Source organism: Lactuca serriola, chromosome 7, assembly GCF_051521515.1.
Source record: "Lactuca serriola cultivar US96UC23 chromosome 7, Lser_US96UC23_V15, whole genome shotgun sequence".
NCBI classification, from domain to species: domain Eukaryota; kingdom Viridiplantae; phylum Streptophyta; class Magnoliopsida; order Asterales; family Asteraceae; genus Lactuca; species Lactuca serriola.
This window is the reverse complement of record NC_136414.1, coordinates 72,239,999-72,384,177: the sequence shown is the minus strand read 5'-3', so window position 1 is coordinate 72,384,177 and position 144,179 is coordinate 72,239,999. Positions and strand designations below refer to the sequence as shown.

General features: G+C 36.7%; 5 protein-coding genes and 1 pseudogene across 8 annotated transcripts; 4 read left to right on the top strand and 2 right to left on the bottom strand.

Moving 5' to 3' along the window:
- Nucleotides 1–33,776: 33,776 nt before the first annotated feature.
- Nucleotides 33,777–36,234, top strand: LOC145063600 (uncharacterized). Its single transcript, XM_079011197.1, has 2 exons — nt 33,777–34,768; nt 35,134–36,234. The coding sequence occupies exons 1-2, from the start codon at nt 33,854–33,856 to the stop codon at nt 36,106–36,108; spliced, it is 1,890 nt and encodes a 629-aa protein (XP_078867323.1). The 5' UTR covers nt 33,777–33,853; the 3' UTR covers nt 36,109–36,234.
- Nucleotides 36,235–59,377: 23,143 nt separating this feature from the next.
- On the top strand, nt 59,378–63,275 carry LOC145063437 (putative cyclic nucleotide-gated ion channel 5). Of its 2 annotated transcripts, none has more exons than XM_079011043.1 (7): nt 59,378–59,643; nt 60,187–60,766; nt 60,838–61,050; nt 61,448–61,749; nt 61,898–62,009; nt 62,112–62,348; nt 62,422–63,275. In XM_079011043.1, exons 2-7 carry the CDS (start codon nt 60,230–60,232, stop codon nt 63,127–63,129), a joined length of 2,109 nt encoding a protein of 702 aa, XP_078867169.1. In that variant the 5' UTR covers nt 59,378–59,643; nt 60,187–60,229; the 3' UTR covers nt 63,130–63,275. The 2 variants fall into 2 exon arrangements, with proteins under 2 accessions (XP_078867169.1, XP_078867170.1); XM_079011044.1 differs by having other exon boundaries at nt 59,378–59,647.
- A 5,358-nt stretch (nt 63,276–68,633) lies between these two features.
- Nucleotides 68,634–71,506, top strand: LOC145061505 (leucine aminopeptidase 1-like). The gene is made up of 9 exons (XM_079009002.1): nt 68,634–69,066; nt 69,248–69,674; nt 69,760–69,954; nt 70,058–70,283; nt 70,361–70,487; nt 70,551–70,646; nt 70,705–70,782; nt 70,908–70,968; nt 71,063–71,506. Exons 1-9 carry the CDS (start codon nt 68,824–68,826, stop codon nt 71,380–71,382), a joined length of 1,773 nt encoding a protein of 590 aa, XP_078865128.1. The 5' UTR covers nt 68,634–68,823; the 3' UTR covers nt 71,383–71,506.
- Nucleotides 71,507–81,520: 10,014 nt separating this feature from the next.
- On the top strand, nt 81,521–84,898 carry LOC145062029 (DNA glycosylase superfamily protein). 3 transcript variants are annotated; one of them, XM_079009640.1, is made up of 6 exons: nt 81,521–81,687; nt 82,121–82,862; nt 82,968–83,025; nt 83,116–83,199; nt 83,277–83,418; nt 84,383–84,898. In XM_079009640.1, exons 2-6 carry the CDS (start codon nt 82,409–82,411, stop codon nt 84,731–84,733), a joined length of 1,089 nt encoding a protein of 362 aa, XP_078865766.1. In that variant the 5' UTR covers nt 81,521–81,687; nt 82,121–82,408; the 3' UTR covers nt 84,734–84,898. The 3 variants fall into 3 exon arrangements, with proteins under 3 accessions (XP_078865766.1, XP_078865764.1, XP_078865765.1); XM_079009638.1 differs by having other exon boundaries at nt 82,117–82,862; XM_079009639.1 differs by having other exon boundaries at nt 82,071–82,862.
- A 17,672-nt stretch (nt 84,899–102,570) lies between these two features.
- Nucleotides 102,571–104,720, bottom strand: LOC145064088 (very-long-chain 3-oxoacyl-CoA reductase 1-like; annotated as a pseudogene).
- Nucleotides 104,721–109,597: 4,877 nt separating this feature from the next.
- LOC145061602 (putative WRKY transcription factor 32) lies at nt 109,598–112,917 on the bottom strand. The gene is made up of 5 exons (XM_079009136.1): nt 112,534–112,917; nt 112,380–112,438; nt 111,134–111,693; nt 110,129–110,287; nt 109,598–109,976 (listed from the first exon to the last, which is right to left on the bottom strand). The coding sequence occupies exons 1-5, from the start codon at nt 112,760–112,762 to the stop codon at nt 109,763–109,765; spliced, it is 1,221 nt and encodes a 406-aa protein (XP_078865262.1). The 5' UTR covers nt 112,763–112,917; the 3' UTR covers nt 109,598–109,762.
- Between the last annotated feature and the right edge of the window lie 31,262 nt (nt 112,918–144,179).

Here is a 144,179-nt window from a genome sequence, read left to right as displayed (position 1 = left end):
TATTTTTCAGATGTCTGCAAACAACAACGCTTCTGGGTCATTCTCGTTGATGAACTTGTGTCAGAAAGTGACATTTGATGGTTCAAACTTCAACGAGTGGATGAGGTATATTCGCATGATCACACATTACGAGGACAAAGAATATGTCCTCGATGAAAAGCTTGAGAAGATCATCCCAGATGTTGCAACTCCTGAAGAGTTGGCCGCCTTTGAGGCCCACGAGCGTGATGCTACGAAAGTTCACTGCATCATGCTAGCCACCATGAACCTCGAACTCCAAAAGTCCTATGAGGACATGTATCCGTATGAAATGCATCAGGATTTGCTAGACAGGTATCACCAGAGCGCGAGGCAAGAGCGCTATGAGATCATTACTAACATGATCACCGCTAAGATGGGGAGTGGAGAATCCCTAACCTCTCATTTATAGAAAATGCAGAGGTATGTTGATCGTCTTCTCAAACTTAATGTTAAGTTTGATGAGGATTTGGCTATCGACATAATCCTCCACTCCTTGCCCTCCTGCTACAACCAGTTTAGGATGACCTACCACATGAACAAGGAGGAGGTCTTCTTGAGAAAGCTCCAAGGACTCTTGAGGACTGCTGAGAGCAACCTCAAAGACAAATCCGTTGCACCGTCCCCTGCTATGGCTGCTCCTGTGATGGCAATAGGTCAAGGAAAGGGTAAAAAGAGGAAGGCTCCATGTAAGAGCCACCATAAGGGGAAACCCCGTGATGGATCGTCCTCAAGTAGGACCAAAGCAGGCCCTACTAAGCCCTCTTTCGATCCTAAAGAAGCAGAGTGCTTCTATTGCCACCAAAAGGGCCACTGGAAGCGAAGCTGCCCACAATATCTGCAAGACATAAGAGATGGGAAGATTAAGCCCACCTTTGCAGGTATGTATTCTATTAAATCTAATAACTCATCATTTGCTACTTCATGGGTTCTTGATACAGGGTGTGGTTACCACATTTGTTCTGATATGCAGGGCCTAAAAAGAAGTAGGGACGTGGAACATGGAAAGATGAACCTGATTATGGGAAACAGAAGATCGTCGCCTGTGACCAAAGTCGGTGTTTATTCTTTAGTGTTGAGTAATGTGTTAGGGATAGATTTAGACAATTGCTGTTATTCGCCAGATATGGCAAGAAACATTATTTCATTTCACGGGTTGTTTAGAAATGGTTTCAAATATTCTTTTGATAATAGTAATGGTTCTATTAACGTTTATTTGAATGGTGTCTTTTATTTCAATGCATTACCTTGTAATGGGATTTATGAATATGTGATGATTGTTGATAATTTAGGAAATAATGTTTTGAATATCGATTCGTCTACTAGTCTAGACAAAGCATGCTTGTGGCATTGTCGCCTTGGCCATGTCAACAAGAAACGTATAGCCCAACTCCAAAAGGATGGAGTGTTGGAGTCATTCAAACTTAGGGACGATGACACGTGTGAATCTTGTTTACTTGGGAAGATGACCAAGTCACCCTTTACTGGCACTTGTGAAAGGGGTGAGGGTTTATTGGATCTCATAAACACCGATGTGTGTAGGCCCTTTAGATCCACCACAAGGGATGCTTGCCGCTTCTACGTGACTTTTACAGATGATTATAGCAGATATAGATATATCTACTTAATCAAGCAAAAGTCAGAAACCTTTGAAAAGTTCAAAGAGTTTAAGAATGAAGTGGAGAATCAGTTGGGCAGGAAAATCAAGATGCTTTGGTCGGACCGAGGAGGAGAGTACCTAAGTCTTGAGTTTCACGACTATCTAAAAGAATGCGGAATTGTTTCGCAGTTGACGCCTCCGAGGACGCCACAATTGAATGGTGTGGCTGAGAGACGTAATCGGACCTTGTTGGACATGTTTCGTTCTATGATGAGTCAGACTTCATTACCAATAGCTTTCTGGGGGTATGCCTTAGAGACTGCCGCCCATATACTTAACTTAGTTCCCACCAAGAAGGTTTCCAAGACTCCTCACGAGATGTGGACAGGGAAGGCTCCCTTGTTGGCACATATCAAGGTTTGGGGTTGCGAGGCTTTCGTAAGACGAGAGACTCATGACAAGCTAGAACCTCGTAGTGAGAAGTGTTATTTCATCGAATATCTGCAGAAGTCTTTTGGCTACCTTTTCTATAGACCGAGTGAATGTTGTCTTCGTTGCTAGAAGAGGAGTTTTCCGAGAAAGGGAACTGATAAGCCAAGAAGACAGTGAGAGCAAATTGAACTTGAAGAAATTCAAGATCAAAGCGATGAAGGAACCTCTGACACTGGCATTCAACTTGAGGAGGAAACTCCTGTTGAACCTGTTGACGAGTCTTACCTCTTCGACGTTCCACTAGGGCTAGTGTTCCACCCCAGTTGTATGGATTTCATATTACTACTGAAGGGGATACATTAATTAGTGATAGTACACTAGTAAATTTGGATGAACCTAGCAGCTATAAGGAAGCCATGGCAGGCCCGGAGTCTGCTAAATGGAAAGAGGCAATGGACAACGAGATTCAGTCCATGTACAACAACCAAGTTTGGAATTTGGTTGATAATGTACCGGGTCGTAAGACATTCGGGTGCAAGTGGATCTTCAAGAAGAAGACGGACATGGATGGGAAAGTGCATACTTATAAAGCGTGATTGGTTGCAAAGGGCTTTACTCAAACTCCCGGAGTTGACTATGATGAGACCTTTTCACCAGTTGCGAAGATAAAGTCTATTAGGGTGATGCTTGCAATAGCTGCGTTTCATGATTATGAAATATGGCAGATGGACGTAAAGATCGCTTTCCTTAATGGAAAGTTGGCTGAGGATGTTTACATGAATCAGCCAGAGGGTTTTGTCGATGCGAAGCATCCAAATAGAGTATGCAAGCTTGAGAAATCCATTTATGGATTGAAACAAGCATCTCGCAGATGGAATCTTTGTTTTGACGAGAAGGTTAAGGAGTTTGGCTTTCTGCGAAGCGAAGATGAATCTTGTGTGTATGTCAAAGCCAGTGGGAGTATATATAGTGAGCTTCCTCGTATTGTATGTCGACGACATACTGCTCATAGGAAACGATGTCCCAACCTTGCAGGAGGTCAAGTCCTGGCTTGGGAAATGTTTCGCTATGAAGGACCTCGGAGAGGCTGCTTATATTCTGGGAATAAGAATAGTAAGAAACAGGGAAAAGAGACTAATATGACTTAGTCAGGATACATAATTGGATAAGGTACTAAAGCGTTTTAGTATGGAAAATTACAAGAAAGGGGAGTTGCCAATCCAAAGCAATACCAAGCTAAGTAAGACTTAGAGCCCGAGTACAGAGGCAGTGATAGCTGATATGAGCCGAGTACCTTACGCTTCCCCAGTAGGCTCTATCATGTACGCTATGACTTGTACTCGCCCTGATGTGGCCTTCGCTTTGAGCATGGTCAACAGATATCAAGGGAATCCTGGTAGAGCTCATTGGATTGCAGTCAAGAATATTCTTAAGTACCTTCGGAGGACCAAGGAATGGTTTTTAGTCCTCGGTGGGAGTGATGAATTAAGGGTACGAGGGTACAGTGACGCTAGTTTTCAGATGGATCGGGATAATTTCCGATCGCAGTCAGGCTGGGTCTTTACCCTAAATGGAGGAGCAGTGACTTGGAAAAGTTCCAAGCAAGAGACTGTAGTTGATTCAACGTGCGAATCAGAGTATATTGCGGCAAGCGAAGCGTCAAAGGAGGCTATATGGTTAAAGAACTTCATTGGAGACCTTGGAGTTATGCCATCCATAAAGGAGCCGATGGAAATTTTCTGTGATAATGAAGGAGCGGTTGCCTTGACCAAGGAACCGAGAGATCATGGTAGATATGGACATATTGACAGAAAATACCATTTTATCAAACATCGGGTAGAAGAGGGACTCCTCGTTGTGAAGAGGGTATCATCAGAAGAAAACCCAGCAGATCCCCTTACGAAGGGACTGAGTAGGGTCAAAAACTTGCAGCACGCTAGGAGCATTGGGCTGAAGGATTATATAAGTTTGGATTAGATAGGAAACGTGTAATAGATAGTTTGTACTTCACATTTGATGAATAAATAAAATTGTGTTATTTATGAGTATTGCTACTATCTTGTGTTGGTTATTTATCTATTGTTTCTATTTTGCATGTTTTGACTTCCTGAATGATAGGATTATTCAAAAAGGTCCACAGTCGGTCATATTTTGGAAGTAGATATGAATGAAGACTGTCATGAATTGTTTGTAGATTGTCTAAAAGGTTTTGGACATAGCAAAGGTTTGCTGCAAAGTTCATGAGTGCTTATGAATATGATTTGAGCATTGGAATAAACCCGAGTTTGTTGTATCACTTCGTGGTGTTTTACCTTAAGTGATCGCAAAGCGATAACATCATATAGTCTTAAAACTTAGAGATATGGTTATTTTTTGCTGGTTGGTTATGCATTGATAATGTGTAAACGCATTAGTAACTTGATGTTATAAAATGCATTATTGTGTGTGATTCAGTTAGTGAATAATAGATGCATATGAGTCGAAGTTAATATGTTCCTTTTGTTCTATGAGAATAAAAGTGATGTCTTGGCTACTTGATGATTCGTTTTGACTTATGTGTCGGGCCCGGTCAGGATGAAGTTGATGTGTTCAACTAAATTCTATGTCAAACAAATCGGAAATCAAGGAACTCCTGCTGGACAATAAGCATTGTCAGCATGATATCTAGAACAGAGGATTATACGATCCTTTATCTAAAGGACAAGTTGATTAGAGTTGACAGCAGAGTATAAGAGCTACGATTGGTAATCGGATTCTGAAGTCGTATGTGAGATATAGTTACTAGACTTATCCAAGTGGGAGACTGTTGGAATAGTATCTAAGCCTGTAACTATATTTGGTATGTACTTGACCTGGTTGTGCATGGTCCTTTTGGGTTGCCTTCTCCAAAGCAACTTGACAAGGTAATTTAAGGAGAAAGAGAGAGTATTATGATTCATTAATATATTATAAGAATAATATATTAAAGGAGAAATCATATTTATTTAATTAGTATTGATCATAAATTAATTAGGAATTAATTTGGTGACCAAAAGAGATTAATTGAATAAAAGGGTATAAACTGTCAAATATATGATAGTTGAGTTCTGGGTTAAGGAAACCTAATGGGCTTGAGGGGGAACGAAATTATGATGGGTATCCATCATATTTTCGTCCAAGGCCTTATTCCAGAAGGTTCCTTGGGCTGCTTGGTGGCTAAGCTGTCCATTAGGGTTTAGACTAAAACCCTAGTAACCTGTAAGTATAAATATGACCCCTAGGGTATTGAATTCGGCTACCACATGATTCTAAGAGAACCCTAGGCCAATTTCTAGCTTCTCTCTCCCTCTCTCATATTGCCTTCTTGCTTGTGGGGTTTGTGAACCATTAAAGGAGTTGCATTTGTGACTCTAAGCTCAAGAGAAGAAGAGAAGAGGATCTAAGCCAATACTTGAAGAGGTAAACATCTAGATCTGATTCTACATGTTGTTTTTGTTATTTTTATGCTAGATTAGGGTTTTTAAGTCTTGGAATCAAAGCATGTTCAATAGAGAAACCTAGATCCGAGCATTAGGGTTTGTATGAGCACATAGGAATGTTTCTTGTCCATAAAACCCATCAAATACTTGATTATTTAAATTAATTGTTGAATTATCTTGCAAGTAATATTGACTAGGTCAAATTTAGATAATTATTAAATTAAATGCTTAATTGAAAATTATTTGCCATTTGATCTTTGTGTTTTGAAAAAGTTCAAAACTTGTCCTCAAGTTTTTAAATTTAAATTTTATGATTAAAATGTTTAATTTGAACTATTTAAATTTCAAACCCTAGAATTTTACAAGTTTAAAATTCAACCTTATACTTTATAATATTATAAGATTAATATATATATATATATATATATATATATATATATATATATATATATATATAACTTAAATGCTAGTCTTACTGTTAGTAGGCCTCATTCACGAAGCCGATCTATAAGGGGGATATAAGGTTATGGCCTATAAAATGGTCGTTTAATGTGTGTCCACTCTCACCCACCGCTTCCTTGATTGGTGGAGGGTCGTTAGCCGAACGGGTAGGATAGGGCAACCATTTCTCATTCATAAGTATAATGAATTATTAAAGTAACTAACCGTTTTCACAAAATTCCCAATCTTAGTTACTTTAGGAAAAGTGAATTAATGAGATCCCATGAAATTACACCTTGTACCGTTGCTAAGAAGTTAGTGGAGCGTGTGTGGTTAACCGGCACACTAATTGGTTCTAAGAAAAAGTGGAAAAGGGTGACTCATTGTTTGTCATAGTTCGATGGAGCGTGTGTGGTTAACTGACACATCGAATAGGTGACTGTAACAATGAAGACACCATGTACATTTGCATGTTTATTCACACCCGCTTTGTGATCATCGGCATCCCAGTCACAAACTTGAGGGGCATATCGAGATTAAAACATGTCGTTGAAAAGTTCAATGAATCTCAAAGGAATCTAAGAGTTTTCAATACATTTAAAACTTATTTTTTTTTTTTGTTTTTCATGGTGGAGAATTAGTGAATCGTCATTCACTTACCTTCAAATTATTTTCATGTTAGATTATGGCATCCCTTTTCTAATGTGTAAATAATGTTGTTGGATCCTAGCCCTAATTTCTCAATTTGGGTGTTTAATCAGGGATTCATTTCTAATCAAACTTTGTTCTTTTCTTCTTTAGATGTCGAACTCAAACAACAACAACTCTTTAGGCTCAACCTCATCCGACTCGTTCTCACTCATGAACTTGTGTGGGAGAGTGATCTTTGACGCGTCCAATTTCAATGATTGGATCCGTAACATCCGAATGGTCACTTGTTACGCTGACAAAGAGTATGTCCTCGATAAGGAGCTGAAGGAGGTGAACATCAACACTGCTACTCCCGAAGAAATCGCTGCCTTTGAGGCCCATGAGCGTGATGCCACGAAAGTGTTGGATTATTGTCTAAGGCTATAACTATATTTGGTAAGTATTTGACCCGGTTGAGCATGGTCCTTTTGGGTTGCCTTCACCATAGCAACTTGACAGGATGATTTATAACGAGAGAAGAAATATTATTAATATATTATGAGAATAATATAAAGAATAATAATATTGTTATTTGATTAATATAAGTCATAAATTAATTATGAATTAATTTGGTGACTTAAAGAGATTAATTAAATAAAGGGGCATAAACTGTCAATTGTATCATAGTTGTATTTTGGGTTGTGATTCCTTATGAATAAGAGGGTGGACGATTTTAGGGTTTGGAAGAGCCTAGAAATCGTCCAAAGGCTTATCAATAAGGATATTGGATTGCTTAGGGCCTAAGTTATCCAATTTGGGTTTTAAGGGTGAAACCCTAGGAGGCTCGCTAGTATATAAAGACCCATGGGGTTGAGGAAATCGGCACCTTTGTTATTGGAGTAACCCTAGCCGATTTCTCACCCTCTTCTCTCTCTCTATTATCATCCTCTTGCTAGTTGGTGTTTGTAATCCATTAGAGGAGTGACAATTGTGACTCTAAGCTCCAAAGACAAGAAGATTCAAGCAAGCAACTCAAGGTATTCCTTTAGATCTGATTTCTTATGTTATGAATTGAATGTTTACACTAGATCTATCAATAGAAGTCTTGGATACATTGCATGTTCAATTAGAGAAACCTAGATCCAAGCATTAGGGTTTGTATGTGTACATAGGAAAGTTCTTATAGCTCAAACCCATCAGTGGTATCAGAGCCTTGATTGGTTTCTATTGAATTGATTCATTGGTTGATTGCTTTTTGAGTGCAAAATTCGATTTTTGTCCCTCTGCCTGATGAACTCGGCGATTTCCATAGTGGACTCGGCGAGTAGGCCTCAACTCGGCGAGTCCATTGTGGTACTCGGCGAGTTCGAGCGTCAGAATGAGCTAGTTTCGGGATTTATTGCTGTTTTTCTTATGGAAACTTGCCTTAATCTTTGTGGGTCAATAAAATTCGGATTTAACATATATGTGAGTATATTCTTGACCTAATAAAAGATATTTACCAGTAAGTTGAATAATAATTTCCTTATATGATATTAATTGATTATTTTAATTTGAATTGGTAAATTGTTTTGCAAGAAACATTTAAATAAATCAAATATGGATAATTATGAGATTAAATGGTTAATTTAAATTATTTGTTATTTGATCCCTTATGTTTTGAAAAGTTTAAAACTTGTCCTCAAGTTTTGAAATTTAAGTTATGTGATTAAAAGTTTAATTTAGACAATTTAAATTTCAAACCCTAGAATTTTACAAGTTTAAAATTCAACCCTATACTACTATATGATTACAAGCTTAATATATATGTATAATTAAAATGCTAGTCTTACCGTTAGTAGGCCTCATTCACGAAGCCGGTCTATAAGGTGGGTATAAGGTTGCTGCCTATAAAATGGCGCTTAATGGGTGTACACTCACACCCACCGCTTGCTTGATCGGTGGAGGGTCGTTAGCCGAACGGGTAGGATAGGGCAACCCTATCTCCTCATTAAAAGTATAATATTGAAATACAAAGTAACTACATTTTTTTCAAATTCCCAATCCTAGTTACTTTAGGAAAAGTGAATTAATGCAAACCCATGAAATTACACTTTGCACCGTTGCTAAGAAGTTAGTGGAGCGTGTGTGGTTTACCGGCACATTAATTTGTTCTAAGCAAAGGTGGCAAAGGGTGATTCATTGTTTATCATAGTTCGGTGGAGCGTGTGTGGTTTACCGGCACATCGAATAGGTGATTGTAACAATGAAGGCACCGTGTAGATTTGCATGGTTATTCATACCCACTTTGTGATCCTCGGCATCCCAGTCACAAATAAGAGAGGCATATCGAGATTTAAACATGCCTTTGAAAAGTTCAATGAATCTCATCGAAATCTAGGAATTCTAAATAAAACTTAAAGTTATGTTTTGTGGTGGAGAATTAGTGAATCGTCATTCACTTACCTTTAAATTGTTTGCATGTTGGATTACGGCATCCCTTTTCTAATATGTAAATAACGTTGTTGGATCCTAGCCCTAATTTTTCATATTGGGTGATTATTAGGGATTCAATTCTAATCAAACTTTGTCTTTTCTATTTGTAGATGTCGAACACAAACAACGCTGCTGCTAGCTCGTTCACATTGATGAGCCTTTGTCAAAAGGTGACTTTCGATGAAACGAACTTTAGCGAATGGATAAGATACATTCGCACGATTGCTCGCTACGAGGACAAGGAGTATGTCCTTGACGAGAAGCTTGAAAAGATCAATCCAGAAATCGCTACTCCGGCTGAAATGACTGCTTTTGAGGCTCATGAGCGTGATGCAACGAAGGTTCGTTGCATCATGATAGCCACAATGAACGTCGAATTCCAAAAGTCCTATGAGGACATGTATCCGTACGAGATGCATCAAGACTTATTGGAGAGATACCATCAAAACGCGAGGCAGGAGCGTTACGAGATCTTCACTAACATGATGACTACTAAAATGGGAAATTAGGAATCTCTAACCGTACACTTGCAAAAGATGCAAAGGTATGTCGATCGTCTTCGCAAGTTGAATGTCGCCTTTGGGGAAGACTTGGCTATCGACATGGTCCTTCACTCCTTGCCTTCGTGTTACAACCAATTTAGGATGACCTACCACATGAACAAGGAAGAGGTCACCCTAAGCAAGCTCCAAGGGCTCCTAAGGGTTGCTGAGAGCAACCTTAAGGACAAGTTTGTTGCACAAACTCCCAATCCATCCGCTGCTGCTGTTTTGGCTATAGGGCAGGGAAGGGGAAAAAAGAGGAAGGCTCCGTTAAAGAGGCACCGCAAGGGAAAGTCCCAAGATGGTTCCTCTTCTAGTGGGACCAAGGTTGATCCTGCTAAACCCAACCCTAACCCAAAGGAGGCAGAGTGCCATCATTGCCACAAAATAGGGCATTGGAAGAGAAGCTGCCCCGAATATCTGCAGGCCATCAAGGATGGAAAGATCAAGCCGTCTTTTGCAGGTATATACACAATTAAATCTAGTAATTCATCCCACACTATTTCTTGGGTTCTTGACACAGGATGTGGTTACTAGGGATGAGATTTAGAACCGGAAAACCGGACCGGAACCGGAACCGAACCGGAACCGTTAGAACTGGAATATATAGAACTGGGTCTGGTTCCGGGTTTAAAAATTGGCTTTATCCGGGTTCCGGGTAATCCGGGTTTGGGTCCATTGGGTCCGGGTAAACCGGGTCTAAAATCCGGAACCGGTTTTTGGAACCGGAACCACTTTTAGGGCCGGAACCACTTTTTGTGAAACGTTTACAAGATGCATATCTTATTCGTTTCAACTCCAGTTGACATACGGTTTTTTCCAACATGTAGTTTAGAGTTTGTACATGATTCTAGACTATAAATTTGTCATTTTTAGTATTATATTCATTGACTTACAGTCCTCAAAAGTTGAGATACCAAAGCTGAAAGTTTTTAGTTTTTAGTTTTTTTGTATTCGGTGAAAGTTTTAAAACATGCATATCTAATTCGTTTGAAGTTGGATTGACATGTGGTTTTTTCCAACTTCTAGTTTACAGTTTGTACATGAGTTTAGACTATAATTTTGTCATTTTTGGTTTACCATTCAATGATTTACAGTCCTCCGAAATCGGGATATCAAAACTGAAAATTTTCAACTTTTCAGCTATTTGTTTTTATACTTTGTATTATGTGAAAATATTAACACAAGTATATCTCATTCGTTTAAATTCGGATTGACATGCGGGTTTTTCCAAAGTGTATTTTAGAGTTTGTACATGATTTTAGACTCTAATTTTGTTAACTGTGGTTTCGTATTCAATAAGTTACAGCCCCCCAAAGTCGGGATATCAATATGAAAATTTTCAAAGTTCAACCCACTAAGTAGTAAGTAATTACCAAAAAATTCCGGTTTTTTCGGGTCTAAACCCACTTTATCCGGTTCCAACCTACCCACTTTAATGTTTCCGGGTTTTCCGGTTCTAGACCCACTTTACCCGGAACCGAACCGGAACCGGTTCCTATATACCGGTCCGGTTTCCGGTTCTATAAAATCCCGTTAATCGGTTCCGGGTTTTCCGGGTCCGGGTCCATCCGGTCCGGGTTTGGACCCACTTTCATCCCTAGTGGTTACCACATTTGTTCTGATTTGCAGGGACTTGGAAGAAGTAGAGATGTGGAGCTCGGAAGAATAAATCTAATCATGGGGAACAGAAGATCGTGGCCTGTTACCAAGATTGGAGTGTATTCTTTAGGGCTTAGTAATGGATTGAATTTAGATTTAAATAATTGTTGCTACTCACCAGATATGGCACGAAACATCATTTCTTTTCATGGGTTGTTTAAACAAGGATTTAGATATTCATTTAATAATATGAATGGTTCTATTTATGCTTATCTAAATGGTGTTTTATACTTTGAAGCAATGCCTTGTAATGGAATTATGAAACTACTATGATAGTAGATAACTTAGGAAATGATGTTTTATGCATGGATTCTTCCAATGGTATGGATAAAGCATGTTTGTGGCATTCTCTTCTTGGACATGTAAACAAGAAGCGCATAGCCCAACTCCAAAAGGATGGAGTGTTGGAGTCATTCGACCTTAGGGAAGATGACACATGTGAATCTTGTTTGCTTGGAAAGATGACCAAGTCACCCTTCACTGGTACTTGTGAGAGGGGTGAGGGTTTATTGGATCTCATACATACCGATGTATGTGGACCCTTTAGATCCACCACAAAGGATACGAACCGCTTCTATGTGACTTTCACCGATGATTATAGTAGATATGGGTATGTTTACTTAATCAAGCACAAGTCAGAAACGTTTGAAAAGTTCAAAGAATTCAAAAATGAAGTGGAGAATCAATTGGGCAGGAAAATCAAGATGCTTCGATCCGATCGAGGAGGAGAGTACCTAAGTCTTGAATTCCACGACTATCTCAAGGAATGCGGAATAGTCTCGCAATTGACGCTGCCTAGGACACCACAATTGAATGGTGTGGCAGAAAGGCGTAATCGAACCTTGTTAGACATGGTTCGTTCTATGATGAGTCGTGCTTCACTACCTATCTCATTCTGGGGGTATGCCTTAGAGACTGCTGCCCATATCCTTAACCGAGTCCCTACTAAGAAGGTTGCCAAAACACCTCACGAAATGTGGACAGGGAAAGCTCCCTCGTTGGCACATATCAAGGTTTGGGGTTGCGAGGCTTTTGTAAGACGAGATACTCACGACAAGCTCGAACCTCGTAGTGAGCGATGTATTTTCATCGGCTACCCGCAGAAATCCTTTGGATATCTCTTCTATAGACCGAATGACAATGTTGTCTTCGTTGCGAGGAGAGGGGTTTTCCCAGAGTGAGAACTCATAAGCCAAGGAGACAGTGGGAGGCAAATCGAGCTTGAAGAGATTCAAGAATCGAGTGATGAAGGAACCTCTACCGCTGGTATTCAACCCGAGGAGGAAACTCCGGTTGAACCTATTGACCGGTCCTTACCTCTTAGACGTTCCGAAAGAGTTAGAGTTCAACCCCAGTTTTATGGTTTTCATATTACTACCGAAGGGGACACGTATATTAGTGATGGTACACTAATAAATCTAGATGAACCTAATAGCTATAAGGAAGCCATGGCAGACCCGGATTTTGCTAAATGGAAAGAGGCAATGGACAGCGAGATCCAATCCATGTATGACAACCAAGTTTGGAATTTGGTTGATAATGTACACGGACGTAAGACCGTTGGGTGCAAATGGATCTTCAAGAAGAAGACCGACGTGGATGGGAATGTACACACATATAAGGCACGAGTGGTTGCGAAGGGCTTTACTCAAACTCCCGGAGTTGACTATGATGATACCTTCTCACCAGTTGCGAAGATAAAGTCTATTAGAGTGATGCTAGCTATTGCCGCATTTCATGATTATGAGATTTCGCAAATGGATGTCAAGACTGCTTTCCTTAACGGGAAGTTGGCTGAGGATGTTTACATGGCTCAGCCAGAGGGTTTTGTTGATCCGAAGCATTCAAATAGAGTGTGTAAGCTTGAGAAGTCCATTTATGGACGTAAGCAAGCGTCTCGTAGATGGAATCTTTGCTTTGATGAGAAAGTCAAAGATTTTGGATTTGTACGAAGCGAAGATGAATCATGTGTATATGTCAAAGCCAGTGGGAGTATAGTCAGCTTCCTCGTTCTGTATGTCGATGACATACTACTCATAGGAAATGACGTCCCGACATTGCAGGAGGTTAAGTCCTAGCTCGGGAAGTGCTTCGCTATGAAGGACTGCGGAGAGGCTTCCTATATTTTGAGAATAAGGATAGTGAGAGAACGAAGTAAGAGACTAATAGGACTTAGTCAAAACACTTACTTAGATAAAGTACTAAAACGTTTTAGTATGGAGAATTCGAAGAAGGGAGAATTACCGATACAAAGTAATGCTAAGTTGAGTAAGACTCAAAGTTCGAGTACCGAAGCCGAGATAGCAGAGATGAGCCGAGTAAATTACACTTCTGCAGTTGGCTCAATCATGTATGATATGACTTGTACTCGCCCTGATGTGGCCTTTGCTTTGAGCATGGTCAGTAGATATCAAGGAAACCCTGGCAGATCCCATTGGATTGCGGTCAAGAATATCCTTAAGTACCTTCGGAGGACCAAGGAATGGTTTTTAGTCCTCGGAGGGAGTGATGACTTAAAGGTGCGAGGGTATAGTGACACCAGTTTTCAGACCAACAGGGACAACTACCGTTCGCAGTCGGGCTGGGTCTTTACCCTTAATGGAGGAGCAGTAACTTGGAAAAGTTCCAAGCAAGAAACCATAGCTGATTCAACATGCGAATCAGAGTACATTGCAGCAAGCGAAGCATCGAAGGAGGCAATATGGTTGAAGAACTTCATTGGTGATCTTGGAGTTGTACCTGCGATAAAGGAGCCTATGGAAATTTTCTGTGATAATGAAGGAGCAGTTTCCTTGACCAAGGAACCGAGGGATCATGGTAGATCTCGTCATATCGATAGAAAATATCACTTTATTAGACATCGAATAGAAGAAGGACATCTCGTGGTTAAGAGGATATCATCAGAAGATAACCCAGCAGATCCGCTTACGAAGGGACTGAGTAGGGTTAAGCACATGCAGCATGCTAGGAGTATTGGGCTGAATGATGATATTAGTTTAGATTAGATAGTTTTAGAAACTTATAATAGATAAATGTAATTGACATTTGATGATTAAATAAAGGAGTATTATTTATGAGTAAGTTACTGTCTTATGTTAATTGTTTAACTATTGTTTCATCTTTGCATGTTTTGACTTCCTGAATAATTAAGTTGTTAAGAATAATTGAATTATTCAAATGATCCACAATCGTTCATATGTTGGAAGTAGATATGAAAGAAGATTGTCATGAATTGGTATGTAGATTGTCTAAATGGTATTAGACATAGCAAATGTTTGTTGCAACGTTCATGAGTGCTTATGAACTAGTTTTGAGCATTGGAACAAACCTCTGTTTGCTGGAATTACTTTAAGGTGTATATATATATATATATATATATATATATATATATTGTAAGTGATCGCAAGATGATAATATCATATGGTCTTAAAACCTAGATATATGGTTTGTTATCTGTCACTTTTATCCTAAGAGGGTAAAAGCGATATCTCGGCCTCTCGATGATTTGATTTGACTTATGTGTCGGGCCCGGTCAGAACTGAATTGATGTGTTCGATTAAGTTCTATGTCGAATAAATCTGAGATCGAGAAACTTAACGCTGGACTATGATTGTGTCCGCATGATATCTGAACAGAGGACTATATGATCCCTTATCTAAAGGACATAACTGATAAGATCAGAGTTGACAGCGTCTCTGAGAGCTATGATTGCTAATCGGTTTGTATTTTCATATATAGTTACTAGACTTATCCAAGTGGGATACTGTTGGATTAGTGTCTAAGGCTATAACTATATTTGGTAAGTATTTGACTCGGTTGAGCATGGTCCTTTTGGGTTGCCTTCACCATAGCAACTTGACAGGATGATTTATAACGAGAGAAGAAATATTATTAATATATTATGAGGATAATATAAAGAATAATAATATTGTTATTTGATTAATATAAGTCATAAATTAATTATGAATTAATTTGGTGACTTAAAGAGATTAATTAAATAAAGGGGCATAAACTGTCAATTGTATCATAGTTGTATTTAGGGCTGTGATTCCTTATGAATAAGAGGGTGGACGATTTTAGGGTTTGGAAGAGCCTAGAAATCGTCCAAAGGCTTATCAATAAGGATATTGGATTGCTTAGGGCCTAAGTTATCCAATTAGGGTTTTAAGGGTGAAACCCTAGGAGGCTCACTAGTATATAAAGACCCATGGGGTTGAGGAAATCGGCACCTTTGTTATTGGAGTAACCCTAGCCGATTTCTCACCCTCTTCTCTCTCTCTCTCTATTATCATCCTCTTGCTAGTTGGTGTTTGTAATCCATTAGAGGAGTGACAATTGTGACTCTAAGCTCCAAAGACAAGAAGATTCAAGCAAGCAACTCAAGGTATTCCTTTAGATCTGATTTCTTATGTTATGAATTGAATGTTTACACTAGATCTATCAATAGAAGTCTTGGATACATTGCATGTTCAATTAGAGAAACCTAGATCCAAGCATTAGGGTTTGTATGTGCACATAGGAAAGTTCTTATGGCTCAAACCCATCAGAAAGTCCATTGCATCATGCTAGCGACCATAACTGCTAAACTACAAAAGTCCTATGAGGACTACTATCGAGATGCATCAAGACTTGGTGGACCGGTACCACCAAAGTGCGAGGAAAGAAAGGTATGAGATCATCACTTCGATGATCACTGCCAAAATGGGTAATGGAGAGTCCCTTACCGCTCATCTACAAAAGATGCAGAGATATGTTGATCGCCTGCTGAAGTTAAATGTTAACGTTGATGAAGAGTTGGCAATTGACATTATCCATCACTCCTTGCTTCCCTGCTACAACCAGTTCCGCATGACCTACCACATGAATAAGGAAGAGGTCACCTTGAGAAAGCTTTAAGGATTGCTGAGAGCAATCTAAAGGATAAGTCTGTTGCATCAACTTCCACTCCAACCGCTGCTCCTATTTTCGTCATTAGGCAAGGGAGGGGTAAGAAGAGGAAGGCTCCTTCATAGAGCCACCACAAGGGAAAATCCCAAGATGGTACCTCTTCTAGTGGAACCAAAGTTGGTTCTGCTAAAGCCAACTCTAACCTGAAGGAGGCAGAGTACCACCACTGCCACAAGATAGGGCATTGGAAGAGAATCTGCTCGGAATATCTACAAGCCATCAAGGATGGGAAGATCAAGACATCTTTCACATGTATTTACACAATTAAATCTAATGATTCATCACATGCTATTTCTTGGGTTCTTGATACAGGATGTGGTTTTCACATATGTTCTGATTTGCAGGGACTAAGAAGAAATAGGGATGTGGAGCGTGGAAGGATAAATCTAATCATGGGGAACAGAAGATCGTTGCATGTCACCAAGATTGGAGTGTATTCTCTAGCTCTTAGTAATGGATTAGGATTAGATTTAAATAATTGTTGCTATTCGCCAGATATGGAAAGAAACATCATTTCATTTCATGGTTTGTTTAGACAATGGTTTAGATATTCATTTGATAATGAGAAAGGTTCTATTTATGCTTATCTAAATGGTGTTTTATATTTTGAAGCATTGTCTTGTAATGGAATTTATGAAACTATGATGGTTGTAGATAACTTAGGAAATGATGTGTTGTGTGTGAATTCTTCCAATAGTATGGATAAAGCAGCTTGTGGCATTGTCGTCTTGGACATGTTAACAAGAAACGCACAGCCCAACTCCAAAAGGATGGAGTGTTGGAGTCATTCGACCTTAGGGACGATGACGTGTGCGAGTCTTGTTTACTTGGAAAGATGACCAAGTCACCCTTCACTGGCACTTGTGAAAGGGGTGAGGGTCTATTGGATCTCATACACATCGCTGTGTGTGGACCCTTTAGATCCACCACAAGGGATGCGAACCACTTCTATTTGACTTTCACCGAAGACTATAGCAGATATGGGTATATCTACTTAATCAAGCACAAGTCAGAAACCTTTGAAGGGTTCAAAGAATTTAAAAAAGAAGTGGAGAATCAATTGGGCAGGAAAATCAAGATGCTTCGATCCGATCGAGGAGGAGAGTACCTAAGTCTTGAATTCCACGACTACCTCAAGGAATGCAGAATAGTTTCGCAATTGACGCCACCTAGGACACCGCAGTTGAACGGTGTGGCTGAGAGGCATAATTGAACCTTATTGGACATTGTTCGTTCAATGATGAGTCGTGCTTCACTACCTATCTCATTCTGGGGGTATGCCTTAGAGACTGCCACCCATATCCTTAACTTAGTACCTATGAAGAAGGTTGCCAAAACACCTCACGAGATTTGGACAGGGAAAGCTCCCTAACTGGCACATATCAAGGTTTGGGGTTGCGAGGCTTTCTTAAAACGAGAGACTCACGACAAGCTCGAACCTCGTAGTGAGCGATGTATTTTCATCGGCTACCCGCAGAAATCCTTTGGATATCTCTTTTATAGGCCGAGTGACAATGTTGTCTTCGTTGCAAGAAGAGGGGTTTTCCGAGAGAGAGAGAACTCATAAGCCAAGGAGACAGTCAGAGGCAAATCGATCTTGAAGAGATTCAAGAGCCGAGCGATGAAGGAACCTCTAACGTTGGCGCTCAACCCGAGGAGGAAACTCCGGTTTGGGGCCATATAGGTTCGTTCCATGATAAGTTGTGCTTCACTACCTGTCTCATAAATAAAAGTGTTTTATTTACTAGGATTAAGTATTATTGTTATGTTTCAATTTGCATGTTTTGACTTCCCGAATAACTAGTTTATTTAAACATCCATAGTCAGTCATACGTTGGAAGTAAGTATGAAGGAAGACTGTCTTGAATCTGTCTGTAGATTGTCTGAAGTGTTTAGATATGGCACAAGTTTGCTGCAGAGTTCATGAGTGCTTTGATAAGATTAGAGTATTGGATTCAACCCACGCTCACTTGGATCACTCCATGGATTTATCATGAGTGATTAGTGAGACGATAATATTGTATATTCTTGAAACCGAGACATGTGAGTTGTTATTTGTTGGTCGGTTACTCATTGATAATAAGTAAACGCACCTGTAACTTAGTGTTATAAAACTTATTGTTGTGTGTGATTCGATCAGTAAATGCAAGCGAGCATTTGAGTTGAAGTTTATCCATTCCTTTTACCCAAAGTGGGATAAAAGCGATATCTACGGGCCTCTCGATGATTTAGTGATGACACCTAAGCGCTTGGTCAAGCCGGGACTAAGTTGATGTGTTCAATTGTAGTCTGTTATCAGTCGTCATAAATCGGAAGTCGGGAAACAGTATAGAGAGAATGATTGAAATTCATGTCTTATGTCTATACGATATCTTGAGAATGGAGGAATATATAATCCCTTATCTAGAGGACACGTTATCTGATAAGATCAGAGTTGACAGCGGCTTTTGAAAGCTACGATTGCTGATCAGGTTCTGAAGTCATACGGAAAATAGTTATTAGACTTATCCAAGTGGGAGACTGTTGGATTAGTGTCTAAGTCCATAACTATTTTGGTATGTACTTGACCCGATTATGAGCATGGTCCTTTTGGGTTGCCTTCACCATAGCAACATGTAGGATGAATTAAGGAGAGAGAGGTTTAAATATGATTTATTAATATATTATGAGAATAATATATTAAAGGAGAAATCATATTGTTTAATTAATATTAGTCAAGAATTAATTGATAATTAATTTTGTGGCTAAAAGAGATTAATTAAATTTAGGGGACTTGACTGCAATTATTGGATAATTGAGTTATTGGGCTAAGGAATGCTAAAGGAACAAGTGAACGCAATTATGATGGGAGCCCATCATATTTTCGTCCATGGCCTTATCCAAAAGGTTCCATGGGCTGCTTAGTGTTTAAGCTGTCCATTAGGGTTTTGACTGAAACCCTAGCAGCCCACACAAGTATATAAAGGATCCCTTCGGCCCCAAAAACGTGGTTAACTGAATCCTTAGGGTTTCTAGACGTTTTTGGGTGCCTCCTCTCTTCTTCATCAAGTTGCTTAGTGGTGTTTGTGACTCCATTAGAGGTGCAACACTTGAGGCACTATGCTTTTGAAGCCAATCCAAGCAAGGAATTGATTGTTATTGCTATATAACAATCAAAGGTAATTCTCTAAACCCTAATTCAGTTTATAATATGTTAGATCTAAGTTTATTAGTCTTGGATTCATTGCATGTACAATAGAGAAACCTAGATCCAAGCATTAGGGTTTGTATGAGCACATAGGATTGTTCTTATGCCTAAAATCCATCAATTTTGACTTCCTAAACAATTGAGTTATTTAAGAATAATTGAATTAATCGAAATCTCCACAGTCGTTCATATGTTGGAACTAGGTATGAATGAAGACTGTCATGAATAGGTGTGTAGATTGTCTAAAAGGTATTAGACATAGCAAAGGTTTGCTATAACGTTCATGAGTTCTTATGAACAAGTTTTGAGCATTGGAATAAACCCACGCTTGTTGGAATCACTTCATGGAATTTATCACGAGTGATCGCAAGATGATAATATCATATGGTCTAAAAACCTAGATGTATAGTTTATTATTTGTTGATTGGTTGTGCATTTATAATGCGAAAACGCATCAATAACTTGATGTCATAAAACGCATTGGTGTGTATGATTTGATTAGTAAATAGTAAATGCATATAAGTCAAAGTTTATATGTTCCTTTTATCCTAAGAGGGTGAAAGCGATATCAGGGCCCCTCGATGATTTAATTTGACTTATGTGTCGGGCCCGTTCAGGACTGAATTGATGTGTTCAATTAAGTCCTATGTCGAATGAATCTGAGATCGAGAAACATACTATTGGACAATAAGTATGACTATGTTCCATGTGATTGTCCGCACGATATCTAGAACAGAGGACTATACGATCCCTTATCTAAAGGACAGGTTACTAATAAGATCAGCGTCTTTGAGAACTACGATTGCTAATCGGATTATGCTTACAGTTATTAGACTTATCCAAGTGGGAGACTCTTGGAATAGTGTCTAAGCCCGTAACTGTATTTGGTAAGTACTTGACCCGGTTGTGCATGGTCCTTTTGGGTTGCCTTCACTAGAGCAACATGATAGTGATCGAGGTCGTTGTCTCGGTCAAAAATATACCAACTAACCTAAGTAGATAGGGTAAGTCGGGTCGAATCCACAAGGAGTTCGTGGTTAAACTTTGTGTCAAAGCAGTCAATGAAAAGAAAAGTATTACTAGAAACTGTCATGAAAAAGATTAAAACAAAATTCAAACAAAAGCTTGGAAATTTATTAATTAAAAATAAAAATCTCAATGAGAAAACTAGAGTACTCCCGGTTCAGTTATGGACAGTTTAGATTCACACACTTTCTTCCCTAGAATCCTAATTCAATTACATAGATGCAATGGGGTTTATTAACTTGTAACACATAGTTTTGGGTACACTAGATGTTCATTCAACTAGTTGTCTTACTCATTTATGTCTAAATGGATTAGGGACAATTAGTGAACTAGCAATAAAATGTCTTATAACTACCTATTACCGCATTAACATTCAATATCATAAGTTGGAATAATATATGTTGATTCAATCACTTGTCCTTATTTCTAAACTAATTGAACTTGGAACAAATGATGAATTGACAATAGACTATCTTAATTATGACATCAAAAGATTAATAAAACCCAATTTCACTTATCATTACCAAAGATCATCATATGAAGCATAAAATAACAATTGAAATTAATTAGAATCAAGTAATAATCATGTGTGTTCATCCAAAAGTCATAAACATCCCCGGAAGTAACCCTAACGGTTTAGCCTTCCATTGAGTTCATAAAACAAACAACTTGATTAACATGAATAAAATGCATAATAGAATTCATAAACAACGTAGAATCATCAAACAAATGTAGCCTAATGATTATCAAAGTATAGAACAAATAAACCTTGTGGAAGAAGAAATAATTCTGGAAAATAAAGAATTGATGAAGATTAACCAATGAAATGATCTTCACTTATAGCTTGATGATGAATTGAATTGAATCTTGCCTTGAATTCGGATTGAAATGGAATGGACTTGTGTTTCCAAATGTTTCCAAGGGTTTTAGAAGCCTCAAGAACACAGGAAAAACTCTGAAAATCGTAGGTGGTAACCTTAAAAATGAATGCACAAGTCCCTATTTATAGTGTGAGATAAAAAATAATGAAATTGGGCGATGTGGGACGTTGGACGTCCCAGGAGACGTATTAGACGTCGTGTATAACGCCCAAGCGTTCTTTGTACGTCCTAACATGCCTTTTTCCGTCCTTGAAATACACTAAAAAATGTCCAAAAATGTCAGACGTCTTAGAAGCTTTCTAGGACGCCCTTCCTTGATTTCCAAACTTTCCGAAACACACCGTTCCAACACGGGACGTCCCTAAAACGCCCAGACGTCCTAGGGGACGTCTTAGATGCCATGTAAGACGCCGAAGGGGCTCTCCTTTCTTTTCTGCTCTGAAATAACGACCAGACGCTGACCGTTTGACCTGGACGTCCTAGGGGACGTCTTAGACTCCTGGAGGCGTCCTTCATCTTCCGTGCAAGTTTTGGTGGTCAAAACGAAATAACTAGTAGAAACACAAAACACATAAGTTGTAGCAAATCTTTTCTAGTTTCCAGAACTTCTTTACTCATGTCAATCGGAGCTCCAGAACTTGACATATGACCAAAACATTGAAGCATGGTCAATTTTCCCAACAACATTTCTTCATTCCTTTAGCAATCCGTTTTACTTGCAGGTTCCGCCCACTTTTAGTACAATATATTGACCTGCATATGAAGTTCAACAACTCATCAAAGTAGTGCTATTATTGGACAATTATACATCAATTCAATAGATTTATGACAATTTAGTACATTCATAAAATGGACTTATCAAACCTCCTCAACTTTATTCCAACCTCGTCCTGAGATTGGCCTGAAATAATCAATGTAGTCTTACTCTCTTATCCTAAGAAAAACTCAATGGAATCACGAATTCCATACATTTTATCACAATATTTAATAAGCACAGTATATTGATTTTGGGGATTATTAGTTTCATATGCGGACTTTTAAACTCAAAACACTTGTTATGCTTATTTTACTTTGTTGTTTGAAACCCTTCACTTTTTGATCAATCATTTCCAATAATCAACCTCATGAGTAATCAGCTGAACTCATTGCCAAAGTCCCCTTTTCAAGGTTCACTAAAATAGTTAGCGCGGTCAGTAACACTTAATGGACCAACCCATATACTCCTGCTATCGAGTGGTCACATATTGTTTCACACAATATCTTCAACTTGAACTTTTCTTCATATTTGTCTTGATTGTGCATTCTTCAAGTTCTGTGATGCTTCATCGGATTTGATTATCTTTGTATTTCACTTTATCTTGAATATATATACTTTGAAGTTCTTCAATGTCTTATGATGCTTTTTGGTTGTGTGAAAACAATAATAGACCCCTCCTAACCCCAAAGGCGCAGGAGTAAGTAAGACCAAGTACTCAGAGTGTTATGACACATATTGTTCGGTTGGGTCCTCAATTGAAAGATCGTAGGCTCGAGCCAAAAACCTTCATTTTTCAAACACTTGGGTATTTCACATAACAATTTATATATATATATATATATATATATATATATATATATATATATATATATATATATATATACATACATATAAATTTTCCAAACTGGCTGAGCAACCCACAAAATCAATATTAAATAGATATTATGACTCAATGTACGAAACTCCTATCATTTTCCATCTTGATGAGTTACATTCAAGATATAAAGATGCTACTAACTCATCACATATTTCATAGAACCAACTCAGCAGAGAATAATAATAATAATAAGTTTAATAGTAGTACATTCATCCCAAATAAAGACATTAAAATCAAAATAAAAAGAAAAAAAGAAAAAGAAAAAGAAAGTCTTCATCACACAACCATAAAAATAAAAATCAAAAGAGGATCTCACCAAAGTTCACTGCGGGGGGCGACTGTGGAGGATAACGTGGGTATGGTGGAGGATACCCAAAGATCGATCCAGTTAAATCCTCAAAGCGAGTAGAGTCCTTTGTAGCTGGTGGTGGCTGATAATGCTCATACTCGGATGGCGGTGGATAGTTGCTCGGATCCTCGAATCGGTAGAAGACCGGAGCTGGAGCTCAATATCGATATTGTGGCTGATCAATGTCCATCGGTTCATACTGGACACGACTCTGTATGTAGGCGGCATCTGCATAGTACTCCTGCTGGTACAGCTGACAAGTGGAAACACTATAAGTATTGCTAGTTGTAATGCCAACCTGTCGCATCTGCTCAGTAAGGTCAGCTAGTGTCGTGTCGACACCCTCCATCCATACATCTGTTCTCCCCATCCAAGCCTGCACCTCCTGGTTATGTGTGTTTTGTCTCGCCACAAAATCCTCCCAAGCTACCTGCATATTCCATCCCTGACCTGCTGCTTGTCCCTGTTGTTGCTGATGATCCTCCTGAAAATCACCAACGAATGACTCCTCATCCCCCACTCCGAGTGGTGTCGTGTATGTCAGGTTTGTGGCAGAATCCCTCAGAATATGTCTCCCATTTTCAACATGAAATGAGATGTGTCTAAAGAAGTAGCAGTAGGGCGAAGGATACGCAGGTAGGATGTAACTCGTGGGATCCTGATCCTATTCCCCAGCTCCCTAGTCACATATGTCGATATCATGGAGACATGGGGGGTGACTCTGTGCTGGATATCAAAACAGGACCATATATTGCACATAGCATTATATGCATAAGAATTAAATATGGATCCTGTCATCAATCCATATAATACATATAAATCATGTGTCCTCACCGCCCTGGGATCACTATTCCTCGGGTTCACATTTCCCGTGATAATGTTATGCAATGCCTTTGCTAAGGGTACCAATTCGCAAAATTTGTCGTATAACCTTGTCCCCTTATGGAATGTTGTACGATACACTTCTATCATGCTAACCCCATGGTTACCCCCCCCCCCCCTCGTGTCAATACATCTATACTCAGTCGCCTGATTCTCAAGATCATGCAGATGATATCCAGTGTCTACATGAAACATGTCCCGAATACCCTGCACAGTCATCACTATATCGTGAGTATGAACCGTCCCAATCAGCTGCAACTCCTCCGGCCTACCAGGCACCTCGACACGTCGAAGTGTCCTCGTCCATTACCTCACTATATCAACATAAATCTGCGTGGGATTGAAGTCCAACGCTCCACCCCATCCATAACGATCAAACGCCTCCATAATATTGTACCCAGTGAAGCTCGGTCGCTCCACCATGTACTCTACAATAAAACTCGTAATCGGATGAGTCGCCTCATAAACTGTTGGGCGAATGTCATCTGGATGCTCATGCAATGTCTGGTATTGTGGGTCAAAAGCCACAGGTACATTCGGCTCCGGCTGTCTAGCTGGTTGTCTGGCTGCACTGCTTGATGATGCTACCCTTGATCTCTTTGCTGGCATCTGCAAAATCAACCACACACAAAACCGTAAAACAAAGCTTGCCATTAAACATATCAAATGTCACAAAAATAAAACAATAATCCAGTTGGCAAGTTGTTCCAAACAAAATTAAAATAAATTCAAAAATTTATCCAATCAGTAAAACATAGATAAACCCAAGTTTAACTGCAACTGACAAGTTGTAACTGAAACCAAAACAGAACCGTAACAGGTAAATATTCAAACTAATAATGTAGTCTCAAAATTCAGTGTCATTCTAAAAATTTCCTAAAAACTTGAATTTTAATCTAAGCACAAATGTAAACATAACAATGATTTTCCAAAATTATATGTTTTTTTTACAATTAACAAAAAAATCAATTTCCAGAAAAATTCACAGATGACACATGAAACTTGTTTGGAACATACTTCTAACAACTACAAACACTGATTCACAAGAATTCACACCAATATATATATCATATTCTTCATCTTTTTCAAAATTTCAAACATATATGAACATACATGAAAAAATTTTGAAATTCAACTAAAAGATGGAGTTTTGAAGCACATACCTTGTTGAAAATGTGTTTCTAGTGAAGAAGAACCAAGAACTTGAAGCAAAAACCCAAAATAAGTCAAATTTTCGAAACCCTAGTTTTTGTGGGTTTTGAAATCGACCCCAAATAAGTGATTAGAGTGTGTAAATCTTCCAATGTGATGTTTCTTACTTGATTTCTAGAAGATTGCAACAAAAATCACGAATTTCGGTTGAGTTTTGGCCAATAAATCGAAGAAAATGGGCAAAAACAAGTGGGCTTCAGCTATGGCGGTTTGGAGAAAGAAGTAGGGGAAGAAGGTGTAGGAAACAACTCTAAAACGCATCAATAACGGCCAAAAACCCTTTGGCATCTTAGGCGGCGTCTTAGACGCGTCCTAGGACGTCTCTCACAAAACAAGGGTATTTTGGTAATTTCGCAAAGGGTTTTCATCGGGGGGAAAAAAGTGACAGCCCAACAGCGTCTAAGATGTCTCTTTTTTTTTTAATAACAAAAGTTAAATACCCCCTCGCCAACTTTAAACCTTGGATCGTCCTCGATACAAAAAATTAAAACACACAAAACGAAAAATAAAAGTAAAAACACACCAAACCGCGGGTTGCCTCCCGAAAAGCGCTAAGTTTTACGTCTTCAACTGGACGGTTTACCTCGACTAAGTTGCATCTGAATATTGAGGTACCACGAGCGTTGTTTTCTCAATGAGTGTCGTTTCACCATCTACCATTCGAATGTATGGTTTGAGTCTTTGTCCGTTTACCTTGAATAGTTCACTGCCTTTCATGTCCTTGATTTCAATAGCACCGTGATCCGCCACATTAGTTACCACAAATGGTCCACTCCATTTACTCCGAAGCTTTCCAGGGAAGAGTTTGAGATGAGAGTTGAATAGCCACACCAATTGTCCTTCAACGAATTGTTTTCGGACAATATGTCGGTCATGAAATGCCTTCATCTTTTCTTTATAGATCCTTGAGCTTTCGTAAGCTTCTTTTCGAATCTCTTCTAATTCAACAAGTTGGAGTTTCCTTTCTTTACCTGCATCACTCAATTCAAAATTAGCATTTTTATGGCCCACATGGCACGGTGTTCCAACTCCACCGGGAGATGGCATGGCTTCCCATAAACAAGCCGATACGGGGACATTCCAATGGGCGTCTTATAGGCTGTTCGATATGCCCATAATGCATCATCTAATCTTAGGGACCAATCTTTTCGGTTGGGACGAACAGTCTTTTCCAAGATACGTTTTATTTCCCTATTTGACACCTCTACTTGTCCACTAGTTTGTGGGTGATATGGAGTAGCAATCCTATGAGTGACACCATAGTGTTTAAGTAACTTTGCAAAATGCCAATTTTTAAAATGGGAGCCCCCGTCACTAATAATAGTTCGAGCGATTCCGTGTCTAGAAAATATGTTCTTTTTAACAAATTTACAAACAACATTATGGTCATTCGTGTGTGTAGCCTCGACTTCGACCCATTTTGATACATAATCAACGGCTACAAGAATGCATAGATTGCCAAAAGAAGTGAGGAACGGACCCATGAAATCAATGCCCCATACATCAAAATTTTCAACTACTAAAATTGGGGTCATTGGCATCATGTCCCGTCTTGAGATCCCCCCAACTTGTTGGCAACGAATACAAGCTTTAAAGAATGTATGTGCATCTTTAAAAATAGAGGGCCAAAAAAACCGCTTTGTAGAACCCGGTGCCCTGTCTTTTTGGCACAAAAATGCCCTCCACATGCATATGAATAGCAGCGTTGAAGAATGGCTTCTTGCTCCGTATGTGGTACACATCTCCTAATCACTTCATCTGCTCCAATTTTGAAAAGATCTGGGTCCTCCCATATGTAGTATTTGTTTGAGAGTGGAAGAACCTCCTTTGTTGAGCATTCCAATACGATGGAGTTTCCCCTATCACTAAGTAATTCACTAAATTAGCAAACCATGGTATAGTTTTGACAGCAAGAATATGCTCATCCGAAAAGTTTTCTTGAATAACTTCCGTTGAGTTATCATTATTAGTTATTCTAGATAAATGATCCGCCACAACATTTTCGGAACCCTTTTTGTCCCGAATTTCAAGATCAAACTCTTGAAGAAGAAGGATCCATCTTATGAGACGTGGTTTGGCATCCTTCTTTTCCAAGAGGTGGCGAATGGCACTATGTTCAGTAAAAATTACAACTTTAGATCCCCATATGTAAGATCTAAAATTTTCAAGTGCAAACACGACCGCAATCAACTCTTTTTCGGTAGTAGTGTAATTCAATTGTGCATTCGAAAAAGTTTTTCTCGCATAACAAATTGTAACGGGTTTTTTATTCACCCGTTGTCCCAAAACTGCCCCTACCGCGTAATCACTCGCATCACACATAATTTAGAAAGGTAAAGTCCAATCGGGTGATTACAAGATAGGGGCTTCAACAAGTTTGTTCTTTAATGTGGTAAAAGATTCAAGACATGCTTTATCAAAGGAAAATGGTGCGTCTTTTAAAAGTAAATTACAAAGAGGTTTTGAGATTGCACTAAAATCCTTGATAAATCTTCGATAAAACCGGCATGTCCAAGAAAAGAACGGACGACTTTTACCGAAGTTGGTGGGGGAAGAGTAGAAATAATTTGTACTTTGGCCCGGTCGAGTTCAAAACCATGCTTGGAGACAACATGGCCAAGTACAATTCCCTCTTTTACCATGAAATGACTCTTCTCCCAACTTAAAACCAAATTAGACTCAATACAATGTTTCAAAACTTTTTCTAATTGGTCTAAGCATGTCTCAAAAGATGATCCAAAAATAGAAAAATCATCCATGAAAATTTCTAATGCATCCCCCACCATGTCTGAAAAAATAGCCATCATACATCTTTGGAATGTGGGGGGAGCATTACACAAGCCGAATGGCATCCTTCGAAAAGCAAAGGTGCCAAAGGGACACGTGAATGTGGTTTTGGATTGATCCTCGGGGTGGATGGAAATTTGATTATACCCCGAGTATCCATCCAAAAAGCAATAAAACTTTTTCCCGGATAATTTTTCAATTATTTGATCAATAAAAGGGAGAGGGAAATGGTCCTTTGACGTTGCAGCATTCGATATTGATTCCTAAAGCCTTTATTTCCAAATCCATCGTTGTAGTCATTGTTCCCACCATTAGGGAAATTCTGGTTGTTCCAATTATTGTTGTAGTTCCCATCTCCACCTCGATTGCCTTGATTCCGCCTGTTACCAACGTTGTGGTTCTGATTCCAACCAAGTCCATTGTCACTTCCATCATCAAAATCCCAGTCATCCTCGTTACCACCATTACCGAATTGAGGACCAACATTTCTAGGATTTTGGTTTTGATTTCTAACATTACCACTGTTGTGGTTTCCTACATTGCCTCCCATATTTTGTGCCCAATATCCTCCATTCCCACCATTTTGGCCACGGTTGTTTCTATTTGGTTGTGGTTGCACTGGTTGGATGATTGGTGCACCGGCATTGTTGTTAATCCTATTATTTCCATTGTTGTTGTTTGGTAATTGAGGAGCTAGTTGTGGAACTAGTCGTGGAGGATTATTGGCTGCATCCTCATGCCCCTCAACCACATCTTCCACGACAACGTTATCTACACTCATAGGGTTGATGTTCCTTCTGGCGACCCGATTTGAGCGAGCTGTTCGTTCGATCTCCGGATCAAATGCAAGCGGTGAAGAGCGTCCGCTATGTCTTGTATGCATGCACCAGTGTGCATGCACAACACAAATAAAACAAAATGTGAACTGCAAACGAGAATTGAAAATGAAAGTAAAAGCCTATAACTACTTAAACACAATAGCTCAAGTGCACAATCTCCCCGGCAACGCCGCCAAATTTTGATCGAGGTCGTTGTCTCGGTCAAAAATATACCAACTAACCTAAGTAGATAGGGTAAGTCGGGTCGAATCCACAAGGAGTTCGTGGTTAAACTTTGTGTCAAAACAGTCAATAAAAAGAAAAGTATTACTAGCAATTGTCACGAAAAAGATTAAAACAAAATTCAAACAAAAGCTTGCAAATTTATTAATTAAAAATAAAAATCTCAATGAGAAAACTAGAGTACTCTCGGTTCAGTTATGGACAATTTAGATTCACACACTTTCTTCCCTAGAATCCTAATTCAATTACATAGACGCAATGTGGTTTATTAACTTGTAATACATAGTTTTGGGTACACTAGATGTTCATTCAACTAGTTGTCTTACTCATTTATGTCTAAATGGATTAGGGACAATTAGTGAACTAGCAATAAAATGTCTTATAACTACCTATTATCGCATTAACATTCAATATCATAAGTTGGAATAATATATGTTGATTCAATCACTTGTCCTTATTTCTAAACTAGTTGAACTTCGAACAAATGATGAATTGACAATAGACTATCTTAATTATGACATCAAACAATTAATACAGCCCAATTTCACTTATCATTACCAAAGATCATCATATGAAGCATAAAATAACAATTGAAATTAATTAGAATCAAGTAATAATCAAGTGTGTTCATCCAAAAGTCATAAACATCCCCGGAAGTAACCCTAACGGTTTAGCCTTCCATTGAGTTCATAAAACAAACAACTTGATTAAAATGAATATAATGCATAATAGAATTCATAAACAACGTAGAATCATCAAACAAATGTAGCCTAATGATTATCAAAGTATAGAACAAATAAACCTTGGGGAAGAAGAAATAATTCTGGAAAATAAAGAATTGATGAAGATTAACCAATGAAATGATCTTCACTTATAGCTTGATGATGAATTGAATTGAATCTTGCCTTGAATCCGGATTGAAATGGAATGGACTTGTGTTTCCAAATGTTTCCAAGGGTTTTAGAAGCCTCAAGAACACAGGAAAAACTCTAAAAATCGCAGGTGGTAACCCTAAAAACGAATGCACAAATCCCTATTTATAGTGTGAGACAAAAAATAATGAAATTGGGCGATGTGGGACGTTGGACGTCCCAGTAGACATCTTAGACGTCATGTATAACGCCCAAGCGTTCTTTATACGTCCTAACATGCCTTCTTTCGTCCTTGAAATACACTAAAAAATGGCCAAAAACGTCAGATGTCTTAGACACTTTCTAGGACGCCCTTCCTTGATTTCCAAACTTTCTGACACACACCGTTCCAACACGGGACGTCCCTAAAACGCCCAGACGTCCTAGGGGACGTCTTAGACGTCATGTAAGACACCGACGGGGCTCTCCCTTCTTTTCTGCTCTGAAATAACGACCAGACGCTGACCATTTGACCTAGATGTCCTAGGGGACGTCTTAGACGCCTGGAGGCGTCCTTCATCTTCTGTGCAAGTTTTGGTGGTCAAAACGACATAACTAGCAGAAACACAAAACATGAACGTTGTAGCAAATCTTGTCTAGTTTCCATAACTTCTATACTCATGTCAATCGGAGCTCCAGAACTTGAGATATGACCAAAAAATTGAAGCATGGTCAATTTTCCCAACAACGTTTCTTCATTCCTTTAGCAATCCGTTTTACTTGCAGGTTCCGCCCACTTTTAGTACAATATATTGACCTGCATATGAAGTTCAACAACTCATCAAAGTAGTGCCATTCTTGGACAATTATACATCAATTCAACAGATTTATGACAATTTAGTACATTCAAAGTAGTGCTACCAAAAACCCTAAGGAATTCCTAGAGCCGATTTTGTGCCTACAACCTCTCTCCAAATCATCCTCTTGCTTCTTGGTGTTTGTAAGCCATTAGAGCAGCGACACTTGTGACTCTAAGCTCCAAGGATAACAAGATTCATGCTTTCAAGAAGAGGTAATCATCTAGATCTCTTTTGGATTGTCAATTTTGAATTGTATATCATAGATCTAGGGTTTGCAAGTCTTGGATGAAAAGCATGTTCATTAGAGAAACCTAGATCCAAGCATTAGGGTTTGTATGTGCACATATGAATGTTCTTATGGCTCAAACCCATCAATTAGATCCAAGGCCAGGGGTACTGATTCAGGATTTGGTCCAACCTATCCAACCTGTATTGACCACCTCAACCACGACTCCAACAACTGCCGCTGAACCTGATCGTGATCAACCTAAAACAACTTTTAAAGTTGGAAGTTCTTCAGCTCATGAGCTTGTATCCCCTACAAGGCCTGAGCATGATATTGCCTCAGAAAGGCTTGCTAGGTTCTTGGCTGAAAATGAAGCAGATCTTCCTTCTCGCGGTAAAGGTATATCTATAGAGGAAGGCAACTTGAAGGGGGATGATTCATTTAATCCAGAGCTCAGGAAGGAGATTATTGTGCTCAAACAGCAACTGATCGAAAAAGATCTTCTAATTAAGGACCTTGATGCTCGTCTCGGTGCTTGAAGCTGGAAGTTCCTTAAAGACTGATCAAATTTTTGCTCTTCAACAAGAAAACACTCAAAAGTCCAAACAAATTTCTGATCTTCAAATCAACCTTGGTGCTCTTTCAGCCGGCTACTTTGATATGAAGAATAGACTTATCGTTGAATTTGGAGATATGTTTCAATTAGCAGCTGAAGGCCCAAGTGTTTCTCAAATTCCTACAACTGATCCAGCCACTTCTCCAATCTTTGAGCAGATCGATAACAGGCCAGTTAGAACCACAACGGTCGTTGACTGATTTGAGAAGGAACCGGTTCAAGCTCCACCCCGAATCACTATCAAGCGAGGAGGGATAACGGTTACGTCTCAGAAAAGAGGAGGACTACTTTTCATGAAAAATATTGATCGGAATCTTCGTGGTGATCATCCTCAATTAACTGTGACCGACCATGAAAAGAAAAAGTTCCAACATAAATAAGGAGATAGGTCAGGAGTCCGTATGTGGGGGTTATCACGATAAAATCAATTGTTGGTTGGTCAAGAGGAAGAGCAACACAATGGAGTACTACAAACATCAAACTGACTTCTCTTCGCTTACCAAGGTGGATCTAACAGAGTTGTCTGCTGCTCCGTTCTACAATCCCTCCAATAATCCTCAAGCAACGGCTTTCAAACTTTTTCTGGAAAATCAGGTGAAAAGAGGATTTGATGGTATGAAGACTGCTGATTCATTCCTGAAAATTGCTAAGCATGTTTGATCCAACCACCAAGAAGGAAATCAAAACCATCATGTGACCTCCTACGAAGCAGTTAACAAAGATTCCTATCATTAAAAACTTCTATGATGGATCTTTGCGCAACATGCTATACTGGGTATATGAAGAAGCAACGGCCTCAGCAGTCATCAAGTTCAAAAATGGTTCATTCCGTCCAATTGATAAGAGGGATATTTTGCAATTTGATAAGGAGGACATTCACATGTTGGCTGGTCATCAAATCATTTATAAGCAAGAAGTTTTGGAGCCAGCTGCTAAAGAATTTACTAGCACGATCTCTGAGATAATTAACAAGAGTATGTGGCTGGGTGCAATGGGAAGATCAGATGTGTTGGTTATTGAAAAGGACTGAGCTTATTCTAGCCTCAAACCAAGGGGGAGATTAAAAGGCCATTATTTTGTGGTTTGGGCTAGACATTCATTTGTATAAGTCATGTTAGGTTTTTGATCAGTTTTAGTTGTTTTGTTGTGTTTACGGTCTTAAGTGTGTGTACGGCTGTAAATAGGTTTACGGCCGTAAACAGGTTTATGACAGTAAACCTGTTTACGGCCAACCTTCCCCTATATATAGGGTGTGTCAAAATCTTGTCAGGTTGTTGACGAATTAGAGAGTCTCTAGTGTTTACGGCCCCAAGGTGTATCAGACGTTTATTTAATATATAAAATGTGTGCATGCTTGGATTGATTATGTTCTTCTACTACATTCTTACTTGATTGATTGGTGTTTGTTTGATTACTGTTGGATTCGCTATTTTGGGACTTACAGAAAAGCTATCTGGTTTTTGTCGGTGAATATATGTAACATCAACCGAACCACTTTAATTGTATGTGTCATTTTATTGTTTTATTTGCTTGTTTGCGTAGCAGTTGGCAACTTAAATACAGTTCAAATAGTATTTTCCCCTAAAAAAACCGTGTTAACCCTTATTTAGTTTATTTAGACGATTTATTCGGTCTAAAAAGAAAACATATATTATGTTATATCATTTTATCCGTACATACATCATTACACATTAATACAATACTTAATTAATAGGAAAACAAAACGAAAGGTATGCGTATAGATAAAAAAAAATCTAGAACAATTGTATAATATCTAAAAAGAAAAATAGATTAAGAATGCCCAAAACCTTGGGATAACCTTTTTTTAGTATAGATCCCACTTAAGAAAAATATCGAGCGCAATAATTGAAAGAAATTATTTTGGAATCTAGTCAAATAAGTGGATGTCTATTCAAAATGAATAAAAAGATAAAGTATTACCAAGTGCATTGTCGTTGTGTATGAGAAAGAGAAAGCTTAAAATGACTTAAGGGTTGCTTGTTTTCATTATATTTCTCCCATCAAGCTATTCCTGAAAGCTCTTAACTTTGTATCTATTTTATTTTCACCACAAAAATGATGCATCTCATGCAACAGTTTGAATGTCTCAAGATACAACTGAAAGCTATAAAGTTGGCAACCAAAAATTTCGCTAATGAAAACTGTATTGGTAGGGGCGGTTTTGGAAAAGTATACAAAGGAGAGCTTGTTCATTACAAGGGGAAAGAAATTGTTGCCATAAAACGGTTAGATCCTGTATTTGGGCAAGGAAACCCCGAGTTCTGGAGGGAAATTATTATGCTTTCTCTTTACAAGCATGACAATATTGTTTCTCTATTAGGATTTTGTGACGAAAGTGACGAGAAGATCCTTGTGTACGAGTATGCATCCAGGAGAAGTCTTGACTCATATCTCAACAAAGATGATCTAATTTGGATTCAACGACTTAATATTTGCATCGGGGCAGCTCGTGGACTGGCGTACCTTCATAATCCTTTTGGGACCCAACAAAGAGTATTGCATCGTGATATTAAGAGTTCTAACATCCTCCTAGATGAGAACTGGAATGCCAAGATCTCAGATTTGGGTTTGTCCAAATTTGGTCCTGCGAACCAAGATTACACATTTCTCGTCACCAATGGCGTAGGCACGATCGGGTATTGTGATCCATTATATATGGAAACAGGGTTATTAACAAAAGAGTCCGATGTTTATTCCTTCGGTGTGGTTTTGTTTGAAGTGTTGTGTGGGAGGTTGTGTATCAGCAACAAGAATGGTATTCATCGGCCTTCTTTAACAGGTTTGGTGCGTCAATACTATTCACAAAACAAAATAAAGGAAATTATTTTCGATAAAATAAAGGATGAAATAAATCCTAAATCTTTAGAAGCGTTCACCACCATAGCTTATCGGTGTTTGAGTAGAGACTTGGAAGAACGTCCATTAATGACCGACATCGTAAGCATACTAGAAAGTGCGCGTGAATATCAAGTAAGTTATGCTTTTCCTGTACACTCATATATATGTATGTGTTTAGCTAGTATTATAAATTCTAATATGATCGTTTGATTCTAACAAAAAGTTCCATACATACTAAATACTATGTCTTAAGTTCACAACTCGATCTGGATGATGTGCTGGAAATGAAAGTTAATTTTAGTCATGGATGATATTTATATATATTTACAATAGAAAGTATACAACCTAGTTTTGCAACAACTACACGATGTAATTGTGATATGTTTTTCCTTGTTCAAAATGACATTGGTTCAATGCAATAAAGTTGCTTCTGTGTATTTCATCTTCATGCAATGATTGCTGCTTATACATTTTTTTTTCGTGGGTGTTTAAAATAGTTGGAGCTTAATTCATTCGATTTAAAAAATAACCCAATCCAGTCAAGTAGCTATGAGCAAGGAGAGACAACCCAGGAGAAAAGCAGTGACATGCTTGTATTGATGTTGTGTTCTATAGGGGTTTGGGAGGGGTTTTACCCCTTGAGAAACAAGTGGATAAGGTTACCTACAATTCCTTGTGAAGAAAGTTTCAATTATTCAGAGCAAGAATCTGTGGCCGTGGGTAGTGAATTGCTGGTTTTTGGGCGTGAGGTGCTTGGGTTTGTCATATGGAAGTACAGTTTTATTAGACGACACTGGTTGAAATGCGATGGGATGAATCATCCTCGTCGCTTATTTGGTTCTGGAACTCTTGGATCAATTGCTATTGTTGCAGGAGGGTGTGACAAAAATGGAAATATTCTGAAATCAGCTGAGTTATATGATTCATCAACTGGTAGATGGGAAATTTTGCCGGATATGCACTCTCCACGTAGATTATGCTCTAGTTTTTTCATGGATAAAAAGTTTTATGTGATAGGAGGGATGACAAGTAGCACTGATTCGTTAACTTGTGGTGAGGAGTTTGATCTTAATACGAAACACTGGAGGAAAATTGATGGGATGTACCCTATTATTGTAAACAAGGTTACCCAGGCACCTCCTCTTGTTGCAGTTGTTAGTAACGAGCTATATGCACTTGACTATCTGAGTAGCATGGTTAAGAAATATGACAAATACAAGAACTCATGGGACGTTTTGGGCAGACTTCCAGTTAAGGCCAGTTCGATGGAGGGTTGGGGTTTAGTCTTTAAGGCTTGTGGGGATGGGCTTCTCGTTGTGTATGGACAAAGAACTCTTGGGAATGAATCCCTTGTTTTAAATTCTTGTAGTCCAAAATCTAGGGTTGAAGATGGTATCTTGGATTGGAATGTTCTTGGTGTTAAGGAGCAAAAATCACCATTTATTTACGACTGTGTTGTGATGGATTGCTGAGGACCTGACCAGACAAGAGACCATAGGTTTCTTTCCCTCCAAATCCATCTTAATTTATAGTTTGTTTTCGTGGCTAACTTTGTAAGTTAATTTCAGATGTTACATAATCTGCAGCATCATTAGTCACAGAGGTGCACTTATCTTTTTTCTTATTTTGTTTTCTCACATCTTCTCTTGTTACACCTCAAAAGACGTTGGCCGCGAAGTAGATATCAAAAACAAAAGATCAGCAAAATGGGGAGCAAGCCAATATGAACATTAAAACAAAACAATATCGTAATAAATAAGAATATATACTAGAATATGAACAAAAAACAGGAATCAACCATAAATATCAGATAACCAAACATCTAAGGGGACAAGGCATCCTAATTGACATTCAACAACTATATCATTATGTGATGTCATGTGATGTGAGCATTAAATGAATATGGAGTTCAATAGGAAAAAATAAATATGTTAATCACGAAAAATATATTTCATTATACTTTGTAGAGTTCAATGCATCATAGGAAAATTAACATAGAGTTGTATAGAAAACAAAATGATGATGTATCAATCCATCAAACTCTAATTAATAAGTTCAATACATTATAGATGTCCAAAGAAACATGTATCAACTATCAATTATGTCTATTATACATTCCATATAATCGTAGAGAGCGGTGGTATGAAAAGAAGTCGGTCAAAATTTGGATCGGAGGTGCAATGAAAAAATTGATTTTCTTCATTGTATCTCTAATTCAAATTTAGACCGGAAATGATCTAATAAGCAAATTTACAATTTTCATAAATATGGCAGGAAAAATTATTTCATTTTTCCATTGAACCTCTAACCCAAATTTGGAGTGGAAATACCCAATAAGCAATTTTACAATATCCATAATTATAGTTGATTTATAATTCAAAATTATAGACGATTTGTCAAATTTGAAAATGAAAGATTTTATAAAATACAAGTGTGCACACACATCACGTGGAATTTGAATCACTTAATGATTGGTCGACTAATACAACAAAATGTTTTCTTAACGGAATTCTTCTAACATCCTAAATTTGAAGGGGAAATGACTTATTAAGGTAATTAACTTTTCAGTATGTTTACATCTGGATAACTATCTTTTTTTTACACTTCTAGGTAACAGACTTGTGGGAAATGTTCACATATGACCATTATGCCTGCCTGTAACAGGTTACATCCTAAATGTTAACACTTTCAACAAGTTCATTACCTAGATGTGTACAAAAAAAAATAGTTACCCAAATATGAACAAAACGAAAAAGTAATAGTAAATTACACGAATGGTCTCTGTGGTTTGGGGGAATTTGTGTTTTTGGTCCCTAACTTATTTGTTAACTCGAATGGTCCCTATTGTTTATTTTTATTACGCATTTGGCCCCTATCTTACCTAAAAAGACTATCTCCTCACCATCATGTCTTTCATCCTCCTCGACTTCTGTATCTCCTCATCAGCCTATCTATCATCCTCCTCAACTTCTATTTATTTTTCATCTTTAGTGATATTGACGTCTTCATCATTCCTTCTTTTTTCGGTCCTTCAACTCCATCGAATCAACACCACAAACCACAAAAGATGAAGAGACAATGGGTTATGGTGTTGATTCGTCAGAGTTGAAGGACCAAAAAAAGAAGGTTGGTGAAGACGTCGATGTCACTAAAGATGGAAATAAAATAGAAGTTGAGGAGGATGAGAGATAGGATGTTGACCGATGGGACCCATATTAAATTTCTTAAACGTGGTTTCAGGTTTAGGGTGAGGAGATACAAATATGTAGGGTCTATTAATTTTTTTAAATATATAAAAAAATAAATACATAAATAAGAAAATTAACTAAAAAATAAATTAATAAGGGCGCAATAGTATTTTTAGGTAAGACGGGGACCAAACACGCAACAAAAATAAATAATAGGGACCATCCGAGTTAAAAAAAAATAAGTCATGGAACAAAAACACAAATTCCCCCAAACCACGGGGACCATTCGTGTAATTTACTTTTACTTTTTCATTTTGTTCATATTTGGGTAACTATTTTTTTGTACACATCTAGGTAACGAACTTGTTGAAAGTGTTCACATCTAGGATATAACCTGCTATAACCGGTCATAACGGTCATATGTCAACACTTCCAATAAGTTTGTTACCTAGATATATACAAAAAAAAAAATAGCTACCCAGATGTGAATATACCGAAAAGTTAATTACATTAATAAGTCATTTTCCTAAATTTGAAGTACTTAGCATGATACAATGTATATTAATTAGTAAGTGTGAACTTTGAGTAATATTAGAAGAAGATGAATGTTTTTTGGGAAATTGAGTAATCTAACCCTTATAAAAAAAACTATTTGCAAAAAATGACATTTTTTTGTAAACTAACCACTTTTCCGGAATATAACATCTATGAGGGGTCTCCGGAATAACGGAGTAGTATTCTGGACAATTGTTCTGTTATATATATATATATATATATATATATATATATATATATATATATATATGTATATATATATATATATATATATATATATATATATATATATATATATATATTGTAAAATGTGTTCGGTTTGCTTTATATAAGTTCTTTTTGTATAAGTTTTGTTCCTATAAAATCTAAATTGCAAATGTAATCTTAAAAATCAACAAAAAAAACTAATAAATACATAAACTTAAGGGATCCTTAAACTTAAAGGATCTGTTTAAAGTAATATTACAATGTTTAAATGGTCTTTATCCTTGTACCCCCACCCCCTCCCCCAAAAAAAATTACGCCAGTCATTTACGTTATAACATTGCCCATTGATCGCTTTTACCCTCTATAAAATATGATTTCCCGACGATCAACATCTCCAACTGTAGTTGATACCCACCATTAGTTTGTAGATGCGGGATCTCATACCTATAAACTCGCAAGTGGGATTGCATCGGTTGGTTTAGTACCACTGTAGTTGATACCCACCAACAGTTTGTAGATGCGAGATCTCATACCTATAAACCATTCCTCTTCTTCTGAAAAGTAGTCACCCTTCCAATGACTATCATATATAGTCATTTTAAATGTCTTCAAATCCAAAGTACCCAAAAACCTGTGGGCAATTGGTATATTGATTGGGATGTAAAGCTACACAAAATGTAAGAAATAATTAATCATCAAATAACATTATATTGTAAATTATTGTTACCTAGGTAATGTAATCAAAACACAATTATACCGTATCACTGTCTGTCCAGGCTGGGTAAACAGATCTGTCATCCATATCACTCTAGTCAAATGCGTCAGTGTTGAAAGTTGACGGCACAACCGTCCACCGAGTATCATCCGCTATACGCTTTATCAGTAGTGAGATCCACATCATGATGTGCTGAGAATCAAAATATTTGCAATAAAGTAAGTATTGTTATTAGAACTATAGTACGTAATGAGCACATAATTATATAACTTACATTGCATTCCAACCATCTTGCGTGACTATCCGCGTATAAGCGCATCCAAAATTCAATAATCACAATACCGTTCAAAAAACAGTGAGCAAACAACAACGAACCATCTCTTTCTTTATATAGATTGTGTATGTTGGGCTCCAAAAGATTATCCAACAGTGTTAGTTGTTGGTGTGCAACACATTTCCTCTTCATTTGTATCGTTGGGAACTTATATCATATGGACATAACTTTTTGGCGCATATAACTGTTGGATTAAGGTGTCTAAGCTCATAAATAAATTGGTTACAAACTTGCAAATAGAATCAAAGTCCTTTTTGAGATGCCCTCATAGCTAGAAATAACTATAAATGATATTAGGAGAGAGAGTGTGTGTGGGAGAGAGAGAGAGAGAGAGAGAGAGAGAGAGAATTTGTTAATATATTATGTGATTAATATATTAATTGGAAATAGATAATTAATATGTTAATTTGTTATGGGGTTAACTAAAAAACATGAGATCAATAGTTAAATAATTTATTTGTTAATTAATATGGTTAATAAATTAATAAGAAATCAATTTGAATTAATTAACTATTAATCATAATTAATCTAGAATTAATTTATGATTAGTTGAAAATAATTAAAGGTGCAAGGGGTGAATTGTAATTGCTCAGTAGTTAAAAAAAAAATCTAGAACCATTCAAGGGCAGACGGTTTTAGAGGCTCGTCTAGGGTTTCTGGAAGCCTCCTAGATGTAGATAAGGAAAAGATTTGAATTGATATTAAATTTATTATTTAATTAATTCAAATCTAGCTTTCCCTGCGAGTTACCTAAATAGGACCTCTTGGCTCATTATTTTCATATATATACATTTATCATAAGGCTTAGGAACGAAATTTCCTTCTTCCCCCTCTCTCTCCTCATCATTCTACGGTTTCTTGGGTTTTGGGTACAAACCATTAGAGGCGCTAAATTTTTGGTGTTTGCTTTCCAAGGTTTTCAAGAGGGAATTTTGTTTGGTTATTTACTATAATAATCAAAATGTATGTAAACCCTAACTCTATGTTTATTTCGATTATTATAGAGTTCTTTAGGGTTCTTGATGTTCATAGTCTATTGTTATCAATATAAAAAAAACATAGATCCAAATAGGTTGCATGTGAACTTAAGAGTTAAGTAATTTTCCACCTCATGTGAAGATTTATAACCTACAAAATTCATCAGTGGTATCAGAGCCATAGTTTTCTAGTTGATTGTGCTTAATAGTGAATAGATCAAAATTATGATTTTTGAGAAATTAAACCCTAAATGATTGTTTTTTTCGAAAATAGCTAAGGTTTTTGAAACCCTAGCCTCCACCTCTTAAATTTCAAAAATGGAAGGAACCCTTAGGGTTTTCTAGTTTCTTTAATTATTGTTTTAAAAGCCTTAAAATAGAATAATTAAAATTAGATAGCCCAAACCCTAATTTTCAAAATTTAGAAGGGTTTTGCATTAGGATTAAATTTGAATTATTTTATTAATTATTTAATATAAAATAATCATTTAATCCCTAAATGATTTATCATAATTTAATTAAAATTTAATTAAAAGATAAAGATTAAATCATAATTGGTTTAAATTTAATTAATTAAAAGTTTAATTTAGATAATTAAAAGTTTAAATCTAGTATTTTGAAATGTTCTAACATACACCCTTATATATGTATCTTAAGATTAATTACAATATGTATAAGACAAGTCAATCAAATAAATAGTAGGTCTCATTCACGAAGCCATATTCAAAGGGGTATAATGAAACGGCCTATAAAATGACCGCCATTGGGTGTCCATTTTCACCCACCACTCTCTTGTATGGTGGGGGGTCGTTAGTCGAACGGGTTTGATAGGACATAACTTCATTAATAGTATAATGATACAAAAGTACTAGAACCTTTTTTTAAAATCTCACTTTAGTTACTTTAGGAAAATGTGAAAAGTATGTTAATCCATGAAAACACACATCATGTTTTATATGTCGTTAGTGGAGCGTGTGTGTGTAACAACCCAAAATTCAAGGCCAAAAATTTCATTTTTAAATAAGTTATTATAAAACCAACGGTATAAGAAAACATCCATAATATCATGTCATGTCAAAACCAAAGTAGAAATAATCAAAACGTGTTATCATAAAACAATACCAAAGTGTAATCCCAAAGATTTCATGTGTATCAAACCATAGTGTGATGCACTGCGATCGAGCCGACTCCTTTCCTTTGAAAACGAAGTACCTGAAACCAAAACTGAAAAACTGTAAGCATGAAGCTTAGTGAGTTCCCCCATCATACCACATACCACATAAACACATAATGTGACAACCTGAAACTTCTATCTTGTGCAACCATTCAACTCAGTCAAAGTCAGACTTGTTTCTACTAACTTTTAGCACTGTTTAAAGTCTGTTTGAGCATTTTAAGCCTAGTACATCAAAGGATTAAGTGTTAGGATGTATCAACTGAAGTTCAAAACCAACAAACAAGCCATAAACCCCTTTATGAGGAGTTTAAGGCTGTTACACCCTCGAACCGGACGTCGAGAACGTCCGAGGGCTTGCGTGACGAACAATTGAATACCATTACAATGAATATACATGAAACAAACACATACATCACCAACATTACATAATACAACTTACATGGTTCACATCAAGTACATTGAACAAATATTACATAATTAAAACGTATATTCGTTTGAAAGTCACAAAACATGAAAGCCTAATACACTTGACAATTTTCTTCTGCTTATCTGTTACCTGAGAATACAGTTTATTTGAAAACGGGTCAACATATATAATGTTGGTGAGTTCATAAGCATGTTTGATATAAAAAAAAAATTATTAGTATCGTTGTATAACCCAGAAAATCCGATATTTTCTTAAATAAAATTTGTTTACGATATGATGTGACGATCCAATATAGGTAAATGTATACGTGATTTCAGAACATGTAGAATTGTATGATCTTCCCAAAAGTGCTTGTTTTATTGAATTTGATGTTAAATAAATGATATAAATTCCCCGGAAAATCCGATATTTTCCGATTCAAAACAATAGTATGATTTTTTGTATTATCGCATAAACCATATTGAATAGCCACCATGTATGAAGTTGATTTCCCATGATTGATGAAATGGCAATGGATCTCTATGTGAGTTGTTATAACCATGCATGATAATGACTATTTTGCCTGTCTTGGCATTTTTACAAATGTCGGTTTTGATTAAGATTTTGTCACCCTAGACTGGCTGAGTCTAACTGTAGCGAACAGCTCAGGTGTAGGGGAGTCACCCCCTTATAGATCTATACACAAACTCTCGCTCTCCCTCCAGGAGACTTTGGTTACAACTTACAGACTACGGCCGACACTTATTGGTGCCGACCGATATTTTCTCACTAAGTCCCCAATATTACCCCATGAATTTGAATGACATTGATTACAACCCGTTTGATGTTTACATTGTATAGAATAAAGCCTAACAAACACGAAATAAGTGATAGTAAATTGGGTATATGTGACATCCCCTAATTTCTCGGCCAGAAAAGACCGATTTAATTTATGCTTTTTAAAATCAAATCAAAGAAATCTTTATAAAAGATGTTGCGGAATTGGTCCCCAAAACAAAATATGATAAAAGTTTGTTAAAACCTTTCTTTAAGAAATATATCATTTCCTTTTATATCAAAGTCTCGGGATGTCATGTTCCGATACAGATCAAAAGCATAAACAAGACATTATAAGCCTTACAACAGTTATTTGTAACTATTGGTCTATAATCCAAAATCACTCATCATCATCATGTAACACCCCAAAGTTGGAAAGCCAAGAAAGTGAAGGAAACCCTAAATTTAAGAGGGACTCGACGAGTCAAAGGAAGGACTCGGCGAGTCGGAGCGGGATCCGGGTCGACAAGAAAGTGACCAACTCGACGAGTCGGCCAAGTGGACTCGGCGAGTCTGGTCTGTGCGAGGAAAACCCTAAATCCGGGGCTTGGAGCCTATATAAGCATCTTAATCTTCTTCCTAGGGCTCCTTTACAGCCTCTTGCACCCAGAACGCCGCACCTTAAGCCCCCATTGTGTTCATTCAAGCTTCTAGCCATTTTGAGTGGGTTTAAGGAAGAAGAAGGAGTGGGAATCCTTGAAGCATCAGGGAGTGGCTTTGGATCTGAAGTTTGGGAAGCAATTCAGAGCATTGGAAGGTATCAATTCGTTTCTCTCCTCCATATTTTTCCTTGGTTATGAGTTTTGGGGCTTTTAAGCCATGTTTAAGACCAATCTTGAGCTTGAGGTCCAGATCTGAGGTTGCTACCTCAGATCCATGTTTATTTTGGTATGTAATCCCATAAAGTATCAGCCATTGGGTGGAAATTGGAGTCTCTTGGTCCTAAACCTTAGCTATGGGTGTATTTTGCCTAGATCTCACTCTCTACACGTAAAGGTTGCAACTTTACGTGGGAAATAGGCTTGGGGAGGGTAGATCTATAGTTTGGAGCTCATGCATGACTCGGAAGTCCTCTGCATGTAAGTGGATCTTAATGGACTCGGCGAGTCCTTCGAGTGGACTCGGCGAGTAGCTTGAAGATGAGGAGGAACTCGACGAGTAGGATGAACAGCTCGTCGAGTCGGTTGAAGTTAGACATGGACTCGGCGAGTGGTATGAACAACTCGACGAGTTGGTTGAAGATTGCCTTGGACTCGGCGAGTCTACTAGTGGACTCGGCGAGTCAGATCGTGAAACCTCAAACCCTTCGAGTTGAGACTCGAATCAGTGAGTCGGGTGGTGACTCAGCGAGTGGACAGGACAGGACTTGGAGCTAGTTGGACTCGGCGAGTCATGGACTGACTCGGCGAGTCGGGTCGCGAATAAGAAAGACCCTGAGCTTATGAACTCGGCGAGTCTTTTGGAGGACTCGGCGAGTAGGGTTGACCTGGAAGGTTGACTTTGACCAGAGTTGACTTAGTTGACTGTCAGAATAAGTGTTATATGTATATTGATAGCTCGGAGAGCTAGAGGAGCAGCGGTTCAGGAGATTGTTGAGTAGCATCCAGAGGTTTATCTGCAGGGCTCAGCAGTTCAGGTGAGTTACCTTCCAGTAGCGGTGGGTCTAAGGCCGCAATGCCGACCCACCAGTAGGAGTTGTATGATAGATGATTGTCTTTGTGATATCATCTAAGTTCGCTAGTACCTGACATGTTATATGCTAGCATGATATGCTGTATGTGATAGTAGTCGAGTTCGGTTGTTAGGACCGAAGGGTAGTCAGACACCCCAGATACGTCTGACAGTATATGATTATATGTTTGCATGCTGGCTTGTTATGTTATATGCGATAGAGGTAGTATGAGGGGACCAGTCCCTGTGGTCGGTTGTTAGGACCGACGGGTAGTCAGCACCCCAGAATGGCTTGACATGGGTAGTCAGCACCCCAGAATGGCTTGACACGGGTAAGACGGCACCCCAGAATGGCCGTATGGGTAGGTCGGCACCCCAGAATGGCCGTACCGGGTAGTCAGGCACCCCAGAATAGCCTGGCAGTATATATGTTATGTGTTTGTATGATATGTGGTAGATTGGGGGAGCTCACTAAGCTTCGTGCTTACGGTTTTCAGTTTTGGTTTCAGGTACTCGGTTTTCAAAAGAGGAGCTCGGGAAGATTGCAGAGCACACACCATAGTCAGTTAGCCTGGGAATGTTTGACTCTGATAATGATATTATGTTTTGAATTTAATACTCAAAAGTTATGTTTGACTTATGATATGTTGTTATAAATCTATTTTTAGTAATGTTTAAAAGAAATTTTTAGTCATGATTTTTGGGATGTTTCACATCATCTGACTATGCTCGGGGTCCTCTACCTTTAATATAAACAGCTGAGTGGGTCAGGCTTGGAAGTCTGGTGAGCATATAGGGTTTTCAACCCACAATAGATAAATTTATTATGTTTAAACATCAATCAATCAACCGAATTACCCCAAACCCCATTATTTTATTTATTTCTTAAGGGTTTACCCTAAGAATCAACTATCACTCCTTCCTAAGGATTCATCCTAAGGAATACACACAAAGTCACCTCGTGATCGGGGTTTATACAATGGGCACTAATTCCATAGCTGCCAAGGTTTATTCAACATGTGCTAAGTCCATAGCTCTCATTTATCGACAATATTATTTACATCTATTCTCTCCTGCAATACATGTCAATGGGTTTTTAGAGTACAGCAAATGAACATATAGTTCATTACACCTACAGGTTGCGGGCCTGCTAGTGTTCCATAGACTGTCTAGAATAGTCCATGGTTGTCATCCATACTCTGCTGAATGACGGGGGCCAACATTTTGGGTAAGTGATTCTCTCAAACTTCACCACTCACCCTCAACTCATGATCAATATTATTGATCATCTCCTTTATCCAACTCACCTTTCATCATACCCACTATTTCATCTACCCATGTTTTACCCAATATTTTTTGTAGATAAAAATACATATATAGTTTAAATTATTTAAAAACATATATAAATCATTCCTTCAACACCTATCTCAAATAAACAAACAATATATATTCACACAACACATATTTTATGTAAAATACTTCATATCTATGTGTAAGGTGAAAGTAACTACACACTCACTTGATTTAATGAAAACCGGGCAGCAATTCGTTTCCTAAAACGATTGTTTCTAACAAAACCAGGAGTTTTATTGAGAAATCGGGCTCTGCGAGGGTCAGGCTTCGAAACCGAAAAGATAAATTTTTCGGGCTTCTCGGGCACTTCGTGGAGTATTCCGAGGCTTATAATCGATACCGGGGCTTTGGGGAATGTTAAGATGAAGAAAATATGGAAAAAGGGGTTAAAAGTGGCAAAACTCCAAAACTACTCGAGAAGGCTCACATACCCCTTCTATTTATAGGGTCTGAAGGTCGGCTAGGGAGGTGGGGTCCGCAAGCGAAGGTCCGCAGGTGGCTGCACGTGCGAAGGCCACGGTGTCGGCCTCTGATTGGACCGCGGTCTACTGGTCCACATGCGAGGTTCGGAGGCTAGGCGGTGCGAGGCTCGGTCCAGCTGCGAGCTTCGGATTGGGCCTCCCTTCGGTCGAATTAGAATCTGCCACGCAACTACTGTTCACGTGAGGGAAGGCAACACGCGCCGGATCCTCACTGGAACCCTTCGGATGACTCAGCAGCTCGGATGACTCATCCAAATTTCTGACACGTGGCACTTTTTCAGCGAGGGTGACGTGGCAACTCGTGATTATGCGAATTTTCTCGATTTTCGCGCCAAAACTTCTAAAACTCATAACTTTCGCATACGAGCTCCGTTTTTGACGTTCTTTATATGCACGCGTAGCTAAAATTACGCTCTACAACTTCCGTTTAGACTTCGTTGGCTGATTTTGACTTTAATTTATTTTTTTTTAACAGACCGGGACAGGAAATCCGTTAAAAATTCATAACTTCTTCATCCGACGTCCGTTTTCGTCAGACTTTTTACCGTTGTGCTACTAATGACGAGACCTTCGATTCTCGTTTAGGTTGTGTCGGATAAAAATCAATCGATCTAAAATTCGAGTTTTTAGTTGTCTACTACTAAGCTGAAACTTCGAAAAATCATAACTTCCTCATACGGAGTCACATTTGAGTGTTCTTTTTATCGAACTTCTCAGTTTAATGAATACTACGACTTTCGTTTAGATCACTAAGGCTAAAAAGTAGTTTATCAAAAACTCACTTTTTACGACATTCGGCATCGTGCTGGTTTATCGTGAAACTTCGACAGGTCATAACTTCTTCGTTATAACTCGGATTTTGGTATTCTTTATATCCCTGAAATCCTTGATTCAACCACTACAACTTTATGTAAAGATATCGGCTTTATCTAATATTTATTTTTGACGCTCATTTTTATTCTTAATTAATTAAATCCTAATAATTAAGCATAAAACACATAATTCACATAAAATTCACATAATTCCTTTTCATTTATTCTAAATGAGTTACAAAGGTTAACTTAGACCATTATGTCAATATTAATGTCTATCCTAGAAATAGGGGCGTTACAGTATACATGATCTAACTATAACAAAACGAATACATTAAATGTTATAGCAGGAGAACACTACAGGATCTAACTATACCAATAATCACTAACTCATTGTTCCAAACAAAAGGTGATAGTAAATTGGGTATACATGATCATATATCTTTAATGTAAATTTACACGGCCTAGCAATTTGTTTGCGGAAGTCGCGTTTGGTCCCCAGAATCTCTTGCAGGGAGAATGTATAGTATGGGTACTATTCATCATATTATGACCATAATAAAACAAACATGTTTTTAAGGTAATCAATACGTCAGGATGTCAATTTAAAAGACAACTGTGTACTTACATTTTCCCATTGCTTTCATATTGTGACAGTTCCACTTGAAAGTTAATGCAAACCATTTTCGAGTTAAGATAGTTGTAAATTAGGGAAAACTTAGATTTTACAAAACGACAAATAGAACAGTCGAGTCTAGTACATTCAGTAGAAAGGGGGTCTATAATGCTAACTTTATGATTCCTTAGTGTATACATCAGGGATATATTAATCGGATCCGACAGGTAGTAGGATGTGTGCTTTCCGCTTCATTTCTTGTTCCTTGTTTGGTTGTGGGCTTAGAGCAGATTCATTCAACCTACTATCTATTTGATCTTAGTTATATATATATATATATATATATATATATATATATATATATATATATATATATATTCCGTATACATCAAGTAATCATAGGGGGTACCAAGTATGGGTCAGGTCATAGTATACAAATTCAATACACCGTTTTCTGGTACAAAACACACTTTTCAAATAGAACATTTGGTAGACAAAATTAGAAACTTACCAGTAAAGGGTTTAATCCATTTTATTAAACCAGTATAAAATTAAAGGACCTTAGTGTTGGATTAGTGTCTAAGTCCATAACTATTTTGGTATGTACTTGACCCGATGGTGCATGGTCCTTTTGGGTTGCCTTCACCAAAGCAACTTGATTGGAGAAATAAATAGAAAGAGAGGATAATATGATTTATTAATATGTTATAAGGATAATATATTAAAGGAGAAATCATATTTGTTTAATTAATATTGGTCGATAATTAATTAAGAATTAGTTTTGTGATCAAATGTAATTAATTAAACTAGAGGGGCTGAATTGTAATTATGTGATAGTTACAAAATAAGGTAAGAATTATCTTATAAGTATGGTGAACGAATTTAAGGTTGGAAAGCCTTAGAATTCGAGTATGATAAGTATTCAAGGATTATCTTATTGGTTGCTTAATGGATAATCAACTATATAAGGATAATGACTGAAACCCTATCTCTACACCTATATAAACAACCCCAAGGTCATGAATTCGTGTATCCCTTCCCAAGAGGTCCCAAATACGAATTCTAACCTCCCTCCTCTCTCTTTATACCTTCTCCACTTGCTTATGGTGTTTGTAAGCCATTAGAGGAGTGACACTTGTGACTCTCTGCTTTCCAAGGTCAATTCAAGGAGGAATTGGATTGTTATTGCTATATAACAATCAAGGTATGTTCTTAAACCTATTTACATGTGAATTCTGATTTCCATATGCTAGAATTAGGGTTTATAGTCTTGGATTCAAAGTATGTACAATAGAGAAACCTAGATCCAAGCTTTAGGGTTTGTATGAGCACATAGGATGTCTTATGCCCAAAACCCATCACTTAGGTGGTTAACTCTATAATACCTGAGTTTATACATCAGGTTTATATATAATTAATACCCGATAAGTAGTTGGATGTGTGCTTTCCGCCTCATTTCCTGTTCCTTGTTTGGTTATGGGCTTAGGGCAGATTCACACAGTTAACTATCTATTTGGTATTAGATTATATATAGCTAATATGAACTAAGTGATTATAGAAGGAACCACTGTGGTTACCATTTTTACTAAAAGAAATAAGGGTTTTCTTAAATAATCTTTTCATCAAATATAAAGGAACTATTACAGTTAACTCCGTGAGTACCAAGTGAATATACCACGGTTATATACAACAAAGATCTAACAAACAATGGGATGTGTGCTTTCCGCCTCATTTTCTGTTCCTTGTTTGGTTGTGGGCTTAGGGCAGATACACACAATCGATTGTTTGTTTACTCTAGGTTTTATATAACTCGTATCCATTTAGTACTCATAGAAGGGATTGTAGAGTCATTTTTACTTATCTTTCACCAAAGCAGGAAATATAGGATTTTCACCAGCTTAAATATTGATCTACGCTTTCAAAATAACTTGTATTCTCAGGAGACCAGCAGACAGATACGCGCACTGGGATTCAAAAGATGGAGTAGTATAGCTTCAAGTCTTGTTTTGTTATTTACTTTGTAGTCTATGTTATGTGAACCACATACTTTGTAAACACATTCTTTCTAATGAAATGGTTGTTTATGACTTTGATTACTATGATGCATGTCTTGTGATACTAAACATGACGTCCTCTACCACCGAACGTTTCTGCCGTTCCGGTTTTGGGGTGTGACATCTTGTCCAAAGCTTCTCCACAAGTCGTCTTCTTCTTCTTCACTAAGCACCACACCCACACAAAACACACACAAGCTCAATCTCTTTGGAAAATGGATTAGACTTTCGATATTGGGTTCAAGAGGCAATGGAGGCTGGTAGGGCGAAAGGTTATAAGAGCTTAATGTATTTAAATAGGGTGTAAACCCTATAACTTAGGGTTTGACCCTGGCTCGAGTACGCCATGCATACGCATGGGTACACCCAACGTACGTAGGGGATTCCCCGCCTTAAAAACAGTCACTAGAGTACACCCGGTGTACCAATATGTATGCCTAGCATACTCGCGCCCAAGGGTCCAAATGCAAGAAAATAATAGCTAAGGGCTTCACCTGACAAATCGGGCATTACAATTCTCCCTCACTTGATTCAGACTTCGTCTTCGAAGTCCACTGACAAAAATAACTCTGGATAATGCTCCCTCATCTCTTCCTCGAACTCCCAAGTCCACTTCAAACCCTTCCGGTCAAGGATCGCTACCGGTCTCTTAATGTAGTCAAGGCGGTCATCCACATGAATATCCTCAAATGGAACCACTGTGGAATCATCAACTAAACATTTCCGCAGCTGAGAGACATGAAAAGTACTGTGAATCTGGTTGAGTTCTTTTGGGAGATCCAAATGATATGCCACCCTCCATCTATGCGAAACATAGATAACCTTCTAGTTTCGATTATCTAACGTAATTACCAACTTATCTTAAAGTTTGGAATATTCTTAAGTTTGGAATACTCTTTTAAGGTTAAACACTGTAAGAAGATATAATGATTGAAGTTTGTAATAGAAAGAGTAATAAAGAACAGAAAAAATATGACATGAGAGTTCTTAAGTCTTTATTGATTTATTATGATTTGACATTTCTAATAAGTTATTGTAAATATTTGGATAGATAAAAATATTAATACTTATCGACTTATATAATTTTTTTGATAAATTACTATTTTACTACTTATTTAAATTCCTTATTACTTATTCACGTTAAAAAAAAACATATTAACATTTCTACTCTTATTTTAACCGAAACATAATTATACATCAACAACTTTTTTTTCTTCACAACATAATTAAGATAACACGGAATCCACTCTTCAACCTCCTGTTCATCTTTGCATGCTTTTCGTGAAGAGTTAAAAACATCTTTAAGTCTCAATCAACACTTTCTACTTTAAAATTTCTTTAGATATATATTTATTGGTTTTCAGGTTAAGGTTAAAATTGTTGGTGATTTTAGTGTCACTATGTCATTTTAAGTAACTGGAACTAATATGTGAGCTAAGGGGCTTCATAATTTGTACTCTAATATATGTACGGGGGTTATGCGGAGTACACGCATGTATAAGATCGAATTAGAAGCCGGTTTGACGGCTAGTCGGGGGTCCGGAGGCAGCGCCCCAAAATCTCACCGAATTTTACATATGGGAACATAGTGGAAAATTCAATTCTTAAGGGTGATTGGTAAAACTAACGAAACTCGTTAGTTTTGGTAACCCTAAATCCTCATTAAACCTGGATTATCATGACTTGCTTCCAAAGCAACTAATGACGGCCCAACCCTAATGAAACCCTAATCTCGTTTAATATATAAATAGTTCTTCTTCTTCAGAAGAGGGTTACGATCTTAAGCTCTCGTTTTTCACCATACTTTTACAAAATCCTCTAGCATATTGGCTTACAATTTCTATGTCTAGAATCGTAAGTGTCCACTTGGATTATCCTAGGCTGAATTTATTGTAACTCAGGCATACGGTAGAAATATCGGTTCGGAAAGTGATATCACGATCCAAGTTGGTATCCAGATCTCCACCACAAACCCTAAATTTCCCAACAAAAACAGTGCATAATCATCTATAATTCCAAAGATAAACACTGTCGACCACAACAATTGCTCCAATATGGATAAAATCTATTTAAAATACAATATAATTAATGAATTAACATATTTTATGCTTGCCCACCGACTTATGGATAGTTGATGCCTTGATGGTGTCTTAATTAGGGGTGTTCGTTTGGATCGGATCAGATCCAATCAAATGAATCCAAATAGATTTCGATATCCAAAACATGGATCCGAATAGTCTAAATTAATTTCATATCCGATCTGATTATAATTCGGTTGGATCAGTTTTTATAATTCAGTTTTCAAAAACCGAAACACTTTAAAACGACATATAATTATAATATCACCAAATTTAAACAAGAAGCAAAAACAAATTATTTAGTTGTGTTTTCAAATTTATAAACAACTACTAAGAAGATATATTATAGTTTAATATTTTATAGATAAATAACTTTTCAGAGAAATTGAATATTAATGTTCTTTATTTTGTGAAACTTTTTGAATCTATTTGAAAAAAATAAATTACAAAATTAATAAATAGTTATGCATATATTAAAAATAAATAAATAATAAGTTATTATTCGGTTTTTTGGACTATTCGGTTGATATTTTATAAACAAAAACAAATCCAAAATAATAATTCGGTTTTATTGAAAACCAATAAAAAATTCAAATATCCGAACCAAATTGTTCAATCCAAATTGTCCAATTGGATAATTCGATTTTATTCAAATAGTGAACAATCCTAACCTTAATAGTTCATATGGAAATGTGGTACGCTTATCCCACTTTTAGAATTTTAATGACACAACTAGGTTATATCCCGTGGGAACCACCGTTATAAAAATAATTAAATTTTTATAGTAAAACTCATAATTATTAATCAAATATTTTCAATAAATTATTAATTAAACATGATTTTGCAAGATTTTCAATATAGAAATACAATTAATTATCGGCAATCATAATCGAAACTTATTCAAGACGAATTTAAATTTCTCCTAAAAATCAAGGATCAAATAAATAATTGTCTAACTTATTATCAACATCAATACTTTCTAAAAAATAAAAAAAAATGATGAGAAGGTGTCGAGTGTTATTTTTATAGAGCATTTGAAAAGAAAATGTACATTACCAGAAAATGACAAATGATACTAATAATTATTTTTTTATTAATACAGAAAGATTAAAGGTTTAAACTATAATTACTTAAAACTGTATTTTAGCACAATCAACCATTTATATAATGTCTACTCTATTAAATTGTCATTTTGTTATCATGATTTTTCTTTAGATTATGTTATAGGGATAAACGGTATCGTAAATAATTCACCGACAGTATGCTGATGTATCACCTTTATCTCGGGTAAACACAGAGCCAACCAGTTTTTTTTACTGTCGATATAGTACCGGCGGTGGGTTTCTACTGGGATAAAACTTTGAAATTTGATCGTTGGAAAGGAAGGGAACGTTGCCAACGGTTAGCAATTGATAGTTTTACATTTTTTTAAACAAATTTACTATTATATATATATATATATATATATATATATATATATATATATATATATATATATATATATATATATATATATATATATATATATAATAGGATTAAATGAGAACACCAAAAAGTTGAGAACGCGAGAACAAAGTATATTTATTTGTGATTCCATGTATTCATTTGTAGAGAAATGATAAATTTTTATGCCTTTAAATTCAATTGAAGAGAAAAAGGCATATTCATGTTGATTGTGCGTAAAAATTTATCATTTCTCCACAAATGAATACATGGAATCACAAATGAATATACATGTTCTCTTGTTCTCAACCTTTTAATTATGTGTTCTCATTTGATCATTTCCCTATATATATATATATATATATATATATATATATATATATATATATATATATATATATATATATATATATACACACACACACACACCAACATTTACCAATTTACACTCTTTATACATTTTCTATTCAAAATGTCTTCCAACGCCCCAAACTCTTCCAACCAAAATGCTTGAAACCAAAATGTTTCTAACTCATTTGCACTTTTCGGTTACGATCTGGCATCACCGCCACCTTATCGGCCACAAATGGATCAATCTCAAAACCAAGCGTTTGTAGGCGGTTCCAAGCTACCCCACCACCCCGAGCAACATCCCAACCTCAATAACAAACCCAATTCCAATTTTAATCACAACCGCCTTTCCCACCTTCAACCGAAATTCTTTTCGATTCCGAAGACGAAGAACAACAACCTCAACAGGGGGGGGGAGGGAGGGAGGCCGATTTGAGAAGATGGACATGAAAAGAAGAAGTCGAGTTAGCAAATGCATGGGTTGACATATCCAAAGATGGTGGCATGGGAAAGGGTCAAAATCGTGATCAATTTTGGTTACGTATCACAAAACGGTTTTATAGGGGAATAGGTCGAGATCCAAATTATCAGACCTCTGACCAATGTAATTCGAAATGGAATCTTGTTAATAAAATCGTGACACATTGGAATGGAATTTACACAAACTTTGAAAAGCAATGGGCTAGCGGAGAAATCGAATCGAGTTTATTGAAAAAAACACACGCTACATTCCAAGATGATATGCTAAAGCCTTTTAAGTTTATTCATGTGTGAGAAGTTGTCAAAATAAACATTAGGTTGAGGGAACTTGCAACATATAAAGAAATTGCTAATCCACCAAAAAGAAGTCGAACATCTTTATATTCGAGCTCACAACAAGTGTCGTCGGATGATCACGTAGGCATTAATCTTAATGATGATAACGAAAACATCAAAGAAGTACGCCCGCACCTTCCTCCAATGGGAAGGGACAAAACAAAAGCTCGAGCAAAAGGAAATGGAAAGCGAGATCTTCAAATTCATTGGTCAGAACCGAGCGGTCAGTTAGATCGAATGAAATGATGGCACAAATGGCACGGTTGAATTCAACTTTGGAGAGACATATGACTGAAACCGTCAAACTCACAGAATATTCGTTATTATGGAGGATGTGAGGTACCTCGACCTCGAAGATCAAGATGCGGCTAAGGAGGTGAAGGAGTCGATTCACGAAAAATATAAGCTAAACCGCAAATGAAATTTCGATGTTATGTTTTTTTTCTAGATTTTTTTTTTTTTTAATTTTCACTTCATGGTTTTTATTAGGTTTTTAATGTAATTTTTAATTTCATGTTATTTTTAATTTTTAGGATTTCGAAAATGTATTTTTAATTTTTTGTTATTTTAAATTTTAGTATGGTTTTTAAAAAAAGTACATATTTTTTATTGAAATTAAATAAAAAATAATAAAATAATAAAAAATAAAAACTCTTAGTATATTTACCAAGGTTTTAAAATGTTCACCATGGCTCCACCATGGCGCACCACGACTCTAAGGCTTGTACCTGCCGCCAAGCTTTGTCAAAACCCCACCTTAATTCATATATGTGTATAAAAATAAATAATAGTTGAAAATACATATAAAAATATTAATTATATAGAAAATTGTCTCCTTAACTCACCCCTTACAAACGTCATGACTCGCCAAGGCTCGGAAAAGCTTGAGGCTTGACATTGTCGTCAAGTCACGTCTTACGCTATTTAAAACCTTGATATTTACTATTAAAAAGGATATCGGAAATGAAAGTCAAGTTGTTTAGAATTTGACATTTTTAATTTACCTGAACAATTGATTTATATTTGAGATTGTATTTTCTTAAAAAGTTTGAATAATTATTGAATTTATGATTATTTAACTAAAGATATAGAGTTAAGTAAAACCGTTAACATGTTTTATGAAGTGGTGCGCCGAAACCACCCAATCCATATTATCTTTACAAATATATATATTTTTTTATAAAAGCTACATATTCAACAATTACAACGGCATTATTATTTTTTCTTTCAAAAAAGTCACTCATAATTTTAAAAGCTTTTAGAAAAAACAATTCATGATTAAATAACTATTTTTAAAAAATAAGGTTTTTTAATATTTTTTTCATAATACAATGTAATTTCTGACCATGAAACACAATTTCTTAATAGTTATGGGTAAGAATGGTTCATTTTTTTTGTTAAACTCAAATCAGATTGAAAATTTTGATTTTTTATTTTGAGAAATACCAAGCCATTGTTTTTTTATTTCGGTTTCGGTTTTTCGTTTTTTTCTAATATATTTTTTGGGGTTTTGTTTGTTTATTTCATAGATGTTTTTCATCAACAAATGTTGCTATATTTTAACAAAAATAAATAATTTGCTAAAACATAATACAAAAGGAAGTTTGTTCACATATAGTCATTGAATTTTTTTTAGAGGGAAACAAATTTCGACTTTGTTCATATTTAGTCACTAAACTTTTTTTCATTATCTATTTGTCACTGAAATATTGAAATTGTTCACATTTGCCTTGAGGTGATAGACATAAAACAAAAATATATAAGATTTTTTTCAGTTATTGTTTACAATAAGAGTTTAAGAAAAAGTTTGAAAAAAGCTTGTAAGACTAGTTGGAGTGGGCAACGCCAACCCACATTTTTAGAGGAGAAAAGAAGAAAATGGGCGTTCTAGAAAGTTGTGCTAATAAGGGGAGGCTTATAACGCGCAAAAACGAGAAGGAGCAGCGATGTTTGTGTCGTTACCCCGACATTGAGGCTTGGCCACGTCAAAAAAACGGTTGAGCGTTGCCTACACTGTTTAGTCTAAAAAAAGCTTTTAAGTACTTCGAACTTTAGCTTTTAGGAGAAAGCTTGAAGAAAAAAAACTTCATTCGATAGTAGCAGCTCCTAACTTTTAGCTTAAATAACAAATTTCAAATCCAAATCCTAACTTTTAGCTTAAATAACAAATTTCAAATCCAAATCCTACTTCAAACAATGCTTAACAAAAGAAAAACTTTTAGAATTTTACAAATTAACTTAATTACCCTTTGTAAAATTATTTTTATGTTTTAGATTTTCCAAAGATGTATTTTTATGTAATTATACATGTTTTAAAAGCTTTTAGCTATTTTTTCCGTAAACTCATAAACGAATAAAAACTACATCTTCCAGCTTTTAGCTCCCGACTACTAGCTATCAATTAGTTTTGACGACCACGTGTAATATGTAAGAACTTTTCGTTAAACACTACTTGATCAAGTAACTTGTTGATTATGAGCTTTTTATTTTTAAATAAAAACTACAAATTCTTACTGTTGGACAAAGTTTTTTTTTTCCTAGAGATTTTCTTAAAAGTTCGAAGTTTAAAAAACTGTATATCAAATGCACCAATATGGCCGATGTTTGTTTAAAGGGTAAATTACACCATTCGTCCCTCGTGTACATGTCAGAAAGCGTGTTTAGTCCCTATTTTCAAAAATTAACTCGGACCATCCCTTGTTTGTTTTAACCTTACACGCTTCATCCCTGAAAGACGATTTTGTTGCAAACTTAGTCCATGCCTAATTTAAAATGACCATAATACCCTTATATTTTATTTTTTTAATTAATTTAATGTTTTTATTATGAATTTCAATTAAAAAAATAAAATAAACCCTCTCCCCTTCATTTTCCCCAACCCATCCATCCCTTCATTGTTACTGATCGGAAAGAAGCACCCAAACACAACATACAAACTGCAGACCACCACCACTATCTCCACCCTCTGACGAACATTCCTCACCCCTTTCTGATGGGTGGTTGTGGTCTTTGTTCTAGGGCCTTTTCATCGGAATCTAGTGCTCGTCTTCTCTGGCGGAAACGACGGGATCTAACGGAGGCTCCTGCGATGGTCTTCGACCTCTTTCTCTACCCTCTTTCTTAATCTAAATCTGACAGAGGCTCCTTTCGACGCCCACCCTCACCGTCACCGGCTCACATGTGTGCCGCTATTAACATCGGTTAGGGTTTCGACAGATCTTCGTTTAAAACATCTATCTCTACAGTCAAAATCGAAGCTCCACAGTTGAGTCTACATTTGTTCAACTGAAAACCTTCGTCTTCGTCACCACCTGTTCGCCGAAGATGGAGCGTTCAAAAAGATGAGATTGGAAATGAAAATCGGCACCAGAGCTTTAGATTCAAAGTATCAAAGAAGAAGACGGAGAGAGGTATTGTTCAGCGGAGGTGAATGTGTTGAAATCGAACCATCATAACACTGATGCTGTCCCCAACGTGCTTCAAGAAAACCCTCACTCAGGTACTACACCTTGTCGCCTTCTACACCTTGTCACCTTCTGGATCTGCAACACCCCTGATTGGAATTCTGATGAAATCAGCTATGTCGATTGGTAGTTGCTGCTAGGTTTATCGAACGAAAAAATATAGGGTTTTTTGGGAGGCGATTAGTGGTGGTTTTGATTTGGTTGGTTCACGATCGGAATAATGGAGTCGGTCGGAGATGTTGCAAAAGTCGCCGGCGGGGTGTTAACTGTAGATATGAGATGCACTGAAGAAGAAAAGGGGCGAGGGGGCAACCAGACGAGTTATCAACGTATTTAGTGGCTATTTCTTTTTTTAAAAGGAAATAATAATTATTTTATAATAAATAAAGCAACATATAATTAATAAATAACAAATAATTAAAAAAATAAATCAAAAAGGAAATAAATAAGGGCAAAATGGTCTTTTTATATCCGGAGGGATGAAGCGTGTAAGTTTAAAACTAACGAGGGACGATCCGAGTTAATTTTTTAAAATAGGGACTGAACATGCCTTTTGGCACCTGGACGAGAGACGATTCGTGTAATTTACCCTTGTTTAAATGTTACTTTTTCCAACAAGATTGTACAAAATGAGTCGGGGCCAACAAAATCGATAGTCAAATTTAACTATGTATATTTTAGTATTTGATTTTAGAGTTTTTGAAAACCTTTTTCTAATTTGATTCGGAGTGAACAAGGATTTTTTTTTTCTTTTTCAATTTTAAAACAATTCCATTTTATATTTTTCAAAACAAAAGACCCAAATTTTATTCTATCCAAACCAAAATGTATTTATAGTAGGAACTAAATATATATAAAAGTTATGTTAGGTGTTGTTTGACAAACTAGTTAAAAAGCTAATTAATAGTTGATAAAAAATGATGTTTTATAAAAATATTTGAAAAGATAGCTGAAATATATAAAAGGATATAAAAAGACATGTAGAAGATTGACTTTTTTTTTATAACTAATAAAAATAAGTTTATCATATTAATAAAAAAAAATCAATAAGCTCATTTAAACATTAATCTGAATAACTTTTTTTAAAAATATAATTGTAAATGATTTTTTATAGTATATATTTATGATTTTTTTAGGAATATTAGCAATTTATTAAAGACTTGAGGGCTTAGCTTGAGTTCATACAAAACTCCAGGGTTATATACACAAATTTAACCCCCTCCCCCCAACGCTCCCCAACCTTCCTTACCGGCAGCTTCTACCAGCTGGGTGCTCTCAGACATACTTTCCGCTAGCCACTACTCTTTTTGCTCCGATCTCTTCATCAAACAAATTTGGAGATTTCTTCGTGTTTTCAGTTTCTCTATCGCTTCATTTTGTATGAAACTTCCATATATCCGGCGCGACAGTTATCACTCTTCTGGTGTCGGTGATGCTTTAATCCGGCGGTGTGGTTGTCCCTGAAAGTCTAGTAAGTATGATTTTCACCGATCTTTCTAACTTACACTCAAAAAGCTTTCGTTTGATGTAATTGATGACTGTATCTGACTTCGCTAGCTTCCTTTTTTATTAGGTCAGATTTATTTGAGCTATCGTATTTACTTTTCTGTAGGCGATTTCATTTGTTTGTAAGGTTGATGCTCTCATAGCTATTAATAAATTTGGGGATAGTAGATATGATAATCAAGTGAAATTGAAGAATTAGGTTTTCCCAAAGGGGTTTTGAAAATTGAAATCAGTGTTATCATGTAGGATTTTGTGGTTGTAATTTTACAATTATATATGAATCTAGACGGTGATCTCACTTGATGTGGATAGAATATAATAAAAACCTAGTCAATGAATGAGTATGAAATTAAACAATAAAGAGGAAAGAGGATGCTACTTATGACAATACGTAATTGATTATTTATTAATGATGACAATTCTGCAGTTTCATATAATTGCATGATTTTTCGTCTAGTTTCTGCTATTCTATTTCTTCTAACACCTCACTTCCATTTCCCATTTGAAGGTTGAAAGATTTGGATTCAAGATCATTATCAATTCCAATTCCAATGAACAAATACGGATTCGAGGGTATAAGTACAACCCGTCCAACTCGCCCAATTCCCACCTCCTCAAAATCCTTCAAAAACGGAATCAGAAAAGGATCAGAAAGCCTGAAATCCATAGGTAGATCACTAGGGTTTGGCGTTTCACGTGCTGTGTTCCCCGAAGACCTCAAAGCCTCTGAAAACAAAATCCTAGACCCTCAAGATACATTCCTACTCACATGGAACAAATACTTTGTTGCCTCATGTATTCTCGCAGTTTCCATAGACCCCCTTTTCTTCTATCTTCCGGTTTTTGACGAGTCAAAAACATGCCTTGGAATTGATAATAACTTAGCTATTATCGCTACAACTCTGAGAACTGTTGTGGATGTGTTCTATCTCATTCATATGGCCCTTCAATTCCGCACTGCCTACATTGCCCCTTCATCTAGGGTTTTTGGACGCGGTGAACTTGTGATTGATCCCGGCCAGATTGCTAAGAGATATATGAGGTGGTATTTTATAATCGATTTCCTTGCGGTTGTTCCCTTGCCTCAGGTTAGATAATTAATGTGTGTTTGTGGTTTTTCAAGGACTCAGATAATTACTTTGATTTTCCAATTTTGTAGATAGTTGTGTGGAGATATCTACATACATCAAGAGGTTCAGACGTATTGGCTACAAAACAAGCTTTGCTTATTATCATACTCCTTCAATACATTCCAAGATTTGCAAGAATCGTCCCTTTAACTTCCGAACTCAAAAGAACCGCAGGTGTAGTTGCTGAAACCGCATGGGCCGGTGCTGCTTACTATTTATTGCTCTACATGCTCGCCAGTCATGTCAGTCAAATGCAAAAAATAGCAACATACTTTCATTATAGCAATATAGCATTCTATTTTCATATTCTATACTTTAAAAAATCGGTAAATTACATGGATGGTCCATGTTGTTTAGGGTAATCTGCATGTTTGGTCCCTGGTAACTTTTTTTAACTCGGACCTTCCCTACTTTATATTTTTGTTGCACGCTTGGTCCTGGTAAATCAGTGTTTTTAGAACGCAGACAGGGACCAAGCATGCAACAAAAATATAAAGTAGGGACAGTCTGAGTTAAAAAAAAAAAAAAAAAAGTTGTTAGGGACCAAACACATAGATTACCCTAAATCACAGGGACCATCCGTGTAATGATAAAAGTACAATGTCGTAAGTGACTAATTGGAAGTTTTGTGTTTTTCAGATAGTTGGGGCGTTTTGGTATTTATTGTCTGTAGAACGAAAGGATACGTGTTGGCAAAGAGCTTGTGAAAGGAAGCATTTTAATAAGAATTTTTTGTACTGTGGGAATGAACGCATGGCGGGTTATGACACGTGGCGCGATGTTAGTGGCCAGATTTTGAAAGATGCTTGCTCTACCGATGGTGATAATCCGCCTTTTGATTTTGGGATTTTTGAACAGGCGTTATCCTCGGGGATTGTTTCTTCTAAAAATTTTGTTTCAAAGTACTGTTATTGCCTCTGGTGGGGCCTGCAGAATTTGAGGTATATAACAATATTATATATATATATATATATATATATATATATATATATATATATATTTTAGAATTTGTTATGTAAATAAACGAAAGTATGATGCTATTTTTTACATTTAAGGAATGAGAGTTTTGTTTTTGTTTTTGTATGGCAGCACACTTGGTCAGGGGCTTGAAACCAGCACTTATCCTGGAGAGAGTATATTTTCCATTGCATTAGCCATATTTGGGCTCATTCTCTTTGCTCTGTTGATTGGGAATATGCAGGTTTAAAACATATATGAGAATCTTAGTTTTTGATTGATTAACAGATTAAGAGTTATTTATAAAGAGTTGGTTGTTTACTGGTTTTATACTATATAATAACAGACGTATCTTCAATCTCTTACAATCCGACTTGAAGAAATGAGAGTGAAGAGACGTGACTCAGAACAATGGATGCATCATCGATTACTTCCACAGGATCTGAGAGAACGTGTGAGACGCTATGATCAATACAAATGGTTAGAAACTCGAGGTGTTGATGAAGAAAATTTGGTTCAGAATCTACCCAAGGATCTTAGAAGAGACATAAAACGTCATCTTTGTCTAGGTTTAGTCAAGCGGGTAAGAGCATTTTAGATCCATGATCCAAAAGTGAAACTTTCGTTAATGATTTAATTCCTATCGAAATTTGCAGGTTCCGTTGTTTGAGAACATGGATGAGACGTTACTAGATGCGATTTGTGAACGATTGAAACCGTGTTTATACACGAACAATACTTACATAGTTCGAGAAGGAGATCCGGTGGATGAAATGCTCTTCATAATACGCGGTCGTCTCGAGAGCGCCACCACAGACGGCGGAAGAAGCGGTTTCTTCAACAGCGGGTTTCTAAAAGAAGGAGATTTCTGCGGGGAGGAGCTTCTAACATGGGCGTTGGACCCTAAATCCGGAGCTAACCTTCCGTCTTCCACTAGAACAGTCAAAGCGTTGAGAGAAGTCGAAGCGTTTGCCCTACCGGCCGACGAATTGAAATTCGTCGCCGGTCAGTTCCGGCGGCTTCACAGTCGACAGGTACAGCACACTTTCCGATTTTACTCACAGCAGTGGCGGACTTGGGCGGCGTGTTTCATTCAGGCGGCCTGGCGGAGATATTCTAAACGGAAGGTTTTGGAGCAGCGGCGGAAGGAAGAAGAGGAAGCGGAATTGGCGGCGCGTAAAAATGGAGGTGGTGGTGGTGGTGGCGGTGGAAGTTCTTATAGCCTTGGAGCTACTTTTTTGGCGTCGAGGTTTGCCGCTAATGCTCTTCGTGGAGTTCACCGGAATCGGAACCTGAAGAGTGCTCGGGAATTGATGAAGTTGCAGAAGCCTCCAGAACCGGATTTCACTGCAGACGCTGATTAGTTTGTTGCATCATGTGCTTGTACATTAACAAACTTATACGTATGCTTTTATGAGTTGTAAGGTACAACTTGTTAATGCATGTAGGATGTTATCTTATATAAGGTCGAGGACATATTCAGTTAACCAACTTATTTTACTTTTTCTTACTGATGTTAGTTATTTTTTATGTAAGTTTATGTAACAAAGGTAATTTTTTATTACATGAAAGTTTTTGTTAGAATATATAATATATAATTATATTTACACAGATTGGTAAAACTTTATTTTAATTTATATTTTCATAACATATGTAAGTCTATTATATAGATAAATCATTAACTTTTCATTTGATTTAGTTGTTACTAGCCAAAAATTAACGTTTTTTTTCAAAAATAGTCACAAATCGTAAGCCATTAACTTCACTCACGTTTGGGCTTCACCAACTAAGAAAGTATAAATAAACCTTAAATGAAGAAATCATCATTACTCTTTCTAATAATAATTATATTTCATATATCTAAAAAAGTTCAATACATATCAATTGAAAGCAAACGGACAACAAACTGCGCCGTTAGCTTTTTCTAGATGACAAAACCAATTCTTTTAAAAATAACATTTGTGGATTTAGGAGATATGAAATTAGAATGCATGACTCGTTGGACTCTGTTGAGGAGCTCCACCGTCTCTGGTACAAGAAAACCAAATATATCGAATGCAAAAGGTACAAACACATGTTGATTTTCTATACATGCATTCTCGTGATTTACCACTTTGCACGCAGCGGCTTTCAAAGCGGCATTTCCTGCTGTGAAACTCCAGCTCTCCAAACCAACGAGAGGATAGACCCCAGTAAGATTCACGCACGCATGCTTCCCTCCTATCCATCCAAATACCAAAATGTCAGCCGGTCTAAGTGTAGACCTTCCATCTTACAGGTCCGTCAAAAAGTTCACTAGCGCTTCTTTCTTCACAGAAATACCAGCACGCCGACAAGCATTAAAGAGAACATCCTGAACCACATCATGTCTATACTTGAAACCATGGAGCTCTCTACAATTAACCGCATGTTCCCCAAAGGTATCCAAACATGTCTTGCGGCAAACTGGGCATATTTCTTCAATTGGGAATAGGGGAATCATGAAGCAGTAACGAAGGATAGTTCGGTACTCCACAGGAGACATATGCTGGCCAAGACCATCAATAGGGATAGTTAGCAGAAAATCCTGAGCATGAGGTGTCCACAGACACTCAAAGACTGTTTTCTGTCGGACAGTCATGTCGAAGTCGACTTCCATATCTTTGACGATTTTGCTAAAAAGGGCACATGCCAATGCTTTTTGGGATTTAGGGGGGTGGTGTCCTTATTAGTGAAACCACTAGAGTCAAATCATGGAATCGTATCGTGAATACGAGTTATAGCACATAGGTAATTTGAGTCCATACCACATACGTCACTGTCACGTAAGATGTGGTCTTTTAATGCCAAAGATTGGGCCCTCGGGGCTACAAATGCATAAGAGGAAACATCGTATGCCGTGTACAAAACCAAACCACTGAAACAAATAGGTAAGGAAGCCAGTCGCCACTGAATGTCTCCAAAGAAGGGGCCTCCACATACCACTATATCCTCGATAGACCTGTGCAATCCTTTGTCAAAGAACAAAGTTGCCTCTTCTATGGGTACCAGCTGGCATGTCCTTAAACCAAAGAATTGTTTTGCAATACCCATACATGATCGAAGCAAAATGAGCTCACTCTGCAGGTCACATAGTTATGGAAAAAGGTCCATCAAATCAACAACATTGACCGCTCTCTTCATGGCCATCCCGCTAATAAACTTTGCATCTCTGCTAACAGCCCCCCCAAGGAGCTTCACCCCCAAAGAAGGTCTCCCTATATCCGTTGGCAATAAATTGGCACGAAGCTTCCTACCATCACAGGAGGGCCAAAAAATCTCTGTTTTCTTGATGTTCAACTCAAGACCCAAGCTTGGACCATGCAACTAAATAATGTTCAACACTCTAGCCACATCCTCTGAATCCCCAATGACAGACCCATCATCTAGATACCAAGCATGGAGAAGGAGCTTACAATTGTCTCTAATCTTGTGCACAAGAGGGTGCAAAACGAGGGCAAAAAGAAGAGGGCCCAAGGGATCGCCTTGCTGCACCCCAGTGGCAGACCATATATGTTGGTCTCCGATACAAAGTCTTGTTGCTTGCCCGTACAAGAAATTCACCCACAAAGAAATGGAAGAGCACATCTTCTTAATCTCGTGGAGCAATGCTGATCTATCCACCAGGTCAAAGGCATTCAAGAAATCCACAGTCGGCATTACAAGAGACCCATCAACATGTTGTTCACTCAACACCTTATTGGCACTGTGTACACGGCCTCAGCACCGTCGGACACACCAACCCTGAACTGAAAATCATTAAGGTACTTGGTCATTTCTTTACCCACACCTTTCATGGCAACTTATGAAAACTTTGTAAGTTATATACTTATTTAATGTTTTAATCGTATTTTATTAGGTCTATACATTTAAGATAAGTTTATATATGATTTTTGGAATAAGGAAAACGTGAATGTGTTGTAAATGTGTCTACAATGATAGACGTCTATGTGTAGCACCATGTTCCGATTGAACGTGTTGCACCGATTGTACCCACCGTGCAAAGAACGTTGCCATCAACTCTCTAGTATGCCACTCTTCCTAAGAAAAAGAGGAATGTCACTAAATTCCAAGGATGTTCTACCTAGGCAGAGAAGAAATTATGTTGCATCCGTTTTGCCACACAAAATCATTAAGGATTATGGTTATGTATTAGATGAGCGTGTTTCCGAAGAAACACCAATTTCTCGTCGTCCTAATAATCTTGAAATGTTGAGTATGCTATCTTGGACGATAATTTGAAGCGAAACGAGATTGTCATTGATGATGTGTTCATATACATAGTCGCAACTAATATTATGAGCGATGACCACATAAAACCATTTACTATTGTTGAGTGCAGACGTAGAATGGAGTGGCCTCAATGAAAACAAGCAATCTACGATGAATTGGATTCCTTAGTGAAAATAAAGGTGTTTGGACATGTTGCTCCAATACAAACTATTGTTATATCAATTGGTAATAAATGAGTTTACGTAAGGAAGCGTAATGAAAATAATGATATTGTAAAGTACAAAAATTGCCTCATGGAAAAAGGATTCTCTCAACGCCCTAGAATTGATTACGAGGAGACGTATTCTCCCATAATGGATGTTATAACATGCCGCTACTTAATCATTTTAGTAGTTTTCGAAAAACTAAATATACAGCTTGTGGATGTGGTCACAGTCTATCTTTTATGGAGGTATTGACATCAGATGTACATGAGAGTCACTGACATTACCTGAATCAAGTAGTACTAGACCACAGAACACGTTCTCGATAAGATTGAGATGAACTCTTTATGGATTGAAACAATTTGGATGGATGTAGTATAACCGTCAAAGTGAGTACTTGATCAGAATATTATATTTAAACAATGAGATATAATACTACATGTATATAAAGAAATCCACTTTATGGTGTGTAATTATCATAGTCTATCGATATAAACTTCATAGGAACCTCAAAAGAATTGTTTGACACTGCTAAAATTTTGATAAACTAATTCGAGATGAAAATCTTCTGAAGACACAATATTGCCTCAACCTACAAATCAAGCAATGTAATATGAGTTTTACTTCACCAAGAAAATTACACTTAGAAGGTGTTGAGACGCTTTAGTCATTATGACGCAAACCATCATGTACTCCCATGATCGTTTATTCTATAGATAGTAAAATGACACCTTCCGTCCAAAGGAAGATACTGGAGAGATATTGAGCCCTGAATGTTCATATCTGGGTGTAATAGGTGCATTATTGTACTTATCCCAATGTACCGGACCGCACATCTCGTTTCTTATACGTTGTCTTGCTCGACGCAACATTACGTCAACACATTGCCACTGAAATGGTATTAAAGACATCTTATGTTACCTTATAGGCATTACATATATGAGTTTATTCTCTCTTTATGTGTCATTGAATGGATCTACCCCAAATGATACTCGAAATAACGTGATCTTTGTCAGCTATGCCGATGTAGGTTGCTTATCAGACCCGTATAAAGGACGTTCCTAATCTAGTTATGTCTTTACCATCAACAACACGACGATATCCTAGAGGTCTTGTAAACAGACTTTAGTTGCTACTTCGAAGAATCACTCCGAACTACTCGCGCTCTATGAGGCAACTAGAAAGTGTGTATGGCTTCGAGCTATAACTTGCCATATTCGAAGTACATGTAATTTAGCTTAGGATCATAACGAACCAATTGTCATATAAGAAGATAACATTATTGTTATTTTTCAAGTGAAACATGGTTACATCAAAGGGGATAACACTAAACACGTATCTTTAAAATTGTTCCTTACACATGAACAATAAGAAGTTTAAAAGACTGAAGTGCAACATATTTAATAAGAGAAGAATCATGCAAACTTGTTCACCAAGTCACTACCAAAGTATTCATTCAAAAAAAAATGTCAGAGCCATTGAACTTTGTGAACGCCTTTTAGCTACCTAAATGACATGACCCTTACAGGGGCAAAAATCAGGGGGTTCCAGCAGTAGCATGTGCTATTCTTAAAATTTTTGGCGCAAGGTGAATTTTTAGGAAAATTTCCTGACAATTAGTAAATTTTTCAGCGTTCGACCCCACGTGTGTTGCACCTTGGATTTTTTTTTTGTGGTTCTACCACTACCTAGTTATGTATAAGTAAAGATTGTATCCTGATGTATGCTTACCCCCATGTTGAGTGCATGGTGGGAGAAGGGGGGGGGGGATCACGACGAATGTTGGTGTACTCTTTTTGTCTTTAGTTCAAGGGTTTTATCTTATTAGGTTTATCTTGATAAAAACGACATTCTTACCAATGAAAATCTGGATGCGTATCTAATTGAATGTTTCTGTAACAATTTTATACTCTTTTGTCCGTCTTTAAAAGTTTGACTCACTGAGTGTTCTTTTATTAATGTTTTAATGAGCCACTTCAAGTATGATTATTTCATTCGCTCAACACATCAAATCGTACATTTTTTTCTTCAAGTAGAGTTTTTGTCCGAAATAGTTTTCTCCTACTAGGTTTTTAACGAAACGAATGTTTGATGTATTATCTAGAAGATGCATGACAAATCAGTACAAATATGATTCATTGTAAATCTAAGCATCCAAATGGGAGTAATCAGTAATGAAACTCATACTATACCAATAATTGTTTATATCTAAGTCTTTTATAACAACCGGTTGGTTTACCCAACCTTTCCCCAATATTTATGTACTAAATATATTTGAAACACATATGCTATCAAATGAAAATGTTGAAATGAATAGCTAGTTTGCCATACAACAGTGTCTAGATTTTTTTAAAAATAAAATAGTAATTTTTTCATACTGTTAAATATGATTTTTAAGGTCTTGAGAATGGACCTCAAACACAAAAAAAAAAAATGTTTGGCAAATGCGATATTATCTTTGAAGCAGAGAGAAACGCCGAATGATATGCTTAATGCTTTGCTTGTAACGTGCATCAATCTCATCGAATTATCGTTCTCTCATCTTCTACATCGACTCTTTCCTTCCTGCCTTCATATACACACTTCACTTGCTTAAATTTGAAAATGGCAGCTCCCATTAGACTAGCATCATGTTCTTCTCTTACTCTGCTTGCTTCAACTTCTTCGTCTTCCTTCATTTTCACCAAGTTTAGATCTATTCCCAATCTGCGCTTTTCATTTTCAGTCTCTACTGCTGCAATTTCTGTAAATCCCTTGTTCTGTTCTCGAAGAGGGAAACGTATGGCTCATACAGTTGCCAAGGCCACTCTTGGCCTCACTCATCCTGCCGAAATCGAATCCCCCAAGGTCCCACTCTTAAACTTGATCTTTCTTTTGACTTATTAATGCCCTTAAACTGTTCGACGAATTGCTTATCATTCTGTGTGCGTCTATCTGTCTAACACAATTACACACTATCCTAATTTCATAACCTTTACTGATTTCCTATCCTAATCTGATAATCTCTCTCTTTTTTGAAACACGAAAGATCTCTTTAGCTACAAAAGACATCGATTTGGTCGATTGGAAAGGAGACATTCTAGCAGTTGGTGTAACCGAAAAAGACATGATAAAAGACGAAAACTCGAAGTTCCAAAATCTTCTCCTGAAGAAGCTCGATTCCCAATTAGATGGATTATTATCTGAAGTATCAACCGAGGAAGATTTCACAGGAAGAGTAGGACAATCAACCGTTCTTAGACTTTCAGGTCTTGGAACCAAACGGGTCAGCTTAATTGGGCTTGGAAAACCCCCAATAACTTCATCTTCTTCCATTTCTGCTTATCGAAGTCTTGGTGAATCTGTCGCTTCATCTGCTAAAGCTTCTCAAGCTAACAATGTCGCTGTTGCTCTTGCTTCTTCACAAGACTTTACTCCTGAATTGAAGCTCACTACAGCTTCAGCAATAGCAACTGGTATATTGATATTCCATTCAAGAAATAACAACCTCCTTTATATTTTCTTTATATATCATCTTAATTTCGTTTTTTCCCATTATAGGTGCATTGTTAGGGACATACGAAGATAACAGATTTAAATCCGAGTCGAAGAAACCTTCTCTCAAGTCAATTGACTTTCTTAACCTTGGAGGTGGACCCGAGTTAGAAAAGAAACTCAAGTACACAGAGTATGTTTGCTCAGGGGTAATTTTGGGAAAAGAGCTTGTAAATGCACCTCCCAATGTACTTACCCCTGGTTCGTTATCCTTCCTCCATACATATCTCATTTTCAATTGTTGATAGAGAGTTAAAAACTTAAAATATAGTTTTACATTTTTCTTTTTTAATAATTGTAACAGGGGTATTAGCGGAAGAGGCTGAAAAGATTGCTTCAACATATAGCGATGTTTTTAGTGCAAAAATTCTTGATACAGAGCAATGTAAAGAGTTGAAAATGGGTTCTTTTCTTGGTGTTGCTGCTGCTTCTGAGAACCCTCCTAAATTTATACATTTATGTTATAAACCTCCGACTGGATCCATTAAAACCAAGCTTGCATTGGTGGGGAAGGGGTTGACTTTTGACAGGTTCATCATCATCATCATCATCATCATCATCATATTGATTTATGAAATTAAATTTTAGAATTTATTTGTTGTTGTAGTGGTGGTTATAACATCAAGACTGGACCTGGTTGTTTAATAGAGCTGATGAAGTTTGACATGGGCGGCTCTGCAGCGGTTTTAGGTGCTGCAAAAGCTCTTGCTCAAATTAAACCACCAGGAGTAGAGGTAAATTTATTTATTTATTTATTATTTTTAAATGTATATTATATATTTATATTGGTATTTCAGGTTCATTTTATTGTAGCAGCTTGTGAGAATATGATAAGTGGGACAGGTATGAGGCCTGGGGACATATTAACAGCTTCAAATGGGAAAACAATTGAGGTAATTTTTTTTCATTGGTTCCTTTGTTAGAGAGAAGGGTAAAATGGTCATTTTTCAGGTTAACAACACAGATGCAGAAGGTAGACTTACCCTTGCTGATGCGCTAGTATATGCTTGTAACCAAGGTGTAGATAAGGTAAGGTATATATATATATATATATATATATATATATATATATATATATATATATATATATATATATATCTTTCTATTTTATGGAAAAAGACGAAAATGCCCTCATGATCATTAATTTTGTGTAGATTGTTGATTTGGCGACACTGACTGGAGCATGTATAGTTGCTCTTGGGCCTTCAATTGCAGGTAACAACATGTGATAATAGATAGATAAAGGGCAAATAAGTAATTTCAACTCAAAATTTATGAAAACATGGTGGTTTTTTTTGACTTTTTTCAGGCATCTTTACACCGAATGATGAACTAGCAAAAGAGGTGGTTGCTGCCTCGGAAGTGGCCGGAGAAAGACTTTGGAGGTTGCCGATGGAGGAGAGTTACTGGGACTCGATGAAATCAGGGGTGGCTGATATGGTGAACACTGGCGGCCGCCAGGGCGGCTCTATTACTGCCGCCCTTTTCTTGAAACAGTTTGTTGATGAAAAAGTGGAATGGTTGCATATTGACATGGCTGGACCTGTGTGGAATGATAAGAAGAAAGCAGCAACAGGTTTTGCTGTTCCTACTTTGGTCCAATGGGTTGTTGCCAACTCATCATCTTAAACTTTTTAATTTTTGTTAGATAGATGGAAAAGTTTGTTGTTTTGATAAAAAGAAACAAAATGTTTCAACATGATTGAAAATTTGGACTTTGTTATAAGAAAAAAAGGATATGGAACTCTTTCAAGATTTGTGATTTGTAGTGCTTTAAAAGCTTAGGTGTTGTTTGTTTTTTTGAAGCAAAAATCCATAAAGTCTACGGACCACCTCTGCAACCCTCGCAGTAGAAGAGGCGGACCAAACGGCTGCAAAATGTAATAAGAAGCGTTTTTGTTTTTTTAACATCTGCATGTTGCTGCAGATATTAAAAAATTAAAATAAAATGATTTTATAATCCGAAAATAGTTTTTAATACCGAAAGTTTAATAATGTATGACATTTCGGCAAAAATTTATAATATTTCAGTAAAAAAAAAATGATATTTTAACAAAAAATAAAGATATTTTAGCATAAAATAATGATATTTCATCAAAAAAATTATTATTATTCAATATAAAAAGAAAAGAAAAAAAAAATTCAACAAGAATAAAAAAAAACGAAAAAAAATATCAAATAAGATTTCAACAATATATAATCAATATTTTAGCAAGAAAAAAAAAGAGGTTGAAAGAAGTAGGAAAAGGCAAAACAAGTGTTGCGCCAAGAAGAACACGCGCAGAGGTTTTTTAATCCGAAGACTTCTGAAAAACAAACAGTTGCGAGATGAAAAGTGATGCGCGTGTGCTACGCCGCGCAGTAATAAGAGATCTGAAAAAGTTTCCAAAAAACAAACAGTAATTTTGTATGTGGTATGCTCAAAGCTTTAATGACTTTATTATTAATAACGAGTTGGTTGACGTTCAAACAGGTGGTAAGAGATTTATTAAAATTGAATCGACTTGTATGAAAATGACTAAACTTGATCGTTTTTTGGTCTTTAAACAAAGTATTGATTTATTCCCAAGCATGGACACTATTGTATTAAATAGTGTGTGGTCCGATTTTTGTTCGATTTTTCTTACAAACAAAGTAATGTATTAGGGTATGATAGCTTTTAAATTTTTTAATTTTTTAATGAAGGTTGATAGATTTGATGATGTGTGTGGGATCAGTTAACTGATGGGAAATAATTGGGGTTATCTCCGGGGACCTTACACAAAACCCCCAAAATGGCAAATCATAGGTACCAAATTATCATTTTCTTTATAAAATTTTGTTTTGTCCAAAAAGATAAAACTACGATGTGTACAAAACAAATTAATTATTGACTTTAAAATATTTATTCTCTAAAAGTAACATATAATTAAATAATTTTCTGGAAACTCAAAAATTACAATGAAAAATCATGATCATACTTGTGGATGACAACAATAACCAACTAAATGTCACCACAGGCTACTAGAGTACTAATATCGCGACATAGCTTACACTTGCTTGCAACCAACATGGTTAAAGTTACGATTAATTATTTATTTGATACATCATAGCTATCTTTGAAATAACTTTATTTATTCTTGCTACTATATAAACCAACGAGTCCATTGCTACTTCTTTGATCTTTCTATAAAATCCTAAAACATACACATTCATCTCGCAAACAAGATTTAATAGCCTAAGGGGCTATTTGGCAGGATCTGAATTTTTAAGATCTGAATTTTTAAGATGTCTGAATTTCTAAGAGGGTCTGAATTTTTAAGATCTGAATTTTTTACATACTGTTTGGCTAGAACCTCTGAATTGTTGTCCTGAATTCTAAAATGACCATTTTACCCTTCTTTTATTATTATTATTTTTAAATTCAATACTTTTGTTACAAGATTATCAAAATAATTGAGTTAAAAACTTCTAAAATAATTATAAAAAATAATAATATAAACAATCTATACAAATCTAAACAATCATCAAAACAAATCTAAACAATCATCAACTATCCTTCAACTTCTTCAAAAATACTCAAAACCTGCCATTTTTCATCAAAACATAATAAATGATCTTTCCTTGAAAGTAGGATGCTAGAAATGAACATCAAGCCCTTGAAATCCATAATGGTCTTTTAGCATATATGTACTTGCAAGTGTTCCATATTCAGCTGCTTAATCTCAGATTCCCAAGCCACAATATAATCAATCATAAGTTTAAATTTATAAATTCACAACAAACAAAAGAGGAAAAAGAAGCAAACTCATTATTTGCAACCAATCTTGCATAAAATAGCACAAAAAGGAAAAAAAAAAATCTCAGAACAGATGTTCATAAAATAACAGAAAAAAGAACATTTCTCACACCTTTTGAAATGGTCAAACCCAAGCTCCTAATTGCTTCATATTCAGAGGGGATGTTCATCAATTCTGTCGACAGCTTTGAGTGCAAAGTATCTGATGGAATTTATGATGAAATGAACAACATTATGTTATTAATGTTATCTACATAATCAATTCAATCAAAGAGAGCACCAAAACGATTGCAGATGTCAAACGAACGTCAAACCTGGAAATCGATTGCAAATGTCAAACCTAGAAATTGATTTCTCCAGGGCGGTAGTTGTGGGGAAGACGGAAGCGAAGACAACTATGGTGGAAGAGACATCGACTATGGGAGGAGGTTATGGGTCTAGCTTCGCCGACGAAGGAAGGAAGAAACAGAGTTCTTAAATTGATTACATAAAATCGATTTTAGGATAAACCTTACCTGATGATGTTGTCTTCGAGTTTTGACGGAGATGGATGCAAAGGGGATGGTGGCAGTGACCGGACCGGAGTGCAGGCGGTAGAGGCGGTGACCGGTGGGTTTGCAGGTCGTCGGAGATGGCTTGGGGGAAGCCGTATCGTGAAATTGAAAAGAGGATGAACATGTCTGGGTAAAATAGGAACGCGCCTTTCATTTTTCTTTTCAGATACAATCTTATATCTGAAAGATTAAGAGGCATTTTAAGATTAAGAGGCAACAAAATAAGATCCAACCAAACACTCTAAATCTGAACTTTTAAGAGGTTGTCTCTTAATTTTTCAATTAAGAGGCTACCAAACAGCCCCTAAGTAAAGATACATAACTACATATAAACATACATATTTAGTACTTTCTTAGAAAAAATTGAGAGATTATGAGATATTGTTCACCCAACTAAGAAGGCCCACACGCTACTCCACAAAATGGCTTTTGGGATGATATATGTATAGTGTCGGGCAAACTCAATAGATGTGGAAAACAGATCCCAGATTAATATTTACTCAAGCGACTTACGTCACTAAAAATATGTCAAAACCATTAATATAAATATTCGCAAACCAATCATTATTTTGCAAAACTAAAATTTCGCAAAAGTGATCCATTTTCACATGCCGTATCAAGATGATATATGTGCTTTTCCATCTTTTACTCAATCAAATACAATTGAAAATATGGAAAAAGAACATAAAGATATACTCATAATAAATTTACATTTCATGAAACCCTTATAGATTCTTGAAAGAAAGAACACTCCAACATATATAGTCACTTATAAGACTGTATTGTACCGATGTGGGATATACTAACATAAGATGAGTTATGTTTGACTATTTTTCAAGGTTGGAGCTGTGGTGAACACTGTTAGGTAACTAATAAGGACTCAGTAACATCGAACACAGTGTTCAAAGAGCAACACCCCCTGGTCGGGTTCCAATGAACATTGCCCTTAGTAGGTACCAAGTGGCTGAGTCATTGGCGGCGGTCCCACCAAACCTAAGGATTGCGTCCATTCCTTCAGACACGTTGTTTCACTCTAAAAACTGTTATCTTCTTCATAAATAAAGCATTTTTTGGCATTTGCATAAACATAACGAAAATAATTGTATCTTATATCCAAGTGGATTTGTCTCAATAACATAATAACATAACAAAGTATTATAAGTATCATGTGTTTGAGATTTGATTAGGCTTATAATTAGAATTCTTTTTTTGGATTATCCCACGATCTTAATTCATGTAACCCTAGACTTAAGGTTGATCTACATATTTCATAAGTGGTTTATACATGATCCTGAAAATTATTCAAGTTTTATTGTTATTCGAAATCCTTAATTCTAACAGAATTTCATGATAATATAAGCTTTCTTTCTATTATTTTAAAAATAGGATTATTTGATAATACAAGCTTTCCGATTATAATCATTTTATGGTTATAATTTTCAACAATCTAGCAAGTGCTATAGGGAAGCATAATGTAGGACACGTGATGATTAAAGCTTATAGGGAGGATGAATAAAGCATTCATAACAATCAGTACACGATTCATGCGAATTCACTAAAGTACAACCACAGATGCATAATAAACAACACATGATGCATTAACAACTATAATTTTGTACAAACCACCAAGGTAAAGCAAAGATGCATATTAAACTTAAACCATCCTTAATGAATGAAACAAAACATTACTTTCAAAAACGTCTACATTTTATATAATTATACTTGTATTTTACGTAATTTAGTACAAACAAACAAGATATAACAATAAATGAATACCTTACATCATGTGATCCATCTTAAACCATATCCGAATGAGTGACACAACACATTCATTTCAAAAAGTCCATAATATATATGATCATACTTGTATTTTATGTACTTTATGACAAACCGACAATGTACAACTACATCTGCATAACGTACAACACACGATTCATTTCAAACTATTGGAACTAACGAGGCAAAACATCCAAATGGTCGACAATTTATGCACTTTAGGGCAAACCAACAAGGTACAAACTATAAATGCATAACGTACAACATGTGATGCATCTTAAATTATCGGAATGAATGAAACAAAACATCATTTCGAACTATATTATTGCGATTATAGTTGTATGTCGTTGAGTTCGGTTTAAGGTACAACCATGAATGCATATCGTACAACACATGAGGCAGAGATGTTGTTATGTATCGTGACATTGAAATTGGATGGTTTTGTAATTTTGTTTTGTTTCATTAAAATGGCCGAACCTTGTTCACTGTGCTTTTGTTCAATGCTTTACCAAACACTTCGAGTTAAAACTGGATATAGCCGGTAATACTACCGGTTCTCGGAGTCATCACCTTCGCTAGAGTATCAATTTTACTCCCTCTACTTTCAATTAACATGCTACAAACTCCCTCGACTATGTAAAATGACAATAACTATCTTATTTAAGAAAATCAATGCTGATTGGTCATAAATGTAACCAGTCAAATGACTTGATAATATAATAATCCAAATTCAACTTAAGAGGTCACCTTTTTGATACCATTATACAGCTCAAAATAGACTTCAAAGATGACATCCGGCTAATTAGAAAAGTTTAGTTTTTTTTTTTAATTGGTTTTGTTATTAAGAATCGTAAGCGTAATAAAATTAGAATGTACGGTTTAGGGGTGGATCCAAAACAAAATGGCAAGATAACATTTGTAATTTTAGGAGAAATACGCTGGAAAAAAGTTAAGATTTATAGATGATAGAAAGGTTGTCAAAATGATTTTAAAAATAGTGTGATATATTTTAAGGGATGAATGCATGCATGCTACCATAGTTAAAAGGTGAATAACACTCGTACACATCCATTAATTATTGACACTAAAAGAAAATCTTATACAAGTTACTGTTAAGATTTTTTTTAGAACAACAAAATTTTTATTAAAACACTAGAAGTCTAGAAAGAAGCTAGAGAAAACAAAACAATTACAACATAACACAAGAATGAGTTTGGTTCCAATACATCTAATCCATCTTCATTAGATTTTATTAAAACACTAACAGCAAGTTAGAGAAAACAAGACACTTAGGTGTTGTTTGTTTTTTTGAAACAAAAATAAATAAAGTTTGTGGGTCACCTTTGCAACCAACTGCAGTAGAAGAGGTGAACCAAACGGCTGCAAACTGTAATAATAAGCGTGTTTGTTTTTTTAACATCTGCATGCTGCTGTAGATATTAAAAATTAAAACAAACTAATTTTATAATCCGAAAATAGTTTTTTAATACCGAAAATTTAATAATCTACGACATTTCGGCAAGAATTTTTGATATTTCAGCAAAAAATAATGATATTTTAACAAAAAAAATAAAAATATTTTAGCATAAAATAATGATATTTCATCAACAAATTATTATTATTCAATATAAAAAAAATCAACAAGAATAAACAAACAAAACAAAAAAATGTGAAATAAGATTTCAGCAATATATAATCAATATTTTAGCAAGAAAAAAAGAAGAAAAAGAGGTTGGAATAGACAAAACAAGTGTTGCGCTAAGAAGAATACGCGCATATGTTTTTTAATCCGAAGACTTCTGAAAAACAAACAGCTGCAAGATGAAAAGTGTTGCACGTGTGCTGCCCCGCGCAACAATAAGAGGTCTGAAGATGTTTTTTTTCCAAAAAATAAACAACACCTTACTCTTAAGAATATAAACTCTCTAGTCTATGCAACTTAGTAGAACTCTAAAGAAAACATACATTTGATTTCTAAGTTAGTTTCTTATTTTGTCGAGCCAGTGGATTGAATTAGGGAGACCAAAGGAGAGTTCCTATTCTGTGATCGCACCCAAGACGCAGACAAGAACCAGATCCAAGCAATCCTCAAAGTTTGAACTCAAACATAATCGGGACTTCAATTTTGTTCTTCGGTCACGACGTGACAATTAAATGGTCATGTCATGAAGACGATTATTCGGAATTCTTTTAAGGTTTGAGTGTTTTGAACTTTTATAGCTTAGAGGTGTGTATCTCATCTATCTATAAACCAGAATTATAGCCCTCTATTTATATAAAGGTGATTTAAAACCCTAGAGATAAATACCAATGTTACAGAAATCGGCCTTGGCGTCCGATTAATCGTTTGGCGACCTTGAACCGATTACGATTAGGGTGTTTGACGGAAATTGGTCAAAATCGGTCAAACTTGGGCTTGACGGGTCTTGGCGGTCATTGGCGGAAAATATTTAAAAAATTCAAAATTTTTAATTTTTAAATATTACACCAAAAACTTTCGTTTTCAAAATTTTAAGTTTTCAAATTTTAAAATATTATACTAAAATGTTCAAATTTTCATATTTTTAAAATTTAAAATTTTCAAATAGTTAATTTTTTAAATAATTTTATTTATAATTTAGGGTCCTTGATTAATCGCTTATCGTCAGTCGACTACCGAGCTACAGCCGAACAATTTTTACAATCTTGATAAATATTAAATAAAACTATAATTATATATGGTATTCAAACCATTATAGAATATTCCATATTCAATTTATTTACTATCAATTAGTTAAACTATTAATTAATTAATAAAACAACTCCCTCAAATAAATATAATTACATATCTGCTTCTATTCGTTCTTATGTGTAACCCAAAATGACACTATTATTTATAGTAATATTACAGTACTTTGTTATGGCTATGAGAACTAATCTCCATTAGCTCCCACTTACACTTAGACATTAACAATTAATCGGTCTAATACTTACTAGGAACAAGTGTGAGTACCAGTTCAACGCAACTACTATACAGTAAATTGACAAAATAAAAGAAATTTTTAATGATGTTGGGTGTGATGAGAACATCGCAAAGGTTTATAGGAGATATGAGTTCGGTAACTCAATGGTCACAATCATATGAAATTATAGAAGACCCAAAACAAACAAAATTATATGAAATACTACTTCTAAAAAAAAAAAAAAAAAAAAAAAAAAAAAAAAAAAAAAAAAACTATACATGGATCCACATGAAGATATGATGTCGCTTTAGTGACAATATAGTAATTGTTATCTTTATAATCATTTAAGGACATGGTATTAAACATTTGAAAGCAAATTTGAGAGCCAAATACATGGTGGAAGGATCACAGGGGATGATGTTTACATCTCTCGATGCAAACGAGAAAATATGAGATTGGCCGAGGATACTGTTACTAGTAGGTTTTCCACTCACCATGTTGGTGTTGTTGCTGTAATAGAGGTTGTTTCTGGGTCATCGAGTCGTAAGGCAACCCAAGACAACGGGATTGTATGATTATATTGATGTTTATGGGTATCGTGATAGTATAGTAGGTGATTTACTACTCCTTGTAACCATAAATTATTCCTACGCCTGTTACGATGATTAATATTTATGTCGCCAAATCCCTAATTCCGTTTTTGTTAGTTTAATCATATGGTAAGATTCATAATGTCTTAAACCGTTAACGAAGAGGAATGGTCAAGGGTAGGACACTTGATGTTGTCGAGGTCTAGAAAATGGTGTTCATTGAGATAAATCATATATCGAGCTTACATAAAAGATGGAAGATGTGAGCGATGTCATGTAATGTTATGAATATGTTCATACTTGTCCGACAATCATTGATCATATAGATGACAAATTTCATTTTAGGGATGGTAGCATCAAGATTTTCATGGAGACCAATCATACTTTTACTATGTTTACTGATGATGTTAGGTCCATTGGCATGACTTACATAACTCCAACGTGCCAATACTTCTTGACAGCCCCATCCCACCAGCAACTTGGCAGCACAACCTAGTTATTGCTTGACATGCTTGGCAGCCTCGCCAACCCCTTGGATAAACGACCTGAATTTGGCTCGCCCAACGTCTTACCTAATTGATCTCGCCCAATGCCTTACCTAATTGACCTTGACATAGCCTTATAAATAAAACATCATCTCCTTCATGAGGAGTTTCTTGAACCTTAATACATCAACCTTAACTATGTTCATATACCCCCCTTCCTTACCAAGATGGTTCTCTACTTCAAAGAGAAACCATCTCATCTCATATATTTATTTAATCCTACTTGATCGTCAGAGCCGACTCTTGGGGCACAGTCCCTGCGGTGGTTCTAACGAGTTTGTTCTATGATGGCAGATCAAGATCTAATCGGGGACTCACTAATAGCACCACTCCATATCTACGATCCAGATTCGACACTAAGACCCAAAAACCCTTAGCTGATATCACATCATTTACAACAATATATGATGGAGAGGTCCGCACGTGTGATGTCGCATAGTTTGTTGTCGAGTTAGATGTCACCTACTTCTTATTTTATCGAAAAAGGTCTTAGAGGATTGTTAGATTGCCCGAGTAATGTGTTTTTTTTCTTTAGAAACATTTGATAGAGTGATTTGGAGATAATGTCCTAAATCTATAACTTGATGATGGAATCAAGCTTACTCCTTACATGAGGTTATGTCATAATTGTGGCTAAGTACACTAAATCCAATGAACAGAGTCTTAAATAATTCACATCACGAGTCATAATTGAGTTCGTAAAGATCAAAAGTGAGGGATGAAAGCATTGATGTTTCTAATTCCAAATAGTTTGTCGATCGATATTGTAGTTAATGATTGAACACTTGCCACGGTTATGAGATAAAGAAACCATGGTAGCAAGGGTACACTATTTAATTTTAGGCCTTAGGAATAGAGATGGGAGGAGAGCAACGGAAACTAAGTGAAGAAACGAGATGACGTGTGAAGTTCGCTTGATAACATGTTAAATGCTTATTTTTGTGTGAATAATTTTTTCATTGAACTTCTTTAAATATTAAAGAGTACATTCTATCTAGAGTACATATCGAAAAATATATATTTGACATAAATATATACAAATCTACTTAAAATTCATGTGTTACAAGGTGGAAAATATATACAATAACAAACATAAACAAACTTTTCAAAATTTATAATAAATTATATGATTAAGGTCATCTTGTAAAAAACTCAAAATAATAAATAATAAACGGTACCATCTAACCCGACCCACGTCGAACCCGCTTCAAAACCCACAACATGAAAGATCAATCGTAAAATTTCTAAATAGTTTGAATCATGAACATGAAGTTTGAAATTTCAAACCTCTACTATTATGCTCATGTATGGTGGGCCAAATCTTTTATTATATAGCTGAATTATAAACAAGGTTGCGTATACGTGGATGAACGAATTGGGAAAGTGACAAAAAAATGTAAGTTCTTTTTGTTAATTCAACTTATGAGATTTTGAATAACGAAAAAGATATAAAAGCAAGATCTAAACAAAAATTGCAATAAATACAATAAAAGTCTAAGGACCTTTTTTGGCTGAATTCAAATTAAAGGGACTCAAAATGCTCAAAGAAAAAGAATAAAACGAAGAAAGAAACTATCGGCAGCAAAAGTGCAATCTCTCTCTCTCTCTTGATTTCCTTTGGCTCTGGCTCTCACTCATCATTTTGCTACTCGATCTTTCTCTCTCTAAAAAGGACTCCTGTAGAGAGAGAATCACTCACATTCCCCTTCTCAGAAGGAAGACATCTTTCATTTCCGCAACATGAGACAGGTAACATTTACATTGGATCCGAAGCCTCATTTCTGTATTTCTTTGTATATCTGTTTGCAACAAGAAAAAAGAGACAAAATATGTCAGCTTTACCTAAATGATTTGAGAAAATTATAAGCAAAAGTACAGACTTCCCGTTCATATTTCGCTCTCATTGGAAGTGTGTCATAGAATTTATCTTTTTTCGAGGCTAATTATTCAAATGATTCCCGATTCGAAGCACTTCCCTTACAGCTGTAGATATTTACAAAACTTAAGTTCCCCGATGTGGATTTCTATTAATTAATACCCATGGCGCGTGTATAAATTATGATGATGTCTGAAGAAAGTTATGAACTTTCTTGATTTGGTCAAAATGGTGACTATGTTTTATGTTTGACCAGGCATTTTATCTTTATACGTTGTTCCTAAATCTGATAATTTGAAAAGGCAGGCTGTATGTGGAGGCGAATTGAAGGATTTTAGTTTCAGTGAAGTGGTGATACACTGATAGACCTCCTTGTACTGAATGCCGAATAAATTTTAATGCCCACAAGGTGTTCGATGTTTTGCTTGTGTGAGATTTGAAGGGTCAAAGATTCAATCTTGGTTTTGGTAACTGTGCATTCAGAGTTTACTTTGATTATTTCCAAGGATCATGATCTGTTAAGATCTCAGAAATCAGAACTGGGAACTTTCTATTGAAGGGTAAATCTGGTAAATAAGATTTGTTTCACATTTGATGTCTGGAGCTCCAAGAGTCAGGTCTATGAATGTAACCGAGTCAGAATCCAGATCAATCCTAGGGCTTACTGGAAACAAATCTCTGGGTCCTTTAACCACACGAAAACCCATATCAAAGACATCAAAAAAGACCGAAATGTCCCCAGAAGAGGGGTCTATAGGGGCAAAGAGTCGAGGAATTGCAGCATCATCACCTCCTTTTAGCTCCACAGGTGTTCCTTCAATATTACGCAGACAGGTTTCACTCAATGCTTCATGTTCTTCAGATGCATCCACTGATTCATTTCAAAGTCGAGCATCTACTGGTAGGATTTATAGAACAAATAGCAATGTTAGAGGGAGGAGACAATTGGGTTTAAAACCAAAAACTCTTGTTGTTGATAGTGCTTCAGAAACTTCACCCCATGATTTACAACCCAAGAAAAGGTGTTCTTGGGTAACATCAAGTTCAGGTAATTATACTCATTTGCTATTTATTCTGTCTTTTTTCTTTTGATTTTGTTGAAAATTGTGTAATTTTGAACTATATGCTGATTGTTTTGCATCTCTTAAACTAGATCAATCTTACACCATTTTCCATGATGAAGAATGGGGAGTTCCTGTGCATGATGACAAGTATGTGTACAATTGATCTTAAATATTGATATGTTACTTCTAAAAGTTTATAATTTCATATATTTATATATTTTTTTTCTTCAAATGTAGAAAACTGTTTGAGCTTCTTGTGCTTTCTGGGGCTTTATCAGAGCTTACATGGCCTTCCATTTTGAATAAACGTCATCTTTTCAGGTACTCTGTTAGTTATCATTATTGACATTTTTGCCCTTACTCTTTTGTCTCATGAAATTGTAATCAATCAAATGCAGGGAAGTTTTTGTGGATTTTGATCCTCTGGTTGTTGGAAAATTAAACGAAAAGAAGCTTGTGGGACCCGGGAGTGCTGCAAGCTCTCTGCTTTCAGAGCTTAAACTGCGGGCCATAGTCGAAAATGCTCGCCAAATATCCAAGGTAGATCCTCCAACTCTTGTAGCTATGAAGGGTAAAATGGTCATTTACTCACATTCCAAAAAAGAAACAGTCTTTATGCATACAACACTTAATGGTAAAGAAAAAAAAGATATTCCCTTAATGTGGTTAGCTAGTTACTTTGTGACTTAATATAGAAAGAATGACTTTTGACAAATTTGCCCTCGGAATCACATCGGTTCTGCTTCAAGGGGATTGTACATGATGCATTAAAAGTTGTACATGTCTCAAGAATCAAGATCTAAATGGCCCTATTGTTCACTTATTGCCAACACTTTTATATTCATGACATGACATATTTGAATGAAATGATTAAGATCTGGTAGAGTAGGTGCAATTGTAAATTAATGGTGGTCCTAGGGTTTCTTCAACTTGTATTATTTGTTTATGAATTTTCTGTATAAAGTTGACCCAATTTTTCTCTTTTTTTTAATCTTTCTTCAAGTGTCACCTTCATTCATGCAAACCTAATCCTTCCAATCAAATTCAATTTGTTACGCTGGCAATCTTTTTAATCTTTCTTCATAAAAAAAAACTAAATCACAATTTTTATATCATATCCTCCAAAATGTGATAAAGGTTAATCTTTTATGCAAAAGACGTAAATACCCTTTTGAAACTTGTTAGGAAAGATTATGCCATTATACCAACATGCCTCAATATCAACAACCATGTTTGTGATTTGTACTTTATGTAGTCAAAGTTGTACAACCATCACTATGGATTGTACCTTATGCAGTCAAAGTTGTACTTTTTTCATAAAGGGTATCAATAAAATCCTAACTTTTTGTACCTAAGATCCCACCTACAAACTAGATGAGTTGATAGGTATATTTCTTGTTACATAATCATCTCTTTGATTTGTACAATATGCATTCAAAGTTGTACTTTTTCATAAAGGGTATCAAGCAAACCCTAACTTTTTGCAGGTTTTGTTAATTGTCAGGTGATAGATGAATTCGGGTCATTTGACAAATACATTTGGAGCTTTGTGAACTACAAACCTATCATTAGTAGATTCCGATACCCTCGACAAATTCCGGTGAAAACACCGAAAGCGGATGTGATAAGTAAAGATTTGATAAGGAGGGGATTCCGGTGTGTGGGGCCCACGGTGATCTATTCGTTCATGCAGGTGGCGGGGATAACTAATGATCATCTTTGTAGTTGCTTCCGCTTTCAGGAATGCTTGGAGGAAGTTGTTGGATTGATTAAAGTTGAAGAAGATGATCGGAAAACTACGGATGATGGAATGGAATCGTGCATACGGAATGGAATTGAGGAGTTGAGTTTCTAGTGAGGGTGGTGATGTGTACTTAAGATATATTTGAGATGGTTAATTATGGTTATTGAAACCGAGTTGAATGTTGATTATGGTAATCGAGTTTGTATAGTGGGAAAGATTAGGAAGTAAACGTGTTTTTCAATTTCTAATTCTTTCTAATTTCTCAGTTTTTGGTCATGTTTTTTCTAATTTCTAATTCTTTCTCATTTACGAAAGGTAAGGGGCGGAAATTGTTGTTATCTGAATTTGAGGGGATGAAAGTCATATTTTACACGTAGAGGGATGAAAAGTGTCATTGTACAAAATAGGGGCGGAAAGTGCTAACATACAAAAGTTTAGGGACAAACGAAATTCTAGGTTGGGGGTGTGGGGACTTGTGGACAAACGAAATTTTAGGTGTGAAACTTGTAAATCTGCCAATATACGAAAGGTAAGGGGCGGAAATTGCGGAAATTGTTTTTATCTAAATTTGAGGGGATGAAAGTGATATTTTACAGCATAGAGGGATGAAAAATGTCATTGTACAAAGTAGGGGTGGAAAGTGCTAACACACAAAAGTTTAGGGACAAACGAAATTCTAGGTTGGGGGTGGGGGTGGGGGGACTTGTGGACAAATGAAATTCTAGGGGTGAAACTTGTAAATCTGCCAATATACAAAAGGTAAGGGGTGGAAATTGTTGTTATCTAAATTTGAGGGGATGAAAGTAATATTTTACAATATAGAGGGATGAAAAGTGTCATTGTACAAAGTAGGGGTGGTAAGTGCTAACATATGAAAGTCTAGGGACAAAAAATGTCAACATAGAAAAGTCATGTGACTAAAATCTTAAATAGAAAACTCTTGTGGCCAAAATCTAAACTAAAAAACTCTTGTGGCAAAAGTGTGAAACACAAAACTATATTATTCCTAAGCCCTTGGTGACCAAACACTAAAATAGGAAACTTTGTGGCGAAAGAAAGAAACTTTACTATTTCTAAGCCAATTTGTTTTAATATGTAGTATAATATAATTTTTCACTTTTTGGTCATGTTTTCTATTAAAAGGACTGGATTTGGATAAAATCTAAAACTTAGGGACCCCATGTTGACACCAAATTAAAGACTAAATGGGAGTATGGGACATGGACTTTTTCAAAAGTTGCTTTATAATATATGCATACATCCATATAAATTATTCATGATCATGCAAACAACTCATATAAACATATAAGAATAGATAAAATATAGCAAAGTGATCTTCATAAAGTTATATGTGTGTAATATCAAATAAGGTGATAAAGAATACAAATTGATGAAAAAAAGGATATATGGATTTAGAACGAAAAAACTATAAATCAGTAGATAAACACAAGCATTTAATGTTGATTCATCATTGGGTGATCTAACAGTTTATGCATTAAAATATTGTACATTATGGTATTGAAGTTTGTCTTATTGTTGAATGATGTTAAGTAGATATGAGACATGGTCTTAAATGAGAGTTTCCATAGCAAGCTAAGCTTTTGTTCTTTAGTGAATAGTGAAGTTTGGCCCATTTTGAAAATCAGTCGACTCAATCAATGATTGTAATTTGTATTTTCTATGGTTTTGTGTCCGGTTGGAACCGGGTTTGGAAGATAAAAAAAAGTTATAGAACCGGAGACAAAAATGTCTTAATTAGTTTGGTAGCAGTCTATTTGGAAACAGAATCATAACAGTGTATATAATTTTATATAATTATATAATTGGGTTTGTTTATAAGTAATACAAACATAAAATAGTTTTATTGTAAGTTTGAAAAAAATAATCATTTGGTTTTGTTGTAAAAAGATCATAATTTATAACTATTTATGTAGAGATTGTAATCATTAAAGATTATTAATGAATATTGTAGATAAAACAAATAGAGTTTTGTTAAACTTTTAATTTTGAATCAAACACTTTAATAATTTCATTTTCATCACTCTTAGATTTACTAAAAAGTTGTTCTTATATTATAAGGATGTTTTTGAGTTAAATATTAAAGATTTTTTATTTTTATTTTTTTTAGAGTGACTTTTTTGGATCGATGTTATAAAAATGTTAGATTCCACTCAATGTTTTTTTTTAGTTTCATATTTGCCACGAATAACCCCATTTAGTTAACAACGTTTCATTTTATTATGTTTTTCAGAATGACAGATTTTATTAAGAAAGATGAGCAAATAACTAAACCAAAAACAAAACAATGATATTTTATTTATTTAGTTAACCTATTATTTTTTGACTAATTATTTATATCATTTTAATCTTAAATTTGTAATGAACATATGATCTTTTTATCGTAAAAATTTTTTATTTAAAAAAAATAACTCTCTAATATATTGTTTTAACATCATATATGGTAATACATGGTTTTTATTTAATATTATTGTGAAGTGTTCTAATTTTATATGCTTAAAATTAACAAATTATATGGGGTCTTCATACAGTATTTAACAAAGATGACCAAGATGACTTGAATAGTTAATTTCGAATTAGAAGTTATAGATGATTTGAGATGATTTAAGTTATATGGGGTCTTCATACGGTGTATATATATATATATATATATATATATATATATATATATATATATATATATATATATATATATATATATATATATATAATTTTAATAAAATTAGTGGGATGCGATAAAACAAAAGAATTTATGCATTAGAGCATTGCAATGTATGTTTTTTATAGTTATATTTGCTTGACCCTTTATTACCATGCCATTTGAGGACATCAATTTTTTGCTTTTTGTTATTGAACAGTGAATATATATGATTAATATACTTTTAAATTTTGTACGTCTAAACATTGCTCATTTAATTATATTTTATTTTACTCATTATATATTTATTATTTTTATTAAATAATTATTTCTCCTATATAAAATGACATTTCATTTTTAAAGTATAAATTTAATGACAATTACGTAACATTTTCAGTGTTCCTTTTATTTTTAGAACTATAGCCTAACGATTTTTTCTGAGTTTTATGTATATTATTTGTGTTTAAAATCGACTAAGTAAACGAGGGAGTTATTGTAGAACATTTTGTATAAATAAGAAATTAGTTAAATTTATAAAAAAAATGATTAGAAGAAGTTAACTATTCTAGATAAGTCATTTATTAAAGGTTAAAACTAAAGGGTTGCTTAAAAAGACATCTCATTTTACCATATAGACACCCTAATTTAATTTTAAAATATTTTTATTGGTTGAAATTGCATTATTTTTCGAAAAAACTGATTATAAGTAGTTAATTATAGGTTGACTTTTTAAAAAGTGGTTAATGAGATGTTCAAGGGATGTCTTATAAACAACACCCAAAATTAATGAAACGATGATGATGTTACAATAACTTTGAGTAATAACATAAATATACCATTAAATGTGCTCTTATTGATAGGGGAATGAAGATGCTCTAATATCCTATATATTTGATCTAGTTAATTGAGGGCTCCATGAAAGTGTTATGTCCCTATTGTCTTGGTATTTTATTGTCTTGGTATTTTAATATATAGATAACATCCTAACAAGTGAAAATACTTGATAGGTTTCGAATTTGAAACCTTTTGGATTTGATGAAAATATTGTATTTCATACTAAAGAAACAAATAATCCAATAATTAGTATCGTGAATGAATATCAAATTGATAGTACTATTAAAACAAAAAGTACTTGAAATCTCTTGGGTTTGATGAAAGTGTTGTATTTTAGACTTGGGAATCAAACAATTCAATGATTAGTATTGTGAATGAATCTCAAATTGTTAGCACTATTAAAACAAAAAATATGAAAAATAATATTTATAATTTAGTTCTTATTCATCCAAATAATATTAAATTATTATTATTTAATTTCAAATTTCGTCCAAAAACAAGATTGATTATTCACGATTATGTCTTATTATAAAAAAAAAAAAAGATAGAAAGAGAATGTCTCGTTATCAAACGAATTATAGGACGCAATAGAAAAAGTAAACCAAGATAAAAACACAAGTTTTTTACATGTAAAAGTGCCCAGAAGAACTTATGTCCTTAAAGCCTTGTTCTTGAGTTTTTTTTTTTTTTTTTTTTTTTTTTTTTTTTTTTTTTTTTTTTTTGTAAAGTCAATAAAATTAAGGAAAAGAAAAGATTGATAGAAAGAAGAGGAGGTGAAGGAAAATTTTCCTTATTTTATGTTCCCGAGTTCAAAGGAAATGAAAAAAAAAAATTAAGTTTCTGTGTTCCCGAGTTATGAGGGAAAAGAAAATAAAAACTAAAAGATTTTCCTTCCCCTTACTTTCTTCCCGAATCCGCCCAATTTGGAAGGAAAATATGACTCCAATCATTTCTTTCCGTAAATTAAACTCGGGAACACAATTTTCCTTCGATATCACTCACCTTCCCTCCATATCCCTCCTTAAGTAGATGTAACATCTTAAAATTTAAGACCAAAAATTTTATTTTTAATTAAGGAATTATAAAACCAATAGTTTAAAAACATTCATAGTGTCAACTCATATCAAAACCAATATATCAATAGTCAAACACGTCGTAACAAAACAACATCAGAGTATAACTCCCAAAGATCTCATGTGCGGAAATCATGGTGTGATGTGCTGCAATCATGCCAGCTCCTTTCCTTTCGAAGAAGAAGTACCTGAAACCAAAACTGAAAACCGTAAGCACAAAGTTTAGTGAGTTCCCATATCATACCACATACCATACAATAAACATATTGCGGTGCTGGCCTACCCCTTCGGTCTCTTTCAACCAGTAACCGCCTAACATATCAGGGTGTTGGTCTACTCCTTCGATCTCTTTCAATCGGTAACTGCCTAGCATATCTGGGTGCTGGCCTACCCCTTCGGTCTCTTTCAACCGGTTACGGGGTCTATTTCACCCCTACCACTACCACATAATATCCTAGCATATAAGCATATAAATTGATGGGTTTTGAGCATATCTACATTCATATGTGCACATGCAACCCTATTTGCTTTGGATTTAGTTTTTTCTCAAGTTATATATGCAAATTAATTTCCCAAAGCAAGAACCCTAGATCTACTATATAAAATCGAAACCTATACATATTAGGGTTTAGAAGAATACCTTTCTTGTTAGCTAGTAGTAACAACTAATCCTTTCTTCAATTCCTTGACCTTCGAAAACCTAATGCCCTAAGCATTGCACCTCTAACGGAGTCACAAACGCTACAAGCAAAGAATGAGGTAGAAGGAGATAGAAATCGGCTAGGGTTTCTCTTAGAAGGTAGGTATATCAATTCCTTGAGGCTAGGGGTCCCTTTTATAGTTAAGGTTGCTAGGGTTTTCAATTGGAAACCCTAATTCCTTGCTTAGGCCCTAATAATATGATTACCAATTAATATATTATTCTTATAATATATTAATAAACCATTAATTAACCTCTTACTCCAAAACTCATCATGTTCAGTTGCTTTGGTGAAGGCAACCCAAAAGGACCATGCTGCAATTAAATCAAGTACATACCAATTATAGTTATGGGCTTAGATACTTAATCCAACATAAATCACATACTGCCTAGAATATCTGGGTGTTGGCCTATCCCTTCAGTCTCTTTCGACCGGTTACAGGGTCTACATCACCCCTACCACTACCACATAATAACATAGCAATAAGCACATAGATCATAACAGATAGTGGCATACCAGACAATTATCACAACGACAATCATCTCTACTATAAACAACTACTAGTGGACCGACATTGGTGCCTTCGACCCATTCATACAAGAAGGTAACTCACCTCACAATCGACAGTCAAATATTGCTGCTCACGCTATCAGGTGCACCGGACTACCCAACATCCAATAAATCATGCAATGAAACCCTTAAATGTACCCTCCCTCTCAATAATTGACAAGAAGTCAACTTAGGTCAAAAGTCGACGCCTCGGGTCAATGGTCAACTTTATTATCATTTTATCCTCTCGTCGTGACCTTCCTTGGCTCACTTCGTGAGAGTCAACTCGACTTGGGTTGACACATCGAGTCAACTTAGTTCACTCGCCTCAGGGTTTCAGATCGGGGCAGTCGCCATGCTCATGTCGTGAGAACTATTCTGTGAGCATTAAGTCCTTGATCCTTTAAGATGTGCATTGGGACTTTCCAGAATACCATATCTGTGACATCCCCCAAAATCACGACCAGAAAAGACCGATTTTGTTTATGTTTTGTTTAAAAATCAAAGTAACATTTTAAATAAAAGTGTTGCAAAATTTGTCCCAAAACAAAATATGATAAAGATTTATCAAAAGCATTTCCATAGAAATGTATTTCATTAAAAGACTTGGGATGTCATGTTCGTACAGATCAAAAGCATAAACAGTACAATATAAGCCTTACTACATTATTTCATATCTATAGGCCTATATCCGTAATCCCTCGTCCAAACATCATATCTATGCTCAAGCGCCACTACCTGTAATACATAAAACTGAGTGGGTCAGGCTTGGGAGCCTAGTGAGCACATAGGGTTTTCAACCCACAATAAATAAGTTTATTAATTTCATCAATCAACAACAACCCGATTACCCGTTCCCGTTATCCTCACTTTACGTCCCTAAACACCTATCATAAGGGACCTAGCCTAAGGATCATTATCGGGACGGACACTACTGCTAAGGGGATTCCTCAGCAATAAATGTCCTAAAGGCAACCATGTGGGGGATGGAGTACACCGGTGAACACATCGTTCACAAACACTTACAAGTTGCGAGCCTACTAGTGTTCCAATGGACTGTCTAGAAGAGTCCGTGGTCGTCATCCATACTCCGCTGGATGACAGAATCAACAACACCAACATCGAGACCTCTCATCATTTTATCACACATCACCTATTACATATACCCATGTTTTACCCTAACATTTTCGTAGATATAAAATACATATACAGTTTAAATCATTGAAAACATGTATAACAATGTTCATCCGGCATAGATAGCAAGTATTCAGATAATATGCACACATAGCACGTAATTTATATAAAATACTTCATATCTATGTGTAAGCTGAAAGTAACTATGCACTCACTTGTTAAAGTGATGATTCCAAAATCGGGCAGCGCTTGCTTCTAACGATTCTATTTTCCTTCAACGAAACCTAGCATTATTATCGCTAAATTTTAGTCTAAAATCTACCGTGACCAACTATTATTATTATTATTATTATTATTATTATTATTATTATTATTATTATTATATAAGCGTTAAACAATATTTTCCAACCACTATGTACAGACAGGGGCCAAACATAAAACACCAAAGGGCAGGACCATTTTGGCATATAGCACTTCTGAAATCCAACAACCCTACGCGGCCCTTTAAACCAGATTCCCCGTACCGCGAGTAGTTAAAAAAAATATTATAATGACACTTATATAAGTTATAATAATAGCTCAAATATTCATTATAAGTTCATAATAACAATACTAATTTTAAATATAAGCTATATTAAAATAAGGTAAGCATAACTTACTTACAAGGGGGTTTTAGCTAGGAGTCGGGCTCTGCAGGGGCAGAACTTCGTCGCTGAATCTTTCTAAGAAAGATTCGTGCAGCGCTTCAGCGCTCACCTTACTATACTAAACTACAGAAAGAGAAGTCGAATCACGAGGGACCGAAATGCTCGGGGGATAAGGAGAGAAAGACTCTTAAATCAAGAGAATGGTGCAAGAAATATGAGAGCCCAAGGCTCTTATTTATACTAATTGAATTTTCAAAAACTACCCTCCATAATTACTTAATGACCTTTTAGTTATATAAACAACTAAACACCCCTCTATAATACTATTTTAAATGGATTTAATGATATTTGTACTAAACTAATGTCGAAAGAACTCAACATTAGTCTTATAATGACCGCATCGTCGATACCTTTCTAATGATATATACATATGTATATATATGTGTACGTATACATGATTTATACTTTATTTTAATACGTAAATATGCTATTATAATTTGTAACTCGTTCATACGAACTCCGTTTTTTACGTTCTTTATATCCACGTGTAGGTGGAGACGTACTCTACAACTTTCGTTTAGAATCCGTCGGCTAATTTTGACTTTATTTTTAAAGTTATATTTTTAACAGGCCGGGACAGGATTGGTCTGTTTAAAATCTCATAACTTCTTCATACGAAGTCAGATTTGGGCGTTCTTTTTATGGACACTCACAGTTTAACATATTCTACGACTTTCATTTAGATTTCTAAGGCTAAAAGTCTCTCTATCGTAAGTTCACTATTTACGCTTCCCGGTGTCGCGCCGGTTCCGTCGTGAAGCTTCGACGGGTCATAACTTCTTCGTTATTACTCGGATTTCGACATTCCTTATATCCCCGGAATCCTTGTTTCGACCACTACAACTTTATGTAAAGATATCGGGCTTATCTCACACTTTAATTTTGACGCTTATTTTTATTCTTTATTAATTATACATTTATAATTAAACAATAAACACATAAACACACATAATTCACATAATACTCAAATATTTCATGTTTATTACTTCAAAAAGAGTTACAATAGTTGACCTAGACTATTACATTGACAAATATGCTTAGCCCTGAAACCCGGGCGTTACAATATCTAGCCTAAAGGACCATAAAAATCATATCTTTTCAGTCATGCATATCCCATGCATGATTTAAACACTAGTTAGGTCAAAAGATGGGTGTAAACATCAAGATTCAAACTTTGAGTCCAAAACTTGCACCAAAATCCAGATCCAAGGGTTCTAATACCGCAAATGACTCAATGGTCCATAAAGTTTCCAACTTTATGGACTTCATGCATGGTAACCCAAGATCCCACACAAAGAAGGCAACCATAACCTAGATCTAGCAAGCTTAACTCAAAAAGATAGGATCTTTATGACTTACAGAAGCTCACAAGCTCAGAAAATCCACAAGGAGGGGTTTATATCGCCAAAGGGAACCACCACAAGTGCTTCTTCTTCTTCTTCTTCTTCAAGGAAATCAAAACACCAATAACACACCAATATCAACAACAATGGCTCAAGGGCTCAAGAGGGTCAAATCTAGGGTTTTTCAATGACTTGGGAGTGAAAGAGGCTGAGGATGGGCAACCCGAGCCTCCTCATTATGTTTTATGCTCGATTTTTTGGGTGTGGAACCATCAGACCTGACTCACGTCATGAGATCTTATGCCCCACGTCACGAGGTTCGAGAACACGGGTCAAACGGTCAATGGTCCTTCTCACGATGTGAATACTTTGGCTCTCGTCATGAGCCTCTTCTAAATGCAAAAAAATAATGTTTTTAATACCTCAGAGTCCGGATGCTACAATTCTACCCCACTTGATTTAGACTTTGTCCTCGAAGTCTGCTGTTGTTGGGAATAGCTCGGGGTAATGCACCCTCAACTCGTCCTCTGGCTCACACGTCCATTCCGAGCCCTTGTGGTGCTGCTACTACACCTTCACCAACTCTACCCTCTTGTTCCTAATATCCTTCGTCTTCTTGTTGTGGATCTGTCTAAGCTCTTCTGAAAGGTCCAACCGGTATGCTACCTTGCCCACTCGGGCTACCACCCTGAAAGGTCTGATATACCTGGGGCCCAAATTGCTTCGTTTTCTAAAGTGGATGACACCTTTCCACGGTGACATCTTCAGAAGGACCATATCCCCGACCTGGAACTCTAAGTCCGATCGACATCGGTCAGCATAGCTCTTCTTTCGACTCCGATCCGTCTGGAGTCTACTCCATACCCGCTGGATCTTCTTCGTCGTCTTGAGTACCACCTCGGTACTCCCCATGAGCCTTTGACCAACCTCGCCCCAACATATTGGGGTCCTACACTTCCTCCCGTAAAGCATCTCGAAGGGAGGACGGTCAATGCTGGCATGGTAACTATTATTGTAAGAAAACTCTTCCAAGGGAAGGTAGGTATCCTAACTACCACCAAAGTCTATAACACACGCCTGCAGCATTTATTCCAAGATCTGGATGGTCTGCTCGCTCTGACCATCCGTCTGCGGGTGAAAAGTTGTGCTGAAGTCCAGACGAGTACCCAACTCGTCGTGAAATTTCTTCTAGAATTTGGAAGTGAACTGCACATCCATGTCAGAAATCAAAGAAACTGGCACCCCGTGTCGAGCTACTACCTCTCTGATGTAGATGTCTGCCAGCTTCTCGACCGAAATACTCTCCTAAATCGGTATGAAATGGGCGCTCTTGGTCAACCGATCCACGATGAACCATATCGAGTCAACTTCATGCGCTGTTCGAGGTAACTTCATAATGAAGTCCATGGTAATATCCTTTCATTTCCATACAGGAATATCTAACGGTTGCGTCTAGCCGTGAGGTCTCTAGTGTTCGACCTTGACCTTCCTACAGGTCAAGCACCTCTCGACATACCAGGCTACATCCCGCTTCATGCAGTGCCACTAGTAATCAGGACGGAGATCTCTATACATCTTCGTCTCCCCAGGATGGATAGACAATCTAGATTTGTGTGCCTCCTCCACCCGTGTACGGAACAATTTTCTAAAACAACATATGTTTTCTGTTTGTCTCAATTTCTAGTAATACCATTCCTGTTTGGCTTTTGTTTTCAGAAATTCTTTTCTAAAATAGATTTTAGAACCAAGTGTTTAACAGTTTTCATAATCTGTTTTTGTGAAAAGACACTCATTTACTTGTTGTGATTGTATACTAATCTTTAATTGTTTTATTTTGGTTTAACTAAAACCAATGGTTTATATGTGTAGCATGACTGTTGAAAGCTCCCAACAACTAAATCCTAATGGTACACCTAATGCTCAAGGAGCTCCAATGATGACCATGTCGGTCAATCATTCAGAGGAACCAGAAAAGTTTTTTGGACTCACTTTAAGATGTGGCAACTAAGGATGCTCTTCTAGCTTACCACATTGAATCTTGCTAGATTCTTAACTAAAATGGCTCCAAGGATGCCCAAGGAGAAGAAAATGTGCAATCTCTAAGTGTTATTGAAGTTTAGAAACATTATGATTTCTTGTGTAGGAACTATGATCTTAATGGTATTGTTAACTCATTATATAATGTATATTGTGTAAAAAAAATGGACAAAGAACTATGAGACTCGTTGGACAAAAAGTACAAAACTAAAGATGTAAGGACCAAGAAGTTTGTGGTTTTCCGGTTTCAAGACTATAAAATGGTAGATGGGAAAACTGTTATGTCCTACGTCCAAGAACTACAAGTCCTCATATATGACATTAATGCCAAGGGTATGGGGTTTAATGAGCATTTTTATGTTGCTTCCATGATTTAGAAGCTACCCCTATTTGGTTTGATTTCAATAATTACTTGAAACATAAGAAAAAGGAGATGTCCATTAAGGACTTATTTGCTCGTCTTCGACTTGAAGAGGGCAATAAGGTAGCTCAAAAGAGTACCTATAACCCTACCTATGAAAAAGATAATGTGGTGGAGCATAGTCAAAGTTTTGGGAAGAATTTTTTTGGAAAAGGGTAAATTCCAAAAGAAAGGCAAGAGTGGAAACTTGGGAGCCAAATGTGGAACTTTCAAGGAATCTGCCATAATTATGACCGACCTAGTCACCGGGATGCAAATTGCAAGCTTCCAAAGCGAGGAAAATAAAAGGAGGTAAACATTATGGAGAAGATAAACAAAGATATATCTGACATCAATCTTGCAGTGGTTATCTCTGAAGTTAACCTTGTGGAGTCTAAGCCAAGGGAGTGGTGGGTTTATACGAGAGCAACCCATCATGTTTTCTCGAATAGAGAATGGTTCAGAAACTTCAAGGTTATGGACAATGGTGATAAGTTGTTCATGGGAAACTCGACAAATTTTGATATCCAAGGTGTTAGGAAGATTGTGTTGAAGACGACATTGGAAAGAGAGCCGACGCTGAATGAAGTGTTGTATGTACCCGACATTCGTAAGAATCTTGTGTCGGGTTGGTTGTTGAACAATAATTGTTTTCGCTTGGGGTCAGATAAATTTGTGTTAACTAAAAATGGTGTTTATGTAGGTAAGTGGTATGCTGATATGGGTATGTTCAAACTATGTGTAATGGATCTTAAGCCAAATAAAAATGATAATGAAATGAATAACTCTTCTACTTACTTGCTTGAGTCTTCAAATATTTGGCATGCTAGATTAGGACATGTTAATTTTGATACCCTTCGACGTTTAATTAAGCTTGAACACATACCACACTTTCACATTAACTCAAAATACAAATGCAGCACTTATGTTGAATCGAAATTAACACGACAATCTTTCAAGTCCATTCAAAGAGTAACTGAACCACTTGGATTAATTCACACATATGTGTGTGACATGAAATCAAATTCACCTAAGGGTGGAAATAAGTACTTTATCACTTTTATTGATGATTGCATTAAATTATGCTACTACTATTTACTTAAAAGTAAAGATGGGGCTATAGAGAAGTTTAAAGTGTATAAAAATGAAGTTGAGAATCAACTCAACAAGAAAATTAAAGTACTAAGAAGTGATCATGGAGGTGAATATGTATCACCATTTGAGGAATTTTGTGATCATGGAGGTGAATATGTATCACCATTTGAGGAATTTTGTGAAAATTATGGTATAATACATAAGCTTACAACACCTTATTCACAACAACAAAATGACATCACAAAAAGGAAAAATCGTACCTTAAAGGAATACCATGTTGCTAAGTCTACCTTTTAAATGAGGTGCCACAAAAGAACTCGGATAAAACACCATATGATTTAAGGTCGGGTATAAAACCATCCTACAAATACTTTCGAGTGTGGGGGTTTCTTGTGAAGGTCATGATACCTGCACCCAAGGTGGTTAAGATAGGACCCAAGACTATTGACTGCATATTTATTGGACATGCACAAAACAGTAGCGTTTATTGGTTTCTTGTGCATGACTCAAATATACCATAAATTCACAAAATGCACAACGATGGAGTCAAGAAACGCATCATTCTTTGAGAATGTGTTTCCATGTCTTGCTAAGGCTAGCAAGTGATCCAAAAATAGTCGAGCACAATAAATCCTCTCATGAAGAAAAACTAAGCCCTGTTGAAGTAAAAGGGCACGAGTTGACGATTAACGATTGTGACAAGTGTGTTTATGTTAAAAACACAAGTGACGGCTACGTTATCTTGTGCCTTTATGCTGATGATATGCTTATTGTTGGTAGCAAAGATAAAATGGTTCAGTCAACAAAGAAAATGCTAAATGCAAGATTCAACATGAAAGATATAGGTTTGGTAAATATCATCCTTGGTGTGAAAATCACAAGGACTGCAAATAGACTTACTCTAATTCAAACCCATTATGTGGAAAAAATTATTGATAAGTTCAACTATGGTGACACAAACACCAATTGTTACAGGTCACCATCTAAGTAAACATAGAGGTGAAGGATTTTCACAAGTCGAATATGCAAGAATTATTGGTAGTCGGATGTACCTTATGAGTTGTACCAGGCCTAGCTTTTATTTTGCAATAAGCAGACTAAGTAGATATACTAGTAATCTGAGTGATGAACATTGGAAGAGTATTACAATACTTAAGATATACTCGCAATTTTGGTTTGCACTATACAAGATATTATGAGGTAATAGAAGGGTATAGTGATGCAAATTGGATATCTGACATAAAAGATTCCAAGTCAACCATCGGGTTTTTGTTTACACTTGGAGGTGGAGCTATATCATGGAAATATTCAAAACAAAGAGTTATAGCTAGATCCACCATGGAATTTGAGTTCATAGCACTTGATAAAAGTGGAGAAGAAGTTGGATGTTGATGACAATTTTTGGTTGAGATACTAGGATGGCCTAAGACGTTTTTACAATCTCAATCCATTGCGATGGTCAATCAACAATTGGACGAGCACAAAGTGCTATGTATAATGGTCAGTATTGTCATATCATTTTAAGACACAAAACCATTCGCAACTACCTTCAACTGGATTTATCTCAATCGACTACATAAGGTCCAAGGATAACATTACGAATCTGCTAACCAAAGGGTTAACGGGGAGTTAGTTGCAAAGTCGTCAAATGGAATGGGATTAAAACCCATGAACAAATAAGTTATTGTGAAGGAAAACCAAACCTAATTAACTGGAGATCCCAAAATCTAGGTTCAATGGGACAACCTACTTACATATAGCATATGTGAATCACTGTGTGGGTCAACCCCAACCCATTCCTATAAAAACAGTGATACATGTTAAGCTTATGGTGGTTAATGATAAGTCGGAAATCTTCGACCTTTAGCTTTTAATGATTATGATAAAATCACATATGTTAGAGAGAAGTGGGGCCACTTCAAAGGGAATTGGATAGGAAAATTCCTAAGAGCACTTACAGAACCAAGAAAGTGTCAGTGACCATAACATACACATCAATGAGAAAATAACTAGGTCAGGGAGAATCATTTGAGATATGTATTGATTATTTACACAAATGGGAAAACAGTTCTAGGACATTGAGTCTAATGGTCTACTAGAAAAATAAATATGTATCTTAAGGGAAGGTTCAAACGGTAACCACTACATATCCTACGAAGGATTCAACTGTTAGATTTTACCTAAGCAACTTGAAATTGTTGAAACAATTTTCATTCATGTGGGGGATTGTTGGAAAATTAGTTTTACTAACTTCCAAAAATGGAATTTTACCCATTTTATAATCAAAATAGACAAATGACTATATATTCGTGTTCTCCTTTGTGATATATTCATTTTGATATATCACACATCAAAAACGGATTAAAAATGAATGAGAAATTACTTATCAAAATAAGATAATTGGAAGAGAATAATGAGTGGGTTATGTGGTTTTTAACTCATCCCACATTAGTGGGAGTATGAAAAGAAAATGAGTTTATAACTATAAAGACTAGCTAGCTTTGTAAGACTTATAGAACCAAGGCTCTCTCTCTCTCTCTCTCTCTCTCTCTCTCTCTCTCTTACGTACGCAAGGGGTGCAAAATGCGAGCCAGTTTATCTTGGGTTCACTGAACTTGTGTGCGAGCGTGTGTCCTGTGGGTACGAATACACCACCGGTCGACCAGAAAAGGTCAAGGACCCTTTTTCAATAAATTTCTTTTTGTTTAATAGTTACAAACCCGAATTAAGAGCCATTAATCATATATTTCGATTTTGATTTCTTCATTAATTGTCTTATTTAATTGTGAATCTTACGTTTCTGCTTCTTATTCTACTTCTTGCTGCAACCAAGGTATTTTTGGGCCAAGTGAGGGTTCGGGTGACCTAGAAGAGTCAGATACTACTGTTGTATCATGGGAAACAAACACACATATAGAGCAAATTTGTTTTAAGGAAATTATATTTAACACAAGACTCAACTAATTTTCTTTCTGTTTTGTTCTTTTGTGTAGTTTTGGGTGATACTCTCCTAACAGACTCGCCAAAGTTTGATAGAACTATAAATTTATTTGGGCTCAAAACAAAAGAAAAACAATTTTAGTGAAAAAAACATTTCCAAATAAGTTTCATAAGTGAGTATACACTGGTAAATCTCGAAAAAAAATCATAACCTCACGGACTATGAATAAAGATGACCAATTGGTTCAGCCTTGCCTTCATCCGACTGGATTTTGAAACACGGATAATATAATGAGACGTACTATGTTACACATAACCACAAACGATATCTGAAGGGCATTTGGTTATTATGAATGTAACGCTCTAAAAATTTCAACCAATTTAAACTTTTCGAAAACAACCCAATTTCACAAAGTTAATACAAAAAGGTTTTCAATACAATTATTATCAGAGTCTTCCCAGAACCATATCATAAAACAAAATCATGAGGAGCGGTACGATCACGCCTTTACCTTGCCACGGTCTCCTGAAGAACCTGAAAAAAACATTAAACCACAACTATAAGCCCGAAAGCTTAGTGAGATACCCCCAAAATACCAACCACATATACCATACACGCACAACATGCCATAACATAATAGAACACGGAACAGCCATGCACTTCGGGTCTGCTATGTGACTGGTCCGATGCACGGGCCTTCAGTCCACCTGGTCCACCCTCCGAGTCTAGCCATACATATCGAGTCTACAGTGTGATTGGTCCGCCCGCACCGGGCCTTCAATCCACCTGGTCCACTCTCTAAGTCTACAGTATGACTGGTCCGCCCGCACTGGGCCTTCAGTCGACCTGGTCCACTCTCCGAGCCTCGGCACGTCTGGTCCGCCCTCTTGGGGCCTATAGCCTATCCGGACTGCTCGTTGGGCCTTCGGGACAACCGGTCCGCCCTGGGTATGTTGGCCTACAGCACAAAGCAAGACCTGCCTCAACCCAACCCCAGTCCAACAACCATGTGCACATAAACATTCAATCATATAACAATTCACATTCAATCAAGCCGATCTAGCAGATCACATAACATAACACCATCCTAACCAGGATGCCGACCTAACCGGTCACTAGCATAATACCATCCTAACTACTAGGATGCAAACATAGCAAAGCAATAACATAACAACGATACCCGGATCACAATCCGATAAAGGGTCGGCCTTGTTGCCTTAGACCCTGTTGATATAGTGAGGATAACTCACCTTGCAACTGTCGACTGAAAGATAAGACCAAGATGCTCCGACCACTGATACGATCTCCACCACTAGCCAACACCAACACTGAACTCAAAACAAATGCCAACAATTACCAAAATGTCCCTGGAAGTCAACTGGTCAATCCTTGGTCAAAGTCAAAGTCAAAGTCAACCTCCTGACTGACTCTACTCGCCGAGTCAACCCGATGACTCGTCGAGTCCCCATGCTCAAAACTTCCCCAATCCGCGACTCAACTCGCCGAGTCACCCCGAGACTCGCCGAGTCTCACAACTCTGAGTCCCCTCGCTCTCAACTCACCGAGTCCTCCCTTGACTCACCGATTCATGGCTCAACCAGAAGAAAGTTAGGACCTCACGACCAGACTCGTCGAGTCCAAGAACAGACTCGTCGAGTCCAAGGCTATCTTCAACCTACTCGCCGAGTTGTTCTTCCAACTCGTCGAGTTCCTGCCCATCTTCAAGCAACTCGCCGAATGCCTCTAGATCTTAACCCATATATAATCCTTCCAGGCCATGCAGTTGATCCAAACCATAGATCTATCCTTCTACAACCCATCCATCACGTAAAGTGGCAAACTTTACGTGAATCCAAAGATATCTAGGCATTTTACACTCTAGGGCTAGGGTTTGGGTCAAGATGGCTTCACTAAACACTCAAGAACAGGGACTTTAATGCACTCTAGACCTTCTCCATTCCAGATCTGAGGTAGCAACCTCAGATCCAACCTCCAAACTCAAAATACCACAAGCTAATCTTTCCAAATACTTCAAAATGATGAATCTAGATGAATAACAGCCCAAGCAACGAAATAATACCTCAAAAGGAAGCTCCAACAGAAGAGAAATCGGTATCTTAGCAAAGCCCCTTGCTCCAAGCCTCTTAACTCTCCAAGATCTCCTACAAAATCTCTTCTCCAAGGTTCAAATGCTCTCAAATCCCTCACAAACGCGCCTTAGGGTTTTCTGGACTTCAAGAGAGGGTAAAGAGGCTGGGGAGAGGGTATAATGTCCTTTAAATAGGGCTCATCCTCCGAAATTAGGGTTTTCTCCACTCAGCACCTACTCGCCGAGTCCAGCCTCCGACTCGCCGAGTTGGCCACTTAACACGCGACTAGAGTCGCGACCCTACTCGCCGAGTCCACCCATGGACTCACCGAGTTGCCCTTCCACATTTACACTTTGAACCCTGAACTTGCACTCCTGAACTCGGGATGTTACAATGAAATTGACCAAACCGCTTCAATCAGACGGAGATTTAAAGACCATGAAGATACAGAAACACAAATCTTTCAAAAAATATCAAATAAAAAATGAAAAGAACTTAAGATAAAATAGCAGACGATGGATTTTGATAGCCCTAATTACGGACGATCCACCTCTTTTCGCCCCTCTCTCAGTCAATTCTAAGTGGTGTTGGACTGCTGGAAGTAGCATCGGACACCTCGTGATCGGGTGAGAGTCCGAGATATATATATATATATATATATATATATAGATAGATAGATATAGAGAGAGAGCCCAAAAACACATATTACCTGCAAATCCATGTGGAAAGCCTTCTTTGTTCCTAATAGACCGGTACACGATGGTGTACTATAGGTTCGATGGCGAGAAGAAACTGGAATAATCACCTCCAACAGTAGTTCGCTCAAAACTCACACAATCGATTTGCTAGAGAGTGAGGGGTGACGTTCTTGACGACACGTTTCAGAAAATCGATTGATATCTTTGGAAAATAACAACGATGGTCAGAAAGGTGGTGGAAGAACGTGTATGAACGGCTAAAATCAAAGGGGATGCCGATTTGAAAGAGCTAGGGGAAAATTAGCCAAGAAAAAGAAAACTCGTTTCTTAATGGAAAAGCAGTATGAGTCGGCTCAAAAGTTAATATTGTATATAAGCATCTTTGAAATTTATTATATGATAAATGAGTTAATTGTTAACTATTTTTTTTAATAAGGAGTCAATAAGATTATTTTGTTTTACGAGCAAATAATAATAACATATTATTATTATTATTATTATTATTATTATTATTATTATTATTATTATCTTTTGTAGGATTTAAATTTTTGAATGTCATTGTATGCCATGTGGGATAGATGACGCATATGAATCAATATCAAATAGGTAAGTGGTAATGACATAAAAGTAATTAACTTTTCATTTTTTCTGATTTTGACACCGTATTTTTTCTGATACAATTAAGTCATTATATTTTCAATTGGTTGCAATTCTGACCAGTTGACCAGTTTGCTTCAGGTCATCCGGTTGCCATTGCCGACGTGACATGATTGTATGTCAGAAGCGAAAAAAAAAGTTGCACAAAAATCACTATGTTTTCATCTTTTTACGATTTTGACACTAAATTTTCAATCTAATTTCCACCCCCATTAATGAAAATATTCATTTGTATATAGTTTTTTTTTTGCTTATTCTATGTTTGTAAATAAGATTTGAACTATAAAACCTTAATTTGTCACAATGTATACCCTTTAGGGTTCACTTATTCATTGATGCAATACTTTTACTGGATTTTTTGTCCTTTTTCCCTCGTTTCTTTGACCTTGCCTTGTGTATGTAAATAACTTGTTTTCATAACTCAAAACCATGCCTGCCTTTTGGTCGTAAAATCATTCCTAGTGCATGTTTCTTGACTCAAAATTAATCAATATATGCCTTTAATTTGATATTAAAACAGAAACAGAGAACCACATATCAAATTAAAAGAAAGAAAGAGACAATTAACGACTAACTTATGTTTTGCTAGCAGCATAGATCACATAAAGAGGACATGAAGGTACATTATTGGCAACGCCCGAACCAATATTAACAATGACACCTCTTTTCCTCTCAACCATTCCTTCAATCACAACTCTTGTTACCAAACTCGTACTTATTACATTCACTTTCATCATATTCATCAAACTTCTTCTTCAACCTTATGGAAAAACCTAGCTGCATGATAAGTCACCCCTGACGTTATTCACCAAAATACCCACATCCAGTTGTTCGCCTTAAATCAACTTCTGCATCTCCCTAACTTCGGTTACCATATTCTCATCGGAAAAATCCACAGTGCAAATCTTGATCTTGGTGGTTGGGTGCACCGATACAATCTCATCAGAAACTTCTTTAAGCTTGGGTAGGTTTTTATCAACCAAGATTTGGTGAAGACCCTTTTGAGCTAGTTGTAAGGAAAATGTTTTGCAACCAAGATTTTGTGAAAACCCTTTTGAGCTAGTTGTAAGACAAACGTTGTGCCGATGTCGTCAGTTTCTTCAGTTTCTTCGGTGATGATAACCCATAAGTCATAGTTTTTGAAGTTCTTGGGTGGTGGGAAGAAAGTGATAAAACCCCATTTGAGGATAGTGTAATGTGTTTAAAAAGAGAAAGAAATCCAAGTGGGCTAATGTCATAAAAACTCTCAAGTTTTCAGGGTTTTGTCGGTTTTACCCAAAGTTGAATTTTATGTCCGTTTTTACCCTAACATTTTCCAAAAAATGTTCGGTTTTACCCTTTTACCGGTGATAACAGGTTACAATTATATTAGCTTCACAAAAAACCCTTAAGTTTATAGTTTTTTATGTTTTTACCCTTAAGTTTATATATTTTTTTACACTTTTACCCTTTGTATTTTTTTTTCATATTATATGTATTCATGCAGAAAAATTATATTTATATACAAAAAAAATTTAATTAGATATTGTATTTACATTTTTTTAATGTTATTTCTTGGATAAACCATTTAAGATGTAAAAAAACACAAATTAATATGTTTTTAGAACTACAAGTACATATTTTTATGCATTTAAAAATATACATATCAATAAAAAAAACTTGTTGAATCATAAACATGTTTATATAAGTATATACATATATTCTTAGAAGTGTAAATATGTATTTTGATATATGTTTTTTTTAAGTATAAATATATTTTTAGAAGTATAGATACATATTTATATATAATAATGTAAAAATATGTATTTATACTTCTAAAAACTATATCTATAAAACACGTATTCATAATTCTAAAAATATTATTTATCTTTTTAAATAGTATAACCTTGCAAACACACACACAAACAAACAAACACACACACACACACACACACACACACACATATATATATATATATAACATTAAAAAAAATATAAATACAATATTTAATTAAACATTTTTTTGTATATAAATACGATTTTTTCTACGTGAATACGTATATTTTGAAAAAAATATTTAGGGTAAAAGTGTAAAAAAATTATAAACTTAAGGTTAAAAAGGCAAAAAAGGGTAAAATAAGGGTTTTTTGCAAATTTAATTTAATGGTAACCTGGAAAACCTGTTATCACCGGTAAAAAGGTAAAACCGAATATTTTTTCGAAAATGTTAGGGTAAAAACGAACATAAAATTCAACTTTGGGAAAAACCGACAAAACCCTGAAAACTTGAGGGTTTTTATGACATTAACCCAATCCAAGTACAAAAAATTGAGCAATTATGTCTCTACATTTGTTTATTTCATTTATATTTTTTTAAGCCATTGTAAATATATTTTATTATATTATAGGGTAAATGGAGCAATTATATCACAAATTGAAGAAAATAAAAAATTTAGTGTTAAAATTTAAAAAAAAAAAATTAAAAACTTAGTGTCAAAATCACAAAAAGTAATAACATAGTGTCTTTTGGGCACTTTAGCAACCAGATGGCCTAAAACATACCGGTCAAACTGTCAGAATTATAACGAACTGAAAACATAATGTCTTAATTATAATAAACAAATACGGTATCAGAATCAAAAAGAAAAAAATTAATTACTTTTGTGTTGGCAAAGGATAGCATAAAAAGAATTTTGGTTAAAAATCATAAGATAATTAAAGATTTAAAATTCTCAACTGAAGATTTAAACTTAATTTCACAAACAACATAACAAATTAAAGAGTAAACAACTAAATGGCTAATTTTAGATTAACAATTTATCAATGTTAATTACTAAATTAAACTAAACTAATAAAATATTAAAAGATTAAAGTAAATAAATAAATAATACTTGTTCTTATCTTGAAACTGAAAGAGAAGTCATAGCTGTCGTTGTGAAGCAGTAAGCAACAAAATGAATAATAGTTTTTTTTTTTTTTTTAATTGTTGTCACACAATGCGTTTTCCAATGTCCACCGCTTCTTCCTTAGTTTACACATTGGCTTGGGATACTAGTTAGGGATGAGCGTAGGCGGGTATCCGCCTCATTTGGCGAGAACCGGAACCGGAATCGAAACCGGCGGTTCCTAGAAAGTTAGAACCGGAACCGGAATCGCTCTAGGCGGTTCTTAAATATTTGGAACCAGTCCCGGAACCGGCGGTTCCGGTTCCGGGAGCGGGTAACCCGGTCGCATTAATTTTGTTAACTTTTTTTCGATAAAACCGCAATTTAATTCGATCCAAATTAAATCAATTCGGACCAAAGACGGACAAAATCGGACCAATATATTCTAAACCGGTCTAAGTAACACACCTTTATATGAAATTATATATATATATATAAACCGGTTCCGGCGGGTACCCAGCGGGTAGCGGTTCCGAAAAAACGAGAACCGGAACCGGAATCGCCTAGTTCCGAAACCGGCAGTTCCGAGGCGGTTCCGGTTCCAAAAGCGGGTACCCGGTTCCGATGCTCATCCCTAATACTAGTTGCACAATTTTTTTTCTAGGAGGTACACCATATATTAACAAAATCTATTTTTTTTTTCAATTGTTGGGAGAAAACAAGGGGTATCATTGTTTGATTGTATCAGAATCAACTTCTTATAGACCCGGTTAGAGGCATATCATAAATTATAATATAATTATAATATCAAACAGTTTGAATCTGACTGGAAAAAAAAAATCAGCTTTTTACCGCTCAACAAAAAAACATATCAAACAGGCTTAAGTATCATCAATTTGTGAAATTAATCCTTAAAAAGCTACAAATACACTTTGATATATGAAAAATTGAAGAAGTGGTTTGTCAAAACTACATAAACAATTTCTTTTATAGAAACACATTTTTTTCCCTCTATGTTTGTGTTCGTATTTGTACAAAATTTTGTTTATAGTAAAATATTGATGTAATCTATGAAAAAGACAAACATAAATGATTTAAGATCTAAACATGTTTTTTACATGATTTCTTAAATCAAATTTATCTCGCTATCGAACATTTGCTTTTCATAATACAATAACCAAGAACGGTTCTTTGAGACTGTCACATACAAAATGGAAACTCATTGATTATTAAGGTGATTAAACGCAAAATTGAAATCTTATTTATAGATATAACTCGGTCTAAAGAACCAATCATGTATTTAATTCTATAATTAAAAATAAAAGAGAAAATTATAAATGTAGCCAAATACATTATTTACTTTGTGGAAAATAGCCCAAAAAAAAAACCAAAATTACATTTTTAGCCACTAAAATTGCAGATAGGTATAATCCATCTACGATTTCGTCATGCCATCTGCGAACGTACAAGTAGCTAAAGCATAGACGTGCTTTAGCCACTTGTACGTTCGTATGTGGTTTTTTTTTGCTGTATATATATACCCTTTTTTCTAGCCTAAAATTGCAGATGGACATAACGATTTCCTCTATATTCACCTGCGATTTAGTGATTTTTTTTGTTTTTTTTTAATTTTTTTTTATATTTGTGACTACGAAATTGATAAGGTTTAACTACGAAACAACCTTATTATATATAAACTTTTTCAAAAAATTATAATTTTTGTTGTTATTTCTTTGGAAAATTTGTTAAAAGACATGTTATTCTTTTTATTTTTATTTTTATTTTTATCTTTATCGTGTAGAAAAAGAAAAGTATAAGTTTGTTTGTAATTGCAAGCAGCCAAGTAGTTGCGATGTCAACAATCACGGCCACAAAATGTTGAATCCAGTCTCATCCCAGTTGAGTTACGACTTGTCGACCGACCTCACTTGTTTTTTACCTAATTTTAATCTAATTATTAGTTAAACCCTTCCTTCCGTTTAAAATTAATCTCTAATGAACTATTAACTTTCTTGTTAATCTGGACTATTATTTTGTGTTTATTGAATATGTTATAAATATGATAGCTATTAATAATTTATTAGCTTTTAATTGTAATTTATAGAAAAAAAAGGAAGGGAGTTGCATTCATTTTAAGGCTATGTTTGGCGTATTAGCTAAAAAGCTAGTTGTTAGTTGAAAAGTTAGCTGATAGCTGAAAAACTAGTTGTTAAATAAAAAGCTAGCTGATAAAAAATAACGTTTGGTAAAACTAGCTGAAATATATAAAATTACATAAAAGAGTATGTGTTTCTATAATTAATTAAGGGGTGTATTTGGAAAAATTTTTAAAAACTACTCTAAGTAGCTTTTCAAAAAGCTAGCTTATAAGCTACTTTTTTGTTTACCAAATACGACAACATAAAAAAAAAACTCGAAAAATAAGCTAGCTGTGACGCGCCAAACAAAACCTAAGTGGTATTGCCCGTAGTATAAGTAGTATAAATAGAATGTACAATCTAATTAAACATGCATGAAGTAAAGTCCAAGTCCAACCAAACAGGCTACACAAAATAGAATATAATTGTCAACTCATGTATAAGAGAGAATTTCTCTAAAAAAGATAGTACAAAAAAACGTTTTTATACAAAATAGCTACGAAATCGCATATGGAATGTACAAAATCGCAGATGGACTGTTCCATCTGCGAACGTACAAGTGCATAAAACACAGATGTGTTTTAGACACTTGTACGTTCGCATATGGAAATGTGAAATCGCAAATGGGCTTAATCCATCTGCAATTTTAAGGGCTAATTTTGTAATTTGGATTTTTTTGGTTATTTTCCACAAAATAATTAATGTATTTGGTTAAATTTGTAATTATCTCAAAATAAAAAGTTAATAACAAAATCCATTTAATATCTCTTCTGATTGACGGATTATGTAAATGAAAGCCACTTTTGATTCACGTACCACCTCTATACATGGTCAGATGATTTTTATGATCCATTTTGATTTCGATATAGAGATCCCACGATGTTAAAATGATTTAAGTCTTTCCACATAATTCTTGTACACATCTTTTTCTTTTCATTCCAAAAAAAACAAATTTCACAATATTCATAATAGTTTAAGAGTTAAGTGGTCTTAATACATTAAGCCATGTTTTATGGGTTAACCCATTAAGTCATTATATCTTAGATTAGATAGCAAACTTGTAAACAAATCTTACCTTAAAAAATATACCCTAGGCTACAATTTCCTCAAACCCACTAGACCTACGGGGGATTTAGTCATTTACATTTATGATTTATTTAATTAAAACGAAATATATAAATATAGATCTTATTAAACAAAGAAAGGAGAAATTAAAGTAAAAGTTAAGTAAGAATGTCGGGATTAGGGGAAGAAACAGCAGTGAGAAGAAGAGCATTAGCATTAGGGGAATTGATATTGATGTGTTTTGTGTGAATATTTGGAATGTCATGATCATGGACTCCTTTGTATGTTAGAATTACTTCAGATGAACCATCAACTGCCATCTCTATGTGTTTCCTAACTGGACACCCCGCAGATGTGCACTTGTAGTAATTCCTGAATTATTATTATTATTATAATATTTAAAAATACAAGAGGTAGGAAATTAAGAAAATGGAAGGAATCATATTATATATATATATATATATATATATATATATATATATATATATATAGAGAGAGAGAGAGAGAGAGAGAGAGAGAGAGACCTTGGATGAGGATTTCCTTTGACCATCTTTTGTCCATATTTCCTCCATCTATAACCATCGGCTGATATTCCCACATCACCAGCTGCATGCACAACAAATTTTGGTTTTTTTGCCGCCTTCAAAACCGATCCAGGACTCACCATGCTGTTTTTCTTCACTCTAATAATCCAACAAAATTCACATCATTTTACACTTTTGGTCCCTCAATATAGCTCATTTTTGTAAATCTGGTCCCGAAAAGTTCTCGTAACATTTTTGGTCCTTAGTTGAGTTTCTTGTAACATTTTTGGTCCCCGAGTATAGCTCATTTTTGCAAATCTAGTCCCAAAAAGTTCTTGTACAGTTTTGGTCCTTAGATGAGTTTCTTGTAACATTTTTGGTCCCTGTTCCATGTATAATGTCTATTTTTGGTCCCCGAGTATAGCTGATTTTGCAATTTTGGCCCCAAAAATAGTCATTTTACTTGGAACATGAACCAAAAGCGTTACAAAACCTTAGATAAGAGCCAAAAATGTAATTTAGTAAAAATTAAATCAATTTACATTTTTGGTCCCTGAGAATAACTGATTTTTGCAAATCTAGTCCAAAAAAGTTCTCTTACGGTTTTGGTCCTCAGTTGAGGTTCTTGTAACATTTTTGGTCCCAAAAATATAGTCATTTTACTTGGAACACAGATCAAAAGCATTACAAAAACCTTAAATAAGAGCCAAAAATGTAATTTAGTAGAAATTAAATCAATTTACATTTTTGGTCCCTGAGAATAACTGATTTTTGCAAATCTAGTCCAAAAAAGTTCTCTTACGGTTTTGGTCCTTAGTTGAGTTTCTTGTAACATTTTTGGTCCTTTTTCCATTTATAATGTCTATTTTTGATCCCTAAGTATAGCTGAATTTTGCAATTTTGGTCCAAAAAACAGTCATTTGACTTGGAACATGGACCAAAAGCGTTATAAAAACCTCAAATAAGGGCCAAAAATGTAATTTAGTAAAAATGTGTATAACTTGCCTCCTTTTTGGTGGTGGTGCATCCATCTCTTCAACTAAAATCGGACCATTACTAACGGGCCCACTTGATTTACATAGCTTGGATGTAAATTTACGTTCTTGCCCTTTAGAAGATGATAAGACTTTACCTCGCCTTGTGAACACTTTCTTAGGTTGTTCATGTTTGTGTTGACCTTTATAAACTATTTTCGTGATGGAATTGTATTGATCACAAGATTCAATCTTTTTAGCTTCACATTCATTGTATGTGCACTTGTAATAGCTTCTAGAACCTTCCGGACTCTTCACTTGTTTCTGACCATATTTTCGCCAGTTGTACCCATCAATTGGTGTTTTCACAGTTCTTGAAGTTGATATGGTTTTGTGGTCTGATTTAATAGGGTTCCCTTCTATTGAGAGAATCTCTCCTTGTGAATTTGATTTTGGAATATTTGAAATTGGTGATAGTTCTGAGGGTAAAGATGGAATTATGGGTATTTGGATTTTGCTTCCTGATTGAGATTGAGCAGCTTTGGCTATAACAATTGCAAGGGCTTCTTGGTGACTCCCTTGAAGTTGATTCTAAGTGAAAAAGGGTACAATTGGAACATAGATTAGAACAAAGCATTTTTCTTATAAACTTCACAGCATATTTATACTTTGCTTCAAACAAAAGCCAATAAAAAAGCAAAAGTTCAAATAATCTATTTACAGATCATATTCTTTTCCACTTCACAAACAACTGTAAGAGAATTAGCAAACTATCAGATCAGTGAAAAGTAAGCTAAAAGTATCCATCAAGAACTATTGTTTACTTGTGTACATCTTTCATACACAAGCCCAAAGCCAAATTTTCAATACAGCATATGATTCCTTTTTAAAGAAACAAGTTTGAATACACAGAACTACAGAAGAGTTACATTACACTTTAAATTAGGTTGCTTTTCAAGTTGAAGATTCTAAAATCTAAACCCTCTTTGAAAAAATTGACAACCAGATCAAACTTTGTAACAAATCCTATAAAAAACAAGACTTAGATGATATATTTGGAACAAGAATTGATAAAAGAATACTATATTTCATAAATATTACTTCAAAAATGGGTTAAGTTGAGTAGGAGAACAAAAAATGTAGTCAAAACTTATGTTTACTTATGAAGATGGATACAATCAATGAACCAAAGTAAATAAACCTTTATCATCTCAATTATATGTTCTTATTCAAAGAAAACTGGAAAACAGCAAGAACATTGAAGAACAAAGGTGTACCTTCAAGTGCTCCAACTCATCCCGTCGCATCTCATACTGTATCGGGACCTCCGCCAAGCCTAAACACATAGAAAGTTACAGACTAGTCGAATTATGTGCAACGACAGGAAGAAAAACGCAATTCGATTTAGGAAGAACCGATCGTACAACATACCAGATACTAGGGTTTCAGATTGACAAGTTCGAGAATATGCGTCGATTTCCATGGGCGAAGTGTCCAATTCACTAACCTCTCTCTGATCATCAGTCTCATCGTCATCGGATTCGTCTTCATTTACGGTGCCGGAATCTTCAGCATCGTCGGTGTCACTGTGCCTCTTTCTTTGTGTTGTTAAATTTTCCAATTCAGTTGCTTCAGAACTCCGATCACTGTCGTCATCCATGGTTGAATCTGCAGAATTGGAGTGTGATGAAGCGAGTTTGAGTGGAGATTTTGAGGATTTTGTTCCTAGTGTTTTGGTCTTTGTTAAGGAAGAAAAGTCATTTCAGAAAGGCAGCAGTACTGAGCTAAATATGGACACCTCAATCAATAGTTTCTTACACTTCCGACCGAGTCTCGATAATTATGTTTTCAAAATTGAAATTCTAATATAAAATAGGAAAATTTATTAAATAACCATTAAAAATAATTATAAATAAGTATTTGAAATAATTATTTATTTTACATTTTGGAAAAATAATCATTTTATTTCAAAATACCACATTCCAAAGTACTTGTTATCATTCCCAAGTTTCTAACACTCTTATATTCTAAAGTATAATAACAAAAACATAAAAGGTGTTCTAGGTCACGATTATTCTTTGTATCGGTTCAAAAACAAAGAAGACCTTAAGTTTAATTAGGGACTCAAATGTGTTACTAAGGGCTTTCAAATAAGAGTGAGTAAATCTATAAAAAAAAAAAACAGGTTTGAAGCTGTTTATTTTGTGAAAAAATGTAAATGTAGGCTAAAGGCTACAAAATCAAAAGAAACAAATTCATTTTATGTCACTAAATTATCGGAAAGTTACACTTGCTCAAACACATAGCTTCGTCCACATCATAACCAAGCCAACAACAAAGTGTTTGGTCACTTCTAGAAAGACATATTAGCTAATAGTACATAGAATATGCTATGGGGAAAACATATCCAACAAACTTTAATGGTTGTCTTAGTGTATATACTTTGTACTGGCAAGCATGAAGTCTAATCTAAGTGGGGAAGAGTTGTAACATCCGAATTCAGGTAATTCTTTTCTTAAGCTTTTGTAGAATTCTAGTTAGCAAGGAGGACCCCTCGTATACAAGGCGTACGTGTAAGTACGCTTAGCGTACTGAGGCGCGCATCATCGGGCAATTGAGCCTCGTATGTCGGGCGTACGAGGAGGTACGTGGGGCGTATGTGACCTATGACCAAAACCCTAATCTTCAGACTTGTTCCCTATTTAAACCTATTTATGGCCTTTGGACCCTCACCTTTATCAGCAACCATGCCTTTAAACGTCCCTATAAACCCTAAATAGCCATTAGAGGTGATTTTGACCTTGAAGTAACAAAAAGGAGCCATTTTGGTGTGTTTGCAAGAAGAAGATCTTGTGGTGCAAGTCTTGGACGTGGTGGAACTTCTAGATCCAGCATCTACATCATCTTAAGGAGCTTCTGGAGATATAAAGTTCATACCTTGCTTCTATATTTCTTATATCTCTGTTTAAGCTTGTTTTGGTCCTTTTTGGTCGCTTTGGGTGGTCTTGAAGAGTTAAGACCATTTGAGATGCCAATCTTGTAGATCTGGACGTTTAGGGGACTCCTTTAGCTTAAAGATACAAACTTTTTGGTGTTTGTGACCTCCATGCAAGTATTAAGCTCTTTTGGGCTTTAGGACCTTATTGAGCCTTACATGAACGTAAAGTTTGTAACTTTACATGATAAACTACTTCAAGGAGATCAGATTTGAGTTTTGGGACCATGTCTTAACCAATTAAGGGCTAAAATGAAAAGGTTGGCAAACCTGAGGAGTATGATGGACGTACAAGCTTATACGTGCAACATATAGGCCCTTAAGCGTGTACGCCTAAAGTACAATCTGAGTACACCTCGCGTACTCAGCAGTGGACTGCAGTATTGGGCCTTCGATTGTGGGCTTCATTTTTGGAACCTATGAGTTTAGGGTTGCATTGTGTACTTCCAAAATATTGATTTGGGCCTTGGCTTATTTAGGGTAGGTGGGCCTAATTTTGTTGTGGGCCTAGTGTGTCAGGCATTGGGCCTTAGGGCCGTTATTTTGTTAGGTTGAATATGGTTGGGCCCATCAAAAGGGAAGATGCTTGTGGGCCTTATTTGAAGAGTTTGGACTTAGGGATTTTGGGCCCATGAGTGGGTTCATATCATAATTCTAATTAGGATAAATTTTATATTTACAGCGTGAGATTTCTGGACCGGTAGCCAAGCAGTTATTATTTATCAGTAGTCTGAGGTGAGTCTTCTCACTATATCAATGGGTCGAAGGCACCAATGCCGGTCCATTATCTGACATGTGGATTGGCAGTTGTTATGTATTTAATTGTCTGAAGACCCCATGGGTAGCCTGTGGCACTTGTGTGAAGACCATGGGGTAGCCCATGACACTTGGATATTAGACCATGGGGGTAGCCCATGGCATTCTAGGTAAAGACCATGGGGGTAGCCCATGACACTTGGATATTAGACCATGTGGATAACCCATGACATTCCAGGTAAAGACCATAGGGGTAGTGTAACACCGGAAATATTCAAACAAAAATTTCATTTAAAATCATATAATTCCCATATCACATTTCATAAAAATCTCATTTATCAAATTTACAAATTGTAACTCCATAATTGTCTGATTAAATCCAGGATCCTCAAAACATAGTTCTTTCACTGGTGTGTACAATCAAGCTGGTGCCTTCCCCTGATCCTGAGAAAAACCTGAAACACATAACACACAACACGGTAAGCACGAAGCTTAGTGAGTTCCCCAAAATACCACATACAACACATTAGCCACTCGAGGCTACAACTATGTAAGACCCTCCGGTCTATGTGTCTCAGTGGGACCCTCCAGTCTCATGGCACGTTGGACCTTCTGGTCCGTTGGACCCTCCGGTCCGGTCATAGTGAGGACCCTTCGGTCTCACAGCTCGTTGGACCCTCCGGTATGGTCTCGTTATCACATAACATAGCATATATATCACACAGACAAAATGCATAACTCAAGCAAGCACATAAGACCCTATGGTCACACATAAGTACCACTCTAGGTAAAATATAGTGAGAAGACTCACCTCGCAAGCTAGCAAGTAACAGCCTCGTACTCGGGAATCCCGAACTAGCCTCCACCTAACACATAGGATAACATCTCCAATTAATAATCTATTCTTACTCAAATAAACCAAAAGGCTATTTTCTTTCTTGTTATAACTCTTGAAGTGGATAAAAGACCATTTTACCTCTCCATGGTCTCCATTACCCATGATTGACCCAACCCTAAAGTCAATAGAAGTTAAACTCGAGTCAACAACCCATGCTTGGCTCGACTCATCGAGTGTACTCTTGCGACTCGTCGAGTCCTCTTGTTTCCTCATAAGTCTCAAGAAAGTCCAGCTCAACTCGTCGGGTTGACCCCCAACTCGTCAAGTTATCGCGCAATCAAACCCATCGGGATAAACCCTCACCAACTCGTCGAGTCAGGCCATGGACTCGGCGAGTCCCTTCCATCAGATTCCCTATTCAGACTATTTAAGGCAGATCTATCACTCCAAACATTGGATCTACCATTCTAAGGGTCGATTGTCACGTAAAGCTGCAAGCTTTACGTTCAAACATGGCATATAAGGCTCATAATGCCAATACATGCTCCAACAAGGCACCAAAACACAATACCTCTTTAAGTGACTAAATAAAGCTTGAGCCTTTGGACCCTCTGTATCTCACAAGGTCTAGATCTGAAGTCTAGACCTAGAAAGGGACTCCATGAACTCATATCTCAACAAAAAAGTGATAGAAAGCCCTAATCATCAAAACATGAGATCTAATCACCACAAGGAGAAATGTAGGAACTTTTTACCTTCTCCAGAAGATCTTGGATGAAATAACACTGATCTACTGGCCCCATTCTTGTTCCTTGATGACTCATTCCCTCCGCTTCAAAAGAGATGTACCACAAGACCCCAAAATTAGCTCCTTTCACACTCTCTAGGTCCAAAAGGGCGTTAGGGTTTACTCTTAATGAAGGTGAGCTGCAAATGAGGCTATAAGTTTCCTTATATAGTCCCCAACCCCAGGAAATTAGGGTTTCTCAGCTCAGCACCTACTCGGTGAATCAGCTCTCTGACTCGTCGAGTCCACTCATTAATTCCACGTAGCCAAGCCGACCCGACTCGGCAAGTTGGACTCACAATTCTTCGAGTCACTCCATAAATCTCAAAGATAAACACACACATTAATGCATCTGAAAGTCCGGATGTTACAATTCTCCCTCACTTGAATTGGATTTCACCCTCGAAATCGCTTCTTCAACGTCACATAGATTGAACCCAACAACCCGAAAAGTACCACTGAAAGGATCTCATATCACACAATTAACTTCCTCCATGGACATCTGAAACCAAACAGGAACTCCGAAACCCGAAAGAGGACATACCCTTCATCCATTACGATACCCCTTTTGACTCTCTAGAATCTGAAAACTCTAATGGCCTGTCTCACCGCTAGGCCGTCCTCTCAAGCAATCATCATGTCATTCGCTCCTCGAATAACAGACCCTGAAAACTCACTGCCCCTCTGATTCTCTCGTTGCGACTGCTAGGAACAAGTCAAAGCCCAAAAATTTGCCACCGATCACTCATACTAGACATATTAAGCGATCCATATCATACTCCAAGGAACGAAAGTATCCACATCTCCCTAGGGACTCATCCACTGTACTGCTATCAGAACCCAACTGATCATTTAGCTCTCAACACCCTATCCTTAGACATAATAAAATGATCATGCTCAATCAAAAGTGTCCTCTGACATCTACAATCATAAGCCCCGACTTCCTCTCCAATATCCCTTTCTGCACTGAATACCATGTCAACTCCCGACCCCACAGTTGAACCTCCAAAGGTTACCCATTGCATGCCCCAAAACGTCTTACTGACTTCCTTCTCATAAAAACTATCTCGGCCCATTGTGACACACAAGTCACGAAGTTTGCTTTACCCCAAACAGATACCACAATCCCAACTAAATTTGCCTCACCCTCGACCTCTGTCGTCTACTATTCATTAGTTACATGCGCCTCGCGGTCCTCCCCATACAAAAAACTGACCCACTCAGGTCTAAGACATCAGATGACACCTAATACCTCTCAAAATGAAACCCATCTTTGAATCAGGAATCTCATTCGCCTGCTCAGCTCACCACCCAAGCCAAACTCAAATTCAAGCGTCAGGTCCGACACAAAATTGGAATCTCTCGTACCAATAAAGCACTCAACTCATCACCTATGACCCGTAACCCACGCATACACCACTTCTTCAATTCCCTTTGGCTGCGATAACCACAACTCAACTCAGAACATAGCGATTCCCGAAAAATATGGAGACCCCAGTCTCGCCCCTGGTTCGATCACCAGGATTCTAAAGACTCGAATGATGAGGCTACTCAAGCCTAGGAACTCCCATGAGTCATACCCTGAATAGTGAATACTACAACTCCCCGTAGATTCACAATGCTTCTCGCTGGCTACTTGGTGAATACTACAGCTCCCTGCACTATCACAACACCCTCTCGCTGACTGGTGAATACTACAGCTCCCCGCAGTATCACAACACCTCCTTGCTGACTGGTGAATACTACGACTCCCCGCAATATCACAACACCTCCTCACTGAATGGTGAATACTACGGCTCCCCGCAGTATCACAACACCCTCTCGCTGACTCATGCCCTGCGGACCAACATAGATAGGTGCACACACTTACCTAAATTATGCATCCCTATTCCTGACGACAACCGTCATAACAAAACACTTTTCCTTGCTGCAAACCACAATCTTAAATAATCTCGCTTGATGTCAATCAGCTGAAGGGTTCCCACTGGAACTGTAGATACGTGATCCACTTGCTATCTCATAACCCAAGTCTCATAATAATCTGAAATTCAGGGCACTATACTCGGATACCTCGGTACACCATCACAGAACCTCACGATGTCGTGTCTCAGCCACTGATCTCCTACTTACGGCGTCATACTCAGATTTAGCCACACATCCTTTCAGAATCTCACAACTGATCCTCCTCTCACACAACTCGTAACTTCAGAATATTCCAATTCTCAAATGAAACAAGGAGGAATCATCAATGACTCATAACACGTTGACGACCATCCGAAACTCCCTCCTCTATTGCTCGTAACCTATTCAAAAATACACATACCGACCCTGAAGCTGATTGCCGAATCAACTTCTACCCTTCCCAAAGTGCATATAACAACTCATAAATTGAACCAAAAATTCTCAAACGCCGAAACCATCCTTACAAGCCACCCACCTTGAATTTACCATCACTACCTCGAAGAATTCCTAACCATCACAAGGCCTCCACCCAACGGCCGCCTGCCGTGGAGACACTCATCCTTTCCTGAACATGTACAACATAAATTATCTCGCTCTGCACCTCGCCTCGATCACCAATAACACTGGTCTCATGTATCCATACCGTAGGTCACTATATCCAGTCCTCTAACCGCTCTTTGAACAAATCTCCGATACTCTCAGTAAAATACCCGGTTCTCCCCCACTCAGGGCTCGAACCATCACCCTTTGGCACACCAACAATCTATTCCACATACTGTTCCACCAGGTACATCACACTTACTCTTGGAAAGTACCACATAACACTCAATGATCTTCCTGATAGATACCAAGCAACTCCAAACATCCCAAGTCTCGGATAAAATCCTCGTAAACTTCTCAACGTGTCATCCAAAATGTCACACTGACATACTACCAGACATCTCAAATGTCCCATAGTAGCCATAACTCTCATAGTGAATTATCACACCCCTCATCTTCGAATCCTCAACTAACATCCCATCATAAGAATTATCATGAGAGCAGATACCTCACCCCCACACTCGATATCCATCATAGACAATAAGTGCCACCGCCCCAATATACTCTTCTTGATCACCCGACACTACTGCTAACATATGCCCTACTATCCTCAAATAGGGTATATCCTTGTCTTTGACCATCTTCGTCCCCAATCATGACCCTCTCATGCTATAATATTACCTTGCGGCAGATATACTGCCCAGATACCCAAGTGAAAGATTGCAACCAACGCTACCCCACAGGGTTTACCTCCAAGCTCAGAACCCGGAAGCTCAATATCTCTTCTGCTTCTCACAGAAAACATCACAACTCTGGTCACAGAAAGTGGCATCTTCACTATCGGCCGATTGCTCAACTCAGACCGTAATCCTCCATGAAGCACCATCTCTACTCATCCCTGAGTCTTGCGACTCCAATTGTCATCTCACTAAAAATCTCTCGGAAACTAACTCAATTTCCCTCTCAAGGTATGCTCCATTGGAACTCGTTCAACATGGCCCTCTGGCCTCACACTCTATCACATCTGACATCAGTCTAATCAATCTCAACGGGATAACTGGTAAAACCAGAAGCACTAACCGCCACGAATCATGGTACTCGAACCATGTGACCACCTCTCGATCCGCTAGGAACCATGGTACCCGAACCATGTTATTTCTTCTCAATCTGCTACTTAGAACCTCTGGAATTCTCCCTGTTTTGAGTATGGGTCCTCTGCTTTCAGTAGTACGGGCCCATAATACCTGCTACATCTACCCATACTTTCCACATGGATCGTCCCAGATTTTCTAATTAGTTTCTCAACCTCCTCAATCACCAATCCCGTCACGCGTGTTCGCTTTCCAGCGAAACACTATCCTTTATTTGTGTACTCATCTAAATAAGCTCACTCCCTAGGCTCTTCCTAGGTTCTCACACTTCTCTGTCATCAACTGCTGAAGAACTCCCCATGATTCAAACCATCTACCTCCTGAATATCGTCATATTCACTTAGTAGCTGACTCCCATCATCGAGAGTTCCAAAAAGTAAGAAGCAAGCAGCATTCGGGCATCGAATAATCTCCACCAGCACATAAAACCACTCTAGGTTACAACTCTATTTGCTCTGCTCACACTCAAAAGGTGTCATCGAACTCAGGCAACTCTACCCCACGCGGGTATCTAACTACTCTCTCAATAGGCTCCTCTAATGCTTATCTAGGTATCTCTCCTAGATTACTCCTCTACTCAAAGCTCTACCTCTGAAATGTTCTTGCTAGATACTCTTACCCAACACATACTCAAGGCACATAACAGATAGCAACAACTCCTAGGCTAAGGCATCACAAATCAGGCAACTTTAGCCCTAAATATGAAATACTTAGCCTATCCTCTAGCATGCATAAATAGTATTTCATAACTATCTCATAACACACAATAAGGGTATTTTGGGAAATCACCACTTGGGCTCTGGCTGATTGTACACCATGCTCTTCCTCGTTTCCCTTTAGAACTCTTACTCATTTTAGAAAAATCGTTTCTTTTGAAATTTTTTCTCAAATCCTCAGTTACCCGAAGGTGCATCCAAATCCCTCAAACCAAGGCTCTGATACCAACTTGTAACACCGAAAATATTCAAACAAAATTTTCGTTTCAAATCATATAATTCCCATATCACATTTCATAAAAATCTCATTTATTAAATTTACAAATCGTAACTCCATAATTGTCTGATTAAATCCAGGATCCTCAAAACATAGTTCTTTCACTGGTGTGTACAATCAAGCCGGTGCCTTCCCGTGATCCTGAGGAAAACCTGAAACATATAACACACAACACGGTAAGCACAAAGCTTAGTGAGTTCCCCAAAATACCACATACAACACATTAGCCACTCGAGGCTATAACTCTATAAGACCCTCCGATCTATGTGTCTCGGTGGGACCCTCCAGTCCCATGGCTCGTTGGACCCTCTGGACCAGTCTCAGTGAGGACCCTCCGGTCTCACAGCTTGTTCTCGCTGGACCCTCCGGTCTGGTCTCGTTATCACATAACATAACATATATATCACACAGACAAAATGCATAACTCAAGTGTGACAACCTGAAATTTTATTCCGTCACTGTAACCCTTTTTGCCGCTAATAAAATAAATTTTTATTAGTATTTTCGTTAACATTTGGGTTAGGCAAATCAATAAATGTTTTATTTTATTTTATTAGTGTCGTAATGAAATAAATAAAATCACGTGAAATACCCTCCAAGTTATTTGGAAAAAGTTTTTTAATTACGACCATTTAATCGGGTAAAAATTTTAAACTCCGTTTAACGTCGGTATGGGGTGGATCCCCACCTGGCCAGCAACTTAAGCCCTATATAAGGGATGAGTGGCTCTTTCCCATGAACTTTTCTCACTCTAAAAGCTTTCCCTCTCTACTTTCTCTCTCTACAAGTGGGTTTGTTCAAGAATCACCTCATTCAAGCTCCAAAATCGTAAGTAATACTCCCTAGCTTGTTGTTTAGCTTTGCATTCATACAAACCCGGATTTAAGCACCCAAAAACCTTGAAAACTCGAGTTTATGGTTTGGGAATACCTCCCAAAACCGTAAACACCCTTAAGGGGGTTTTGAAGCCCCAAAATCCCTCCAAAACTCTCCTAATGCTCATCTTTGACTTAGAAACATACATGCATGAAGCTGGAAACCCAAAATCGGACTTTAGGAGTGTAAACATGAGTTTACGGTCCATGAATATTCATGAACCGTAAACACTATAAATGGTGTTTTGGTGTCCCTAACTCCTTCCTTAACATGTTAAATGGGCTAGAAACTTGTATGATTGAGCCTAGGATCACGAAACACGAAGGGAATTGTGTGCCAAAGGGTGTACAATCGTAAACCCTAGTGTTTATGACCGTAAACTCCCAAGGAGTGGTCCAAGGACCGCAAACTCCAAGGGAGTGTCCCTTTTGAACCCTAACCACTTCCCAAGGCATGTATTTAACCTTAGAACCCTTCTTGGTGATGCAAGAGACTTGAAGACACACAAATACACTCCTCCCATGAGTTTACGGCCGCTAACTCATGGGGGAAGTGGTCCCTCAACCGTAAACTCTCCTAAGGTGAGTATTTGAGGAGTAAACTCCATAGTGGGGCCTTACACTCCTTCCTTGCAACTCAATGGCCGCCTAGCACTTAAGACAAAGCGTTTTCATGCATTAGGGTGTAATTACTTAATTATTTAGTGATTAGATAACTAATTAGACACCATTATGTGTCACTACATGTTTCATAGGATCTGTGTAAGTGTTCAAATCCTCATTTGACACCTAGCATTCTACTGGCAATTCCATCCGCTCAACTCACTGCAGGTGAGTTCATACCCCTTAATTAACCTTTTCAAATGTTTTTACATGTTTTTTTAGGGGGGGGGGGGATACAAGTAAATGCAACAAGTTTTAGAATCAAATCACATGTGATTCATAACTTACAACCAAAAAGGGATTTTCTATACTTTTAGCTATTTGTCAATAAAACTGTTTTTAATAATTATCAAACACATTTTCTAAGTTAAATTGTTGTTAAACTATTTTCAAACTGTGTTTAAATCTACTTTTCTTTTAAACTATATCTACACCAATATATTTATATAAGTAAGACTTGAAGGACTTAGGACCGATAGCTCGCCTTATTTCCTCTTCTTGTTTGATTGTGGTCTTAGGGTATATTGTTATCCGTCCGAATGTCGTTGATTTCTTAGTTATATATCGTATATATTTGTGTTAGATATGAAAGTCTTCATCTTATTCAATACCTTTGTAAATCCAAGGCATGCACTCCCACACTCTATTTAACTATAATAGGTATAGTTAAGACTAATGCTCGTTACCCCTACTACTATGATACTCACTACCATTACTACTACTATGAGATAATGCACATTGACGAGGACACTCTATATACTATACTAAAAGCTTACTATGCTATAATATGAGAGAATACACTAATCCAGAACATGACACACTATCTCTCTATACGACACTCTACTGCGCCAATACCATGTAACCAGGGCTTTCCGGAAGGAAAGCAACACTACATGTATAGATCTATACAGGACGGACGCTATTACATCCCGAATGTTGACTACAGTCCGAGTCGTCTAGGCCCAGGGGTGGCACTACATTATTACACTACAAATGTCCGGGAAGGTCATCAGGCCCTCTATAATCACTCAGTTTGGTTACATGAGAAATCACATCCATATCCAAATTAACACACTAAGACTTAAAGTCTAAGCTAACTTCCCGAAGTAAATAAATATATATTGAAGTTGCGACACTACTACAGTCAACCAGCAATACTCTTACTCATCTACGTTACTTGTATGAGATTTATTTCCTTATTTTCATAACTGAAAGTTTCAATGAAAATACTTTTACACACTTGAAGGATTTAACTTACAAATATACAATTCTGGAAAATATCGGATTTTCTAGGGATTTCTACTACTCTCAAACATCGATTTCAGCTTTTATATTACATGAGTGTAAACACTTTTATGCAAGCAACGACATTAAAACCTTATGAACTCACCAACTTACTGCTGATACTCGTTTTCAAAATAATTTGTATCCTCAGGTCAAAGATAGACAGGTACTGGTGCAGCTTTTGAGAAGATGGAGCGTATACAAGACTCATCTTTTATTTGTGTTATACTTTTGGTGTCTATTAACTGAACAAAACGCGTTTGTATTTAAAATCACTATATTAATGCAATGGCTGTTGTCACTTGTTTTTATTATTATACAATTGTTATGATATTGTACATGACGTCCTCCACCCCAGAACGTATTCCACCATTCTCGGTTTTGGGGTGTGACATCAAGCAAGCACATAAGATCCTCTGGTCAGACATAAGTACCACTCTAGGTAAAATATAGCGAGAAGACTCACCTCGCAAGCTAGCAAGTAACAGCCTCGTACTCGGAAATCCTAAACTAGCCTCCGCCTAACACATAGGATAACATCTCCAATTAATACTCTATTTATACTCAAATAAACCAAAGGCTATTCTCATTCTTTTTATAACTCTTGAAGTGTATAAAAGACCATTTTACCCCTCCATGGTCTCCATTACCCATGATTGACTCAACCCTAAAGTCAATAGAAGTCAAACTCGAGTCAACAACCCATGTTTGGCCCGACTCATCGAGTGTACTCTTGCAACTCGTTGAGTCCCCTTGTTTCCTCATAAGTCTCAAGAAAGTCCAGCTCAACTCTCCGGGTTGACCCCCAACTCGTCGAGTTATTGCGCAATCAAACCTATCGGGACAAACCCTCACCAACTCGTCGAGTCAGGACATGGAATCGGCGAGTCCCTTCCATCAGATTCCCCATTCAGAATATTTAAGGTAGATCTATCACTCCAAACATTGGATCTACCATTCTAAGGGTCGATTGTCACGTAAAGCTGCAAGCTTTACGTTCAAACATGTCATATAAGGCTCATAATGCCAATACATGCTCCAACAAGGCACCAAAACACAATAACTCTTTAAGTGACTGAATAAAGCTTGAGCCTTTGGACCCTCTATATCTCACAAGGTCTAGATCTGAAGTCTAGACCTAGAAAGGGACTCCATGAACTCATATCTCAACAAAAAGTTGATAGAAAGCCCTAATCATCAAAACATGAGATCTAATCACCACAAGGAGAAATGTGGGAACTTTTTACCTTCTCCAAAAGCTCATGGATGAAATAGCACTGATCCACTGGCCCCCTTCTTGTTCCTTGATGATTCATTCCCTCCGCTTCAAAATAGATGTACCACAAGACCCCAAAATTAGCTCCTTTCACACTCTCTAGCTCCAAAAGGGCGTTAGGGTTTACTCTTAGTGAAGGTGAGCTGCAAATGAGGCTATAAGTTTCCTTATATAGGACCCAACCCCAAGAAATTAGGGTTTTTCAGCTCAGCACCTACTTGGCAAATCAGCTCTCTGACTCATCGAGTCCACTCATTAATTCCACATGGCCAAGCCGACCCGACTCGGCGAGTTGGACTCATAACTCGTCAAGTCACTCCATAAATCTCAAAGATAAACACACACATTACTGCATCTGAAAGTCCAGATCTTACAGGTAGCCCGTGGCAACTTTATGTATGTTGCATGGTATTCTGTGGTTGTATGCTATGTGATATTTTCTGAACCTCATTGAGCTTTGCTTACATTTTATTTGGGTGTTTTCAGGTTCTTCCGGTACTAAAAGGAAAGGCATGGCTTGACGCCAAAACGCTCAGTCACTAGCATTTTCCGCATTTATTGATATTGATACTCTGATATTTTGACATGATATGATGTAATGGATTTTTGGGAAACAAACTATGATTGTAATTCCTATTTTAAAAATGAAATTTTTTATCTAGTTTTTGGGCTGTTACAGCTTTAGCCTGTTCTAATAGTTTTCTTGTATGTATCAGTATGGTGGTTACTCGAGGTTCAGGCTCCAATGACCCCGAGTGGTAGAGTGCCAGTGATGAGGAGTTCCGTAGAATCGTTGCCACCAAGGTGGTCGCGACAAAATGAAAATAAGTGACCTACTCGACGAGTTGAGAGGCCTCAACTCGACGAGTAGACCGGCTGTGATGAAATCCTAATTTTTAGGGTTTTGCACTCTTCCCTCACCAGGCCCTCATCAGCCTCCCTAAAACCCTAAATCATATCGTGAGCTCCTTATTGAGAAACTAGATATTTTGAGTGGATTTTGTGTGTTCTTGTGCTTGGTGAAGGACTTGGAAGAACTAGAAGGTCATTGTGCTTGAGGAAAAGCACTAGATCTGGGATCTCGTCCGTCTTTGGCAAGTTTCTGAGGTAAAAAGTCTCAAACTTGATGCTTAATGGCTTAGATCTCTCTTAGTCTTGTTTCATGGGTCTTTTGACCCCATTTTTGGAGCATGTTAAACCTTCATAGTCCTGATGCTAAAAACTTCCATTCTCATTGTTATTCGGTCCTTAGATTTATAAAAAGGTCCTAAACCGATTCATGCCCAAGAAAAGACCATTTCCATAGAAGTAGGTTGCTATATCTCGAGATTGGGTCCTTTTGAGGCATGCAAAGCCATCAAGTTGTCGACTTTATAGATGTACACCATGGAAACAATGTAGATCTATATTATGGAATCTTAGATCTAAGGAAAGGGCTTAATAGACTAAGAACCAAGAGGAACTCTGTGAGTTCATGAAGGAACTCGATGAGTTAGGTCGAGCAGTCCCAATTCTGTTAAATGGAAGAACTCAGCGAGTTGGAAGAAAACTCGACGAGTTGCATCACATTTTCGCAATTTTGTGATTCATGGGAACTCGGCGAGTTGAAGTTTAAACTCGACGAGTTGAGTCAAATCGGAGCATTGACTTTGACTTGACTAGAGTGACCCTTAAGGGTTAGGAGTATGGAATAGAATCTAAGGGATTGTTTTGGTTCAAGGAGTGAGTGGAGCTGTTTCCAGGCAGAGATGTTTCAGCTATCACCCGACAGTGAGGTGAGTTTCCTCCTAGTTTGAACAGGTCAAAGGCACCAATGTCGGCCCATATATGTTATGTGTGCAGATTAGTAGCTAAGTGTAGGCAGGGCCCGCATCTAAGCATTAATTGAGTATGGATATAGAATTGATTGAAAGACTTGTTTATACTTGTGGTCTATGTGATACTTGTATGTGTGCTTAGTAACTGAGTATGGGTGAGGCCCGTATCTCATAGGTAGCTGAGTGTGGGCGAGGCTCGTATCTCATAAATACCTGAGTATGGGAGAGGCCCGTATCTTACAGATAGCTGAGTGTGGGCGAGGCCCATATCTCATAGTTAACGGAGTGTGGGCGAGGCCCGTATCTCCTAGTTAGCCGAGTATGGGCGGGGTCCGTATCTCCTTGAGTGTAGGTGGGGCCCGTATCTCCTAGTAGCATGATTATATGTATGGTATGTGGTAGTTTGGGGGAAATTCACTAAGCTTCGTGCTTATAGTTTGCAGTTTTGGTTTCAGGTACTTCCGGTAGCAAAGGGAAGAGCTCGGGATGACTGCATTGCACACACCATGATGTTTACCCTAGGATGTTTACTCTTATGTTTTGATATGATACTATGATTTATGTTTCTAGATGGAATGATTTTGATAACTATGGATTATTTAATAAATAAAAATGAATTTTTTTGGTCATGATTTTTGGGATGTTTCAGTATGGGATATCTGGCATATGTGGTGGATACTCAGGTTGATGAAAAGATATCAGTTTCCATTTCTGATGTTCCAGTTGTGTGTGATTTCCTTGATGATTTTCCAGAGTAGTTATTGGGCGTGCCTCCTAAAAGGCAAGTGGAGGTCTGGATGATCTGATCCCTGGTGCGGTGCCAATTGCCAAGGAATTGTATCGTCTTGCACCTTCTGAGATGCAAGAGTTATCATCTCAGCTTCAGGAGCTGTCAGGAAAGGATTTTATACGACCGAACAGTTCTCCGTAAGGAGCACCTACCCTTTTTGTCAAGAAGAAGGATGGTTCACACCAGATGTGCATTGACTATCGGGAACTGAACAAGCTAACGGTGAAGAACCGTTATTTGTTGTTGAGGATTGATGATCTCTTTGACTAGTCACAGGGGCATCTTGGTTTTCTAAGATTGATCTGAAGTCTGGCTACCATCAAATCAGGGTGCGAGAGGAGGATATCCAAAAGACAGATTTTCAAACTCGTTATGAGCATTACGAGTGTGTGGTGATGCCTTTTGGGCTCACCAATGCACCGGTGGCATTCATGGATCACATGAACTGGGTGTGTAGGCCTTTGTGTTGGATTAGTGTCTAAGTCCATAACTATTTTGGTATGTACTTGACCCGATGGTGCATGGTCCTTTTGGGTTGCCTTCACCAAAGCAACTTGATAGGATGAATTATGGAGAGAAAGGATTAAATATGATTTATTAATATATTATGAGAATAATATATTAAAGGAGAAATCATATTGTTTAAATTAATATTATTCACAAATTAATTGATAATTAGTTTTGTGACTAAAAGAGATTAATTAAACTTAAGGGACTGGAATTGTAATTATAAGATAATTGCAATTTGGGCTATGGATTGCCTTATATTAAGGAGTGGATGAATTCTATGGGAAAGCCCATGAGGAAATCGTCCAAGGCCTTAAGGAAAGGAATTTATGGGTTGCTTAGGGCTTAAGCATCCAAATTAGGGTTTCCTTGTTAGATAACCCTAATAGCCTCCTATATATATATAGATCCCTTATGACCCAAAAACGTGGCTAAGCATCCTTCTAGGGTTTCACACGTTTTAGGGCAGCCTCCATCCTCTCTCCTCTTCATCCTCTTGCTCTTGGTGTTTGTGAACCATTAGAGGAGTGACATTTGTGACTCTAAGCTTTCTAAAGTCAATACAAGGAGGAATTGGATTGTTATTGCTACATAACAATCAAGGTAATGTCTTAAACCCATTCTTATGTTAATATGATTACTTGTATGCTAGAATTAGGGTTTATAGTCTTGGATAACTTGCATGTACAATAGAGAAACCTAGATCCAAACATTAGGGTTTGTATGAGCACATACGATGTTCTTATGACCAAAACCCATCAGTGGTATCAGAGACTTGATTGCTTTCTATTGTATTGATTCTTTGTTTGTTTGTTCAAGCTTAAAAATCAAAATTTTGGGATTTTGGGGGCTGAACTCGCCGAGTCTATAGATGAACTCGCTGAGTCCATGCCTGACTCGACGAGTCGGTTGGTCAGAAAGAGGGAAAAACGGGATTTCTTGTTGTTTTTGCTTGAGGATACTTTACTTATCATATTAGATCAATATAAATCTGTTTTTTGATATATTTGAGTATACTCTTGATCTAATTGAAGATATTTATCAATTAGTAAAATATTTGTTTCCTTATGTGATAATTGATTAATTATTTTGATTAAATTGGTAAATTATTTTGCAAGAAATCATTAAATAAATCAAATATGGATAATTATGTGATTAAATGTTAATTAAGATTATTTGTTATTTGATCCTTGTTGTTATGAAAAGTTTCATATTTTCCCCTTTAGGTTTTATAGTTTAAATTTAAACCCAAAAGTTTCATAACTTCTTCATTATAAGTCGGATTTTGGCGTTCTTTATATGTACGGAACCCTTAAGACGTATTCTACAACTTGGTTAAGAATATTTAGTCTAAATAATCTTTTTTCGAAAAGTATTTTTCGACCCCTATTATCCCTAAATTGACTAGCCTATATTTACAGGCGTTACAGTTTTTGTTCTCAAGATTTGGCGCCATTATCTTTATGGAGTTTGGTGTACCATCTATGAGGACCATAAGAGCCTGAGATATGTTATGGATCAACCGAACATGAACATGAGGCATATGATGTTGTTGGACGTAGTTAAAGAATACGACTGTGATATTCTGTATCACCCATGCAAGGCCAATGTGGTGGCCAACGTGTGGATCCGGAGGGCGGTTAGTACCCCGATTCCGGATGTGTGTGTTCGAGGATGACAGTGATGACCCTAGTTTTGGAAACGATTAAAGTAGCGTAGTCGGAGGCCATAAAGGAAGGGAATCGAAAAAGTGAGCGAGTGATAGTTGACCGTTGGAAGAAGATTGCTCATTTTTTAGCCATAAGTGAGGGATCTTCTGCCGAGAAGCTAGCTAAGATTTATGCTCAAGAAGTGGTGGCTCAGCATGGTGTGCTGACTTCTATTGTGTTGGATCGGGATGTTCGTTTTACTTCCATGTTTTGGAGGAGGTTTCATGAAGAATTAGGCAACCGATTGCATTTTAGTACCTCCTACCTTTCGCAAACTGATGGGAAGAGTGAACAGAGTATTCAAACACTTGAGGATATGTTGCGTGCCTGCGTTATTGACTTTAGTGGGAGCTGGGACTCTTACCTCCATTTGGATTAGCTTTCTTACAATAAGAATCATTATGCCAACATTGGCATGCCTCCTATTGAGCTTTTGTATGGGAGGAGGTGTCGGACACCTATTTGTTTAGGTGAGGTCAGATAGAGAGTCATGGGGAACACCAAGATAGTGCTCAAGACGACCGAGCTTATTCAACAAGTCAGACTGAGATTTCTAACGGCCCAGATCCGTCAAAAGAGTTATGCGGATCGTCGACGCTATGAGTTGGAGTTTCGGGTTGGTGATTTGGTGCTTTTGAAAGTATCACTCTGGAAGGGTATTATTCGATTCAGGAAGTGGGGCATGCTGTGTCACACCCCCAAACCAGAATGGCGGAATCGTTCGAGGGCGGATGACTTAATGTAGTATCGTAACAATTGAATACATAGTAAAGAAAGTAAAACGACCATCATATATATAATTTAAAAGTTACATTGTTGAATGATACTTGTTCAAAACAAATTACAATATGATGACAAAACGATTTTTTAAACTGATGATTTAGCGTCACTTCTCCTAAAGCTGAAGTCTACCTGTATTACTGAATCCCTGAGAAATACAAGTAGTTTTGAAAGAGTGTCAACAATTAAGTTGGTAAGTTCATAAGCGTTTATGTATAAAATTAGTAAGTTTGGTATAAATCACTGAGTTTACTTCTAAAAAATCCAATATTTTTCCATGTGTGTAGTAGTTTAAAAGTTCCAAAACTGTAATGCATTAGTAATTACCATGCCTAGAATAATAGATTTATGTATGTATAAAATCACTAAGACATTTGATAACCCTGTAAATCAATGTGTTTTTAATACTCCATGTGAGTTTTATAACCATGCTATTGACCAAGACTGCCTGTAACAACGTTCTTCAGGCGTTTGAATGTTATGACGTTTGTCACCCGAGACCTGCCGGTCTAACTGAAGCTAACAGTTTAGGTGCGGGATTGTCAATCCCGTATAGATCTATACACAAGTATCACGCTCTCCCTACAAGAGATTATGTTATATAATACAGGGCTTTAACGACATACTTGAAAGTACATGAAGTTGAATGTCTCACAAAACTTAGTATTAAATAGATTTACGTATGAAAAGTCCACTTGTTCTTGTATTTGAAAGTATTTCCTTGATATAGTACTTATAGTATGTAAAATCTCATGATTTCCCTGTAAACTATACCTATTATAGTTTTTCCAAAAGTGTGTTTCGTTTGTATGGTAAACCCTAGTGTAGTGTCAACTTTGTACGTAAAGTATATCATTTGTATTAACATCATCGAACATTTATACTCAAAATATAAATAAAGTGTTTATTATTTATACATGTGACAACCCGAAAATTTCTAGCTTGCATTCTTCATTTCTTATCAATAATAGACTCATTTTGCTATCTTGTAGTACCATTTAGGGTCTATTCGAGCGTTCTAAACGTGTTATAATCAAGGTAGGAGTGTTAAAAAGGGTTAACTCGAAGTGTAGGAATCAAAACCGGGCCAAACACTCCAACACATGGAGTGTGCGGCTACACACTTGAGTGTGCGGCCACACACATGTGTTTGCGGCCTCACACCCTTCCCAACCGCACACTCCACCTATATATACCACACTTAGTCATTTTTGAACACTTCTTTCACTTCTTCAAGCATAGAACTTGAAAATCCTCTCAAGTATCATCCATTCTCCTTGAATATCTTCATAAAATGTACCAAGAACACCATCTGGCCGCACACACCATCTGGCCGCACACATGGCCTCACACATGTGCTGGCAGCACACTAGGCCGCACACCTGGCCGCACACACACATAGAGTGTGTATTTTGGCCATACACTCCATTGTAAAGCCTTATACCCCTTCATACAATCATATATGGTTGTAACACTTCAATATAAGTGTTTACTAGTCCCTAAGGTGGTCCTAATTCATTAATTAGTTGTTCATAACACTAATTATATTCATATATGTGTCAATATATGCAACATAGGATTCGCGTGTGTACTCAAGCCACCACTTGATACTTAGCAACTGATCCAACATTTTCGTCAGAACCACTCACTACAGGTGAGTTCATACCCCTTAACTAATGTTTTAAACTATTTTTAAATGTTTTATGGGGGGGATACAAGTAGAATCATGCTACTTATTACATCAATCACATGTGATTAATATACCGCATTCAAATAATTTGGCTACTCACTAGCCGGTTTACCAAACAGTTGCCTTCAAATGATTTTTATAAACATTTTATATGTTTTAAACTCCTTATTACACTGTACATCTTACTCTGTATATTACATTTCAAACTTATTTACAGTTGTGTTCAAACAAATGTTTCCTTATACCTAAACTGTTTTATCAAACACCTGCCTTCAAACTGTTTTATAGATTGACATCTAGACGATCATTTCTTAAAATAATATTTATGTTCAAATGTTTTACAAAACTTACTATATGCTTTTATATTATAAATTGCATGCCTATATATGTATATTTATATGAGTAATGTTTAAAAGACTTAGGAAGGATATCCACCCTATTTCCTTTTTTCGCTTGAGATGTGGTCTGGTGGGATATCGGGTACTCGTCCGAAGGTTGTTTAAATATTAATTATATATCATGTGTACATATATAGTCATAAAAGGTCCTTCCAGTTCATCCCATGTCCTTGGGTAGCAAGGGTATACATCCATGTTCATACTTACCCATTTGATTACTAGTAAACTACCATATGGGTAGTTTAGGAAGATACTAGAACTATTACTAGAACGCGATATCATACAATGAGTCAGTTCATTCATGAGTCAATAGTTGCTAGATAGAGAGAGAGCACATGTTACAGCTAGTACATTTACATGATTACATTTACATGAGTACAATTACATAAGTACATTTACATGAGTATAATTACATAAGTACATTTACATGAATACATTTACATGATTACATTTACATGAGTACAATTACATAAGTACATTTACATGATTACATTTACATGAGCACAATTACAGAAGTACATTTACATGATTACATTTACATGAGTACAATTACATAAGTACATTTACATGATTACATTTACATGAGCACAATTACATAAGTACATTTACATGATTACATTTACATGATTACGTTTACATAGATAATACATGGCGAATTGTCATTACATTTTATATGTATAGATTATGTTATATAATCCTCATTCTTATCTTTACCTTGTGATACAATCACATAATCGACGGGATAGATTGGATTTAATATCCTCGTACGAAAGGATACGTTGCGGGATTGACCATTCCTAGAATCTTTGTTAGCTACAGAGGTAAAAGCACATCCACGGATGTCAACGGTTGATACCATTACAGGTATACTTTAAGGGATTAACTATTCCTACACCCAGCTGTTAGCAACAGAAGTAAATGTACATCTACGGATGTCCTAAGTTAACATTGTTAGTACCCTAGTACCAAAGGGTAATACTTAGGTTATTTGCATTATTACCTTATTTTGTGACTCATTCACATAACCAATGAGGTGAATTATATCTGAGTATCCTAGTACCAAAGGATACAATTTCTTATAATAATAATAATAGTAACACAGTCGAGTCTTGGTAGAAGGCTACATTCAGAGCAGTTAGGTCTTAGTAGAAGACTCCATTATATAATAGTAGGAATTATAGGGATTCCTAGGGCTTTTCAAACATTTATAGTTGTTCTAAAAACATTTTCATACTTATACGAGTTTTCTTTCAAAACAATGTCAAGTCTTAAATTACAAGTTTTACAAATTAAGACAAATTAATACTTATGATCTCACCAGCTTTAAAGCTGATACTCTCTTTCAAAATTACTTGTATCCTCAGGTCATCATAGACAGGTACCGATGCAAGGAGAAAGGAAGATGGAGCTTGTACAAGACTTATCTTTCATTTTGATTTATGCTTTAGTGTTTATCAAAATTTGACAAAACGTATTTGTATAATAATTATATTATTAATGCAATGGATGATGTTGTTGCTTGTTTACTACTTTTCATTGTTGTGATATTGTACATGACATCCTCCGCCCCAGAACGTTTCCGCCGTTCAATGGTTTTGGGGTGTGACAATACAACAACATGTTTCATTTAAAATGGACAAGGTGTTATCGTGATATGTTGCCTGAGAAGGTTTTCGTATGATAGTTATAAATCACATATGATTGATTATAACGAAAAGTATAGCAAAAGATTTATTTTATTCACACAAGGATAATAGTGTTTTTACTTGTATTTCCCCCTTAAAAGTGTATAAAAGCATTTACAAGCATTTGAAAATGTAGTTATAGGGGTATGAACTAACTTGATAGATTTGAAGAAGGTGAGAGGAAAACCGAGCAGAACTTCGACAGGAGAAAACTGATTTCTCGGGATTCTCGGGAATCCCAGGAGTGTAAAACCTTCCTTAGGGACTTGGATGTGAATACCGGGGCTTTGGGATGGCTTCGGGGGTTAAAACGTAGAGCTTTGGCACAAGAGAGAAGAGAATTGAGCACCTAAACCCTAAACCATCGGTTTCTATTTATAGGGGTGAAATATGAGGTTCACGTCGTGAGTATGGGTGACTCACGTCGTGAACTCGACCTGCCTCCTCTCGTAGACTTGACAACTCGTTGATAGGCTCTAGAACCCATCAGTCACAGGTTCACATCGTGAGTATGGGTGGCTCACGTCATGAGCTACCTGACAGCCTCGAGTTTTGTGTCCCTAACTTGTAAAATCCATAACTTCCGCGTACGAGCTCCATTTTTGACATTCTTTATATCCACGCGTAGGTGAGATCATGCTCTACAAATCTTGTTTAGACTCCGTCGGCTAGTTTTGACTTTATTTTTAATATTATATTTTTAACAGGCCGGGACAGGAAAAGTCCGTTAAAAATCCATAACTTCTTCATCTGGTGTCCGTTTTCGTCAGACTTTTTACCGTTGCGCTACTATTGTTGATATCTTCGATTCTTATTTAGTTTGTTTCGAACAAAAATTTCTCGATCTCTATTTCGAGTTTTTAGCTGTCTACCCTTATCCCGAAACTTAGAAAAATCATAACTTCCTCATACGAAGTCGGATTTTGACGTTCTTTTTATGTACACTCACGATTTAACTTTCGTTTAGATACCTAAGGCTAAAAAGTATTTTATTGAAATTTCACTTTTTACGTTTTCCAGTGTTTTAACGGTTTTGACACGAATTTTTGATTGGTCATAACTTCTTCGTTATAACTCAGATTTTAGTGTTCTTTATATTTCTGAAAACCTTGACACGATAACTATCATTTTAGGAAACCAAATAGAGACTTTTTAACATTTTATTTTTGACATTAATTCCATTATATCAAAAGAGATTATGATTCTTGACTTTTTAGGTCATTACATTGATTCAAAATATCGGGTTGTCACATCATCCCCCCGTTAGAGGGAATTTCGTCCCGGAATTCAATGTAAGAGATGTGGATACTTTTGCTTCATCTGATCTTCGCGCTCCCAAGTGTATTCAGGTCCCCATTTTGCATTCCAGCGGACCTTCACAATGGGTATGCGACTTTTTTTTGTTCTTTTAATTTCCCTATCGATGACCTCAATTGGTTCTTCTATAAAGTGGAGACTCTCGTCGATTTTGATTTCGTCTATAGTGACGACGAGGGTCTCGTCTGACAAACATTTCTTCAAGTTTGATATATGAAAGGTAGGATGTACGTTATTGAGTTCCTGCGGTAGTCAAAGTTTGTATGCTACCGGGCCGATCCTTGCAAGGATTTCGAATGGTCCGATATACCTTGGGTTTAGTATCCTACGTTTTCCGAAACGTATTAACCCTTTCCAGGGCGAGATCTTCAATAGTACTCGGTCCCCAACCTGAAACTCCAAGGGCTTCCGTCTTTTGTCCTCATAACTCTTTTGTCTATCTCTTGAAGCCTTTAGTCGTTCTCGAATTTGTACAATCTTCTCAGTTGTTTCTCTTATAATTTTCGGGAGTGTGAGAGCGCTGTTAGGTACTTGTCCCTTTGCCTGCGATAGCTATTGTTACACGAGAATTCGACTAGTGGTAAATGGGTATCCCATGCTTTACCAAAATCGATTACACAAGCTCTTACCATATCTTCCAAGGTTTGTATAGTCCTCTCACTTTGACCGTCAGTTTGTGGATGGTAAGCGGTACTCATGTCTAGTCTCGTTCCTAGAGATTTTGGCAGCGACTACCAGAATCGCGAGGTGAATCTACTATCTCTGTCGGAGATAATGGATATTGGTACTCCATGTAGTCGTACAATCTCTCGGATGTATTTTCGAGCTAGCTTTTCCATCTTGTCGGTTTCCTTTATTGGTAGAAAGTGTGCTAATTTTGTCAATCTATCGACGATCACCCAGATAGTGTCAAGCCCACCCGCTATCTTGGGTAATTTGGTTATGAAATCCATGGTTATCCGCTCCCACTTCCACTCGAGTATTTCAGGCTGTTGTAGTAATCCCGAGGGATTTTGGTACTATACCTTGACTTTGGCGCAAGTTAGACACTTGCCTACATAGGTAGCGATCTCTGCTTTCATGTTCGGCCACCAATACAATTTCTTAAGGTCCAGATACATCTTGTCCGAACCTGGATGCACTGAGTATCAAGTTTTATGAGATTCGTTCATGACAACGTCTCTGAATCCACCAAACTTCGGTGTCCAGATTCGATCCACGAAGTAACGAACTTCGTCGCTCTTGACTTCAAGATTTTTGTCCATTCCTCTTAAGGCTTCACCGTCACATTGTTTTTTTTCAAGGCTTCATTATGAGATTCCTTGATTTGTGTGGAAAAGTGTGAATGGATCGTCATGGTTAAGGATTTCACTCGGCGGCCCGAGTACTATTTTTGACTAAGAGCATTAGCTACCACATTCGCTTTTCCTGGATGATAACGAATTTCACATTCGTATTCATTCAACAGTTCGACCCATCATCTTTGTATCATGTTAAGTTCCTTTTGGTTGAGGATGTGTTGAAGGCTCTTATGATCGGTAAAGATTGTGCATTTCATGCCATAGAGATAGTGTCTCCAGATCTTTAGTGCGAAAACGACTACTCCCAGTTCAAGATCGTGTGTAGTGTAGTTGACCTCGCGTGTCTTGAGTTGTCTCGAGGCGTAAGCGATGACCTTTCCTCTTTGCATTAGTACACATCCAAGACCTTGATTAGATGCATCTTAGTAGACCACGAAGTCTTCTGTTCCTTCCGGCAAGGACAATATAGGTGCGCTGCATAGTGCTTGCTTTTGTGTTTAGAATGCAGTGTCTTGTTTTTCCTCCCAATTGAAAGTTACACCCTTTTGGGTCAAGGTGGTAAGTGGTTTAGCAATCTTTGAGAAGTTTTGTATAAATCTTCGGTAATAGCCAGCAAGGCCCAAGAATTGTCGGATTTCCGTTGGGGTTCTTGGAGCTGACCAGTTCTCGATCGCCTTGATTTTGGAAGGGTCCACGTGTATCCTGACTTTGCTAACCACGTGACCTAGAAAATCTACTTTCCGAATCCAAAATTCGCACTTTGAGAACTTTGCGTATAACTTCTCTTTTTCTTAGTGTTTCCAAGATTTGTCGAAGGTGTTGACTATGTTCCTCTTTACTCTTCGAATAAATGAGTATATCATCTATGAACACGATCACAAATTTATCTAGGAATGAACGACACACTCGGTTCATTAAATCCATGAACACCGCCGATGCATTTGTTAATCCAAAGGGCATTACTACAAATTAGTAGTGACCACAACGAGTTCAAAAGGCTGTTTTGGGAACATCTCCTTCCAAGACTCGCAGCTGATGATACCCGAATCTCAAATCGATCTTTGAAAAATAACTTGCTCCTTGAAGTTAGTCGAACAAGTCGTCAATGCGTGATAGGGGATATCGGTTCTTGATAGTGAGCTTGTTGAGTTCTCGGTAATCGATGCACATGCGGAAAGATCCATCCCTCTTCTTTACGAACAGGACTGGTGCTCCCCAAGGTGAGAAGCTGGGTCTGATGAATCCTTTGTTGAGTAGTTCGTTTAATTGGTTGGATAATTCTTGCATCTTAGTTGGCGCTAGACGATACGAGGACTTAGTTACTGGGGTAGCTCTGGGAATTAAATCTATTCTGAACTTGACTTGTCGTTCTGGTGGGACTCCTGGAAGATCTTCAGGGAAGACATCGAGAAAATTGTAGACTTCTGGAATGTATTTGATGTCTTTCATTTCTTTTTCTTTATCTACCACGTGGGCTAAGAATGCATGGTACTCCTTACATCGGTATTTTTGGGCTTTGACGCAAGAGATGATTTTTAAATTGGTATCGGGTTTGTCGCCATAAATGACAAGAGTTTCGCCATTTGGAAAATTTAGGCGAACTGCCGTTTCATGACAAAGTATATCGGCATGGTGTAGGCTTAACCAATCCATACCGATGATGACATCAAAGCTCTTTATGGTGATCGACATTAGATCGATTTGAAATGAATGTTTGTTTAGAGTTAACGTGCAACCTATGTACATATCGTTCGTGCTTTCTGTTCTACCGTTTGCCATTTCTAATGTGAATATCTTATTGAGTGATTTAGGGTTCTGTTTTAGTACGTGCTTGACTTTATGACTCACGAAACTCCTCTTCGCACCACAATCAGAGAGTATGCATGCATAAGCGTTATTGAGGAGCAACTTACCCGTAACCACTGTGGGATCAACTATTGCTTCGTTCTACCCTATTACCAACACCCTTCCTATGTCGCTAGCATTCCTTGCCTTAGGGCAGTCCTTCTTGTAGTGTCCAGCCTCACCGCACCCATAACACGCCTGGCCCACGCCGACTCCAGGGACTTGGGTGATTAGTCATGCCGGTTCCCTACAGAAACGGGCAGTGTGCCCTTTCCTGTTGCAGTTGTTGTAGTGCATCTCTCGAAAATTTTCGTTGTGATGGAGATTGCATTTGTTGTATTTCGGTAGGTTCCCAACATATTGTCTTGCTGGTGGTAGAGGTAACAGAAGCAACAGCGGGAGTAGTAGCGGCATGGACTGCCACTATTTGTTGTTTCTTGGGAGGTTCTTGTGAAAACTGACTCTTTCTATTGTTCCAAAATTTCTTCTTGCTGTTGTTGTTGGTACTGTTGTTGTTGTTGCTGCTTCCTAGGGTTTGCTCCGGGGCAGCAGTTGCGAAGCCTTGGCAGACTCCATGGTCAATGAGAGCTTGTGCCAACTGTTTGGCACTATCGAAAGTGACTGGTTTGGACGCTAGTACACTTCCTCAAATCTGGGGTGACAGTACCTAGATGTACCTCTCGATCTTTTTTCTCTCTAGAGCAACCATTCATGGGCAAAGGATTGCCAAATCACTAAACCTATTGGTATAGGTTGTGATGTCCGAGCCTACCATAGTAAGGCCCCAAAGTTCTTGCTCCAGCTTTTGTACTTTTGCCCCTTGGACAGTACTCTTGAATTAACATTTGCTTTAGACTCCCCCAATCCATAAAATTTGCCACTACCAGAGTTAGTGACTTGACATGGCCATTCCACCACGTCAGAGCTCTCTCGGAGAATGTGCAAGCAGCAAACTTTACCTTGCTCCCTTCCAGACATGCACAGATCTCGAAAACCGCTTCTGTTTTCTCTATCCATTGTGATAGAGCCATTATCCCTCCGGATCCATTAAAAGATATGGGTTTGCTATTGGTGAAGTCCTTGAAGGTGCAATCCCCTGAACGACCCTGGTGTTGGCCATTCGTAGAGCTATTTACTCCCCCTCCAGACCCATTATTACTCATCTGTTCCATTGCTGTTGTCACTGCAGTTGTTACAACAACTATCAAGGCGGTGTTATCCGTTGATGGAGGTGGTGGTGGTGGTGGAGGTGTTACGTTGTTGCCACGGCGTGTAGATCTATGAGGTGGCATTGTGCTGCTAAAGAAATAACAATGAGAGACCATAATTCTTGGATGATCTAAATCCGAATGTAAAAGGCTATCCATTTTCAATTATTCATGATTTAGGCTGACTAACACAAGGGTTCGAGTTTGATTTATATTTAGAGTCTATATAATAGTAGATAAACTCATGAATTGGAGCGATATGTAAAGGATTAATACCCAAATGAATATTTCATTATATATTAAACATATGCTTGGATTACATTCCAAGTTAGGAAAAATTGACCTTTCTAAAGGTCTCCGATTACAATAAAGTTAGAGAAAAGTAAGACTTTTAGCCGATAACCTATTCTATATCAAAATTTGGGAGTTCGGCAAGTACTACTTGCGACGCGGGTTACGCTTGGAGCTTGACTCCGCTTCCGATTTCTTTGCTCCCATAAGACGCCTGTCAAAGGCGGCTTGCTGCTCCTTTATCTCTCTTATCTCAGAGAGAGCTGCAATCAACTGCTCCTGGAGGGTGTTGGTGTGGAGATGAGTATTTCCCTGCAACATGTCCAGGCGACGGATGTCAGCAGTGTTACCTTGAACCTCCACGTTGACTTCGTGAATCCGGTTCGCTTGAACTCCAGATTGGTAGGACTGGTTGGCTAGTTTGCCCACCATGACTGGGAGTGCTCGGTCGGCTGAACTTCCTCCACTGACCTCGTAGAAATCCCGACACATACCATAGGGAGGATGTAATCCTTGCTGCCGGCTCCAATGGTGAATGTGACTCCCCCAGACAGGAGTTGGTCCTTGAAAGTTTCCCCTAAATGCGGGAGGTTGAGCGACTGGTGGGTTGATTATTTCTGGCTCTGAGTCTATCCCAGAGTCTTCTCCTTCCTCCTCCTTTATGGGTTCCTCATCTTCTTCGGGGTCCTCCTCTACCCATCCTCCATTGCCCTGGTTCGGGTAGTATGGATCCCCGAGTGGATGGAATCCATCCATTTCGACTATACGAGAATAGGGTTATAAGAATTATATAATTTTGAAACATGTAAGTCTAAATACGCAGGTTAAACTATTGCATTTACCAAATACTCCTATAGTATTTAAATTTGTATGTTTGATACTAGTGTCATTCTGGTAAGTTTTGACTTGTTTCTCACTACGACCATCCCCCGACATACATTAGTCCGATCTCGGATAAATATAGTTGATCAAGCTATATTCGTCCCAAAACTGATTACATATTCCGAGGACTAGTCGTAGTGTCTAACTTGTCTTAATACTTATTGTATAGTTCTAAATATGAAAATGACTCGTTGTATGCATGTATTTGTGCTTTTACGACCCAAATAATTTAAGCTAAATGAAATGCGGTTTAGGTGTAAAAACGTTTTGTCAGAGAGTTTTAGTCCCAATGCATTTATAGTTTGTATATCTAATGTGGTTCGATATACTTAGTTCACTATAAACAATGCTCTGATACTAATCTGTCACACCCCAAAACCAGAATGGCGGAATCGTTCGAGGGCGGATGACTTCATGTAGTATCGTAACAATTGAATACATAGTAAAGAAAGTAAAACAACCATCATATATATAATTTAAAAGTTACATTGTTAAATGATACTTGTTCAAAATTACAATATGATGACAAAATGAGTTTTTAAACTGACGACTTAGCATCACTTTTCCAAAAGCTGAAGTCTACCTGTATTACTGAATCCCTGAGAAATACAAGTAGTTTTGAAAGAGTGTCAACAATTAAGTTGGTGAATTCATAAGAGTTTATGTATAAAATTTGTAAGTTTGGTATAAATCACTGAGTTTACTTCTAAAAAATCCAATATTTTTCCATGAGTGTGTAGTAGTTTAAAAGTTCCAAAACTGTAATGCATTAGTAATTGTCATGCCTAGAATAATAGATTTATGTATGTATAAAATCACTAAGACATTTGATAACCCCGTAAATCAACATGTTTTTAATACTCCATGTGAGTTTTATAACCATGCTATTGACCAAGACTGCCTGTAACAATGTTCTTCAGGCGTTGGAATGTTATGACGTTTGTCACCCCAGACCTGCAGGTCTAACTGTAGCTAACAGTTTAGGTGCGGGATTGTCAATCCCGTATAGATCTATACACAAGTATCACACTCTCCCTACAAGAGATTATGTTATATAATACAGGGCTTTACGTATGAAAAGTCCATTTGTTCTTGTATATGAAAGTATTTCCTTGATATAGTACTTATAGTATGTAAAATCTCATGATTTCTTTGTAAACTATACCTATTATAGTTTTTCCAAAAGTGTGTTTCGTTTGTATGGTAAACCCTAGTGTAGTGTCGTCTTTGTATGAGAAGTATAACATTTGAAATAACATTATTGAACATTTATACTCAAAATATAAATAAAGTGTTTGTTATTTATACAACACCGTGTTTCATTTAAAATGGACAAGGTGTTATCGTGATATGTTGCATGAGAACGTTTTTGTATGATAGTTATAAATCACATATGATTGATTATAACGAAAAGTATAGCAAAAGATTTATTTTATTCACACAAGGATAATAGTGTTTTTACTTGTATTTCCCCCTTAAAAGTGTATAAAAGCATTTACAAGCATTTGAAAATGTAGTTATAGGGGTATGAACTAACTTGATAGATTTGAAGAAGGTGAGAGGAAAACCGAACAGAACTTCGACAGGAGAAAACTGATTTCTCGGGATTCTCGGGAATCTCAGGAGTGTAAAACCTTCCTTAGGGACTTGGATGTGAAGACTGGGGCTTCGGGGGTTAAAACGTAGAGCTTTGGCACAAGAGAGAAGAGAATTGAGCACCTAAACCCTAAACCATCAGTTTCTATTTATAGGGGTGAAATATGAGGTTCACGTAGTGAGTATGGGTGACTCACGTCGTGAGCTCGACCTGCCTCGTCTCGTAGACTTGAAAACTCATTGACAGGCTCTGGAACCCATCAGTCACAGGTTCACGTCGTGAGTATGGGTAGCTCACGTCGTGAGCTGCCTTACAGCCTCAAGTTTTGTGTCCCGAACTTGTAAAATCTGTAACCTCCGTGTACGAGCTCCATTTTCGACATTCTTTATATCCACGCATAGGTGAGATCATGCTCTACAACTCTCATTTAGACTTCGTCGGCTAATTTTGACTTTATTTTTAATATTATATTTTTAACAGGCCGGGACAGGAAAAGTCCGTTAAAAATCCATAACTTCTTCATCCGGTGTCCGTTTTCGTCAGACTTTTTACCATTGTCCTAATATTGTTGATATCTTCAATTCTTATTTAGGTTGTTTCGTTCAAAAATCCTTCGATCTCTATTTCGAGTTTTTAGCTATCTACCCTTATCCCGAAACTTAGAAAAATCATAACTTCCTCATACGAAGTCGGATTTTGACGTTCTTTTTATGCATGCTCACGGTGTAGTATAATCTACGACTTTAGTTTAGATACCTAAGGCTAAAAAGTATTTTATTGAAATTTCACTTTTTACGTTTGACAGTGTTTTACCGGTTTTGACACGAATTTTCGATGGGTCATAACTTCTTCGTTAGAACTCAGATTTTAGTGTTCTTTGTATTTCTGAAAACCTTGACATGATAACTATCATTTTAGGCAACCCAATAGAGACTTTTGAACATTTTATTTTTGACATTAATTCCATTATATCAAAAGAGATTACAATTCTTGACTTTTTAGGTCATTACATTGATTCGAAATATCAGGTTGTTAGAAGTTGGGCCCTAGGTTTATTGACCCTTTCAGAGTGCTTACCTGTGTGGGCAAGGTGGCTTACCGGTTGGAGCTATCCTGACGAGTTGAGCTAGATACACGACA

Excerpts from the sequence above, each read along its gene's own strand:
- LOC145061505 (XM_079009002.1), top strand. The coding sequence starts at position 68,824 with ATGGCAGCTCCCATTAGACTAGCATCATGTTCTTCTCTTACTCTGCTT. Across the intron at positions 70,488-70,550 it reads TTAAACCACCAGGAGTAGAG|GTTCATTTTATTGTAGCAGC; the intron begins GTAAATTTATTT and ends TTGGTATTTCAG. Across the intron at positions 70,647-70,704 it reads CAAATGGGAAAACAATTGAG|GTTAACAACACAGATGCAGA; the intron begins GTAATTTTTTTT and ends GTCATTTTTCAG.
- LOC145063437 (XM_079011043.1), top strand. The coding sequence starts at position 60,230 with ATGAACAAATACGGATTCGAGGGTATAAGTACAACCCGTCCAACTCGC. Across the intron at positions 61,051-61,447 it reads TCTACATGCTCGCCAGTCAT|ATAGTTGGGGCGTTTTGGTA; the intron begins GTCAGTCAAATG and ends TGTGTTTTTCAG. Across the intron at positions 61,750-61,897 it reads TGGGGCCTGCAGAATTTGAG|CACACTTGGTCAGGGGCTTG; the intron begins GTATATAACAAT and ends TTTGTATGGCAG.
- LOC145063600 (XM_079011197.1), top strand. The coding sequence starts at position 33,854 with ATGATGCATCTCATGCAACAGTTTGAATGTCTCAAGATACAACTGAAA. Across the intron at positions 34,769-35,133 it reads AAAGTGCGCGTGAATATCAA|TTGGAGCTTAATTCATTCGA; the intron begins GTAAGTTATGCT and ends TGTTTAAAATAG.
- LOC145062029 (XM_079009640.1), top strand. The coding sequence starts at position 82,409 with ATGTCTGGAGCTCCAAGAGTCAGGTCTATGAATGTAACCGAGTCAGAA. Across the intron at positions 83,200-83,276 it reads AATAAACGTCATCTTTTCAG|GGAAGTTTTTGTGGATTTTG; the intron begins GTACTCTGTTAG and ends AATCAAATGCAG. Across the intron at positions 83,419-84,382 it reads ATGCTCGCCAAATATCCAAG|GTGATAGATGAATTCGGGTC; the intron begins GTAGATCCTCCA and ends GTTAATTGTCAG.
- LOC145061602 (XM_079009136.1), bottom strand. The coding sequence starts at position 112,762 with ATGGATGACGACAGTGATCGGAGTTCTGAAGCAACTGAATTGGAAAAT. Across the intron at positions 112,439-112,533 it reads ATCTGAAACCCTAGTATCTG|GCTTGGCGGAGGTCCCGATA; the intron begins GTATGTTGTACG and ends CTATGTGTTTAG. Across the intron at positions 111,694-112,379 it reads ATGAGTTGGAGCACTTGAAG|AATCAACTTCAAGGGAGTCA; the intron begins GTACACCTTTGT and ends TTTTTCACTTAG.